The 120000-nt window shown below is 42.3% G+C and overlaps 5 protein-coding genes across 9 annotated transcripts in view; 2 read left to right on the top strand and 3 right to left on the bottom strand.

Moving 5' to 3' along the window:
- The window catches only part of cftr (CF transmembrane conductance regulator), a 28439-nt gene extending 25818 nt beyond the window's left edge, over positions 1 to 2621 (bottom strand). Inside the window, exons 1-3 of the mRNA XM_076269406.1 lie at positions 2392 to 2621; positions 1703 to 1813; positions 692 to 809 (exon numbers count right to left, since the gene is read on the bottom strand). Coding sequence (XP_076125521.1) covers positions 692 to 809; positions 1703 to 1813; positions 2392 to 2444 — 282 coding nt within the window. The 5' untranslated portion in view covers positions 2445 to 2621. The remainder of the gene's footprint in view (positions 1 to 691; positions 810 to 1702; positions 1814 to 2391) is intronic.
- A 4049-nt stretch (positions 2622 to 6670) lies between these two features.
- Positions 6671 to 19750, top strand: asz1 (ankyrin repeat, SAM and basic leucine zipper domain containing 1). Its single transcript, XM_076299017.1, has 13 exons — positions 6671 to 6772; positions 7207 to 7312; positions 7605 to 7727; positions 9187 to 9298; positions 12621 to 12732; positions 13058 to 13192; positions 13330 to 13451; positions 13758 to 13830; positions 14102 to 14158; positions 14395 to 14507; positions 16955 to 17060; positions 17482 to 17595; positions 19598 to 19750. Exons 1-13 carry the CDS (start codon positions 6671 to 6673, stop codon positions 19748 to 19750), a joined length of 1428 nt encoding a protein of 475 aa, XP_076155132.1.
- Positions 19751 to 21315: 1565 nt separating this feature from the next.
- Positions 21316 to 28275, top strand: wnt2 (wingless-type MMTV integration site family member 2). Its single transcript, XM_076269407.1, has 5 exons — positions 21316 to 21741; positions 22077 to 22297; positions 23338 to 23615; positions 24417 to 24681; positions 28070 to 28275. The coding sequence occupies exons 1-5, from the start codon at positions 21659 to 21661 to the stop codon at positions 28273 to 28275; spliced, it is 1053 nt and encodes a 350-aa protein (XP_076125522.1). The 5' UTR covers positions 21316 to 21658.
- A 1159-nt stretch (positions 28276 to 29434) lies between these two features.
- LOC143105323 (suppressor of tumorigenicity 7 protein homolog) lies at positions 29435 to 61564 on the bottom strand. 5 transcript variants are annotated; one of them, XM_076269409.1, is made up of 16 exons: positions 61414 to 61564; positions 54905 to 54940; positions 44277 to 44359; positions 43265 to 43424; positions 42784 to 42838; positions 42453 to 42568; positions 42032 to 42107; positions 41520 to 41674; positions 39800 to 39897; positions 38842 to 38956; positions 38312 to 38384; positions 36654 to 36756; positions 35124 to 35274; positions 33448 to 33540; positions 32612 to 32751; positions 29435 to 29927 (listed from the first exon to the last, which is right to left on the bottom strand). In XM_076269409.1, exons 1-16 carry the CDS (start codon positions 61562 to 61564, stop codon positions 29832 to 29834), a joined length of 1701 nt encoding a protein of 566 aa, XP_076125524.1. In that variant the 3' UTR covers positions 29435 to 29831. The 5 variants fall into 5 exon arrangements, with proteins under 5 accessions (XP_076125524.1, XP_076125523.1, XP_076125527.1 ...); XM_076269408.1 differs by having other exon boundaries at positions 32612 to 32754; XM_076269412.1 differs by lacking the exon at positions 61414 to 61564 and adding an exon at positions 61061 to 61367 and having other exon boundaries at positions 32612 to 32754.
- A 696-nt stretch (positions 61565 to 62260) lies between these two features.
- Positions 62261 to 79813, bottom strand: LOC143105380 (F-actin-capping protein subunit alpha-2). Its single transcript, XM_076269413.1, has 10 exons — positions 79723 to 79813; positions 73569 to 73632; positions 68154 to 68205; positions 67937 to 68000; positions 67596 to 67802; positions 65674 to 65753; positions 64400 to 64478; positions 64235 to 64306; positions 63497 to 63559; positions 62261 to 63212 (listed from the first exon to the last, which is right to left on the bottom strand). The coding sequence occupies exons 1-10, from the start codon at positions 79759 to 79761 to the stop codon at positions 63072 to 63074; spliced, it is 861 nt and encodes a 286-aa protein (XP_076125528.1). The 5' UTR covers positions 79762 to 79813; the 3' UTR covers positions 62261 to 63071.
- Positions 79814 to 120000: the final 40187 nt, after the last annotated feature.

Genomic DNA, 120000 nt, shown 5'->3' on the forward strand with positions numbered 1-120000 from the left:
GAATTATTTTTGGAATCTGATCCCTTATCATACCTGTTTGTTCGTACTCGTCGCTCAACTTATCGTGACTAAATTCAAGATGGCGTCGAACGGTAAAATTCCTTAAGGTACTGTCTGTATAAATCGTCTTGTAAATAAACTACCAGTGCTTTTTCAAAGTTCTCTATGTCTCGTTTTAAATGTCAAGGCCCTCGGAAGTCTACCAATGAAGTATGGAGCTACTTTGAGCCTCGTAAATGGTGTAAAACAGTGATTTATTTGCATGGCTAGGCCGATGCCCGAGGCACCACAACGAAACACTGTGTTGGTAGCATTGGCTAACTAGCGCCAGATTTCTGAGTGCAGGGGACAAGCCGAGGTGAGCTATGAAACATAGGTTCACACTCGGTATCATGTTTCAACACACTTTAGGTCAAAATCACACCGGAATTATCCTTTAACAAGCTGCTTGTTAACACTTACAACTGTTAACAACTATGCTTGTAAGTAACTTAAAAGGCTGCTTATTAACACTTACAAGTTGCATGTTAACAGTTAGTTAATGTTATTAAAGGATAACAACAGTTAACTAACTGTTAGTAATGAATTGTTAACTGCTTATTATGCACTGTTAATACCTAATAAGCACATGTTATTCTAAAGCGTTACCTGTGTGGGTGTGTGAGAGAGAAATACAAAGCGGGTAACATACCCCTAAATACAAGAGGATTCCACAGATCACGAAAGGCCAAAAGAAACTTCGAACTCGAGCCAGTGCAAAAAGCAGCCTGGGATTCTTCTTTCCAGAGGCAACCTCTCTGTCCCATTCTCTACAAGGCGTGTGAAAATACAACACAATTAGAAAACAGGATTAGAGAATATCTTACATCACAAATGGTTGGGCCTCATTGTTTTGCAATGTGTGGTATAACCAGGGAGATCAGTCAACATATTAAACAGCTCAGTGACCTCTGTGAGGTGAAGAGGGAGTCTCTCCGCTAATTGAGAAAGAAGTTCAACTACCCGGCAGACCAGTGAGTTGGCAGATTAAAACAAACAGGCCACCATCTATCACCCTCCGGGAGACCAGTGGTTTAAAAGGTTGTGCTTTGTGCCTAATAAAAGGGCATCCCAACGTAAATACACACACACACACACACACACTGGTGGCATTGAAGTGTGTGTAGGACATGGCATGAGTGTGGGAAGAAAGACAGGGATGGCATTTAGGGGGATGGTCTGAAACTCTTTACAAAGAAAAACCTTGCAAATTCACTGACTGAAAGGTGTGACATTTACTCTCCGTCTGAATAACAGGAACTAGGGTCCAACTAGGGTCCATCATTGCTGAAGGGGTCATAGTGTAATTCTGCTCACCTCTAAATTTAGAATTGTGGGTAATTATTCTACATTTTCCAGGAATCTAACCAGTAGGCTATAGGGAAATTCGTTTTTAATCTTTGGAAAAAGTGACAGTGTGGTCTTTTTATATTATGCACCTATAACATGATTAACTTTTGAGCTTCTTGTTGAACTGTTCAATTTAGTTTCAATGGGGAAATTGGTTAATCAGATTTTGTAAAACTTTGAAACTCTGGAGAGGATCATCTGTGACGCACAAAAGCACAAAAATCAGCAGGTCAAACAGATGCAGTTTGTAAGTGTGACCATCTACCTACATCACAGCTCCACTTCCTTTGGGTCATTGAATGGAAATACAAACCTCTCTAAGTGATCGACGAGAACGTCAGCTCTGTCAAAAGATGGAACTTGATACACATCTGAAGGACCTAACCTCTCCGTGAAACCCTTTCTCATAATCGGGTATGTCCACCTGAAAGAACAGTGCATGGAAATGTCACGAGAAGAGCTGAAATTCTCATTTTTGTCACAGACTAAAATCACTGTTCGGTCTTTGACAGTGGCAGAGTTGTAAGATAGGCTACGCAAGAGCCAACATAGCAGTGTTACATTACATCACAGTCAAGCCAGGCACAAACAAAATGTATTTTCACAGATGCATTGGAACATTGTAAATGACAATGCCACTGAAGTGAAGTGTTACCAAATGTCCCATTATATTCGTAACTTGTCACACTTCCTGTACGGGCAGACACTGCTGTTGTTTATTATGGAATATCAGATGACTAATTCCTAATAATATGGACAGAGATAGCCTACGAACCGTGTCATGCGGCATAGCCTATCTGCTACAGAACAACCACACAATCAAATGAATGGCAGATAGACATTTTACGCACGCAGCCTGAACATCGATTTTAGTAAAGAAAAACTTGTTCCCACGTTCATAAAATCTCGACATCCGCACTAGCACGCATATGTTTTTCCTAGATGAAATTCCAACCAGCAAAAAATAAATAAAAATAAATAACAAATGAACATTGCTCTTACCAGAAGAAATATTTGGACAGCCAGTTGGCATCTTCCACAGGTGATTTCTGCATCCTGGAAATAATTCCTTTCAACCCCCTCCGCACATAAAACAAAATACAGCCGCTTACATTTGGCGTCCCTTTAATTCTTCCCCCTTTTGAAGAGGATCCCTTGTTTTGTTCTCCACCTTGTGCTAAGTGCGCAGTGATGTCACTTGTGGAATTGCCTCAGCCCTCAGTTGTAGCCACATGAAGGGGCTGAGATATTGCCCTATCCCACAAGCGGCACTGGCGTACGCTGTGCGTGTCTTGTCTTTTGATTTTAGACTGAACGTCAAATTCAAGGCTGTTAACGCAACAAAAGAGTGCTTCATACAGATAGCCCTCTAAAAATAATGTTATGTCCTAAAACATATTCAGAGCCTTTGCACAGGTGTTTCATGAAAGCCTATGTTAAGGGGGATTCATCTGTCTTTGAGTAATAGCAAACCTACTTACTTAATGAAAATGCTAAGGCATTCAACCATAAAGCGATGTAGGAGGAATGTTACAGACCATTGTATAATTTTACATTGCCACATTTCCCAGAATATTTGGAAGCGGTGTGCTGAGGCGCATAAGACATTTCACATCTACTTCACAGCAATTCAGGTCTGAATAAAAAAAAAAATGGAATCGGTATGGCTTTGTCTGACTTTCTAAAAAGTTACTCACAGCCTGATTGAGATTAGGAGGTGAAGACATTATAGATAGACAAATAGATAGATACTTTATTGATCCCCAGGAGAAATTCAAGGTCTCAGTAGCATACAGACAACACACACACATTCACTAACAGCAGAAAAAGTAATTAAAAGTATATAATATAAAAAACACAACTAAGCAATAAGGACAGTAGAAGATAAAGAATATACTAAATATACTAAAATACAAATTATACTAACTAACAGGAGAGTGAAGGATCACCGCACATTGGTGGGATTTCTTTGCTGATTTTATTTAGTAGTGAACAACGCGTTTCGCCTATGCTTCATCAGGTTCACTCTTAATCTCCACATGCCACCGACAGGTGATATAGGTGATTCACCAGGTCACTTGACCACACCAATTAGCTCAAGGTACCACCCAATTCACAATCTGGTCTCCCATACAATCCAAGCCAAAGTCCTCATAACCAAGCCCACATACATCACAGTACATCCATAGTCCATACATTACCCACAACAATGCCCAAAACTTGAATATATATACATTTGGAATTTACATTGCATTCAACAATATTCAATTTCAATTTCATTGCTATCAAAGTCTGAAAGTGCAATGTGCAAATACTAATGTGCAAAAATGCAATGTGCAAAATTGCAAAGTGCAAATATTACTTAAATTACATCCAAAGTCTATACATTACAAACAACAATGTCCATATGCAGTCCAATTCCAGTCCCATGCTCACATTTCATACCAATATTCACTTATAACATATCCAAGGTTCACATCATCAGTAACTCCAATATCAATATTAATCCAATAACAGTACACATACATATCAGGTTCATATATCATAAATACTAGTGTGCAAATATGCATTGTGCAAATACCAAAAGATTTTCACAAAAATACACTTAAATCTTGTAATTCATTGAGACCATGGGGTTCTACTGTATTTAATTCATGTATCCAATATGCCTCTCTCTGTAACAGTTATTTAATCAAGTTACCCCCTCTTGGGCTGGGTTTCACCGGTTCTATCGTATCTCGTATGTATGTGGGCTTGGTTATGAGGACTTTGGACTGGATTGTATGGGAGACCAGATTGTGAATTGGGTGGTACCTTGAGCTAATTGGTGTGGTCATGTGACCTGGTGAATCACCTATATCACCTGTCGGTGGCATGTGGAGATTAAGAGTGAACCTGATGAAGCATAGGCGAAACGCGTTGTTCACTACTAAATAAAATCAGCAAAGAAATCCCACCAATGTGCGGTGATCCTTCACTCTCCTGGCTATCAATTGATGATAGCACCTCACCAGCTCCTGGAAGGCTGTGCACGGGAATTTCATCCTCTTCTAACTAACACTTAATCTAAATCAATTCTAAAAACAGTATCCACATAGTAGGTGATTAATCAATCAAGAGGCGCTTGCAAGTTTGTTCAGGGTCCTTTTGTCAGATATTGAAGTGATGCACTCCAGTTCAGCTCCCACTACAGAGCCAGCTTTCCTTACCAGCCTACCAGTAATAGAACACAGATAAAGAATGTGAACGGGCAACTCAGAATTTGGTTAATCAACAGAGTGGACAGAATAACTCTGATCCTACTGCAGCTTCATAGGTCTGTATTGTCTAATAGGGAATAGTCCATACAGCAGAGGAACATTAAGTGCATTTGATTATATTATGAATGTTTACACAAAGTGCATAAGACTCTCTTCTAAACAGTAGAATCACCAGGTCTCCTTAGACTGTTAAACACCCATCACTGCCAAAGGCCTCTAATGCAATTTGGGTTGATATTATGAGGTGCACGATCACATGAAGTCAATTGAGTGTCCTCGCTTAACAAGTCACCAAGAGTATTTCAGTTGCAAATGAAACACAAGTCGTCCAGCATTTGCATTACACTGAGTGAGGGGCCACTCGGTCACAATATGTCAACAACATATCATGACAATGCTGACCATGTCAGACAATACTGACAACAGCTGCAGCTTATGGTGCAGGCGTGGCCTTTTTATAAATGCTGGGTTACATGTATTCTTTATTATTTCTGTCAGTCTGATACATGCCGAGTTGATGGACAGATGAGAGAGTTTCAAATTGAGGACATCTCAAAACGGTGGTAAATTTCCAAAATGTGTAAACCATTGTCAGAACTGATGGTATTCACTGAAGTAAGCCACACTTTGTAACAGAATAAGATTTTCTTAAAGCGTGATAAGACATAACAACCTTTACAGGTGATACTGTGAATAAAAAAAATCTTAACACATTTAAATCACTAAAGGAGGAAGAAATGCACTGTGGGCCTAGATATAGTAATATTTGCTTTGCCATTGATTCTTTTGTGTAACAGGCATACAGTGAAGTCCTCTAATGCTGACTTTGGAACAGCTTTGATGTTGTGTACCCCATCAAGTACTGAACAGGAAGCTGTACAACATACTTGCCATTTAATGAATTCTCAAATGAAAACGCAAGGAGGACGACAATATTGTTAAAATAAAATATCTAAGCATGCCAGGGGAAGACCTTGAAATTCTACAAGGTTATGAGGAGACCAGGCTCTGGTATGCATTGTATATTACATTCTGCTTCCCCTCAGGTAACGTCAACATTCCACTGCAGAGAAGATACTGTTCTTGGGATAAGATTATTTCACCAAAACATAAAAAAGTACTTGCCACACCACTTCTCTATTGGGTGGACAGGACAGACACACACGTGTTTTGCATCCACACACCTCTGACCGCTGACACTATTTGAAGCTTACCAGTTTATCTCTAAAAAACAAGAACTGATCACATGCCATCTTACAGTGAGTTTGCGTGAGTCATAGAAGGAACATGATTTCTGGGCATAGACAAATGGTCTCTTGTCACAGAAAAAATACAAGGTGATAGGGCATGCTGTACAAATATACTTCCTCTATTTATCACAGAGCACCACTTGTGAATAGTGAATAGCACGAAACTAACCTGGTCAAACATACCAAGGATTCATTATATTCTGTTTTGGCCAAAAGTGACTTGTAAAGATTAACATTTCCTCCTCAATTTGGATCTGATATCACAAAACCACAGGCCTATATTATTTTGACATATAGGCCTACTAGCTACACGTTTTATAATGATGCATAATAACCTGTATTATTATTATTTTGATTATCATATTGTATTCCTTACTATTAATTTAATCATGAACTTGTACGAATTTTTCCACATCTAGTCTATTATTTTGTTTTGTTATAAATCACTTGTTAAATTGCAAACCACTTTGGCTCAAGCTCAGTTTATAATGTGCCTGGATAGCCTATTATGGAGGCCTATGCCTAGGCCTATATATCATACTAATTATCTGCTTTAAAATGCTAAATTACGTTTGGTAAATAACATATTCATTATCAGCACTCCAAAATTGCCTGTCAACCAACTTTTCCTTGAATTTGCAGCCAGAAGTTCAGTTTTGTCTATGTCACCAGTCTGCTGTCTATGTTTGATGACGTTAACGAATTAAGAAAAAGCACCTGTTGCATTAACACTGACCACTGCTACAGTCAAGTTAGTTGTCATATTTTATAATGTCAAATGGTATCGAGTACGCTTTCCCAGCTGGGGATGAAAGCGATGGGAGTGATGATGAATGGGATATTGGACATTCTCATAAACAAAGCTCAAATGAGGTGGTGAGATGATGATCATGTTTGCGTTTTAGTTTTTAGACTCATTGGCAAGTTAGCTAGCCAGACCTTTACTGAACACGTGAGCGGGCTTGCCCTTAGCCTTGTGTAGAACTCAATGTTAAACTTAACTTTAGGTCAGTAGACTCTGTTGTGAATTGTGCTGTTTCTGGTGTTGGCATAGACCGGACTGTGAAATGCATTGTTTAACACGTTTTGTTGTCATAAGATGTTTCTTTCAACCTAGCAACTGGCTAGCAAGCTAAGTCAGCAGATTTTTTAAAGGTCATGTTAACGCTAACGTTAGTTTCTGCCCAGGAACTTAGCCCTTTCTGAACACATGAATTGCCTCCGACCATATGTAATAACTGTAAAATAGTCTTGTGCAAGTTTTAAAGCTGATATTTTTCTTTTACTTGCATGTGTTTTCTTACCAGGGTGCTGAGACGGATGGCTTAAAACCCAGTGGGGACAAAGTCTCAACTTTGAAACGTGCCATTAACACTGGAGACACCAAAGTCGTGGAACAGTTGTTGGACAATGGTAAGTTAATGGAACCCGAGATGGCCATGGTTCAGACTTGACGTGAACCATGAGCAGCCAGTCTATTGTTGACTATTTCACTGAAGTTTTGTGTCAGTGATAACAACCTCACTTTATAAGTAGAATCTTTACAAAAACTCAAATTTAGCGTCTAACGGTACACTAACGTTAACTACGAGGGAGCCCTGAGAAACCCTGGGCATTCCCTGGCACAGCAAATCTGTCAAAGTTGAACTAACCTGACTGTATATGTCACTGTTTATGAAATATGAAATTAACACTACTTTGCCAGGTGTGGAGGTGGACACACGGTTAGGTTTTGAGTGGACCCCACTAATGTGTGCTGTCCATGCCGGCAACTATGACATGGCTAAACTGCTCCTGGACAGAGGGGCCAGTGCCAACTTCAGTAGAGGTAAGATCCATTAGGTGACGTAATGGTGGTGTAAACTTGCTCCTGATTTGCCCTAGACCAGCAATATTAAACTAGGATTTCTGCCATTCTGAAAGTCAATTACCATAAACTAGGTAATGGGAGGCAGAGGTTACCACCCTTGGAGAGTCAACACATGATGTACAGTGAGCAAGTACCTTTTAATAGAAAGGAGAAAAAAAGGCATCTAGTTCCTCTCATGCAGTAGAGTGTATCCCAGTTCCAAATTGAATTCTTCGCTGAGCTGGCTCACTCAGCCTAGCTGAATGTTGGGATTGGGAACTGTGTTAAATGAACAGGATACAGAGTGACTGTGTGCCTGGCTCACCATCAAATGACCTTGCAATGACTTGAGCCGTCTAGAGTTATGGCATATAATGGGATTTTACCGCAGCCACAGGGAAAGGATCCTGTGTGATATCAAACAGAATCGCACGGCTAGACTTAATCCTTCAGGGGGTTCATTTGCTTTTCATTAGCAAGTGCAACAGTTGACGGCAGGTTCCCCCGCATGTACTTCCCTCAACTGCACGCGTGCGTGGCCTCAGATAGCAACCAATTAGACCTCAGCCCCCTCCTCCTCATCTGCCATTACTTAATGGCACTGACGCAAAAGGGGGAAATATCAAAAAACATGCAATTAATCCACCGGAGTGTTTTAAGTTTACACGTTCAATTTCTGTTGTGATTTGAAAAATTGAAGGCATCTGTTGGGTCCCATTGAACCTGGGATATTGGCAGAGAGTGAGGTGAAATAATTTGGAGAATTCCACCATGTCCAGCATAAATTGGGGGTGGAGGAGGGCTGTTGGGGAGGTGTGTGTGTGTGTGTGTGTGTGTGTGTGTGTGTGTGTGTCAGGGTGGGGGGTGTAGTTGGAGCTTCAGGCTCTGAAAGGAAATAATTAAAGGGGGGGGGTATTCAGCTGCCACTTCCTAAGTTCTGTTCCGCTGAAGCAGAAGAATGCAGAAGTGATTGATAAAGCTGGTATACAGTACGCGGTGCTGCCGTCATTCCGTCGTCTGCGCTCTGAACTTTTATTTATTTTCCTGCTCCACCGCAGACTTAAACAGGCTGTGTCTGCATCCTTACCCCCCTGACCAGAGCCCATCCCGTAATCTAAACCCCACTTCAGTCACAATCAGAGACCAACAAAAAACAGAGTCCAAGTCACAATAAGTTAGACCAGAAATTCTATTTGCAATTAACTTAGCGTTTGTGTCTTTGATTTGGTTTTGTTTTCACTCTTCCGGTAACAAATGCTGGCGAAATTCATTGTTTTGGTCCCTGTAATCCTATTTTAATTTAATTTTGGTCTCCTCAAAGAATGCCTCTTTTCACTGCTAAGGAGGCATGAGTGATTCACTGGATATGTCATTGTGCGTTCTGCTCTGTTGGCTTCCCTCCGTCCTGCAATTTGCTCTCCTCTGCCTTGTGCTGCAGATCTCTACACGGTCCTTATGGCTGCCTGCACAGCATCTGTATCCGAAGGCAAGATTGTCAAGTGCGTGGAACTGCTGCTGTCCCGCAACGCTGACCCCAATGCATCGAACAAGTGAGGCCAAGTGTGTGTGTGTGTGTGTGTGTGTGTGTGTGTGTGTGTGTGTGTGTGTGTGTGTGTGTGTGTGTGTGTGTTTTCCGATCTGTTAAAGATTTGAAAGCTTAATCCCATGAAGCATATTGCACCACCGATTGTATTGATTTAGTGGATGTGAAGGTTGATGATTTGCAAGAGGAGAGTCTCTCTCTATCTATCTATCTCTCTCTCTCTTTTCTGGGCCTTTTTCTTGCGTCAAGATCTCGACTCTCTCAGGCAGTAGAGCATGCTACACCTTTAGCCAGGTTTAGCACCGCTGCTGTCATTCAGCATTTGATATCCGCACGACATCACATCCTGTTATGGCAAGTGCCTTCGCACAGACCCTCCAGACACACTGCCACCCGTACTAAACATGTGTGCTGTGCAACGAAGCAGAGCAGAGAATGAGAACGCGACAGGCGGACAGGCGGACAGACCTCATGATCTCATCCCCATTGAGCCATAACAAACAATGCCCTCTGTACACACACACACACACACACACGCACGCGCATACACACACTCACATACAGACCCAACAAACAGGGTGTCAAGATAGCCTTGGAGCACGAGTAGGAAATTGATTGTTTCCTCACTAGACAAAATATTTGAGCATTGGTAAGGGGAGTGGGACATGGGCAAAACATGGAGGGCGGGGATAACCGACCCCCATTACGTGCTTGTATATTTAACTGGCAATTTGTACCAGCTGTTTTGTCCTGAAGCGTGAGGTAAACGATTAGAATGCAGACTCAGTCATTAGAAAGCGGTAGCATGAAAGAGTGTTTGTTTTTGTGCCCCCTGTAACCCTTTCAGATACTAATGCGTCGCCATTGGTATTTTTACGTGATTCAATTATGTTGTAAAACAAATGTTTTGGGTTTTTTTGCTCAAATGTTCTGTTGCCCAATGCATACTGTTGTATTATGCATACTGTTAAATGGGGGTGGATTTTCATTTTAATGCACCTCGACCATTGAACTGCAGTATGAGTGAAAAAAGTAATACACCTTGATTTTCCACAGTGTAAATTGGGGAACCATTCTGGTGGATGGTGTAGAGAACTGGGCCTGATGATAACAGATGGCGCGTCAAGATCTGCGTGGCTTTTTATTTTAACAAAAATGGTCTACTTCCGCAAAGGTGTTCTCCTTGCGAACAACGTTGGACTTTGTTCAGTCCAGTATTGCGTCGTTCTCAGGAAAGCGGCACCTTTTCATCAGAATGTTGGTTGCGACACCTTGGGAAGATAGTAGAGTCTGGCTGGCATTTAAAACATCACCTCCTTTGTCACCGAAGAGGAAACGCGTATTTGGTAGTTAGCCTGCGTCAACATGAGGGATGGTTGTGTCCTTGCCCACCTGAGCTGCTGTTGCGAAGCCGAACTTGTCAGAGTGGCTCCCAGCCTTTCGGGGAAGTGTCACCCTCCTGATTAATGGTCACACTAACATTCCCACAGACCCCGATGCACTGGATTGTGCGAGCACTTCCCCTTGACGTACCACATTTGATGACTTGATAAGAATGTCATTTTGATTGCTGGCCCCAACATGGCATGTTAAATACACGTGACGGTAAATGAGGTCGTCACTTAGGGTTGTGCAAGCCAAATGTGAGAGATGTGTGATTACTTTGTGTTAAAACAGTGATTGATAGGAATGCACCGATAATGGCAACTCACACACCCCTATAGCATAGTATCATAGCCACTAAACTGCCACTGTGCTTTCATGGGCTGCCCCTATGCTTATTTCAGTCTTGCACCGCAAGATTTATGAATAAATCTATAGCTCACCTAACATACGCAAGTGGCATATACTTTATTGACCTTGGCTGGTGTGTTGGGCTAAGTAAGTATATACTCTTTTGATTGTACCGTGAGGGAAATTTGGTCTCTGCATTTATCCCAATCTGAGAATTAGTGAAACACACTTGGCACACAGTGAACACACAGTGAGGTGAAGCACACACTAATCCCGACGCAGTGAGCTGCCTGCTACAACAGCAGGGCTCTGGGAGCAGTGAGGGTTTAGTTGCCTTGCCCGTGCCAAGGGCACTTCAGCCGTTCCTACTGGTCGAGGTTCGAACCGGCAACCCTCCGGTTACAGGTCCGAAGCCCTAACCAGTAGGCCACGGCTGCCCCTCAGGGCACAGTTCATTTCAAATGCACAACAGAGTGACACAAGACTGCTTCAATTTTAGAGATGGCAGCTTTATTCATTGACCAATAGCCACTAACTGTGGCTAACTGTTTTACATAGAAAGTTTTCATTATTTGTGGTTTGATATTCTTTCTATTTGATACTCATTATTTAAACTTATTATTTCAACCAAAACAAAGAAGAAAATAAGTTATTTGTTACAAATGTTGTAGAAATATCACTATTGGTACATTTGTATACTGGTATCGACTGGTAAGTATAAAAATGTAAATACTTGTACTCCTACTAAAAAACGAAACAAAAAGCATTGGCCTCTTCTTGTAAGTGTTGTCTTTTCCCAAAAGCAAAATGGGCAGATGGGCAGAATTCTAAATTTGTGGTCTGAGGCCATTGCCGACGGATATCTTGTTTCTTTTTTTAGCTGAACACTTGAATTCTTTACATTGGGACCATGGTGAAGCGTGAGTCATCAGACTATCCCAGCACCCCCTATTGTTCTGCTGGGCAGTTGGTTCACATAGTGACCCTCACTTTCCCCAAGAATACAAATGCTTTTGTTGAATTAGTCAGACATCATTGCGTAATTGCTCTCCTAACTTCCTGGAAATGCTGGTGAGTCAGAGAATAAAATGTGCGTTAAGTGGAGGGAATTCTGTATTCTGTAGATGCGAGTGCTTTGTGCACCTGCTGCGCTCAGAAGCCTGAGCCAACAATGGTCACTGACAAACCCTAACCTCTGATATTTTGGTGATGTATGGCTGAAGTGGGCGACCTGCCCAGCATGATGGACGATATCGGAGAGTCTGTCCTACTGATTTTTAAAGTCACTGCACATACCAGGATAATGAAGAAGACAGGCAGTAAATGGACCATGAACTCAAGAAGTCAAATGTCAAACTAGTGCTTTAAAAACGATGCAATCTAATACCCTTGTCAGTACAAGAAGTAAGGGCCCCCCACCATACATCATCATTAGCACTGAAATCAAATGATTAATCAGTCACTCAGGCTGGACTGTTCTAGATATTTCCAGAAGTTTCTCTCTGGGCAAAAGTGGCAGATGTTCCGGTCTTTACTGCTCTCTGGTGGACATGTCGCTATTAGTAATTTGTGTGTGTATGTGTGTGTGAAATCAGATCTCGTATGACCTCGCTGATGATGGCAACCCGGGAGGGCCACAGCCAGGTGATCAACTTGTTGGTGTCCCATGGAGCGGAGATCAACTCCCAGGACGAGAGTGGAAACACGGTGCGCAGAGATTTGTTCACACATTTTTGTTTTAGGTGCATTTGAGCATGTAAAAATGACTAATACTACTACTATTACCACATGCAGTAGCCTGTAAAGTTGTGGGTTCAAATCCCGGCATCCACCGTTGTGCCCTTGAGCAAGGAACTTATCCCCAGGTTGCTCTGTGGAGAATGGCCCTTGTATTATAATTGACATATGGAAGTTGCTTTGGATAAAAGCGTCTGCTAAATGAATAAATGCTCTAGGTGCATTAACAGAGATGTCCTAATGCTGTGTGAGCTGAAGATGATGGTGTCGTCGTCCTTGTTCTCATGTGATCCAGGCCCTCACGATCGCTGTGCAGTATGGGCGTGAGGAGGCCGTGTTGAAGCTTCTCCAACTCGGAGCCGACAAGACGTTAAAAACCAAGGCAGGCAAAACGGCCGCCGACCTGGCCAAGCACTTCAAGCGAGCACAGGTGCACTGATTCCCAAGTCCTGATTTATGAAATGTTTTCGTGTGTCAATTGTATGGTCTTTATCTATCCGTCATTTCAAAGGTCGTCAGTTACCCCTTTTTTGTTTGCTTGTTTGTGTTCCTGTCTTCCCAATTCAGATTTCCAGATTCCTAGCCTCTCTTAATGGTTCTGGCGTGAATGGTAGTGAGACATCTAAGCAGGATAACCTCTTTAAATTCTTCAAGAGGAGCCCTGACCCCTCGCCTGCTTCCATGGAGAGGTGAGGTTCTTCTGATCGCCCACTCAGCATCACGCAGGGCCTGCTGCCCCCTTGTGGTCATGAGGGGAAGTGCTGTCAGAGTGCAACAGTGTTGAAAAGAATTCTTGAGCTAGTAGAACATATGATTGGTACAGAAAGAGAGGTACACATGTTATTGAATTTTATTTACCAACCAAAGAGATACTGATATTAGTTGATATTACAGATATTGGAAATGGTGCATTTGAATACCTCAGAAAACTGGCACTTCTGCTTATGTTTGTGCTGTGATTTTGAATAATTAGTTATGTTTATGCTGACTCACAGCTCTGCAAAACTGTGTGACATTGAATTGCTTCTACATGGCCTGAATTTGGAATACCTCTCTGACATCATAATAGTGAGTACTTATTCAGACTTTCAAATATTATTAATTCAATATTGTTCAATATTTCAAATATTATATTATTCACATACTTTACAGAGGGACATAGTACATGTACAAAACAATGTTTTTTCAAATTTCTGGTGTGCACATGTCTGTAACATTGTGGTCTTTTTTTTTCTGTAAAAAAAAAAGAAAGAAAGAAATAGTCACCAAGTGGTCAGCGCACATATATGTATGACGTGTATGTATGAGCTCAGAAAGGGTCTGGACATTGTGTCAACAGGAGCATGACATTACCTGGGGCGAATTGCTATCCATGGAGCAGGACGACCTGGAAAAGGTGACCTTTCTCATGTTCTCCCAGGGCTTCACTTCAGCAGTGTAACTGACTGATGTCAACGTGTTGTTCTGATCAGGCATTTAAGTGTTATTCTTATTGGGGATTTGCCAGAGCTTGTAGTATTATTGAAGTATTTGTTATAATAATAGTGAGGTTTGTGGTAGATGTATGTGCCAGGTAGTCTAGTGTGTGGTTTGTGGTAGATGTATGTATTGTGTGAGACTATCTCTCCCTAGATTGGTATTACGAATCCTGAGGACCAGAGGAAGGTGCTGTCTGCTGTTCAGGAGATGCACCTGGACCAGGTGGACCTGGACACCTTAACGCAGCTGAAGAACATAGACAACGGGTGCGTTCTGTTGCACTCTACTGCACGGGGTGCTTTCTGAAGTTGGAAGTAGGATGATAAATGCTTCATGAGTGTTTAACTGACTCAAGCCCTCTAGTTGATAGATGGATACTTTATTCACCCCAAAGTTCCCTTAAAATGAATAAAGTATCTATTCGTCTCTATCAATCTATCTATCCATATATCTATCTGTTGATCTGGTTGGGCAGAAAGTATTGTAAAACCTTGGGAAATGTGAAGTATTGTTGTTGCCATAAGGACACACATTGCCCTTCACAGTACTGCAGAAACGGATATCAAAACAACGGGCCTGTCCTTCCAGCTCCAATGACCACATCTCGGAGGCAGCAGGCGCTTGGGCGAGCTTGTCCTAATGGTTTAAGCGTCCGTAATGATTTGTAAGGTGAGAGATGAGCGAGCGAGATCTCTCGGAGAGCTGTATCCCTGACTGATGGCTGTGAGCGGTGGGTCAGAGCGCCGTGTTTAACTTCAAGTCCACACTTAATGAATCTTAACGAGCACCTAATTCCCACGACCCCCGGCCTATGAGAGGGTAGGGGCACCGCGCCGCCGACGGTAAATTCAGCCCTTTAAATCCCCGCCTGATGGCTTCATTGTAAACAGCCCCAGGGGAGATCGCACTGCCCTCTCAGCTTAAATACCCCTGGCCAGGGGGTAGATTTCCTGGTAATGGTGGGGGGTGAGTGTAAACAACCCACTGTACTATTTCAGCACATAGCTTAAACGGTATGGGAGGCACCTGACACATGCCCACTTCCTCTGGGCAGTTTCAGCAGCGGACGAGTGCAATTCATTTCACCTAAGTACAGCGTGAGCCCACTCATGAGGGACAAGGAAGAGTTGCCACTCTTCAAGGGTTTGTACATAACATGGAGACTTGGAGGACATGAAATGTGTTGAGAGGAGCCTTTAGGGGGGGCAGGGGAGTTTGGGCTAGTTTTTGGGGGGTTCTGTCAGCGGCCACCCAGAGACGCTTCGCTGATAAAGACAGATGGGTCAGTTCAGCAGGTCTGCCCGTCAGGCCGGCACTTAGGCTCGGACACGCTTGCTTATCACTGTCTCACCCCCTAGATAAACTAACAGAGCGACGCTCTGAGCCCATCTCAGCGGCCCGCAGGAGATACTAACTCCGCGCCGCCTGACAGTGTTTACCAGAGCCTCTGACAGAGTGTTAGAATAAGAAAACGGCTGCTGGGGGGGGATTTGGGGTGGGGGGGTGCACTGTTAGAATAACACGCATATACGAATAACATCACTAGTGTGGTGTCGGCCTCAACACACGGTTCGCACACGATACAGTGCGAATGCACCAGACGAGGGACAAATATCACCTCGTGTATAAAAAAACCAAAAAACTAGATGGATTGCCATCCATCATTGTGTAGAGTAATCGCTCAAAGCTCTCGCTAATTGGCCAGTTGTGACAGTGTCTGAGCAGAAGAGCCCTCTCTTTGATGGAGCTGATCCGCACCGGCCAGCGCTATTTCTCTCAGCTCGTTACGGATGGGCAGCGCTGAGCCTAGGCAGACATGTGTGTGTCTCTCTCACTCTCACTCTCGCTCTCTCTTTCTCACATTCTCTCTTCTTTTCTTTCTCTCTCTCATTCTCTCTCTCTCTCTCTCTCTCTCTCTCTCTCTCTCCACATCAACAGATTGCACCTGTTTTTGTTTCTCAGGCTAATAAGCCTGACAGCAGAGGGTTGTGGTACATTGCCAGACAGGGATAAAGGATTTGCTGGACCCATGTGGCATTTGGAATGGAAATGATCTGTTAAGGGCAAAATGTAATGCTAAATATGATCCAAGCCCTGTGTGTTTATCTTGCTGCATATCAAGGGTGATTAGACCACTGACTAAGAATATCACGTATCTCATTACCCAAGACTGTAAATGCTTCCGTCCAGGGGTGTCCATTAATGTCGTCTTTGATGCGTTGCTTTGTACTTTGTGTACTTTGTGCTCCAAACAAAAGGCCCATATTAACAAAGAATGTATGCCACATGGTTTGCTGTTGCCCCAAATTAATCCAAAGTGAAGCATATGGGCATTCCCAGCAAGCTCATTTAAGTGATTGTAATGAGCGCATCCCTATGTCTGCAAGCATTATGCCTCTCAATGAGCCTCACTGCACAAACAAGCAGCCAATGGCCAAGGCCCTACTGCTGGCTGTGTGTGTGTTATCCACCAAGCACCAAAGGCCCGTGTGTGTTATTCCCCCAGGTGTGTGTTGTGCTGGCCTTGTGTTATTCACCCAGATGTGTGTGTGTGTGTGTTGTGCTGGCCTTGTGTGTTATTCACCCAGATGTGTGTGTTGTGCTGGCCGTGTGTGTTATTCACCCAGGTGTGTGTGTGTGTGTGTGTGTGTTGTGCTGGCCTTGTGTGTTATTCACCCAGATGTGTGTGTGTGTGTGTGTGGTGCTTTTATAGGAGCGAAGAGCTTTACACTTTCCTCATCAGCTTGCGGCAACAGTGCTGCTACCTGACGGACACGGTGAGGGACGTCATCGGGCGCTTTCCCCGCAGTGCCTCAGAGGTACTCACACTCTCACACACACACACTCACACTCACACTCACACTCACACTCACACTCACACTCACACTCACACTCACACTCACACTCACACTCACACAACCGCCCGACAGCCGTACACACGGACATGCCCACAACAGTCCAGCATTGCCCAATTATAGACTGGAATAGACTCCTGAAATATTTCCTACATGGCAGAACAAACAGGAGCATATTTGGTCATATTTGGTGCTTTTTGGTGCTCTTAAGCTATATGATATCATAAAAAAGCCAGCTGCAGTACTATTATATATCTTTGATCGAGCAACCAAATATTTTCCTCTGGTCTTAGTTCTCTTCCCAACCTCTTGGCACAAAGGTATGAGAGCTGTAAGTGTGTGTGTGTGGTTCTCGTTCTCAAACCCTGTTCCCTGTGTCCAACAGCTGGTACTGACCTGGGACCCTAAGAAGGAGGCTCAGGCCATTTGCACAGAGCTGGTGGCTCAGACTGGAGACCTCCAGAAAGAGGTGTCCTGCCTCCGAGACCTGTTGCGCAAGGTTAGTCTTTTCCCTCTCCTATTCTCATCTCTCTCTGTGTGTCCATCAGTACACACACAGACACAGGAATACACAGACACACACACACACACACACACACACACAGTAGAATGAATCATCGTCCTCAGACATAACCCTCTACTTGAAAGGCTCTTTGTCATGTCAGTGTGCTGCCGCGCCGGGTGCCCTGCTCCGATCCACTCTGCTCTGTGCTGGGGAAGAGGAGCTCTGTGGGTTTACACTGGTGGTGGGTGAGGGTGGATGTAGTGGGAAGGTGTAGGTGGATGCAGAGGGTTTTGACAGGCTTCAGACCTCACAGCCCATAACTCAGGCGGAGGCTCTAAGGCACAGCAGCCTCCCTGCAGCAGAAGAGTGGAGAGAGGGAGAGGGGAGAGAAGAGTGGAGGGAGGGAGAGAAGAATGGAGGGAGTGCTGGAGAGGGGGTGGGGGGGGGGGTGTCCGGTGTGTCAGCCTGGAATCCGACGGCCTACAGGGTCCATGTGGCCAGGCTGGCGGCCGGCCCAGGAAGAGACGCCTCGGCCAGAGGAGGTTTTTTTTCTTTCTTTTTTCAATCCGAGCCTCCTGACAAAAGAGAATGCGTCCTATCACATCCATCAATGACTTTGAGAAACTTCACGCACTTTGTGCATTCCAGCTTCCCTCCTCAAGGAGACGTCAAGAAACCAGTTATTTATGCTCCAGCACGATTGCCCCTCAATAGCTTTCTCCCCTCCACATTCATCATTTTATTGAGCACGTTATCGTGGCAAATTGGACAAATAGACAAAGGTTTTGTGGCAAAGTATTCCATTGTATTGCACCACAGTTAATATGCATGCGTTTTGGCCTTGTCCGTTCCGTGCAATATTGTACTTTCATGAATCTTTTTTGATGTCAGGTCTGGAAGGATTAGATTCTCATGAAACTGTGCCTGTGTGTGAGGGAGATGGATATACGGGGGAAGAGGGTGGTGCATCCCGTCTCTTTCTTGAGCATGTGCAGTTGTAACTGACACGGTAGATTTATGATAGATGTCGGGTTTGAATAAGTTTCAGTTGAGTGTTCAAGTGAAAGAAGGGAAGGAAGAAGAGAGAAGCTTGAAAAGAGTACATTTTGGAAATAGTTACTAGCAGATTAAAAATTGAAAACTAGTGACCACATTTGATGCATTTCACACCAGGCACCTTTTAACACTGAGACAAACATCTTGTCAAATCATTTTTCATTTTATGGAAGTGTGTGAATAATTGCTCCGTACATTTCCTTTTGTTTATTATTCCTGTCAGGCACTTTAGAAGATTACATAGTTTTACATCACTTTTTATATACATAGTACATTTTTGCAAATGTCATTTATAGTAGAAAAAAACAATTGTTGCTTTAAAAAGCAAGTTAACAAAAAGCAAAATTTCTTCTCTAAACTACATGTGGAAACGGGGCTTTTTGCATGTACTAAAGCAATTTGAATAAGTTTACAGACTCCTTGTTCTCTTTAAACGTTCTTAATGTGCCTTTGAACTTGGCTTAGATGTGCCCAGCGCTCCGCACAGCTGGAAATGCTGTGTGACAGCACCGGTAGTGCTAAGCCGCTTTTCTGCGGCGAGTCTTGAGCTGGCCCGACCGGAGCTCAGGTGACGCAGGCATGCCAGGAAGCGTCCCTCTGCCCCCACCCACCCCCCAAACCCACTCGGGGGGCCCCCCCACTCTGCGTGCCCCTGATGGGACGGAACACCTCCGCTCTGTAGGTAGCAAGCGCATGTTAATTCGAGCCGGTCCCCGGCGTAGAGTGAGACCTTGTTTTCTCTGGCCCCGTGGTGGGCAGTGGCGCTGGTTCAGGTGAAGTGGAAGCTAATTGGTGTAATACAGTTAGGATTAGGGCCTCCGGAGGTCTCTGCGCGCTTGCCTCATTAGCAGGCTGGGGCAGCTAGTGAGCGGGCGACTGGGCGGCCCAGTGCTTCCCGCTCACCTCTGATCTTGTGACGCCTCTTTCTGCTGCTGCCTAGATGGACCCGGCCGAGTCCCCCGGTCAGCCAGCTCGGCCCAGTTCCCACGGCCGCCTCCGGAGATGGCTCCCCAAGACGCTGGCACTGGGCATGCTCGGAGCGGGCCTGCTGCTTGGCTCGCTGGCCTGGAGAAGCGTGAAGACGTGGGCCTGAGAAAAGCGGGTTTTACGGCGCCGCTGCTGTCACACGCTCCGAGACTGCCCGAGCCAGATGTACAGTAGTGCCAGGGCTTCACCTAGAGACTGTGAGAAACAGTTCACACCACAAAGCACCGTTATTATGGGACCCTTCACAAAATGGAGAAAATCAATTTTCAGACTTCCTCCCTTCCCCCACAGCCTCACTACAGTGAAGGCGTAACTAAAAGCTGCCATGCTAACTTGTGTAGGAGGAAAGCTTATAGTGGGTTGAATGTTTTGTCTTAAAGCTTTGTCAAGAGTTTTAGTTATTTATTATTTTTAGCTGACTTTGTTTTTTTTCTTTTTTTTGAATAATGGCCATTTTGATGGGCATTCTTTCATGCTGTCAATTACAGAACGACATTCCTCCTGTGTTTGATTTTATTGTTTTGTGGTAATTGTTCACAGTTCAGATTTGTTCGGTTTACACAGTAGTTTAGATCTTTGTAAATATTGCATGCATATATATTTTTTTCTATTCTGTAACCTAATATCAATTGTATGTCTGGTAATAGGTTTATTATTTGTTAATATAGCAATCACATCACATTAGGAGTGTTGTAAACTGTATGTATATTTTCCCAGTTGCTTGATGGAGGACCAGTTTCTGAGAACATGGATGCAAAATAAAAAAAAATATATGAAATCATTGGAACATAGAGTTATGATGGAATCAGAATGGACTATGAGAATATGTTACTTTTTGTGGTATTGGTTCTCTTGGGGTGGTCCAAAAAGATCCGTTGTAAAAATTGCAGCGAGTAGGGGCACCCAAACCATGGAGATATTTTATTTGTCAGATTTGTTTGTCTCCTTTACCTGAATACAAGATGAACCTGAACAACTACCAATATTAACCTAAATGTAATTATAGCATACCAACATTCCGTAAAGACGGAAATACAACTTCGAAAGGTAGCTTGAAATTAAAATGATTCGAATGTATGTGGCATGTCGCACAGGCTATTCAGTGTCTTTCTTTTAGACAGTTTTCTTCCGCACAGGCCATGAGAAGAATCCAATTTGACCATTAATCTTTGTCCCCTGTATGGACAAGACCTCAAAATAAAAAGAAGGCCACATTAAATCTCTTGCATAAATGGAAGATCAAAGATAAAGGAAATAGAAAATGACAATCGTACAGATCGTGGAAAAAGTTCAAAAGAATGTGATAATCCAATTTCAATGCACACATGAGCGTTTACGGAGTAGAGGGAGGGTTGGAGGAGGAGGAAACGTGGATTATTTTAAAATTACCAATTGGTTAAATAGTTCTCAAAAGGATGCGTGTTGTGTATGAAAAGTTATTTTTAAAGGTTGCAGCAGTCGTGATCACAACGGGCATAAAGTATCAGGCCTGTGTATGACATGTACTTTATGATTGTTTTTGTTGAGAAAATATTGTCTGTGGTATCACGTACCACATTCTACACCTTGCCGTTTGGAAATCAGCCAAGCCTGTGTCTGGTGTCAAGCTAGCCTGAACAGATACTTTCAGACATCTAATTTCTGCACTTCATTCCAGAGACAGGACTGCGCCCACCCCTTGTGTAAGCAATTTAAACCTGATAGGAGATCATCAGCTATCTCAGCACTGCGAATCTTTGTTAACTCAAGATCGACCAATATCATTAGAACTACCTCAACCATCCAACGACCAGACCAGGATGTTTTATGTAGGAATGATCATTTCGTTAGTCGTCTGAGCGATGCTTTTTGATTCGAGGTTTAATTTCTGTGTGAATCGGATAGGTAGTTACGATTGTGCTTATGCATTTTTATCGCTGTCATTTTTTAGGCAGTTATTTTTTTCTTACGCATGGAAGTCCCTGAAACAGTGCCTGAACCAATGAGTAAGCCTTAACGATCAAACATTTGTAATATGAACTTATTGCCAAGTGGGATATGCTTTTCTATGTGTGTGGCAATCTTCTGGTTTACATCAGAGGTAGACGCTTCTTGGTGGTGAGTGATTGATTTTCTTTCTAATACTTAATTAATGAGATATTGTAGTGTAATTAAATATTGGATATTTGGAATGCGCTTGGCCAATTAATTTACAGCTTAGGTGTAGATGTAGGTCGCATTGCAACCTTTTTAGAAAACCATGCTCATTTAGTTATGTCGAACTAATTGTTAAGTTGTCTTATGATTTTAGTCAATTAACATGTTTTATGTAAATAGCCGTGCCCGTGCGTAAAGAGTCATCTTCTGGTGCCATTGCGTGCATTTCTTTGAACTTACTGGAAGGCACAAAATGTGAAGATTCAAATCGATCAGTGCTTTCATCTTGTATGCAGGCACATGGGTACCCTCGGGTCGCAAGTGATGTGTGACAACATCCCGGGACTAGTTAGTAAGCAACGCCAGTTGTGTCGCCAGCATCCAAAAATAATGCAAGCAATTGGGACCGGAGTGAAAGAGTGGATAGGAGAATGCCAGCATCAGTTCCAGAACCACCGTTGGAATTGCAACACCATGGCACGGGATCATAATGTTTTCGGGAGACTTCTGCACCGTAGTAAGTATGAGGAATCGCATCTTTGTAGGGATTGCGTGTTGTGGACAGGTGTCTTCCAAGGTCTCTTAAGTCAACATTTTAGACTGCCACACACAGGGTTGAGTGTATTAAAACAGACACTGACACGATTTCACGGTCATGATCAAGTTAACTGGTCTATAAACCCCGCGTCTTAGCACATTTTGCCATTAAAGGAAAGAGATGAGGGGGCCTACAATGAGTCGTCGCCGCTCATGAACCGCATAGCATGGCACGATTTTGTACACACATATATCCTTGCACTTATTCAAGACTAAATAGTCAAATTACGAAACTACATCTCTCTAGTTTCCCAGTTTAAAATCACATTAACAGGAACATCCCCACAGGAACTGGACTGTTAGTCTCCCAGGGTTCTTAATGAAGCGGGACCGTACTTTAAAGTTTTAATCTCCACCGATAATCTGCTTTCCCGAAGCATGTAGACCTCCCAGGTGTCCCAGTGCAAAGCGATGGGAAGCGGCTGTGATGGGTACCCTATCTCTTTGGCTCTGTGAAAATCTACTTATTGTCAATGTCAAGGCACTAATTGTAAACAATTGAACGGAATTTCTGTTTTTTTCCCCCCTCCCTTGGGGGAAATCTGTTCAAAGCAGCACTCACTCACTGTTTTTTGCAGCCCCATGTTATTTTTTTTTAAGTAGTCTACAACATGCATACACTTAATCAAACATTGCATAAATCACATCATTTTGTTACTGTGTTGTACACACACACACACACTCTCACTCTCTCTCTCTCACTCTCTACCCCCATGGCAGTATTCCTGTCAGATATATCTTGTCAAGGGGGAAGTACAAACAGAAGATACCTTTATCATAAAGTGTGTTATCAGGCCCGTGTGTGTGTGACTGTCTTCAAAGAAAGAGAAGTTTATCTCCCCAACAACCAAGCAGTAACTTTAAAATGTGTAATTCTATGTGAAAGTCTGGCCCATTGTCTGCTGCTATTTAGTCAGTATTTGAATGGAAACGAGCATGTCCTCTTTGTCTCCTTCCCAGGCAGTCGTGAGGCGGCCTTTGTGTACGCCATCTCGTCAGCCGGCGTGGTCTACACGCTGACCCGCGCCTGTAGCCAGGGGGAGCTGGACTCGTGCTCCTGCGACCCAGGGAGAAAGGGGTCCTCCTGGGACGCCAAGGGGACCTTTGACTGGGGCGGCTGCAGCGATCACGTGGACTACGCCATCAACTTCACCCAGGCCTTCGTAGATGCCAAGGACAAGAAGGAGCGAGATGCTCGGGCCCTCATGAATCTTCATAACAACCGAGCAGGACGGAAGGTGACTGCTTGCATACAGTACACACACTTACAGGGATACATGCAGAGACATATACACACACACATACACGACACACACTGAGGAACACATACACTCAAACACTTACAGGGGGTTTGACACTGCACTGATGTAAGATGAGATTTGTTGTACAGAATCCTCTGTCTCCATGAGTCTGTTTTCCTGTTTAAGTGAAAGGACTAACCTTTAAAGTGAAACGATTCAAACCAATAAGCCTGTATTTCTGTATCCCAGGATTTAGGTTTTTGGTATGGCTTCAGTGTAAGTTAAAGGTTGTATCAGCGATAGCGGGGATACGTCACTTCTGTTGATGTTCAAACAAAACAGAGAGCTAGCTCACTACTCCCTCCCCCTTCCTCCCGTGCAATTAAAACTCTCCTAAACGCGCATCTCGTCGGTTATCGGTTGAAACACTTTATTTTGCCTTTGAGTGGGTTGCCAACCCTTGTTGGTAGCAATTGTTTTTGTGTACAGATCTCGGAGCCTAGGCTGCCTACAGAGACGCGTTTTTTTGATGGCCTGCTTATGGGGCAGACAGCTAGCGGATTGTTAGAAAAGATTAGATGAATGTGATCATTTATGTTTGAGCCTTTTTTGGGCCTGCAATCGCTGATACAACCTTTAAAGCTAGTCATAATTCATCATTCAGTGCTGAAGTAGGAAATTTGGTTAAATGAAATGAATGAGTGCTTGGTTGTGTCCTGGCTCAGTAATTTCACGTGACGCTCATCTGCTCTCTCCGGCTGGCGTTGGCCACATGCCGCCGCCCCCCCCCCTCTGCAGGCGGTCAAGCGCTTCATGAAGCTGGAGTGCAAGTGCCACGGCGTGAGCGGCTCCTGCAGCGTGCGCACCTGCTGGCTGGCCATGGCCGACTTTAGGCGGACCGGCGACTACCTGCGCAAGAAGTACAACAGCGCCGTCCAGGTGGTCATGAACCAGTACGGCACGGGCTTCACCCAGGCGCTACGCAAGTTCAAGCGGCCCACCAAGAACGACCTGGTGTACTTCGAGGATTCTCCGGACTACTGCATACGCGACTACGACTCTGGTGAGTGGAACGAGTGACAGATTGGGTAGTGTTTAGATGACCAATAAGCATAGGCTCTTGAAGCAGTGTTTAGAAGACCAATAGGGATAGGCTGTCTCCTGTGGTGTGACAAACCCACTAACAGTTGGACAAATCAGGTAGATAAGCGGGGTGTGTGTTTTAGTTGGATTAGAACAGTTGGAGAGTGAATATGATGGCTACTGTATATCCACAGGTAAAATTATTAACTACAAGAAAAAACAATGAACTTCCAACCATATAGGTAGATGTATTACTTATGAAGATTAGCTTAAATAATGATAGAGCTGCATAAGCTTGGCCTCAGTCTTCATAGCGAATGTGTGCTAGTGTGCTCAGACTTCACCTCAGTCTTCTCAGACTTCACCTCAGTCTTCATAGTGAATGTGTGCTAGTGTGTTCACACTTCACAGTGAATGTGTGCTAGTGTGCTCAGACTTCACCTCAGTCTTCTCAGACTTCACCTCAGTCTTCATAGTGAATGTGTGCTAGTGTGTTCACACTTCACAGTGAATGTGTGCTAGTGTGCTCAGACTTCACCTCAGTCTTCACAGTGAATGTGTGCTAGTGTGCTCAGACTTCACCTCCGTCTTCATAGTGAATGTGTGTTAATGCACTGTACTCCCTGCTCCTTGAATTTCCCCTTAGGGATCAATAAAGTATCTATCTATCTATCTGCTCTCCTGATCCCGCTGGAGGGCTGCAGCCTTTGTGCGGCGTCTCCCTGAGAAATGGTCTTGTGAAACCCCATCACTCGGCTGGCTCGGGGTCCCCACACACCTCTCCCGCCCCGGGTCTGTAGAACATTAGTCTTGCACTCGCACACACAAAAGGCCATGTAAGCAGAGAGTGGTCCTGTCGTGGCGTACACGGCAGCCCTTACAACAGGGCCTGTTAAACCTGATGCAGTCGGAGATGTGTCCCCAGGCAGTGGCCTGTCCTGCCCCCCCCCCACCCCCCCTGAATAAGACCAGGTGTATCAGGAGGAGAGTCACCCTACTCTTCTATCTGGATAACTGGGAAGGGGGTGTGTGTGTGTGTTGGGGGGGGGGGGGGGGGTCTTGCCTGTCAGGCAGCAGATGATCCCAGCTATCAGGTGACGGTGTGTTTAAGGCACATTACCACACTTCTGGAGGCCGAGCAGGAGCTGAAACTCAATCTGGCCGTGAAGCGCAATAAATTACCCCCCTTCTGCAGACTGCACCGCCTCCTCTCACTGTCCTAAAAGACGAGAGGCATTTTTCGCTGAGGGAAGTCATGTCTTTGACCCAGTCATCCCCACCCCCACAAACACCCTTTCTCTGGTGGCCCCCCAAGCTCAGAGGTAGGTTCAGGCTCAACTGAAAAAAAAAAGAAATGTCCAGTTTTACTTAAAAACTTTTACTCGCATCCTTAAGGGTTAATAACCTACTGGATGATCTGCGCTGCACTACACGCTTGTGTTCATTCTGAACTTTGACCCCTGCCGGGTATTTAGAGTCTTGTTGGATGTTTTGTTTTGATCTGTGCTCTTTTGACCCCTGCTGTGTATTTAGAATCTTGTTGGATGTTTTTTTTTGATCCGTGCTCTTTTTGTGCACCACGTTGACAGCCTCGATGTCACGTTGCCATGACTAGCCCTGCTGCACCGGTAGCGCCAAAGGCCCCCGGGCCGGCGACGAACGCGTGAGAAAATTGGGGGCCCGGCCCCTGTGTGTGTTAGGTCCTCGTCACGGCCGGAGGAGGAAGCAGACCTGCAGGCAGACAGAAGCTCAGCATCCTCCCCTTCCCTTCCAGAAGCGTGAAATCAATTCCCAGTCCCCGGCGCGGTTCCACATGCTAAACTCATCTCTTGGCACCCCCTCATCTTAATTCAATAAACAGACGTGCTTCAGGTAGAGCCCGCTGCCCGTGATGGAAGCGATAGCAGGAGGAGACATACCAGCCAGCTGGAGCGGCGGGGTGCGGGGAGTGGCCGCGTCATGCCCAGACACATACCTGGCTGCTCCCAAACGCACAGAGAGAGAGAGAGAGAGAGAGAGAGAGAGAGAGAGAGGGAGGAGGAGAGAGAGAGAGAGAGGGAGGGAGGAGGAGAGAGGCGAGCAGGAGAGCCACTATTGCTGCTGGAACTCAGCAGATCCTGGGCTTGGGGTTCTGATGCTGTTGTTGTGGGTTGGACATGACAAGTTGTACTGGGGGAGGGGGGTAATTGAGTGGTATTTTAGGTTTTATTCTGTGATTTAGGTGAGTGACTGAGAGTGTATTTGTGTGTGTGTAGGGGGGGGGGGATGCTTATCGGCACATTGCCAGATTGGTGTTGAGCTGAGGCGTTTATGGTGGGGTGGGGGGTGGATTACGCGTCTCTTTAAAATGAACATGTGATGAGGTCTGAGCTGCAGGTGAGAGGGGCTGTCAGCAGTCTCTCATCTCACTGGCTCGGGGACTGGCCAGCCGGACGCAGCCTCCCTCTTGGCCACCGCAGCGGAGTGTCCCTAAGCTTCGATATGAAATTGCCCACCGCAATGTCCCTCAGCTGTGGCAGGAGGGCAATGTGAAATTATGCCGTGGGCATTAACTTGGTTCTTGACCCTAGCGCTCGCATACACAACTGGGAGTTGTGAATGAAACTTTGCTTCAGTACTACGCAAGCTCTACGCATGTTACACACGGAAGTCTCCACTTGAGGGCAGACCACTGAATTCAGACCCCCTAAGTCCTAGCATGCTGGTGTAGCATATACAGTACAGTCCCTTATGTGAATAACATGGCGCGTACATGAGATACAATAATGGCGTTTGGTGCGGTGGTCGTGCACATCCAAAAGCGACACACGTCAGCATGGCAGCCATGACGCATACACATAGCCGCTGTTAAACGCAACTAAATCCCAGGCCTTAGTGGCACAACAGCGGACTCAGTTCACCAGGTAGCACTGGTTAGGGAACCGTTTCAACAGACTGCAGAGATGAGAAAAAGACAACATCCTACATCTAATGGAGTGTGTCATTTAGATGTGAATATAAAGGGTATGGATATTATAAACTCTTTTCATTATTCATGCCCCAATACTGCATGCGATCCTTACCGGGATCAGGGACTTTGACATGAAGTCTCACTTGTTCTTGAGAGGTGGGACCATGTAGTGTTTGATGGGCTCTGGAACCTTATAGGATAATTTCACACACGTACCTCCATGTTTGATGGGCTCTGGAACCTTATAGGATAATTTCACACACGTACCTCCATGTTTGATGGGCTCTGGAACCGTATAGGATAATTTCACACACGTACCTCCATGTTTGATGGGCTCTGGAACCGTATAGGATAATTTCACACACGTACCTCCATGTTTTGTGATCTCTCTCCGTCTCTCTGTGGTCCATCTCCGCAGGCTCGGCGGGCACCGGCGGCCGCGTCTGCAACCGGACGTCTCGCGGTGCGGACAGCTGCGAGGTCATGTGCTGTGGCCGCGGCTACGACACGTCGCGCGTCAGCCGCACCACCAAGTGTGAATGCAAGTTCCACTGGTGCTGCGCTGTGCACTGCCGCGACTGTCACGAGGAGGTGGACGTTCACACGTGTAAAGGCCTGTCGTGACTGCCCCACACTTCTGCCTTCTTCCCGCAACGCCCCCTCAACCCTACCCACCACTGATCCAAGGCCAGTGGGTTGCCACGGTCACCAACCAACAGATGTGATCCCTGCTGTCAGCCTGTGGAGGGAGGGAGGCTCACACAGATGACTTCTGAATACTGCTCTACTCATGCAAACCTACTGCACATCACAATAGATGGATACAGATGGATTGATATAGCTTTAGGCAGACAAAAATTGGGTTTCTTAAGCTTTGCATAAAAATGTATCAGCCTTTGTGCATAAATATACCTATGTTCCTTAACTGTTATTTTTTTTTCCCAGCAAGTTGAACATATTTATTAAATCCTCAAGTACCAAAATTTCTTAAAACAAATCTTAAAACATATTGTCACATGTAAATAGATTCTATATATAATTTAAAAATAAAGTTTACTTGTATTATGACCAGGTGTTGAACTTCTAGGTATGCTTTAGAGGTTTTGTAGCCTGGGTGAACCCAGACAAACCTGTTAACAAATTTGAATTTGCTCTGCAGGTCTGTCTGGAAAGGCTCCCATTCACGCCCGTTTCCAAATCACCATTGTCACCACAATGTGCATTTTCTTTGAAATTGAGTAAACAACTGCATTTAAAACCTTCATTTACAAGACAGATGTTTGCTGCACTTCTGAAACAAAATTTGGTAAGAGTTTAATGCACCAATTTCCATTTAATTTCACTGCTGTTTGTGATCCTGGAGTTGTAAAACAGGAGGTTCAGAAACAGGCATCAATTGAATCCTTTCCAGACAGACCTGCAGAGCAAATTCAAATTTACTAACAGGTTTGTCTGGGTTCACCCAGGCTAGAGGTTTTGAACACACTGATGGAAACAGAAACAAGGTCTAGGGGCACCATACCCCTAGCTGGGACATAGTTGGGGCACACAATCGTTTATATGTATGTAGATACACATGAAATGATTATAAAGCAAAGACTAAAGATGCTATTAAGCTTAGCTAAAGGTCAGAATACCACAGGAAGTCTGTCTGCTTTTTAGTCTGGGAGGTCTGAGCAATGGTTATGATTTCAGGCTCTCCAACGCTTGTCAAATTCATGAAGTGATTTGGAATAGTAAGACCCTTTCTCTATGGACTTAAAGGGGATCCTTTCTTCTGTTCCCAAACCAAACAGACGGTTTTCATTTTGCAGCAATACACAAAAGTCTTTATTTTTTTTGTCCTTTTTTGCATTTTTTGATGGCATTTTAATCACCTCTTTTTTGTACAACAAAAAACAGGTTCCAACATGAGTTTGAAAAAAAAAATAAAATCATAAAACAAAAAACAAAAAAAAAACAAAAAAAACAAATGGGAACAGAACGTCTTTTAAAAAATAAGTCAAAACCATAATTGACCTTCTCTTGTTTTGAATGTTTTTTTCCCCCCCTTAACCTTAATCCTCTCCTGCCCGTGGGCATCTGGGCACAGAGCTTGGCACGAGGGTGAGGGGGGGCATCCGTAACGCGCCAGACCGGTCGGAGGCAGTGCCGGGAGTGGGGTCGGGGGGGGGGGGGGGTCAGATCCGTGTGAGCTGGTGCCAGAGGCTGGAAGGTAGGATGCTCTCCACTTTCTCCATGATGAAGTTGAGAGGCGCGAAAAGCGTGCTGAGAAACTGCTCCCACGATGATGAAGACAGCGATGACGAAGGGTAGACACAGACCCAGAGAGAGCGAGAGGGAGGGAAAGAAGGGGGGAGAGAGAAAGAAAAAGGGGGAGAGAGAGGGGGAAAGAAAAAAAGGGGGGGGGGGAGAAGAGTGGTGAGATGTCAGACCACATACATGGCAACATACTGCCCACCAACCAACCCCCCTTCAAAAAAAAAAAAAAAAAAAAAATCACACACCTGTTGCCTCTAAATCTCTTTTGAACAAAGATTCAAAGGCTGCTGGCTGCAGCCCCGACTTGCCCACAGAGCGATTATGGCTCTTTGAAGTGGGAGATGGAAACATCACTTCCAGATAGCAGAACGGTGGATTAGGACAGACGCCCATCTTGCATCGTACAGGAATCAAAACTATGCCTTTTTCCTCTTAGCGGGCACCTCATCCCATCTCAAGCCACACTCAGCAATATGGGCCGTGTACTTTGTATATTATTAGAGGCTAGGGGTGTAACGGTACACAAAAATCACAGTTCGTTGTGTTCCTTGGTTTTTGGTACGGTAGGCCTGTAGGTACTGCTAACCTAAAATTCATTGAATTGTGCAATGGGAATAGTATTTTCAAAAGGTGTCAAATGTTTTTTTTGATGTTAATTGACTAAACCGACAAATGGTCTGGTACTTAATATGTTTGTGTGGGAACTCGAATGGGAAAGATGGTCCGCAAGCAAAAAAGCCTACTGTTAAAGACGGCATTTATCTGTATTGAACCTAACGTCCTGTTTTCACCCCAATAGAGGCTGCTTCTTCAAGAGAGAACAGAGCTGTTCTAGAATCTTTGTTGTAAACCACAAAAGCAGCAGTGTGCCAGTGTGTGTGCAGAGAACAAGAGCAGTTTGGGTCCGTAGCCTTTTGATAAGAAAAACAATGGTTTGGCTCTCAGTTATTAGAAAGACCCTTCCGGCCCAGTCTGCATTTGAGACTCTTAGACACTTCATATTCTCCCATCTCACGCCTTAGTGTGTGTGTGTGTGTGTGCGTGTGTATCTGTGGTTGCGTGCGCATGCATATATGTGTGTGTGTGTGTGTGTGTATGTGTGTGTGTGTGTGTGTGTGTGTGTGTGTGTGTGTGTGTTGGCTGTGCTGTGCTGTGGTGCAGTGTGCTGGTGATGTTTTGGCAGCGGGCTGCGTGTAGAATAGGGGCACAGGCTGAAGCGGGGCGCTGGTTTGCAGGTCATGGAGGCTTGGCTTTGTCAGATGGCAGATAAAAGGCCGTGCCGCCTGGGGAGGGTCGAGGGAGACTCCGGGAGATTACTGGAGCCCATCTCCCGCTCTGTCCCTCACGCACGCACACACACACACACACACACACACTCACACAGCCCTCAGCCATTCCCCTGTGTGCAAACACATTTGGTCTAAGGAACTGGATACATGCTCCAACCCAAACTGTGTATATACATACACACAGCATGTTAGCTCTCTCGCTCCCTCTCACACATTCACACTCACAAACATAGGTTGGCTTGGGAGATGTTTCTCCAGATAGTGTCACCCACTGTTGAGGGAGTGGATGAGCTCAGTGGAATTCCAGGGAGGTGGCATCATGCTACAACACAACCCCACAAGGGTGTGAAGGAATGGAAAGAGGGAACAGAAATCGTATAATAACCATCAACTGAACAAATAAGACAAGGAGCATGTCAAGTTAATGAACACCAAACAGAAGGTGCAGAGTGGACTACAATCCTTCATTCCACCTTACTATTCCACCTATGCAGCCTGAACTTTCCACTTCTTTCTCCACTCCTAACTGTAAGCTTCATCCCCTTTCCCAAATGTATCATATCAGTTAAGGTGTATTAAAAGGAGAATTCCGGGGAGTTACCACATAGATTTCTTGAGGTCACAGAGTATTGTCGGCACGAAACCCCCCCCCCCCCCCAAAAACAATCGGTTCTACCTAGCTCGAGTTGCTGCAGCCAACAGCTAGCGTTGCCAGGCAGCTACAGTGCTACCAAAGATTCTATAGTAAAGCTTTATCAACAGTCTCTGGTGCTACACTCTGGGATCATGTTCACAAGCCCCCATTCCTCTTTTAATATTCTCTGAGCCATTACTGGCTTGATATTACGCTAAATTATTTATGAGCTTTGAAAAACCTCTTCAGTCATTAATGACTGCTGCAATTCATAAATGTTACGGCTCTTCCTCCCTCCTCTGTGCAAGCACAGGCACGGCTGGATTGAACTCAAGTCATTTCTGATGACGGCGAACCATCCATGATCCGCGCTTGCCATCATCTGCTTCCACATCTGAGTCTCCTTCCTCACTGCTGTGAAGGAATCTCCAGAATCCGCCCTCCATGTTCCAGACAGACATACCACAGTAATATTTCAATCCAGAAATATCCAGACTCCCTCACCTTGCCTCGCACAAACCTCCAAAAGTGCAACTAACGTTTTGCAGTGGAGCATGGCATGGCATGGCCGAGCGAGTCGCAGCACAACACTATGGGCCGTGAGGGTGAATGTAACTCAATATTTATTATGATGGATGATAACGCTCAGAATGGAATGTAAATAGAGCATCTGGGGAAATTGGGTGACGTGGCGAGCTGCTGCAGGTCTTACGACATACCGAGGAGCTGGTGAAAATGTGTGCGTACGTGCGTGTGTGTGGTGCGAGATACTCACAGCTTTAGCGAAGACTCCCATAAGCTCAGGGAACTGGTGGGTGAGGAGTGCCAGCATGGCTGTGAAGGAGCAGAGGCCGGCTGTGAACAGGATGAAGAAGGGCAGCTCTTTCTTCGGGTAGACCGACACCTCGTGGAACACTGCTTGCACACACAAACGGGCCGCATAGTGGTTAACCGCACAGTCCAAACAGCATCTCAACAACACAACGTGTGCACAAATGATTGGTACTCTCAGCAATGTCATGTGGTTTCTACGCTAATATTTTTTTTGTCTCACATACAGCAAACATCACCTCACCATCCGCTAGGTGCCTGTGCCGTGAACACACTGTAAAAAAAACGCGGTCTCTGTGGACAGCCCAGGCTCCAAAAAACGGCAACAAAAACAACATGGTCCAACCTGAACCACGAAACATAACAAACTGTTTCAGCCAATTACTGACGAGATGCCCCTTTAGGATAGTTTAATTGCACGGGAGGGAGGGTGAGGGAGTAGCGAGCTAGCTCTCTGTTTTGTTTTGTTTGAACGTCAACAGAAGTGACATTACCCGACATCGCTTAAGAGTACGTTTAACCGCACAGTCCAAACAGCATCTCAACAACACAACGCACAGTCAGGGACACTGGTACTGTAGAAGCTCATACAATGCATTAATAAAAACAGAGCGGCCAGCACATGGCACGGGACTAAAAACAGAGAAGTCCTGGTCCAGTTTGGACAACTTCTGGTCTGCTTTAGCTCCATGCGGACATCAGCGCCTTTTGAAACATGTTCTAGGTGCTCGACACTACACAGGGCAAGACATAGACAGAAGAGCGAGGACAATCTCTTACTTGGTAGGAGTTCTCTGTCGGCGGTCTCTGTGCAGATAGGGTATGGGTAGAACAGGTGCCCCTTCTCCAGCGGGTAAGGGATCATTCTGAACGCTGCAGGGGAGGGAATCGAGAAAGCATGCCGGTTAACCTCAAACAATAAACAACATATACCTGCAACGCTAGCCTCTCAGAAACTAGAACCTCCGGCCGAGCTGTACATTCAGCAACACGCCCCAGCCTGCATGCACGGCACACACAGTAGCCTAAGTGTTGAGCATTGTGTGTCGCGTGCATGTTGTGATGGATATGCATGCTGATCAGGTCTTGGTGTAAAGGCACCACTGAAAGCAGACACTGGCCTCCAGGGGGGTTAAAACATCGCCACCGTCCTGCCATTCTCTCTCGGTCTACACCACGTATAGCCTCCAGGGGCGTTAAAACATCGCTATTGTCCTGCCATTCTCTCTCGCTCTACTTTGAGTGTCTTATTACTGGTAACCATGCTACATTTTCACACACAACCACAGCACACCATCAAGTTACCATCAGCTCTTTAGGTCCACAATTACATTCATCAAGAGGGGTCACACACTAATGTTCAGTTTGCATGTGCCACACACTACAGTACAGTCAGTTTGCATGTGCCAAACACTACACAAAGTTTCCATGTGCCACACACTAGTCAGTTTACATGTGCCACACACTAGTCAGTTTACATGTGCCACACACTAGTCAGTTTGCATGTGCCACGCACTACACTAAGTTAACATGTGCCACGCACACACTACACTACAGTCAGTTTGCATGTGACACACACTACACTAAGTTAACATGTGCCACACACACTACACTACAGTCAGAAGTGGATGTTAGGTTCTTGTCAGTCTGCTGTATGTCCAGGGAGAGTTGTAGCCATCTGCTAAACGCATTCAGCGCTCGACAGGCCACTTCTCCCCCTGTGGTTCACTGGAACGGGGGCCACAGCACAGGCCAGCTGGGAACAAGATGTGTTCATCTGCCCCCCATTTGGGCCACGGACACGCACACACACACACACACACACACACGTTTTGTGTTCTGTCTCCACGCCCCAGATTCATCAGGAGAGGGCAAAGGTCAGACCCTCTGCAGGGAGACAAGGATACTTTGGACTTAAAACAACTTGTAAACCTGGTAGCTAACAAACCACAACAATTAATTAAAAAACCTTTAAAGGAACACACCAACTGTTTGGGAAATTTAAAAACCTTTAAAGGAACACACCAACTGTTTGGGAAATTAAAAAACCTTTAAAAGGAACACACCAACTGTTTGGGAAATTAAAAAACCTTGAAAGGAACACACCAACTGTTTGGGAAATTAGCTTATTTGCCATCTACCTATAGCTAACCTTTTTAACTGTGACTATGTATTGTAGATTAAAGCAATGCTAATATGGTTTCACAACATTCATCTGTGATACAAACACAATAAGACATTTGTCAGGCCTCACACACCCACTTTTAAAATGAGTATGCTCAGTGTGTGTGTGTCTCTGTGTCTCTCTGTGTGTGTGTGTGTGTGTATATATGTGTGTGTGTGATTGCGTGTGAGTGTGTGCTTGTAAGTGTGCGCATGCTTGTGTGTGTGTGTGTGTGTGTGTGTGTGCGCACGCGCGCGAGTCCGTGTATGTGTGTGTGGTGTGTGTTACTTACTGCCCTCCCAGGTGCAGTGCAGCAGGTTGAGTGCTCCCTCCACCCGTTTCCAGTGCTGCAGGTGGAAGAAGGCGTAGGCAATGGCCTCGCTGTCCCCGCGCTTCAGGATGTGCTCCGGCGGGAGGATCAAACTTTTCATCTCTAAAAGGTACTGCAGAGAGAGAGAGAGAGAGAGAGAGAGAGAGAGAGAGAGAGAGAGAGAGAGAGAGAGAGAGAGAGAGAGAGAGAGAGAGAGAGAAAGAGGGAGAGAGAGAGAGAGAATAATTGGGGAATCAGATTGGTGACCGGTACAATTGGTAGGAAAATCGGTCGAAAAAATGCGGGGGGGAGTGATTGACCAGCACTTTCCCATGTCCACATCCTAAGGTGCCCCCAACTGACCCCCAAATGCTCCCTGTGTGCCACAGCCCACTGCTACCAACTGACCCTCCAAATGCTCGTAGTGTGTGTGTGTGTGCTCAATATACTCACTGTGTTCACTGCTCCTAGTGTGTGTGTGTGTTCAATAATGGGCCAAATGCAGAGGAAAAAATTCCCTTGGGGATGAATAACAGTATCTACCTTCTTATCTATCTAAGAAGAAGCAAGGAGTGTGAGTACTTGTCAGAGGGAAGTCCTAACCTTCAGTCAACAGCACAACACAGCAGACAGTACACACACAGTGGTCAGAGTTGGATTGGTTCCGCTGACCCCAGAGAGCAGCAGACCCACAGAGAACCAGACACTGGAGGCAGCAGAGCCCATGCTCACTTTGGGAATGTGTGTGTTGCACTCCACCGCTCTGTGTATGTGTGTGTGTGTGTGTGTGTGTGTGTGTAGGTGTTAGAGTGCGGTTTGGGCTGCATATTTCTATCCGAACCCGGCCTGCGTCCGACAAGAGTTGAGTCCGAACCCGACAGGCATTTTAATTTTTATGTCCGAACCCGACAAACCCGACAAAACATCCAATGCATATCGCCCCCATGTGTCTGAACCCGAACCGAACCTGAATTTAATTTGTAAATATTTGTCCGAACCTGACCCGACCCGTCGGGCTTGGGTCGGGTAGCCACACTCTAGTAGGTGTGTGTATGTAAACTCACTTTGGGTATGTGTGTGTTGAACTCCACCGCTGTGTATGGTGTGTTTGTTAGGGATGGTAATATTCACCGATTTGTTTCGGTACACCGGTATGAGCATTGAAGATGCAGTTGCATCGATGGTAAGTGTGCATCAGTTAAAAATTTGGATGAAATCAAGATGTATCGTGTTTAAAGTCTCCGAATCGATAAAAACCGATGAATCTTGACCAGTTTACACATTAAAATAAGGTACATGATGTGGCATACTTGAGGCACGAAAAAGGAAAGAAAAGCAATCTGCATCGCACTGTGATAGTCAAAACATACCGTGGTTGTTTCATATGAATCTTTAATGTATTGTATCGTTGGCAGTGTATCAAGATCTTATCGCCTCAGTGATGAAAATGCACATCCTGTGTGTGTGTGTGTGTGTGTGTGTGTGTGTGTGTGTGTGTGTGTGTGTTCTCACTTTGGGTACGTGTGGGTTGAACTCCACTGCTCTGTGTATGGCTTCTACCGCGTTCATCTCTGCTGTGCTCAAGCCCCTCCGAGACGCTGCCTCTGGGGAAAACCTGCATAAGAGACAACAAAATGAGACACGTGTGTGTGTGTGTGTGTGTGTGTGGGGTTGTGTGTTAATGAGGTCTCAACTGTTGGTTACAGCACTATATTAGAAAACTGAGGGCACACACATTACGTTCATCTCTCATAGTGTGTGTGTGTGTGTGTGTGTGTGTGTGTGTGTGTGTGTGTGTGTGTGTTTATGAGATCTCTACAATCAGATAAAGGGTTGCATTAGAAAACTGCGAAAACCTGCACTCATCTTTTTATGTACGTGTGTGTGTGTGTGTGTGTGTGTGAGACCCTTGAGACACATTCATTCACTCACTCACCCACACACATAAAAAGTGATACCCACCACAGGTGCTCAAAGCCACAGCTCACACTGCAAAAGCGAACACTCAAATGCCACGACGTGCGTGCGTTAGGGGTGTAAAGATTAACCGATACGTATCGATATCCGTTTTTAACGTGTAAGATACGGCTACATCGATATGTGAAGCCCCGTATCGGAATAAAACTGAAATGAACAGGTCGTTATATCGATTTACTTGTTACAAATCGGTTCATAACCTTTTCGGCTCGCTTAGACTCTGATTTACGTTGCAAGCAGCGCGTTCATCCCACTTCCTGTTTTGAAACTACACGTGGCACGGATTTGTGGGTAATGAAGTTCGTTTTGGGCTACACTCATTGCCCAAAGTAGTCAAAGAACTTCATTACCCATACATCTACTGCAACTTAAGCACGTGACAACTCGCACTCTGTCGGTGTTTGACAGTTTTTACTCTTTTGTTTGTCAAAATCTAGCGCGAAATTAAACACTTACTATAGCATTCCCAAACGGCAACGATAGTCTGTAGAGTAGCCTTATGTTTGATGAAGGGATTTCCTTAAAGTTAAAGAATAATTTGACCCTTGCTGCTAAAACGATGTAGGCTACAAATTATTATTATTTTGCTCATATTCACTCAGACTTGATTTTATTTTGGTATTGTCTTACCTCAACAATAGGCTACAGCTCATTGAAAACAATCAGATATAACTCTAGAAAATCTATAAAGTCTATAAAAATGTATTTTTATGTTGTATTTGGCTGCTTTGTTTGGCTGAAATGACTATTCTTTTTTTCATTTCAATATAGTATATGATACAAACCTCAGTTTAGATAATCATATTCACACATTTGTATTTGCCTAATTGACATGACCATGATAATTGATAATATAAAATTAATGTGCACCTTAAGCAAATGATAAAAAATCTTTCAGAATGCTTTCCATTCTTCAACTGCATCGAACTGCATCGAATCGCATCGCATCGAATCGTACTGAATCATTTTTTATGAACATGTATCTTTTCTTGTATTGAATCGTGCCCATGTATCTAGATGTGAATCGTATCGTCTTTTACATGAGAGATTCACACCCCTAGCGTGCGTGCGTACACACACACACACACACACAGCAGCCGATGGCCGCAGGCAAACAGGTATGGTGTGAGCACCTGTGTTATAGGAACACTTGTGTCATTGTGAGAGAGAGAGAAGGGACTAGGCGGACTCACTTGTCAGATACAGCTCTGGCTTTGAGGAGGGCTGCTGTGTAGCATATTGTTGCAGATTTAGGTAAACTAATATCTGTGAATAGAGGAAAAAGACAACACATAGACAACTGTTATGGGAGCAGAATGGTGTGGACACAAAAGGCATAACTCCATCTCTATCCCCACATGAAATCTAATCTACAGCCTGGGGAGGGAGAGAGGGCAGACATCAGCTCAGATGGAGCTTGGGGCACTGCACGTGCACAATTCAACCACCAGAGGGAGTGAGTGAGCAGCACAACAGTGGAGGAAATACATCCTTCTGTGTAGCTGTGTTTGAGAGAGAGAGAGAGAGTGTGTGTGTGTGAGTGAGAAAGTGTTTGTGTGTGTGTGTGTGTGAGAGAGTGAGAGTGAGAGTGTTTGTGTGTGTGTGTGTAAGTGTGAGTGAGAGTGAGAGTGAGAGTGAGAGTGAGAGTGTTTGTGTGTGTGTGTGTGAGTGTGTGTGTGAGTGTGAGTGTGTGTGTGAGAGTGAGAGAGCAAGAGATCCTCACCGTCGTACTTGGCGAGCACTGCCTGTACGTCGGCGTAGTTCTGCAGCTCCAGCAGCGACTCCAGCAGGTTTTCGTGGATATTGAACATACTGAGGAGAGGGAACTCCTTCATTAACTGGAAAACATACAACTGTTGTTACATGTAATACTGCGGGCACGGGCCAGTGCAAAGGAGAACAAAGAGCAAATAGGTGATGAGGTAAACACAAATGTAAACAACAACAAAAACAAGAAAGAAAGACAACAGCCATGACAGATCTCAGTCAACTTCTTTCCCATAAACCTTCCTTCCCATATCACCCCCCCCCCCCCAAGTATCGCCCCCTATGTAAATAACAACAATCAAGAAAGAAAGAGAAAAAAAACATGACTTGAATCAACATTTGCTCTGCATGGATCCCCATCCTCTCCATGTAGCTATGCTCCCCCACACACTCCATCTCTACCCTGTCACCAGGGTCTCTTCACTACAGGAATATGTGTCTGTCGAAGCTGAAAAAAGCTGATGCTGTTTTTAATGCAACTCGAACGGATTGATTCTTCACCTTGGTTTTCTACTGCAGTCACACGGCTGAGAGCTAATACCACAGCCTGAGTGCAAGTGACATTCCCACCACCCACAAGGTAATGTGGCACATTCCTCATTTTAATTTGCCTATCAGACTGAGTAACACATGAGCAGCAGATATCAAGGGCTTTTCATATGAAACCATAACAAGGAGAGATGGAGGCAAGCTAGGTAGGTAAGGCTGTGTTGTGTGTGGTGTGTGTACAGTATATACACGTGTGTGTGTGTGTGTGTAAGGGTTCACAAACTTTAAAGCAGCACTGTGTGTGTGTGTATATGTGTGTGTGTGTGTGTGTGTGTGTTTGTGTGTACAGTATATACATGTGTGTGTGTGTTGTGTGTGCGTGTGTGTGTGTGCGTGACAGGCCTGCCAGCCTGATACATACTTACATCTCTCATCATTTTGACTGCTTCCCTCGTCCTCCCAAGCTTTCGGGAGCACATGGCAAGTCTCCTCTTAATGTAAACTAATACATTTGTGTCCCTTCCTAAACACAGACACAGAGGAGACCAATTGAGGCAGGCATCTACAGTAGAGGAGCATCACAATCACAAAGCCATAACATTCCTTATTAACGTGGGTTGTCATCATAACAAGGGCAGTGGTGCACAGATCTGCATCTGCATCTACTTGGCTCTGAACATTGTGGGGGGGGACTTTTCCACCGACAGAGAACGGGTTCTTGAAGCGGTTCTAGTCCGAATTCTTGGTGCGATCTAGTGAAGTGGCCTGCATTTCCACCGGTTTTGAAATTTGTGTCATCCACAGAGGGTGTTGAATGCACAACCAGTATTTGTATATAAGTATAAGTATGTATACTCTTTTGGTCCCGTGAGGGAAATTTGGTCTCTGCATTTATCCCAATCCGTGAATTAGTGAAACACACTCAATGAACACAATGAACACACAGTGAGATGAAGCACACACTAATCCCGGCGCAGTGAGCTGCCTGCAATAACAGCGGCGCTCGGGGAGCAGTGAGGGGTTAGGTGCCTTGCTCAAGGGCACTTCAGCCGTGCCTACTGGTCGGGGGTTCGAACCGGCAACCCTCCGGTTACAAGTCCGAAGCGCTAACCAGTAGGCCACTGGCTGCCCCTTAAAGTTACAAGATGGAGAGATAATGACGAGAGATGTGATCCTGTCAAAACAGTAGAAACAAGACTAGAAACAAGTAGGGGTGAAGGTCAACGCCCACTGGCCACGGCATTCGCGTCTAGGGATTTGACGCTCAAGAGATTGAGCCGGTGGGCTTTTTTTCCCGTTAAAAATAATAAGAGTTCTAAACTTTGCCGTCACTTGGTGCGCGTCAGACGCTGCCAGTGGGCGTTGGACTTATTAGGCAATAACTGAAATAATCTAAGCTGTGTAATGATGGTGAATGTCAGTTTGTTTACCTGATTTTGGACCAACTTTTCAGGCGGATCAAAATGCTCAAACATTTGAGAGAGATAGTCAAAATTTGCTCAAAATTTGAGAGAGAGAGTCAAAATTTGCTAAAAATAGTTAAAAATGTGTGCAAATCAGTATGGAGCCCCTTCCTCTGTTTGGTGGAAAGGCCTATGCGAGTATTCAAACCTTAGGCAAATAGCTTAGGTCTACCCGTAACACATCTCTCGCATCACCACTTTCAGTGAGAGTATCTGTGAAGAATGTAGAGTCTAAAATGCAGTTTAAAATATCAGGTGAAAGTATGTAGCCACAGCTACACATTCAGACAGCATATATATTTCGGGAACAATGGCACTCTCATTCCTTGGGATCCTGGCATTCCGGCCAGTCCCTTCTGTCTATTTGGGAACAGCTGGAACTCTCTACAACAGTCTAGATCAGACAGCTACCCAGTTCGCATGTTTAACAGTGCATATCGGTCAGTGGTGCCTGGGTGTGTACGAGTAGGAGTGTGTGTGTGTGTGTGTGTGTGTGTGTAAGGATGTGCGAATGCAAATGTGAGTGTGTGAAATTACAAGTTCACCAATGCTGTAATTGTAATGGTTTTATCTTACCTTATTTGTGTGTGTGTGTGTGTGTGTGTGTGTGTGAGAGAGAGAGAGAGAGTCCGTGTGTGTGTGTGTGTGTGTGTGTATAGTATACATGTGTGCGTGCACTCACTGTGTTGCGCTTCATACTGTGATCCGTGATGCTGGAGCTGTTGACTGCGTCGGTAGCAGCCCTCTCCTGCCTTCAGCGCTTGTTTGAAGAGCTTCTCTGCCTCCACTATGGTAGTAGCCTCTTCTTCAGCTAATAGGATGTATGCAGTGGCACAGCTGTACAACACACACACACACACACACACACACACACTCATCAAACACTGGCAACAACATCCAGGTGATAGGCAGACAGCCACTGGCGAGGCAAATCTGCTGGAATGGGAATGTGAAATAGTACTTTAGAAAATGGGTTTTATTTTATCCACATCCGAAGTGGCCAGACATGGTAACCACCAATGTGAGTGAAGACAAAGTGAACACATGTTTTCCACTGCAATATTGTTTACTTGTTGAGTTACGTTGCCAGAGCAACCAGCAGTCAATTCAAGCCAGCAACCAACCAACAATAACTTTACTTGAACAGTGGCTATGTTTTTAGCAATTTGATGAAAGTAGTGTGTGTGTGCTCACTCTTCCAGCTCCAGAGCTTCATGAGCAGCAGAAATCCGTGCCTGTGGGTTCCTTTCTCGCCAAGCCTTTTGCATTACTAGAGAGAGAGAGAGAGAGAGAGAGAGAGAGAGAGAGAGAGAGAGAGAGAAAGGGGGATGCAAGAAACAGAGGGAGGGGATGGGAACACGGTTGTACTGCACTTTGACCTAAGCATTTCCAACATACTGAATATGCTGCAGCAACGGCTCACAAGAACTACATGAAGATGTGGGCCTGAAAAGAGAGTTTGTAATGTGAATGTTTAAGAACTTATAAAACAAATAAAGCGGCAGATGGGGGGGGTTTGGGGTATCATGCTCCTGCCATGGATATCACCTAACTCACACACACACACACACTCTCTCTCTCTCTCTCACACACACAGACAGACAGTATCTCTTACTAGCATCAGCTGGCCGCAGGTGATCCGAGTCACACGTGAAAAAGGTCTGGTGGTCTTGTGCCGAAAGATTCATGTCATAATATGTGAGCGGCTCTCGACCCGTCACCCATGTGTACCTGGAACACACACACACACACACACACACACACACACACACACACACACACACACACACACACACACACACACACACACACACACACACACACACACACACACACACACACACACACACACACACACACACACACACACACACACACACGTTAGGATCCTTCCACACTATTGAAAATAAAAAGATTAATGGTGGACCAACACATTAACAGCTCACCTGTTGTATTCGGCTCCTCTGAATAAGTTAAGTGGATTTCTCCATACTTTACATTCTGGGGGAGAGATCAGGCAGATAAACGAGCATTTACTTTCAGTCATACTGTACGCCATATGTCATGTGTGGCCATTTTTGATGGTTAGGGCTGACATTCACAACACTTCTTCAAAGAAGAGAGTGGATATACACACACCAGTCCGGATACACACACACACACACACACACACACACACACACACACACACACACACACACACACACACACACACACACACACACACACACACACACACACACACACACACACACACACACACACACACACACACACACACACACACACACACACACACACACACACACACACATCAGTCCCCACCCCGCACCCACACACACACAACACACACACACACACACACACTAAGACAGAAATTGTTGGAGGTGTTTGGTGAATGCAGGCCCTCTGGGCGGTCTCTCCCACCTGATACACTCTGTCGGTTGGAGTCTGCATCTCCGTTACTGGTGTTGGAGTTGCTGGGGGAGCTGTTGTCCACACCGCCCAGCAGGGGGCGCAGGTGGCTCACAGACACCTGCTCGATGAAGGAAGTGCCGTACTTCCTGAAGTACCACCACTCAAATATCTGCACACCAAAGATGGAGGACATTTTAGCCATTTAGGGGTAATGTAACTGGCAGCTTCACGTTGCAGGCTTTTGGGATATTTTTAGCACAGTTTCAGCACACGAGAGAGAGAGAGAAAGAGAGAGAGACACAACCTATTCTCTCTTTGACAGACAGAACGACAGCAAGTGCTTAAACAAAAAATTGCATTATAAGATTCTAGATAGCATAGCCTCTTCAATACATGTAGGGTTACAGCCAGCAATAAAGAGTTGTCATCTATTTCTGTCAATCAGGAAGATGACTTGTAGAGCTGCTCTTAAGCACAAGCTGCTACGTGTCACATGCTCCCTGACCTCTTTATCTCACCACACAACCAATCACACATGACATGACACGACAAACGAACCCTTTTAATATCACTGATGACCTTTCCATTTTGTTTACAGTAAAAATAAGACCTGATCTTTTAAGGATGGCATTTGTAGCCTGGTCATTTACTGATAGCACATCTTTATCTCCACAGATGCACCCTGGGAAGTGAATGCCTGGCTCCAATATTTGGCTTATTGGAACACATTACCATTTAGGGACATGCATGAGCGCTTTTTACTTATTTACTTATTCATTTGGCTAACGCTTTTAACCAAAACAACATACATATGTCAACTGTGGCAGCCAGGAACTGAACCCTCACCTTTTCACCTGCCTGCTAGCCCAGTTCCTTAACCACTACCTGGCTCAAATATTTGCCTTATTATACAACACATTTGCCATTTGGGGACATGCATGAGCACTTCACTAGGCAATCTGTGCACGGATGACTCAAAGACACAATTAAAAAATAATAACCAACTGTCAAGAAACCTTACCAATATGAGGCCCGAAATCAAGGAAGACGTCCCCGTCAAAGCCACGTAAAACTTGGGCGTCAGCGTGTTCAGGAACATGCTTACTGTGGATGGAGCAAAGACAGAGACAAGGAGAAGTGAAGACGATGCAAGAACTCTGCTATTATAAAGCATAATGCATACAAACAAACATCCACACAAAGGCACACAGACACAAACAAAAGACACCTCCACACAAAAAATAGACAATGTGAAAAAATGAAAATGTGGTGGTGGTGTGTGTGTAGGGAGGGGGTGGGGGGAGGGGGCTGGTGTGTGGTGGAGCATTCAGATGACAACCTAGCCTAGCCAAGCACACTGCCTCATAGCTTAAAGCCAAACAAAATGGCAAAGAGAGAGAGACAGTTGCCCCAATATAGCATTGTTTTTGCAACAGAATTAATTCGCATAGCAGACAAATGTGTTTGTACAATGTGAAGGGAGTTTGGTATTGCTATACTAATATTTGCCCAGAGATGACAGAGGAGATCTGGTAGATGAAATGACCTGTTATGTTATCTCATAGCAGTAGGAGAACAGAAACACACTCACACGCCAATGTCAGCTGAGTGTGTGTGTGTGTGTGTGTGTGTGTGTGTGTGTGTGTGTGTGTGTGTGTGTGTGTGGAGAAGTGGCAGGTGAGCACACCACAGCAACACAAAGGCATCAGTGAGAGGTTTGAATGGAAAAGAGAGCAAGAGAGAGTGTGTGAGAGAGAGAGTGAGAGCAAGAGAGAGAGATGAGGGGAAAGTGAGTGAGGGTAAGGGGGGGGGGGGGTGGGGGGGTTGGCCTTGCAGACTTAGCGGCCGGTGCTCCAGTGGCAGCTGGGGCCCATTCAGCCAGCTGGAGTGCTGCTCTCGCCCTGAGAGTCCCATTCACACAAACACACACACACCACACCAGCACAGAAGAGAGAAGGGGAAAAAAAAGAAAAAAAAGAGGGAACATAATGATGATAATTAAGGAAGAAAACCATTGACTAGTTAATTACACATCCCGGGAGAAAAGACAAATGTAAAAAAGTAATCAAGGGGACTACCCAACCTACACACAGTTCTTTGATGTCCCACTTTGCCCTTAATAAGCCAGTTCAGGGTGCTGGGAGAAGATGGTGTGTACAGTAGGCATGCTGCCTTTAACTCAAGGTCTAACGTCAGCCACAGGTCAGAGATCAGCTTGCTCAGTGAAGTTCTTAATAGCATCGACCTGGTAACTGTAAACACCACTCTACAAACCTTTTTTTTGCACACAAGGCTGGATGCTCCCATCCAGGCTCTTCCTCCAAGACAACTAAACTATGGAGGGTGGCAGGCTCTTCGGGCTCTTCCTCCAAGACAACTAAACTATGGAGGGTGGCAGGCTCTTCGGGCTCTTCCTCCAAGACAACTAAACTATGGAGGGTGGCAGGCTCTTCGGGCTCTTCCTGAAAGACAACTAAACTATGGAGGGTGGCAGGCTCTTTGGGCTCTTCCTGAAAGACAACTAAACTATGGAGGGTGGCAGGCTCTTCCTAAAGATAGATACAGTAGATAGATAGATACTTTATTGATCCCCAAGGGAAATTCAAGAATTGACCTGACTGTTAAAAGACAACTAAATATGGAGGGTGGCTGATGAGCACTCTGGGGATCTACACTGCTGCTCCCAGAGGAGATTCATATGGTTACGAGAACAGTCAATTAATCTATTAATTATTTTCTGGATTAAATTATTAGTTTAATTGACAAAATGTCAGAAAATTGTGAAAAGAACCTAGGCCTATAACCCAAAGCCCAAAATGTTGTCTACAAATGCCTTGTTTTGTCCACAGGCCAAATATTTAGTTTAGTCATAAAGCAGTAAGTAAAGCAGAAATACTAGGGTATTTAAGGTGGCCAAAATGGCCAAAACCGGTTAACTAATTACAAAAATAGCTGCCGATTAATTAAATAGTTGACAACTAATGGTTGTACTAATATTAACTAATTGGTTAATCAATTATCTGTTGCAGCCCCAGAGATCATCCCCACAGACGATGTAGAAGGTGCAAGAAAAAAGTGGCTTTGTCTAAAATTAAGATGATAAAACACACCAGACCAAGTTGAGTAGCTCTTAGAAAGAGAGGGGTGGTGGTGGTGGTGGTGGTGGGTTGAGAGGGCAATCAGTCCATCCCACATCAGAACACCATCCTAAAGGGCCCATTATCACTATTAGCGGTGGTTTCTCTGACTGCTGCCGTGATGCCATTGCTATACTGGCTCCAGGGATCCACAGCATATTAGCCCTCTCACGGCAACACAACAACTGACTGAGCTGAAAAAAATCCATCGATTCACTGAACAAGGCCCGTTTCGCTGCTCCTGAGCTAATGCTCCTGAGCAAAGAGCAACGTTTCATGCAGTAGTAATTCCTAGCTAAGGTCTCCTCTGCACTGTAACTTGATTGTTATTGCTCATTTCTATAAGTCACTTTGGATAAAAGCATCTGCTAAGTAATTGTATATGTACGACCTAAAACATACAGAGCTGAACAACCATAGCACCAGAACGACTGGCAGCAACCAAGCATAACAGTGTGGGACTGGTGCAACTGATTGAAGTGTTCCCGACTGGCACATCACTGTTACAGCCAGGGCAATACAGTTTCAACCCTTTTAGAATGTGATGCCTGTCTACAACAAAACCTATAAGAGGGTGGTAATGACATTCTCACAAACGTATCAAGTATTACATACCTATTACTTACAGTATAGCAACAATACTTATAATCACTGTAGTCAGTATCACTGATGTCAATAAAAGCCAACAATAGGACGGTCATCTAGGGATTCTAGGCTATTCTAATCTCTGCTTACGACAGAGACCCTTTTCCAAGTTTTTGTGAAAATGCATCAACCTGGTGGAGACCTCTTTCACAAGCAGCCAACTAACTAGCCCTTTCACAAGCAGCCAACTAACTAGCCCTTATGCAAGCAGGCAACTAACGTAGCACCCCAACCCCTACCCACCCACCAGCCCCCAGATTTGTGCTGGCCCCTTGTATTTACTGACCCAGAAAAGTCACTTTTAAACAAAACTGTTTATTTATTATTGTAATGAGCTCCCTCTTTTTAGCAGCCTCCCATACTTAGCTTCAACCAGTTAGCATCACAGGTGAGCTGAGCTGGCGTCGACTGGTGCTGGTGACTGGCGGGAAAAACGGCAGGCCAGTGACTGGCCCGACATGTTCTTTTCCTTGCCCTCAGCCAGCGTGCCATTGCTTATGTTAAACCCTGATGCAAGACTTAACAGGAGTCCCACAGCCCTGGCTGACAGTGTTGGAATTAGCCCTGTAACTAAGACCCAGTGAAGTCTGCACTGATTCATGTCAAGCAGGTTAAGTAGATCCTCTCCCCGCCGTGTGAGTGAGCTAACGGGGCTGATTGGTAGATCAGCGTGTGTGTGGCTCTGGGGAAGGCAGAGGCCTGACATGAGGTCTGTGTTTTAGGAGGAGACGTGGGTGATGGGTGTGGGTGTGTGTGTGTGTGTGTGTTTCAGGGGGACAGTCACAGGCTGATGACTCAACGCAAGGTCACAGTCACTTAATCTAAAGGTTGCTGTTGGTGCGGGGCAACAGCTCATGCTCATGTTACACACACACACACACACACACACAGTCATGGGAATGTAGCCATGTCCACAAACAGTAAAGGGTACTCAAGGTAATTCTCAAGAGGATAGTCCACCAAGTGTGAATTTTGAGCCTGAGGGCATACAGACATACGATCAGATCAATGGATGATGTAACATCTCAGTACAAACGTTGGAAACTGAATGAATATCGACATTACATTGGACCTGCATCACCACAAAAAGCCTTCTAAAGATACTGGCTCTATTTACACGCCATTTTCCATCAGTACGAGCCTCCCACAGAATTACCAAAGTAGCAGCTCTCTTCCTAGATACGAAGACACCGCACAAACCCGGGCCCTACCAATCCATTGTTTTAATAGTGTGGGGGTTGGTAATCTTCTGGCTTCCGAAGGTAAAGGTTACCATGACTACCACAAGGCGACTGCCTGCTGGTTATATCAGTGAGAGTATTAGGATGCGGACGCGGAGAGGGAATTCAGCAGAGATGACAGCGAGCACATTCACACAGTTCACTTCAGGGGGATTCTTTCCTGTGTGTTTAAGCATAGAGTGCTCCTGCATAGAGTCTGCCGTCTTCCAACACCAACAGATGAAAAGCTAAATCTGCTGTAAATGAGAAGGCAAGCAGCCTCGTCATTTAGATATCTGTAAGGTACACCACCAGTTGAGCTGTCGCTGCTGTCTGTATCTGTTTTCCAAGTGTCCAGCACACTCATGATGAGTCTGAATCCGCAGGTAAACATACATGGCTCAGTGTGTAGAGAAGAAAATCAATATGTGATGCAAATGGTGCACACACACACACACACACACACACACACACACACACGAAAAGGCTGGACCTTTCCACAACTAAAACACCAGCAAAAAAGGGTTGTGTTTCAAATAATTCAATATTATATATGCTAACAATTAAAATGGTCTCAAAGCAGCTTACAACAATGAGCAAAAAATAAGAATTAAGCCTTCAGACAAAAAGAGGATGAACTGCTAATGAATGATGAACTGCTTGGCTAAAATCGGACACGCGTCTAGTCCTAAAAATCCTGGAAAACAATTCCAATAGATGGTGCTGTAAAGGAAGTTTTTCTTCATTCCGGGGACAAAGAACAAACCCCCTGGCATACAGTACACACAACGCAGGCCATGTGAGGCTTTGTACACGGACCTAAAACAAACATCATGATGTATCAGATTGACCTTGGTGATGATGAGGCACACTGATCCGTGGTGTGTGCTAAAGCCGACCACTTAACTAAATGCCTTTGGGACGATAACCACCTGTGACCAATATCACAATCTATTATCAATAAGCTTACTGATAATGACTAAATCATGCAAATTGGAAAATCGTTCATTAAAAAAAGAGGCAAACATAAAAACATGACCAATCATCTCCTAACAAACTTAATTTAGATCACATAAACACAATCAAATTGATCAACACAAAGAGGCCATTTGCAGTTACCAGTTGCAGTGCTCAGTCCTAACCAATAACAATGTCGCTTTCCATATGAAATGCCATCAGAAGCAATGTAAATCCAGACAGGTGTTAGATGTGGTCGTACTGGATCTAGTTAGCACTCTGGCTGGATCATACTGTACAAACTGCCACTTATCCAGAGACACATCAGGGAAGTCAGCAAGCAAGCAGTGTGTATTAGGATAATGTAGAATGAATGGACTAGGCCTATACTCTCATCATCAGGGAGAGAAGGCACGATCCACTAATGAAAGAAGGCTGGCTTTGTAATCTCTCTTGAAAGAAAAGTTAACGAGAGAGAGAGAGAGAGAGAGAGAGAGAGAGAGAGAGAGAGAGAGAGAGAGAGAGAGAGAGAGAGAGAGAGAGAGAGAGAGAGAGAGAGAGAGAGAGAGAGAGAGAGAGAGAGAGAGCAAACAGTCAGAGAAAGTGTTTTACTGAACCGGTATTTTACACTTTACATTATTGTTACATCCAACGACAACCAACCAAGAACGAACGAACGAACAAAAGAGAGAGTGAGAGAGAAAGTGGGGGGTGTCAGAGACTGTGACAACAGAGACGGAGTGCATGAAATCCGCTTCCCCTTTCAGAGGATGAAGCAGCCCTTGCAGGACAACACCAATTTACAACATGACAGTAATGAGAGTCCAGAGTCAGACCAACAGATGACAACACACACACCCTCCACCCAGCCAGAGCCACCAGTGCAGAACCTTTACATCTGCTCACTGCCATTAATGTATCGGTCATCCACCATACTGTGCTAAGCCCATGCTAGTCATCATTATACCCCTTTATATACCATGGGCTGTGTAACGCCTGCCTTCACACTGCAGTCTAGGCCTAAGACACTGAACCAGCCCTATGCAAGGCAACACAGACGCAGTCGACAACACAAGGGTCACATATGTTGTGAAGAGCCTTCTCATAGTCTACTCAAACTATGTGAGCGATGCGACCTCATCGGAAACATAAGACATAGCACTTACACCATGTTACAAAAAATTTGAATTTATTAATTTATTGTTTACTTGAATGTTATGTTTGTCTGTGGACTTAATTGGTAAAATATGTCTTGTCTTCACCGTGGGATAGTGAGAAACGTAATTTCGATCTCTTTGTATGTCTGGGCATGTGAAGAAATTGACAATAAAGCAGACTTTGACTTTGACTTTGAATTAGACACTCACATTTTGCAATGTTTCTTGGTGTTTTATGCCCCCAATGTTGTCTTCAAGGCAGCGCTTCCTGGAAGTCACTAGGGTTAGACATGGGTTAGGGTTAGGTTTAGGATTAGGTGCCTTTAAGTCAGCGGTGGCAGCGCTGCTTGGAAGACGACGTTGGGGGCATAAAACACCACTGAGCTTTTGCAATACAGGTACATACACCAAACCTGGGTGCATTGCCGTTCATGTTCTCTTAGCTTGCATAGACTACGAATCAGACCTAATAGTCCGACAGCAAACAAACCCCTAAACTCAACACTTATGACAATAATGACACCGATCCATCAGAAATCCATCAATCCATCCATCACTTGCCACATCAGATTAGCGCTGGACTGATCATTGCCACATCGGCCGTCACATTGCATCATCTTGTGGGGCTGCTGCAGTCAGATGAGCATGTGGTTTAATGTTGAGAAAGAGACCAGGCGGAGGAGGAGGAGGTGAATGGAGACAAAAGCCACACTGCTTGGGCAATAAGTGCAGAGAGCCCAGGCCGTCCACTTGCTCAGAGGCACAGAGGTTTCACTTATGAAGGCCTGGCCCAGGACCAAACCAGGGGATGGAAACTGAATCGTTCTCCTTGGCAGGGTGGCCAACTGTCTGCAGAGAGAGGGAGCTCCACAGAGGGAGAGAGAGAGAGAGAGAGAGAGAGAGAGAGAAAGAAAAAATGAATGAAAGAGAGAAAGAGAGAGAGAAAGAAAAAGAGAGAGAAAGAAAAAGAAGAAAAGAGAGAAAAAAGAAAGAGAGAAAGAAAAAGAAAGAGAGAGAGAGAGAGAGAGAGCACTCATCTACACCAGAAAAGCCCAGATCTAGGCAATTAATCCCCAGCTCATGATCAGACACAATCTCATCTGATGAGCACAGAATTGCCTGTCTGTAGTTCTTGTGATGAACCCATGTTGAGTAACCCTTGTTGCACTGGAAAGTTATCATCACTGACAATGTGCTGTAAATGCACGATAACAGACTATCACAATAGCAACACAATAAAGACATAATAGGGGGTCCAATAATATAGCCAGCTGCAACGAACTCCACAATACTACTCGTTTGAATATAAATATGTCCCTTTCCTTCAACTTAGAACCAAGACAACCAAGAAGCACAACAGCACAAACAACAGTGTTTTTCTGTTGAATATTCTGACGACACAACCACCACCTGAATCTCAAATCAACAACGTAATTAAAGGGCAAACTTGGCACCTTGATTCAGCCGAGTTTGAGACATACAAAAAAGCATCCCTCTTACCTTTGGCAGTTTCTGTGCTTCGATCAAACTAAAATAGATAGTCAGCGATTTGCCTGTTGATAAACCCTCTTTAGTACACTTCTGCCACCAGTGTGGTGTGTGTAACCACAGTAACGGGGACAGCTGGTCGCCGTCAGAGCAAAGCTTGCCTTTATCGGGCTGCCATTTTCAGTAAACACCTCCTTCAGCCACGACGTGGATGAAAAACAAACAAATGTACCATTCAGACTCAGTCACACAGCAACGTCGGGCTCATGGGATGCTTAAAGGATCACTTCCCCTGGCATGAGAGAGGATTCATGAACAGGCATTAAGTGGCACCTGTAAGAAGAGGTATTGCTTTTGCGTTGTTCACATAATGATATTTCACTCTCAACTGTGGGTGTAAAAGAGCCAACACACCTGTCCGCCTGCTGTACAAGACCGTCACAAATTCGCATGTCGTGGGGCTTCCGCTGTCTCCACTGTTTCTGAATTACACCTTTAAGCCCGACTTACAAAGCATGCAGCAGAAGCGCGCAGAAGCAAGGACTGAGCAAGATACAGCATGCTTCAGCTAACAGGGACCTAAAGAGGGACAATAACCCAACCAATTACACTCCTCCTCATCCACTGTAATAACCCTTCCACTGTGAGCAAAAGACGACACATTTCCTCACACACAACTGGTTGTGCATCTGCTACACGTAAGGCAAATTCGCCAAATTCCCAAAATAGCGACAAACAATAACACTGATTAAAACAGACGATGGATCCAAGTACGGTGTCAGATCTGCTACACATAAGCTTTAAATGATGTACAACTGGGAAAACCTTAGCTAACAAACAGCTCTTGTTGTGCGCACCTTTTATCTTCTACTTTTAATAAACTGCAAAGACTTACGTCACCTTTATCTTATTCTCCCATCTGAGCGAAAGTGTCATTCTGGCTCATGTACTGTATGGTGCCACATGCTTTTGCAGCCTGACTCGTCCTGTGGAACAGAGTGGGAAGCCGCCACGGGGTTCTAGCTACACATCCTGCTGCCTGCATTTGCAAGGTAAGCAATATGCTTTACACAACTAATGCCAAGACATTTAGTACACTCTTCATCTCTGTAGCAGTCCTACATGCATATATCATTTTAGCATATCTAAACCGTAGAATGATTTTTCCACCTTGCAGGTTGACTATGTAATTAAATTGCACATTATATTAATTATATTTAAATATATGCCAATTATATTACAAAGGCCATTGTCCCCAGAGCAACTCAGGGTTAAGTGCCTTGCTCAAGGGCACAGCGGTGGAAGCCGGGAATTGAACCCACAACATTTCAGGCTACTGCATGCCAGCCCAGCTCCTTAACCACGACGCTACCAACACCCCCCTTCTTCAGCAAAACGTTGTTATAACTGATCAGTTCAGATTCCACTACTGCAAATGGAGTAGGATTAGCAACCTCCACACGAGCTGTAAAAATAAGACCAGGAGACGAGTTTAACATAAAATGAGAATAAATGACATGGTTGCAGCTTTCCAGATGCAATATGAAAATGACTACATCAACATGTAAAAACAGTCAAATAGCCTTAGGCAGAGCAAACATCCATATACAAACTAAAATAATAGAGAGCCATCCATCATCTGTCAAAATCTCTAACAAATGGCATCAAGCACACCCTCCAACAGCTGCACTATGATAGGGTGACCTTAGACTGAAACGGCTATTAGATTGGTCAAAGAAGCTATCAAAAATGACAAATTGGCACTACAAATATTTTCTGGATTGATTGCTCAAACTAAATAGTTTAACATGACGAACATACAAGTATTTTTAAAGGAGGGAAATGAGCGTAACTAAAAGTAGTTGTTGAACTTCCTAGTGTACAAAGCTCACGCTAAGCCACGTTAAATATGAAGCCTCGGACTAATGAGCAAACAACTGAGTCAGTTACAACCAACACCTTTTCACAACAAGTCATCTGTGAATCAATCACCGAAATAAAAACAAATTTCAACATTTTCCAGCTGCATCAATACCTAGTTACACCCTACAATATGAGAGCCGCAGCCAAATGAACAAGCTTTGTACTGATAAACAAACAAACAATCCAAACCTACTGGCCTCAGGCAGAACAAGAGACACAAGACAGACAGAACAAAGAGAAAAAGGGAACAAAAACCATCAACAAAGAACGTCACCTGACAGAAAACCTACAGGTGAATTTTGCCACTGTTCCAGAAATCGCATAATACTCTCCACACACACACTAACACACACACACACACACACACAGCTTGAGACAGACAGACAAACAGACAGGCAGACAAGCGAGCAGGCGGGCAGGCTGCACCTCAATGTCACCTAGCCGAGCTGCAATGGCAGCAGGGGGAGAGCGAGGCAGCCTGAGCGTTGCCAGTGGAAAGCTCTGAGCTCGTGTACAGAACACGCGGCTCGATTCGACTCACTCGACTCGACCGCACAAAGGGATGCTGTCAGTAGCAGCCGTATCCACCATGCCACAGAGGCACGGCAAAATAGCATGCAGAACAGAGAGGCGGGGGGGGGGGGGGGATCAGCAAGAGGAGAGGCTGTTAGGCAGGCAGGAATAGCGGAATAGCGGAGGATAGCAGGAGGAGAGACAGAGAGGGAGGAGGGGTGATGGAGGATGGGAGAGAGATGGATTTCTGCATCACGACCAGTAATAGCCAACTGCTTGGCCTTTGTACAAAAAAAAAAAAACAGAACAAAAAAAAACAAAAAACAGATGGATCCCAGTGGCAAGTGGAGACGATGTGTTACGAGGGAATATTGGAGCACGTAAAAAAAAAAAAAAAAAAAAACACAGGCCGAGAGAGAGAGAGAGAGAAATAAAGACATAGTCTGAGGAAAGAAGAGAAATGGAGCTAGCTGCACAACAGACACCATTACTGGAGGGGGAAAGAGGAGGAGGTGGAGGAGGGGTGAAAATGCTTACATATGCACACATACGCACATAGAACCAAACACTCCGACAGAACACAGGCAGAGAACGATACGAGGTACTTACGTGAGGACTCGGTGCCAAACATGGCTGGGCCGGGTGCTGTGATGGAGAAAGAGAGCGAAAGAAAAGGGGAGGGAGGGGGAGAGAGAGAGAGAGAGAGAGATTGAGAGAGAGAGAGAGTGAGATTGAGAGAGAGGGGGGAGAGAGAGAGAGAGGGGGGGGGGGAAAGAGATGATGAGCACACAGCTACACAGCAGGGGTCATCAAAGCACACAATGCAGGCAGCCAGTCAGCCAGCCAGTCGACCGACCAGCCCCGGCTCTCGTAGTGAGGAGGGAGGGAGGGATGAAGGGGGGGGATTTGCCCAGACGCTGGACTCCTGCAGCCGTTAACAGCCCTCCTGCTCCACCTTCTCCTGCTGCACCTCCTCCGCCGCTTCCTCGTCCCGCTCCGGCCGGTGCTAAGGCCCAGGCTACTCCGGCGCATTCACCACCAGCACAGCAGCAGCAGCTGCTCGAGCGCCCGGCTGCGGCAGCCTCTGTCTGGGCCCCAGCGCAACACCAGCAGCCGCCGCCGAAGCCAACAATGCCACAAGAGCATCTGACAGGAAACAGGGGCCGAACGAACCAACGCGGCAATAACAATGCCCTGCAAACACGCGCGCACGCTTCAGGTCCTGCTCCTGCCTGCCAGATCGGTACAGCACTCTTTCTCCGTGCTTTTATTTGGGGGGACGGGGGGGGGGGGACAGGGGGCAAAAAAAACTCTCCTGTTCCTGGTCTTAGTCCACTCCACTCTTCTTTCTTCTGTCCTTCCCCTCTCGGTCGTCTTTTTTCCCCCTCTCCTCTTTTCTCTGTCACAGCCGCGCGCGCTGGCTGGATGTGGGAGGGGAGGGGGGTGCTGGAGGAGTGGGGTGGGGGGGTGGGGTGGCGGAGGTGGTTGGGGGTGAGAGTCCGTCCTGGGCCAAAAGAGGAAAGAGTGGATAGCGCAATCCTCCAGCAAAGGCAGCTGTCCGCTAAGACAATGGCTACGCAAACAGTGGGTGACGTCAGGAGCCTGTGAAAGACTGACTGCTGCTGCTGCCGCTGAAGAGAGAGGGAGGGAGAGAGGGAGAGGGAGGAGGAGAGGACAGGAGGGGAGGAATGAGAGGGAATGGAAGAGGAGGGGAGGGGCTCCACCACGAGTGGGAATGGACCAATCGGAACAGCTTTTCTGTTATGCCATCTACACAGTCATACTTGCTGGCTCTCTCTTTCTCACACACACACACACACACACACACACACACACCACACACAAAAATCCATCCCCGCAGGAGCAAGGGAAGGAGGGGGATATGGCTTTTTCATGTGGCAGCTGAGAACATTTAAATAAAAAGAACTGTGATGGATCTCTCCCTACCTAAAGAAGAGATCGTAACAATGAAACACTAATCAAGAAAACATTACAATTGAAATGAATATGCAAGTTAATTCATTCTAAAATAACACAAGCAATGGTGGAAACTCTCCTAAATAAAAACACAACCCTCCCAAAAAAAACATAATCACAAAAAATAAATTTGGTGTGGATTTTAAGAGCAATAATAGCCGACTGACGATAGTTTTACGATATTTATGAAACAATTTGTTTCTTCATCCTTATCATGTTGTGAGTGTTTTCCTTGTTATGTATGTGTCATACAAGCGTCTGGATGCCTACATTTCCCTCAGGATGAATAAAACATCCATCTCTCCACCTCTATCTAACTACACAATAATACACTGATCTGTGTCAAGCTCAGGCTACATGTGACAAAGTGATCTGACAAGGATCCCTCAGACAGCGATGGTCCAGCAGGACCTAACTAAAGTGCTGGCCTTGCTACTAAAGGCATCAGGTCAACCCTGATCCATTCCAGTGGGAGAGAGACAGAAAATCAACTCCATGAGCTAATGGATTCATTGGTGAGTAGGGGGGGGGGGGGTGGGTGGGCGGGTCGGTCGGTCGGTAGGTAGGTAGATAGATAGATAGATAGATAGATACTTTATTGATCCCCAGGGGAAATTCAAGGTCTCCGCAGCATACAGACAACACAAACACATTCTTTAACAGCAGAAAGAGTAATTAAAGGTCAAACAGAACTACCTCAGCCATTTATTGGCCTGACTTTTGCACTATTATATTGACTGTCTACTGTATGCACAATTTCAACCAAAATTTGCTGCTCTTATTTCTACATTGTATTGTATTCTTATTTTTACTTTTTATATTGTTTACTTGAATGTTATGTTTGTCTGTGGACCTAATTGGTAAAATATGTCTTGTCTCCACCGTGGGATAGTAGGAAACGCAATTTCGATCTCTTTGTATGTCTTGACATGTGAAGAAATTGACAATAAAGCAGACTTTGACTTTGACTTTAAAGTATATAATATAAAAACACAGCTAAGCAATAAGGACAGTAGAAGATAAAGAATATGCTAAATTAGTTAGCAAGCCCCCTGGCCAGGTCATCATCTGGCTTGGGCTTTATCCAGGAGTGATTTTATCGAGGCTGTGTGAGGAGAGGTGCTTCATTCTTTCCAGCTGTGCATTTGTCCTATTTGTCCCTCACAAACACACAGATGCACATTAAAACACACACACACACACACACACACACACACACAAACACACACACAACACACACGTGTGTACTCTTGCTCAGTCACTCTCCCTCATCCTCGCTGCCTTTGTCCTTCAGTTCATCCCTTCCCTCCTCCCCCGCCGAGGACGTCTCCTGAGGTCACGTCAGAAGCACGTTAATTACATGGGGGGCTCTCTGAAACACTGCACCACAGGGAGAAGAGAAAGCAGAGAGGGAGAGAGAGGGAGGGGGGGAGGGGACTGACAGAGAGAGAGGGAGAGAGAGAGAGAGAGAGAGAGAGAGAGAGAGAGAGAGAGAGAGAGAGGAGGGGGGCCAGTCTACCTCTATTTTTCACCCATCCATTTGGAACCATGATGGCCCTTCCTCTGCCTTCTCAGCCAGCCAGGTCTCTCCTGGAAGCTGTATACTACAGGCCATGTTTTGGGCACAGCTGAGCTGCTGTATCCACAAACCCCCAGGGATCTCCTACACAGGGTCATGTCCTCCACCCTCAATGGGCCTTGCTCGGGCTACCTCATCACTGACGGTGAGGTTGAAGAGAGGACACCCTATGCTGTTCTTTTTGCAGTGCAGTCTCTGTCCATGACACAGGCAGACTGCAAGGGGATTCTTATCAGCATCTCCCATAACACAATCCAGCTGCAATGTATGCATGTATCTATGCATGCGTGTATGTATGTACTGTATGTGCATGCATGCTGTTGCTGTACTGGCCGATTGCAGACCTGGGCCCTGGCCTTGCTGGTCTCATGCCACAGCTGAAGAATAGTCCATTTGCTGTGGGATAAATTGATATTGGGCAAATGAAAAACTCTACACTTGTTACGACATGGCGCCCCAATCCCCTCTGCCCAAAACACACCTCACAGAGTAGTTATTCCAGAACAATGCCCTACTGATGAGAACGGAGAGCATGGAAGCAAGCCGCTTGCTCCTGGTTGCTAGGCAACTGCGCGAACAGAGGGTGGCCATCCTTCAGAGTGGGGTGTGTAATGTATTGATGGGGAGAAATCAGAAAAATGAGATGCCCGTTCAAAAACTGACACCCATAATGAGAACGCTAAAGAAAACTACAATGTACACATATAAATGGGTTCATGTAATTGGTATTTTCACTCCTTAGAGATGCAGACAATTCTAGTCATTCAGAGTAATTACATAACAGTTAAATTAAAATGCAAATGAGCAATAAAGTACTTAGTAAGCACTTTACAGGTGAGTACATTATATTCAAGTAATAGTGTTTTGATTTCCAGTATCCTTATAGGTATATGGCTAAAGGACCGCTTTCATTCTTCTATCATAAGAAAGCAATTAGTAGAGATGTTCAGACTATTTAGCAAGAGGATTTTAAGAATTTTACTGTGAATAAATCATCCGAAAGTCAGTCAGAATGTCAAAATAACCATCAAAGCGCATGGCAAGAAGCTCTGATTACCTATACTAAGATCACAAAGGCATGTAGCCAAGCATGCCAAACAAGGAGACAGTCTCCCCCTGCTGGTCTTAAGAAGAAAAGCATCTAGGCTACTGAGAGAGAGAGAGCTAGATCCATTTCCCGGTTCTAATCTTTGTAGTAAAACTTGGTGGGAGTACTATAGTTACATCTAAAAAAATGCTTTGATCTTTTGCAACAGCTAAAACCCTATGGCTCACTGTCTTTCAATAAAGAAGGCAAACATTGGAACAAACATCAGCCCCGCATCACTAGAGCCAGAGGTGTCCCACTTGGACAAAGCACTTTTCAAAGCAATTACAACTCTTGATAATTCACACTGAGCACATTATTTACTGGTCCTCTTGGGCTCTGTGGGCACAAGGGTAGAAGCAGACAGAGTGGGAACTGAAGGGTTCATTCCTGGGAGCCAAATGGAAGAGAGGACAGCCCTACAGGCTCTCACATTACAACGACCACAGGGATTCTAAATTAAGCACCCACCGCACAACAGTACAGCAAGAAGTCCTTTTAAAGAGAATAAAGGTTGTACCCACTTTGTGTAAAATCGACCCACAACCTGTGCTCCTACTTGCCCCACAACAACAGTACATAGTGCAATACCAGGGGCACATCGGCGGCCATCATTGAATAGAGGTTCTCATCCATCCTTCCATCCATCCATCCATTTGAATACCACATCACCAACCTGTTTTATTTCCAAACAATGGACACCTACAGTTATCTGTTGCTTCCTTAAGGCACAATTTTGCAAAATTTTCCTGCTATGCCTATTTTGCCTGCACTACACAGCAACCCACTGTGCAACTATGAGGTCACAACCATTTGGTACAGCAGCAATACAATCATGTGTATATTAACTGAAACAGCTTTTTGGAGGGGGGGGGGGGGGGGAAATAACTTCATTTTCAATTATCGCTGTAATCAGCCAAATCTAACTAAGTTCCTGCAGGTTTTATTGTCACCGGAGGAAATGGGAAAGAATGAGAGGAATGCAGCAAACACCTTGAGAGCAGTAGTCAACAGTCCAGCAGACAACCGCAGGAAAGGACAGTGCAAGACCACCATCACCTGTGGTCATCTGCACCAGCGGCACTGGAGAGCATACTGCAAATGATGCAGTAGCCTCAGCGAGAGGGTGGTTTGCCAGGGAACAGGACCCACTGAAAGAACCCCATTTCTCCGATCTGCTTCTTGACCTAACATTCAGCAAAGACGTTTGGGGCTAACTGCTCTAATGTGTGGACACAGGAAACCTGAAAATGCCACCGCAAGCATGTAATAGGCATAAAATCATGTGAGATCTTCAAACAGAAAAAAACACTCGTCGTGTTGGTTTTCTTCCTCTTTTCAAATGCCACACATTTTCTGCAAACTTATTTTTGAAATCATAAAGACTTGTCAGGAAGTCTATTACTTCCTGGTCATCTTTGCAGCGACCCTATATTTCTGACGTGCGCGTGTTAACTTCAGACACGTTGACAGCACGCTGACAACCCATAACACTACCAGGATTATGAAATAATGTAAATATTGGCCTACTTTTTAAAAGTTATTAAAATAATGTTGGAAAAAAAAACTAACAGCACAGTTATGAAGACACTGTGAGACAAATTGCAAATAACTACGTTCTGTAACAGGAAACCTAACACAGATAGACAGATAAGCAAACGATAAACTGGCAGCAATACATTTCGATTAAAAGTTTATCGGCGCCAAGTCTTAAATTAACATTACCAGACCCATCCAAGTTACTGGCTAGCCAGCATGCTATTGACTGGGAGCATCACCATTAGCACGTTTGCTGCAATGGCTAAAGATCCAAAAAGTCAGCAACTGCATTGTGAGACCTGAATATTAATGTTACAATTAAATATGATCCTATAAAAGTCATTTTACGGGGAAATTTTACGTTCACGTTGCACTCTCCTTGCTGCCTGGGTGTCTTCGAATGCAACAGCCCGGCTAGCCTGACAAATGATCATAATTCACTAGAAGATGTTCAAGAGATGACCTCCCTCATGTTTCTAACTGTATTTCCCCAGGTATATGTAAACGAGGACAAACATTAACTAACTAACGTTGGTTAACGTTACTATGATATCTGACTAGCAAACAAATAACTTTACAGTACCGTTTTTGGCAAGTCCAACGTTTAGTTCCAGCCAGCCCCATGGTGAACGACCATACTGACTTGTGGTTTAACTTTAACAACTTGCCTATTTTCACTCGTAATCCAATGGGATCCTGTTTTATTGTTTTCAAAGGGTAACAACTGACTCGTACAAGCGATCTGCTCATGTGAAACACATTTTAACATTAGCTTACAATTTAGCTATTAAACACAAAGCTCAAAGCTAGCAAGCTGAGCTAGTCCAACAACGTAGACGTGTCTAACGTTAGCTGTCTTGACTGGTTTGCCAACAAGCAGTTTCTGAAGTTTACAATCTTGCGAAAATAAAAAGGAAATATTCACTGAAACCTCACCTGCGGTACTGTCGTTGTATTTAAATGGCAGTCGTAGGATGTTAACCAAAAATAGCATAACAAAGAACCAGACGGTCCAAAAGTATGCCCAACACCAGACGATGCACGACTTCAGCTGTTCTAATAAGCCAGTCCCATTATTATCAGCCATGTTAGAGCTCACTACTGCCCCAAGCTCTGGGACCTTGGGCATTTTTTTTATAGAGTACGTTTTTCAATACGCAAACGCTATCATTTATTTCAGCGCTGCTCTGACCTAAATATGACGTGGCTATCTCATCACAAAACATATTGATGTTTTCAAAATAACATTAATAAAATCCTATAGACTTTATTCGCCTAAATAAAATCAAGCAGGTTATTCTTGGTTCCTGTAACCACATCCCATATTCAGTTCTCTGATATGCAACGTTCTTGTGATAGTTTTGGGACAAGACATACTCATCCGTTTACCTTGCACTTAATAAATTAATTATTTTAGGGGAATTGTTCGTGTGTTTATTGTTTTTGTTATGAAAACTCATTATCTTTATTTGTTGATATGTTGTTTTTTATTAGGCTATTATGTATTACTTCAATTTAGGCTTTAAAAAATACTGTTATGTAGTGTTAAGTTGTTTTGGGCAAAAGCATGTGCCATTACCATAAACATTAAAGATAAACCATGAACATGACCTTCGTTCACCATGTACTCCTTTTCATCCATTCAGATTTGGAGCAAATTCACAGATTTTGCAAATCCACACTAACTAATGAAACCATTTGGGGAAGGTATCCCCAGTTAAACTGGCCTGTGGAAGCTATGGTTGCAGTATACTTCGGTCACAAACATTAATGACACAGAAAATAGAAAATTTGTCATTTAATGGAACATATTTATGACTGAATTACAGTTCTCAATCCGAAAGAAATAAATCGCCAAACCGACAGACAAGGTGTTTAATACATGTATATATTACAATGTGCCATATACAGTTATGTCTGCATCAATAAAAATAGGGGTGTGGAGGGTGCAACGGTAATTCCATGGTAATCTGGATGCACATTAAGTAGCTATAGATGACCTGTTAATTAAGCATTTCAACATTTCAAGTGAAGTTTTCATAGACATCAGTTGTGGGAGAGCTGACCTGTGAGTAATGGTAAGGAGGATGCAACTATCATTACACTACCGGCAACACACTTAAGTCGGGAGACAGAAACATCCAAGTCATCAAGCAAGACAGTGTGTGCAAAAGATGAATATAACCAAACACACTAGCTGGTTAATATGGTTTATCGGGTTTGCTCCTTATTTTCTGTCAATCAAGTTATACAAAGTTCATCACCGGTTGGAACCTTGCAAAAGTTTCCATTCTCTTCTAATATCAATATTGAATAGCTTTCAATTATTATTACCTTAAGTAAAAATACTTCTACGTGTGACATGATTTTCCTTTGGCACAGTCTTACTTTTGCTCCCCTCTCCTTCAACCTTATAACATATATTACTGTATTTAATTCATGGCATCTCGGCAAAGATCCTAGTAAAGGTAAGTTTCTTAATATGAATATGGTTCACTTTTTGGTGGGACTAAACCATTCGCTGTTGTTTTTTTTCTCCATGAACCTAATTTGTACATTGACGATACATGAATCCAGTCAGGCCACGCTGGCAATTAAGCATTCTGCATCTCTTTTCCAATCTTGTAGCTCAGGATTTTGTTCCAGTCAATCTTGGTGCGGGTCACAGGGAGTTGTCGGCGTAAGGCTTTGAAGGTAGTGTCCGACATTGTCTGATAATTCTCATTGATGGCGGTCTAAAGGGGAGATGAGAGAAAGACCATGTGTTTACACAAAATAACTATGCAAGGTAAGTATTTATCATAAAGTCAACCTTAATTTTTCAGTATACTAATTATTAATTATTTTAATGAGTGTGAGTGGACCTTTCCAGGTGAACACAACCACAAAGAGTAACTTATTTCAAGGATGACCAAGAAAAAAACTGCTCTCTCAGTAAATCTATAGTCCAACAGTATGATTAGTGCAAAGGTAAAATCACAATAATGTGACCGAACCATATGAAGAATCTAGAACAAACCTGGTAATCATTCTCAGCAGCCTCCATGATCTTGACAAACTCCTTTGCTGTTTGTGCTTCATCCTGAGAGTGCAAAAAGATAAGAGCTCATGATGAGTTTACACAAAGATGATACATTTTCTGATCAACATAAAAAAAGAGTTGTCAAATCTAAAGCAAGGTAAAAAAAAAAAAATCTATGCCTAAAGTTATCAGACATTTTCAAAGCCATTATATAGTTATGGGATTTGGCAGACGCTTTTGTCCAAAGTGATGTATATGTATACAAGACGATTCTTAAAGTGTGCATGCCACAGGACAGCATGCTGTCAACAGCAACAGTGTTTGGCATTGGCATGGCTCCTTTAAGTGCCCGGCCCATGCCTGTGTCTGAGAACTTAAAGCCCAGAGGTTTGTTTTAGGCAATAAATGGCATTACACAGGGAGCAGAGTTTTTGCTTCAAACAAGTTTGATATAAGTTCAACAGCATAATAGATCCCCCCCCCCCCCCCCAAACACACACATCCACACTGCCCCCCCTCAGCAAACCTGTCTACCCGTCTACAAACCAATCAAAAGCTACGAGATGCTCAAAAGCAACCACCAGGCTTCCAGGACATCAGGCAAAACAAGAGGGCCAGAACAGAGAGAGGCACACAGACATGTGTTTACTGATCTCACGGTACAGTTACCTGAATCAACAGGTTTCTCCATCACTGATGGTCCCTTATGTACAACACCATCCAAAAAATACTTACAGAAATGGACATTGATTCCTGAACTTCTTTATGGCTGACCAGCTGGACATTTCCATCTTCATAGTAATGAACCTTTGACGAAAAAAGTAAAAGCAGATTTAGCTGTTATGTTCATTCAGAGGACCATACCAACAATTAATGTACATAACGCCCACACAGACACACCTGGATTTTCATAATGCCTGCCACCTGAGTGGTAGAGGGGGAAATAGTGAATTTCCATTCAGACCTCCAGCGCCCATTCCTTGAAGATGAAATAGAAAAAACATGAATCCAGATACAAAGAGCTGCAATTATTGTCTTTGCTCTGAACGAAGGGAAGCATACGATACATTAGATGAATTGCTGGTTCAGAGTGATTGTAATGCGATTACACTATACACGGAGCTCACTAGAACTGATCCTTCAAAGAGGATTGGAGGAGAGCTTATCCAATTAGTGACCAGATCTCTAAAACCACAGTGTATTTAATGTGGAAGTTGGTAGTTGGCACTTCAAGGGGATTGTTCACCTCAAAATAAATAGCCAGCCAGTTACCCATATGCCAGGTCTCCTAGTCAGTGAGGTGTTATCTAGTGACCATACAGAAATGTGATCCATTCATTATGAATCTTGAAAAAGACAATTTTCACCCTTTAGGCTAACACCCACTGGCAGCGACTGACGCGCGTCAAGTGATGCCAAAGTTTAGAACTCTATTACTTTTAACAGAGCAAAGCCCACTGGCGGCGTCTGATGAGCGTCGATGCCAAAGTTTAGAATATTCTTCAATCTCTTGAGTGTCAAATTTATAGATGCGAAAGTCATCGCCAGTGGTTGTTGGTCTTGTGTTCCACAGAGAAAAATAAACTTAGTGTAACTCCGGCGAAAATTGACCCCAGGTCTTTTTCTGCATTAAAACACATCAAATAAGCTGTGGAGACAGTATTTTTCGTTGATCAACCACTACAGAGCTTGCCCCGGTATACACTATAGCCCCAAATTGCAAACAGTGGATTAGCTAAGGGCGGTGAGCAAACGCTTCCTAAATTGCATTTTTTTAACCAGTAATATTGTTCAAAACAGTACCAAACCTCGTCGGTAGCTTCCTCAGGGTCCCTACACATAAAATGAAGCACCAACGACGTAGTTAGCGAACCTGGAGTTTATTACAGAAGACCGTTAAGAACACTTACCAACTGTCCCCCTACCAGCTCCTCCAACCCAGTATCGCAAGGATTCGTTGTACTGTCATGTTTGGTTAATCTATTATTCGTGCTGGGGCAAGCTCTGTAGTGGTTGATCAACAAAAAATACTGTCTCTACGGCTCTTTTAATGCAGAAAAAGACCCTGGTGGCCATTTTCGCCGAAGTTAATATAGAATTAACTTGACAGTGAGTAGACAATTACAATGACAATACATGGTAACTAGGAAGACAAGGAAAATTGTGAAAATTACCAGAAGTTTTTTGGCTGAAACTGATGACACTCGATGCAGACAATGATCGTTTGTTGTCCATCAATAGTTTTCGCATAGATCTAACAAAAACATGAACAGAGCAAAGTTTGTTGATTCATAAGAAAAAAAAAAGTTGCATAAGCATATCAATATGCTAACACACTGGTTACCATCCTTTGATGGTTTGTTTGTTTGTTTAATTTAAGGCCATTTCAGCAACTAAGGCTATTTAAAGGGACACCAGGCAACGTTTTTGTGTTAATTACTTATCTTCGTAAGTCGGTATATGGTTAAATGACTCATTACAGGGCGAATGAAGACTCTCTCGCCCGCCCCTACTGCCTGTAGGAAGAATATCCCGCTTGCAAGTTCAGTGTATCGTACCCGCCGACCGAAGCAGGATCAGTTTACATCCTGCATCCACAGCACTGAGGCAGGCTAACGAAACGCTAGCGATTGTTGCAATCATGTGTATAATGGCAGGGCCGGCGAAGAAGCAGCGAAAACCCTTGATGTAAGATGCAAAGAAAAGGAAAAGAGCTTCAGACCGAGCGAGGGGGAGTTTCGTAGAGAAAAAGCATCTGGCTTGCCCAGAGCACTGTGGGTTATAGAAGCTTAAATATGTTTTTTAAAATCTATGCTAGTAAGAAATTCTAAAACCTTCAAAAGGTGGGACCTTACTAAAAACATCATCTATAGAATTTTGGTGATAAAATTGTTGTATCCTTTGATGGTAAAAGACGCCCCGGCCTGTATGGTGAAACAGTCACAGATGATCCAGAACATGCCAGTGTATCTTGTCTTAAAATCAACCCAAATAGGCAAACTGCTTATCGAGCTCCACTGGTTACTTGTAGCCGCCCGAATCAAATTAAAATTACTAATGCTGGCCTACAAAGTGATCTCCGGTTCCACTCCCACATACTCAAAGACTCTCATAAACGTATATGTTACCACCCGACTGCAACACCCATCCAAAGAACGGTGCCTGGCACTGTGCCGCTCACACACACACACGGCAATCCAAACTATTCTCATCTGTGGATCCCTGATGGTGGAATGTCCTACCAGTTGCTACCAGAGCAGGGGCCTCTCTCTCCATCATCAAAAACCTCTCTAAGACCAGCTCTTCCTAGATCATCTGCTAACACCACTAACAACCTAACATACTCAACTTACACTTACCATGACCTTTTCTATCCTGTCTATACCTCTTGTCTACATCCCTTGACTTACAGTATTTTTACTCTGAACAGTCATTCTCTTACGCAAGGTTGTACTCATCATTGCACTTACCATGCACTTCCCTTTCTTCCCTACACTACCTCCTTCTTCTTCTACCACTTTCTCTTTCCACTACACTTTGACGAGCACTTTAAACTTCTGCACTCTCATCCTCTTTTGTATTGATTGATGTAGTATTAATTATTACCTAAGGTCTCATCTGCATTGTAGCTTAAATGTTAAAAATCGCTTCAGATAGAAGTGTCTGATAAATGGATAAATGTAGATGTATTACACTATTTTCTCCTATTCATGCTGAACCTTGTGAATTAAAATAAATATAAAATGTAAACAACAATCTTATTTATTATAGGTCAGTTATAGCACTCCTTCAAAAAAATAGTAGTGGGGAAAAGAATAGTAGCTCCATTTTGAGTTCCAGAAGTTTCAAATATTAAGTTCCAGAATGTAACAAATAAATAATAATAATAATAATAATAATAATACATTTTATTTGTTACATAGCGCCTTTCAAGTCACCCAAGGTCGCTTTACACACTAGACATTGAGACAAACATGACATTACATAAAATTACGAACATTACATAAAAACAAACAAAAACATGGTGCCAGACGGACATCCCCATTCAACCAGCGACTTCGATTTCACTTGAATTCACAGAAGGTCAGTCACTTACGGTGCAGATGCCGCTGGGATAGTGCTCCTTCACGTAGGCTCTCACGGCAGTGTCCACAGCAGTCCTCCAGCCTTCCATCCCCCCATCCGGGTCATGGGGTCGGGGGTCGCTGGCCTCTTTGCGCAGGTGGTCGAACTTGAAGGAGATCTTATTCTTGGGGTCCAAGACCCTTCCATTGCCCAGATCGCCATGCTCTGTGATTAAGACCTATTGCAGAGAAGATATAGGGTGGTTTTGGCTGACAGAATCACTTACAAGGTTAGGAATGAAAACTAACGGATGTTAACCTGCTACCATACAAAACAAAAGGCTTTGCTTTGTTGTGAAAGTGAATGTCTCACCTGTTCCTCATATCCGTTGATTTTCACTGGGGTAAACTGATCCAAATTATACTGTGCAAATGCACTGGAGAAACAAAAATCAAAACAATGACTGATGTTTTTGACAAATACGTAATTGTTCAAAGGCAGCATTAATTTCTTGATTTACAGATCCCAAACCACTGTGTGTGTAGGTGTTCATTATGAAAAGCAAATGAGAACATTGAGGCTGACTTACTGTGCCGCACCTTCCCTGAGGAGATTGTCATTGTTGAGTAGCAATCTTACATCTGTGGGTTATGACAACGACAACAAGACATCAATGAGGACACTCAAACCTTAGACATCAAACTGAAATGGAGCCAGACTAGAAGTGATGGAGGGATGACTGTTGGACGGCTGTGACAAATCTCCTAGACATGAAAAGGAGGACGATAGAGCAGCGCAACACACAAGGAGGACACAAAAATGTGTTTCCTCGCGATAAGAGGGATGAGACTGCCCTGAGGGAGCCCTGAGAGATGAAGTTAAATCACCACAGAAGGATTAACAAGATCAGTTCCCTTGCAGGCCTCCGAAATCCCCACAAGCTCCCGTTACTGCTGGGCGTCTGGTGCTTAACACAACCTCCCCTCCCCCCATAGCCATTAAAACCTGCATCTTCTCAAATCTAACCGATGGCTCAAAAAGAAACTTGGAGGTGGGGGGTGACGTCATGGCCACAGAGTTCGTAGAGTTCATGAGCACAAAAGCACATCTAATAATGGCACAAACCTTTATAATGTGACTATGAATAGACGGGACATCCCTTCTTCACTATGACTATATCGGATAATACTTTGTAAAAGTTAGACTATAACCCACATCTCCATGACTTGAAATGTGATAGATAGTAAAAAGGGTCCAACTTACTAAAGGCATTGTTTTGCACCTTCTGTAAAATAATTAATTTATTCATATTCAAGGCAACATAGGGCATAAAAAAAAGGTTTGGTTTTTTGAGACTGTTTCGACCTAAAATGCCTGGATACTTCCATCCAGGCATTTTAGGTCGAAACAGTCTCAAAAAACGGTGTTTTTAGCTGTTTCTTGTGGAGAAATTGCAGGAGGAAGTGAAAATTGCAAAAATAGTTGCGATTATTTTTTTTTTTTTAATTTAGGGCAATTAAGGTTAGTAAGACCAAAATCACACTAATAATCTTGATGCTTATTTAAAAAGGTTAATCAAAGGTAAACAGTAAGGATTACAGAAAATCAAAGTAGGCCTACTTTATTTGTGAAAATGCTTTGACTGAGGTAATTCACAAAGCAGTATAACCTTTCGTAGAACTGTCCAAAAAAGACAGTCACCTAAAAAGATGGCATCATGTCATATGTTTCAATACATTCATATATTTTGTAATTCATATTAAGTTCATATCTTTTTAATAATTCATAGTCTGTGGCTTGCATAATTACTAATAGCCAAGTAAGTATCTAGTAATTTCATATTGATGTAAACTATTTCACTACACTTCTGTTTAATGTCATTACATTGGTGGTGTACGTCTAATTGACTGCCTGCCCCTTTAAGGACGTGAGAGTAGCCTAATTACATTTCTGAGTGGATTGGAAGGCTTGCATCTCACTGTGTTCGGCTATGAGTGTAAATCACTTTTTGCATAGTGCATTACGATATGTGGATGCAATTGGGAATGTCTTCTATGTCATTAGTTAAAATAAATGAAATTATTCTTGGATCATAGAAGAAGTAAATGTCTTGCAATTTTATTAATTTCTATGATTTTGGTAGCACTACTCAAACTAAGCCCACAAGCTAGCAAACATGACATAAGCTAAAAGGACATATCCAGGTAAACGTTTGCCAATGGGTTGCATAGCCTACTCAAATGTCAGTAAACCAAGTAGGCCTTAATTAACTTACTTTCATAGCCTAGGTAGGTTACCAACACCAGGTTGAGAGATGCAAGTAAGCAGATCATTAACGTTAACCTTCTATTTATTGTCATCAAAACTGCAGAGGAACGAACACGTTAGGGCAGTAGTTCACAAAATGTACCTCCGCGGTACTGCGGGTCACATCTAGCGCATCGACGGGAGAGGACCGAATCCAGTAAGAGAGAGAGTTCACCTGAGCGACAAAGATGTGGAATTTAAGTATTTTTTTTATTATTTAAGGTGTCAACATAAGGACTAACGTTTCGACATCTTGTCGCTCCGGTGAACTCTCTCTCTCTCTCTTACATTAGGGCAGTCTTTGGTGTCATATGCAGAAGGTGCAGAAGTAAGTGTGCCATCTGGCTCAATATTCTGCGCGAGGGACTGTTGTGGTAGGTGAAATTTCACGGTGAAACTACGATGATTGGTCAAATTTGCGAAAAAGTTGCGGTGTTTGGACAAAATTGCGAGTGCCTTGGTAAGTGACGAAAACAGTCGTCTTCGTGAACAGCTGTGCATAGGCTACTTTGTAAAAGAGAGAATACGCTCATCCCTATACATAACGCAAGGGGTAATTAATGTAATTATAGTTCACCTTTTATTTGTGGATTTATTTAATGTAGCCTAGACTATTTAGTGTTATTTCTTCCCCAAGCTCATAAAAATAAATTTGGGTCGCACATAAATTGACAGGGTCGGTCGGAAAACGGAACCCAAGATTTTTTTTTTTTTTTATGCCTAGGGGAGTTCTGTTTAAATATTTTCCATCTCTAGATAAGCAAACAGGGCTTAAAGTGAAAAAAATATCCTGAACGGCTGGGGAAGTGTTTGGGGGCAGAGCTGTTAATCATATTAATAATACACATTGAAAAAATATTACACTATTGTGCATGCCATTGTAAAGCAGTCGGTGGTTTCAATGAAAGCCCTTTCCACAGTATGTTTCAAGTGTAAACATCATCTGATGACTGCTTCACAAATATATAAACATACAAATGCAATTTCAATGTTTCATTACGCTACTCTGTATGGTTAGGTTATATTGCTTGCATGACAAAAAAAAAACATGCAGCTTTAAGCCATTACTTTGAGAACTTTTCTTAATGCAAGCACACTGCACTGGTAGGCAAGTGGAGAAAACATTTCGGCCTACACACATTTTTATCAAATGTTTAAAACAAAGAAACAACAGGCTACTTTAGCGTGGGCCTATAGGCTAAAATATGCATAAATTATTGATGATGGCAAGAAGAATAATAACGCTATAGTCAATTCTGACTAAACACAATCTTCACGGGAATTACCAAGTATCTAGTTGTTGTTGTTTTTTTTTAAGTATATTTTTGGGTCTTTTTTGCCTTTATTTGGACAGGACAGTGGAGAGTGATAGGAAGCAAGTGGGAGAGAGAGATGGGGTGATATCAGGCAAATGACCGCAGGTCGGATTCGAACCTGGGTCCCCGTGGGCACTCGGACCCGTATATGGTACAGGCGCTGTAGCCTGCTGCACCACGGCGCCCCTGTATATGGTACAGATGCTGCACCACGGCGCCCCCGTATATGGTACAGATGCTGTAGCCTGCTGCACCACGGCGCCCCCGATCTAGTTGTTTTTTAAAGGCAGTCGTTAGAATTCACTTCGTTTATGGCTAAATACTGTAGACTATGATTATTTGCAGCTCTGCAGGTTGCGGATTCACACGCAGACGCGCAGACACATTGAGCTCTACCAACTGTAGCCTATGTTGCGCCTTAGATAACACCACATTAACTAGAAGCCAACCATGTATATTTTGATCGAGATTTCTTTTTTTTCTTTTTTAACGACACCATCAATGATTATCAGGCGAGTGACAGAAGCACTGTATGCTGGATGTCTTCTCTTCCTACAAGAACGTGCAGCCAAGTCCGGCCCTACTCTGCTTTTGATTGGCTAAACTCGTTTGTTAGGTTGAAAACCAGACATGGCATTGGTAGGTAAACTCAGAGAGGTATCTCGTACAACGAAAATGATGACCCTCGTCTGTAATGATTTCACGACCTTTCTCCTGAGGAAATTTTCATCACAGCCGCGACATGCCGGAGATCCGGCACGGTGGATGGCGGAAGCCCTGTGCAAAGCATTCCTGGAGGATCAATGATAATCTCTCTTTTCCTCTTCCCTCCCACTGAGCATTAAAAGTTGCAAGTTACACAGAAGGCCTGTACTGTGTTATCCCCCAATCTACTCCTTGTCATACTATGTTAAAGTTGTTAGCAAGGCTTGTTTAAATTATATTGCTAATATGCTTCACAATCAAATCTGTCCAACCAAAACTGTCCAGTAATTCTGATTATATGAATTTGGAGTTAGACCCAGGCCCTGATTTAAATTATACATATTTGCAAACCTTTTACTTTTGTTATTAAATTAGTTTTAGTTAGACATTAGACTTTGCCTGCCATTTAATTTTGGGTCCCTGCTATAATCTATAAAACCTTGCTATAATCATGCATGCTTCTCTGTTTTGAGGGAGTTGCCCCTTGAATAGAGTGGTGACAGTTGTGACACTTGCTGGGCTGTAAACGGACAATTAACGTCAGTGTCCTAAATAAAAGTGACTGTCAAAGCAAAGTGTGACATTAAAGAAAGCCGTTTCAGCAGCCTGTCAGTGTGCACTGGCTCTCTGGCTTCTGCTCAAGCTACTGTGACTTCTAATCCTTCACCTCTACACCACTGCCTCAAAGGCATGGTTCACCACCATCCCAAAGGCTTGGGCAGGGACCTAATATGGTGGTGGTAGCGTAGTGGCTAAGCAACTGGGCTAGCATGCAGTAGCCTGAAAAAAGTTGTGGGTTCAATTCCTGGCTTCCACTGCTGTGCCCTTGAGCAAGGCACTTAACCCCAAGTTGCTCTGGGGACAATGGCCTTTGTAATATAATTGACACATGTACATGTAAATGTAAAATGATACCTGCCGGGGTATTCCTGAAAACTCCAGCAACTTTATTCATTCATGGTGAATTCAATAAAGTTTCTGTAGTGCACCAAACTGAAAATGCCCTGGCCTACAATTCTGAAATGTTTAGTCTCCTGTATAAAATGTCTTACATTGTCTTCATATACTGAATGATACTGCTAGGGGGAAGACTCATTTCAATTGATATGAACTGGCAGGTTTATCAGCTATCCATCTTCTTTCATATTTAATTAAGGTTTAAGGTTATTTCAGCCCTGGGCCCTACAATCTAGTGATGATTCAATTTCACTGTTAAAAAAACCCAGATTTGGTGTTACGTTTGTACAGTCAGGGGAATTTCTGCATTGGTTTGATTCTTTAGACAATAGACCCTACAGACAGAAATCAGGAAGGTGGTGTTGGTTTAGAAAGGGCACAGAACAGAAACAGATCAGGCAATCACTGTTGTTCACATATATGCAGGCACAAAGACTGCTTTTCACAATGTTCTGTGGCAACCACCACGGTTGGCTTAGACTAGAGTAGTGGCCAGTAGTCAGTAGTCAGTGCCACCTCTTATTTACTATGGCACATCACAACAATGGAGAAAAGGCCACATTTTGCAGTTTTTCTGTTATTGCACAGATGCTTTTTTATGTAATGCCGTCAAAAAATCAAATCTATGCAATAAAAAAGTGGTTGTATGCAAAGTGTGGCCTTTTCTCCTTTCTGATTGCTTCTAAGTTTGGCCCAGTACTCAAAAAATAAAAACTTACCATTGAAAACCTCATTGAACTCTCCAGGAGGAGCGTGGATGATGAAGTTTGCTGCTATGCGTACCTGAAAAATATTAAAAATAGAAATGGAATACATTATGAAACTTTAGACTTTCCAGAATAAGCTCATTGACTATTGAAAAATGAGGATAATTAAAAATGATTGCTTCAGAGACCATCAACTTTCCACGACCTCATAGTGGTGGGAGAAATTAAGGATGCAGAACGTCTTGGGGAAGATGTCTAAATTCTGTCATATAATTAGCTTGTCTGCAGACAGATAAGTAAAATTATTTCAACCAAACTTCAACCCATAACAACCTCGTACTGGTTGGAGGAAATTCGAAACGTCTTAGTGAAGACGTCAAACTTCAATCTTGTAATTAAAGGAATTATCCGGAGTAAAATGCACTTTAGATCGATTTCCGGATGATTGGGGGTACATACGTTGAGTTGACATCAAAATTATGTCATTCGGATGTGTTTTGAGAAAGTTTGATTGTACCGTTTTCAGTCACAACTCGTAGCCTGGAAGTGAGCGGGGCATTTCAATTGCGCCGCTACAAAACGCTATTTCTATACCTCTTCTACAGTTCCAAACAACATAACACTTACGTGGTAGTGAGTAGAGGGTCCCTAAAGCCAAACTGAAGTATCCCGAGGTCTTTATGTGGTCGAATAGAGAGTCCAGAATGAATTTCATCAAGCCAGTACCTTTACAGAAATGTTGCCATCTTTGCCGCCACTTTGAGGGGAAAGTCCATAGGAGTCTTATTGCTGAGTGTGTTACACGCTCTGGAAATTCACAATTTCGTCGCCGTTTTTAAAAAAAAAAAAAAAACATAGTCCAGTATTTCTTTCGAAATTGAAATTAAGTTGTATGGACTGGACTATGTTTTTTTTTTTTTTTAAACGGCGACGAAATTGTGAATTTCCAGAGCGTGTTACACAGCAATAAGACTCCTACGGACTTTCCCCTCAAGGTGGCGGCAAAGATGGCAACATTCCCGGAAAGGTACTACCACGTAAGTGTTGTTTGGAACTGTAGAAGAGGTATAGAAATAGCGTTTTGTAGCGGCGCAATTGAAATGCCCCGCTCACTTCCAGGCTACGAGTTGTGACTGAAAACGGTACAATCAAACTTTCTCAAAACACATCCGAATGACATAATTTTGATGTCAACTCAACGTATGTACCCCCAATCATCCGGAAATCGATCTAAAGTGCATTTTACTCCGGATAATTCCTTTAACTAAATGAAATAATGTCACCCAAACTTATGTTAGGAACTCACTTCAAGGCAGTCTGCTGCTGCTGACAATCCTATAAATTAGCTCTCTGAATGAGGCTATGTACAGTACACAAAGCTGTTCAAACACACCAAGTACAGACTGCAAAGTCATTGTTTCTGTCCACATCTCTGCTGTCAGCCGCTTCCTGTTTTGTGGTCACATCATCGACCTCCCCCTCCTCTGTGTACCTTGTGTCCATACATGGACATAAAAGTACTGTGACTGACAAAAGCTTGTAGAGGAGAATTGTAGAGAAAGAAGGTGACACCGGCTGAGATCAAAATACAGTCACTACGCGCCACAGCCTTCTCCTGATCAACACACTCCACTCTCTCAGTTCAGGGCTCACAGAGTAGTAGTTAGATCCCTGCTAATGAGCCAGGAGATGCACAGTGTGTGAAAAAAGGATACGAGGGACCAACAGAAGGGCATGTTGTTTGGGGGTTGGGGGGCAGGGATTTCCGCTCTGTGGGGGTACTGTGGGACTTGCTTGTGCGTCAAGCCCAATTCCACCTGGAGAGGTTATTAGGCCTGGTTCACCTCCAAGTGGAACATAAACAGCTCACACAAAGGCTGCCCCGAAGATGAACCGTGGACATTAAATGTTAATGACTGGTTGCCATTGGTGGCAACTTAACTAGAAGTTCAAATCTATGTAACAGATTATATTTCTTTAGGAATACGCCTAACTATTCATAAATGTTCAATTGTTATAATTAGGCTAACTTGTTCTGTCTTAAATTGGGTCATACTAGCCTACTGCTAAATGATATTGATCTGTCTTTATGGTGGCTTCAACAACAGCCACTGACAATGAGGCTACTTCAACCACAAAACATGAGAGGAAAATCAATATGGAACTTGAAAAGTATGCTACAGCATACTGTCACAAATACGTCTAAGCAGGCATCATTCTAAATGGTTTGCTAAATGATGTCAACAATGGCTAATTGAAACAGCAATACATATCGGACTAAGAGTACACTGCAATGAATCAAGCACACAGGCCGTCAAGCATCTTTATGATCACCAGCACCTCACTAAGGCCAGAGCATGACAAATCAATATGGAAGTCGTGCTAGTGTAGGCCTTCTAGCCCCCTAGTGGTGTCTTCACTTCATCGACTCCTGTGCACTTTGTTTATGTCAGCCCATTAAGACAAGAGGTGTTGCTTGACACTACTTTACATGTAAAAAGGCCTTGTGTGCAGTGGGAGGTTTCAAGTGGCAAGAGAGAGAGAGGTCAAGTATAGGGATGTAACGATTACCGGTATAATGGTAAACCGCAATAAAAATGTTGACGATAACAATTACTGTTTTCTTTTCAAATATCATAATTATCACGGTTGATTACCGCGGTGTGGAAACCGTGTGTTTAATCCTTCCCAGCTTCATCCGAGCCTGCTTTTGACATACAGTAGGCCTGGTACAATGAAACAAAACTGGTACCCTACTGATTCTGTTGTCTAATTGATGGTTTTAACTACGATTCGGATTAGGCTACACCTGATTTTAAAAGGCGGAACATTTTCACCGCAAAATGTATACTGTATCATGTAGCCACTCTGCGTCTTTTTATGTTCTCGTCCACATTAAATCCATTCCACTCACGTTATCAAGAGAATACAGTAGCCTAAAGTCTTATTTTGAACGCTTCGAACGTCTCACTCATTGGGTCCAAATAACAGAAATAGCAAACTCCAAGTTATGGTAGGGTAAGTTAAGCTATAACCACATAGCCAATTAAACATGAAGAAAAAAGTGAACGGGACACTTTTTGAAACTATTTCATCTTGTGTAGGCCTATCAGTGCTTTCTGAACATATTGAACACACTTTTAGAAATACCGTGATAATACCGAAAACCGTGATAATTTTGGTCACTATAACCGTGAAGTTAAATTTTCATACCGTTACATCCCTAGTCAAGTACATGCATTAGCCATGAGCACTGGGGCTATCGCTAACTGCTAACATTGGTCTCTTTGATCTGAACTTCCAATATAGCAGAGCACTGGATACAGAAAAGTTTTAGCAAATGCTGCTTGCTGAACTACGCTTACTTTCTTCTTCCTTTCAAAATCCAGTTGAAATAGAAAATAAAAGTGTTTTTGACATGTATGCACAAGCAGAACAAGCATACATGGTAGGCCTGCAAATGAGCCAAGTACTGGGGTTGTTATAATAATAATTTATCCTCTGTCAGAATGAGCCTTTTCAGTTGAATTTTGAGTGGGCAAAACATTCAATCCCACCCAACCAGGGTCAGATACCGGAATAAGAAGTCTGTCTGTGCTTCAGCAAGTACTTGTGATAAATACAGCATTGTGAAGACACACACTAGCCTCACTTCATCATGCCCTGCCATGGACACACTGCAAAGTATGAGATGGCTGACAAACACTTGGTCACACGCAAGTGGAAAACTTCATTAAGCCCTCAATGACCTAATAGTAACCCCATACCACTACTTTCTACACTGCCATTGCATTCATCTTTGCAACAAGCCATGCAATAGACAACAGATCATCAAATCGTTAAAAGGTCAGTCATTTATCTCAGGTCAGGTTTGTTCTTCATTTACAGATCACTTTAAATATACAAGAGTACACTGCACACAGACCCCACACGATACAGTCAAAGTGGACCCCCCCTCTGGTCTCGCTAAGCTCTTGAGCAGACAGCATCTGCTGGTCTCAGAGCCTTTATGGAAGAGTAGGGTGTCTCTCTGTGATAGTACAGTCACTCTTGTTACAGTGGGCACACTAAATGTGGGAAGAGGGAGTTGCCATCACCTGAAAAACCAGTGCAAAAAAATCAGAGACCTCTACTGATTGATACTGGTGTTCACATCTGAGGGAGCCATAAAGGATTTGAATTTAATAGAGCTTAACTGTTTAAAGGGGTTTTAAACTGAGTAAAGACTCAATGCTTACTTTGGCACTTATTCTCAATAAGAACGATCATGCACTAGAGTCAAGTGATACACAAAGAGGCTGCAGGGAAAGTATAAAAGCACTTTGCATTCTTCCGCTTACAGAGAAGAATACAGACACCACTTTCTTTGCTGGTCAACTCTGGACATTTACATTTGTACAATGCTGGACACACTTGACATATTGTAAGCCACAGCATTTTTGTGTCAATGGGGCCTCTTGGTTTTGGTGGATTATTCGGTCTTCATTTTCACGATTTTCAGACATTTTGTGACGCTTCAGTCCTCTCCATTCAGTCCTACCCATCTGATGCACAAACTGGTATCAGCATAAAAGAGCTCCCAGCAAGTTTGTGTAATAGTTTATCTATGTGCAAGCTGCCTGCGTGTTTTGTCAGGCAAGTGTGCCGCAGGCATCACATTCTTTGGGCTGCAACAGGAGAATACTAAAAAGCTGTGAGAAAAATGACTAAGTGCTAAGACTTTAACTCTATTGGAATGGAGAGATTGGACCTACCATATATGTGGGGTCAACTTGAAATGGCTCCTTGTCTTTAACACTGTTTATTTCTGTTGTTTAATCAACCAGGACCAGAGTACTTATTTTCACTCCTACATGTAAGTGCTGGAATGACAATAAAGATCCTTGAATCTGTGTCAAAATTACTTAGTCATTAGGAATAATTTCTGGATGTGCATTCAATGCTCTTTGTTTCCATATTTAAGGCATTTAATTATGTTTACTTTTATTTTACATTATCTTGGCACAAACATTTCTAACTCAAAAACACTAATTTACTTGACTCACCCTCTGGATTAATATACCATGCCTACATTTAGAATGACAGCATTTGATTCTGCAGGGGCTTTCAAGGCATTCAGTGACTTAACACGTACAGACCATCACCAACAACGCTCTCTTCCAAGGGCCTAACTATTGTCCAATAAGTCAAGACATGTTGGTACATGCAGCTGTCAAGTTAAATACAGCTTTTACGGAGGAAACCCACGTTACGAAAATAGTCAAGAATTGTATCGTGTTGGTACTGAATATGTTGTAGGCTAGTGATTCATACATTGTAAAGAAATGTAATGCCATAGTAATGTTATGAGGTTATATAAATCACCAGAGCCGCATAGTGTTTGGGAGCGACACTAATGTGCAATTTGGGGATGATGAGGCGTCACCTGCAGTGCATCATACTCTCACCTCCCTGTCATTCTGTCACACATCGCTATTTCATCATGTCAAATGAAATTCCATTATCAAGCTATTCTCTTCCGCAGACATGGAGGCATTTGGGTATGTTACGTTCATTAAATTCCAACTAATTGAGAAGTCAGCTGAAAGACGGCAGCATTTAACCATAACTGTTTGTCGTGATAAGTGGTTCATAATGTTGAACCATAAGAGAACTGTCAACATCTGCCGTTGGGTGGTTTATTACCAAGAGGAAAACTCACGACTACATCACCAGAAAGGGCGTGTTGCCTGCTAATACTGGCCAACTAGCTAGCTAACCTTATGCTACTCGGAGGGTTTGAATACAGTAGCTAGCATTAGCATGTGAACACGTCTAATATTGATAGTCAAAGGCCTAAATGAACAAACATGCATTTTGCGTATCTGAGGTTGGGCGATTTAGCTAACGAAAGCGTCTGGCACCTCGATTTCTATTTTAGAGTTAGGACCGTACAAGGAGTCTGCGATTGAGATTCTCAAATGAGCGGAAGTTGGGCAGTGGCTGCTGAGCTAAAAATACAAACGTTAGACGAGCAAAGCAAGCAAGCAACGGCCTGATAATATGAACTATGCAAGATACACACAGCATACCAGCGAATTCGTGCTACCATCATGTTCACGGTACACAGTTGTTACGTGTGCATTTACTCAAAGGATACTATGCTCTAATACACTAGTATTCCTACCTTCTCCTCATCGGATAACTGCTCCTCATGATCCGCCATCTTCCCTTCCGGCACAACAGCTCAGCTGCCGAATCTGACATCATGTATGTGGGCGGAGTCCACAAGCATGTAAAGCTTGACTTGAACATATTAGCCTGTGTTGATATCTTTTGGTGCCTATGTGACTTTTTACGTAGATATCCTATGCCTAAGTAGTAGGCCTACTTCACATTTTATTTCCTGTTTGATTAATAAATTATGTTTGGTTTATTACATATCGTTTGTTGAAGTCTTAGGCTCCACTGTCAAATTAGGCTTGTTTCATCATCATTAATAATTTTAACTCACTTTATTTTTTATACTTTTCATATTTAGGACGTTTCTGAAAAACATTGTTTTGACACTTTAAAGAATTACAGGATATAGGCTAAATAGGCCTACTGACAGCAGTCACTGTAAGCACTTCAGGAAATTACAGCTCACTGACTTTTATTGACCCTCAAGACCAGAGGAATAGGGTAAAATAAGAGGGTAAAATATGAATTCTGTGATCGATCACGGTAAGGTGGACAGCGCCATTCGGTATCGGATTTTTTTTTTTTTTTTAAAAAGGCATTCAGAACATGTTTGATGATGGTGGATGAGGTTATTGTCCAATGTTTATAAAGGTTTCCTATAAGTGTACATATTTTGAATGTGGATACAGTGTGATTTTTTAATGTTAAAAGTTGCAATTGGTGAATAAACTCTTTTGCGAGGTGGATAAACTCTAATAACAGGGGGATAACTATTTCTGAAATTTTAGAGGTAGATAAACTGTGTTTACTTGTGTTTAGCCTACATCCCTGGATAAGACAGACAGACAATAATACTTTTATTGTGATAATTTCAGACCATACTGACACACACACACATACACTCATGCACAAACTATTTCTCATGCCTTCATTATTTCTGCTTTAATTCTTCAAATCAGTTATTTCCCTCATCTCCAAGTGTAGATAGATAGATAGATAGATAGATAGATAGATAGATACTTTATTGATCCCCAGGGGAAATTCAAGATCCCAAGTGTAGTCAATTCTGACAGTTTTTGATCTTCAGCATCGGTCTCTCTTGCCCCACATCTTACTCTTTGTCTCACAAATGCTTTTTATTTGTTTCGGTCTGCTCTCATTATTGATGTTTCTCCAGCTCTACTTTCCTCTCTGCTTTGTTTACGTTTCCTCCTAATCTCACTCCATAGTTCCTCACCCTCCTTCCACTCCTTGAACTGGCCGAAGTTTCCTTTAGTGCTGAAATGTGCTCTGTGTGACGATCCCAAGCAGGCCTCAATGTTGCAATTTAAATCTCTTCAGTCTTCACTTCTATAGAATGGAACTTTTGGCTTACTTGGACGGGTCTCCGAGCAGAGTGTTAGTCTAAAGAGGTCAAAAGGCGTAGGTAGGATTTGAAAAGAGTATACTGACCTGAGGACCAAAGTAAGGGTTCAAGCCTACAGGACATGTTTCAGCAAACTGTCCGGATCTCCTTCTAAGTCTCTTGTAGTGGCTCTTGTCGTGGCAGATATTCAGACTCGGGCCAGAAATTAAGTCCAAACATCTTGCCCACAACGTAACAAAAATACACCATTATAAGTGCTGAAGTCAAAAACTTGTCCCAAAAAGAAGGCTCAAAAGTCCGGCAGAGTTCCGTGCAAAAATTCCTTTAATGACTACATAGCGCAAAGCCTGAGTGGATCGCACGATCGCACTCCCGAACAAAGGTAGAACTCTCTTACTTATACCCCTCCAAAATGCTGACACAACACTACCCCAAACGAACTTTTCACCTTAAGTTTATGGAAAGTTCAGGGGTGTACAGTATAGAGTGATCACAGGTCATACATTGTGCATGGGTTAAATATCGTTCGCCCCCTGCACTCTCCTACTGGTTGTTATGAGTAGAGCTCGCCCTGTGTAAGCGTTATCTTGCAGCCTCAAGGCCGACTCAAAAGGCCTAGGCTAAGGCAGCATGAGACACAGTGCAACAAAATGAGACACAGGGCAGCAAAAAGAGACATAGGGATACAGAGCGCACGTAGGGGGAATTCTGGTAGAATAGCTTCAGTATGTTAATAGTATTAGTTAAACTTGTTATTTAAAATGTTATAAGAGTATTATGGTTAGGAATAACTTCAGTGTATTACTTGATTATGATTAAGGTTATATGAATACATGCTTTACAGTTTCAAACTCGTTCTCTCATCATGATGTCTACAACCCATAGGATAATTTTATACAACATTCCCTCCTTTGAGACTTGCATAGTCTCACAAACTAAAAAATTATCCTTCCTTTCTGATTCTTAATTCTTATACTGGCTACTGTCTCTGACTTTGTACACTTGAAGAGTATCAAAAATGGGTAGAGGTAAGAAGGAATATCACCATTAACATGTCAATGAACATGCATTTCCGTGTCGTATTTTCGCTTTTGACTAAGCCATCATGGTATACACACAACATATGGTTTTGATGTTATACACCCACAAGATAATGCAGTACTAGTACACACACTTTTCATACACACTGATTGTATCTTTTCGTTTAACACAAAAGAGTTATGGATAGTTTTGAACATATGTACAATAGGTGATTAAAAACAACATACTGACTACTTAATATAGTATCACACTCATGATTTGCTTGTTGAAGGTAAAAAGCCATTTGTTGATGGTCTTCACCAGCACGGTTAAATCTATAAGCTGCAAAGTCACATTGCATAGTTGGTCGTTGAGTTGTTGGTTCTCCTACTGATCTTGTTGCTGGTACCTTGTGTTCATTTCATGGTTCTTTTGGTGTGGGCCCTGCTTATGCTACAGGCATTAATGTGGTCATGAATGGGATCTTTGTTACTTCTATAATGGCATTTTCTCTTTCTTTGGTATTATGCTCTTTGTTTCTTCCTTGATGGTTTTATCTTAGAGTAGAAGATCAGAAACTGGTGTTACCGTCCCTAGATGTGTACAATGCGGTGTATGAATCTTCCTCATCTGAGCCGTTTGTTGGATTTAGGTGATTGTGGTCTCATGTCAATCGCGTTGCTTTGGCTTTAATTCAGAATTCCCTATTGGCCTTTCATGCTATCGCATATCCCAGTCCAGTGCAATCTTGTTTTAGGACTGGGGCTGGACCTGGAATAGGTATTAAACTTGGAGCAGGTTATGGACTTGGGGATAGTAATGGGCTTGAAGCAGGGAATGGCCTTGGGGGTGGTAATGGGTTTGGAGTAGGGAATGGGCTAGGAGTAGGGAATGGGCTAGGAGTAGGGAGTGGGCTAGGAGTAGGGAATGGGCCAGGAATAGGGAATGGGCTTGGGGTGTGGACTGGAGATGGAAGTGAAGTTGAAATCCTCTGGCCTGGAACTGGTGTCATTTGGGTGTAAAGGTTTTTTTGTTGAGATCATCTGGTTGCAGGGTTCTGGTCGTAGTTTGAAGTCATCTGGCTGTGGACATTGTGTGACATCGCCACTGGAGTAGATGACTGTAGCCGCATTGAGCTGAAAGCAACAGTTACAGGTGGACTCCCCCAGACTCTCAAATTCTCACACCTCGCTCAAGCAATGTAGCGCTCCTGGTCAGATTTATAGAGAGAGCAGAATAGAACAAAAAGAAACAGCACACAACCCATACAGCCACACAAATCCTAAACCATTTGGGAACTTGGAAGATTTTCAGATGAAGAAATTCATACAATCAGTTAGATTTAGCCCATAAGTCCTTCTTTAAGTCAGTCGTTATCAAGTCTGTAAAACAATTTAACCAAAGTTAGTTAGATTATATGTTAGATTATATGACACACAGATTAATATTTAGATTAATATTTAGATTAATAGTTAGTAATAGTAGTTAGTTAATAGTTAGTAATGGTTAATAACAGTAATATTTCGTAGCAATCAATGTCTACATACTGTTATTCAAATTTCCTATCCCTCCCTCCTTTTGACATTTTTCAATGTCAACAAAAAGTGGGATAGGTCTCGTATTCTCCTGGTTGTCAGTCTGATTAAGACCCCAGGTACGTCGCTCCATTCACACATTGCATGCACACTCACTCTTACATCTTTCACTCACCTGTCACTCACTCAAGCCTCATTCTGAATCAGTAACAGCTAATCTGCCCCACCCTGTTGCGTCCAACAGTTCCAGTAGGATGGCAAGGTTTTATGCTATTAGTTATTCTGAAATATTGTTGCTTTGGGTCTTCACTCCCTACTACCCACATCCTTATTTCTCATGTTGACCGTCAATCAATACTAAGCGATCACAATCATCCTACCAACTTTTCACGCATTTCCACCTTCCTTGTAACTAATTAATTATTTCACAGAGTTATCATTTTGTAAATAGTTTATGTTTTTTGATTATTATAAAGCGATTATTTATGATTTTAGATTTATTTCGATTTTTTGGTTTATTCTGTTACTTTTAATTTAAATTTCAATTTAATTTCACTTATAGAGCGCCACAACATTACACATGTCTCATAGCACTACAGTGTTTTAATGCTTATCAAATTTATTCTGTTAAAATTTTCTTTGTCTGTTCATTCAGCATATGACATTTATCATATCATAGTTAAAAATAATGAAAGTTTTGTTTTTATAAGGCAACTGTTACACTATTATTGTTTGTAGTTTTTCCTACTGTATATAGATTGTCATAAGCCATACTCTCACTCTTTATGAGATTTGGGAAGCACAGCAAAGTATTATTACCTACTGCTCTTAATACCATCACTCCTTAATCAGTTATGAGATCAATATTGAAGAATACTTAATTGTTCTGGCCTTTACTTGCCCTTTCAGTTTCCCTAATCATCAATGTGTGTTGACCATGTGTATTATTCTAAGCCCTAGTAGAGCATCTTCTTCAATGACACATCAGATTGAACCCTTTCTTGGGGATTACTGGCTATGGATTCATATCCATGGCATCCTAAAGCCATGAATGCAAATTTAGACTGATTCTGGACTGGCCTGGCAACCAGAAACATGGATTAAAAATGATTTGAATTTTGAGCCAGAGCATCCTTAAAGACTCCTGGCTTACATTTCAATCCTCAGTATCCTTGAAGAACATGCCGTCAATCGTTCTGTCCCTTCTTAAGGTGTGGTGGGGGTTAGTACATGTGTGTCGTCTTTTAGTTGTGACTTGAATATTGGTGGATGTCCAACTGAAGTGTACCTCTGGTCCGATCCAGCCCTGACAACCACTCTGGAGATTGATGAGATCCCACACCATGCTCATTCCTTTTCATCAACGATCATACTGTCTCTTTAATTGTTGCCACATCGAGACTTGTTGCATTGGTATTTGCTGCACCTTGGTTGACAGTTGACATTTGTTGATCAAGTGGGGACCTCATAGTCCCTCTCCCACTCATGTTCTGATGAGTATGATTTTTTTTTTTTTTTTTTTTTGAATGCCATAAAGACAGTTCCAGCCATAGTTGGTGTATTTTTGGTAGTCTCTTACTTCACTTGCTGAGGCTGTTTGCCTTTTTGTGTTCTTTCACTCCTTTTTCCAAAATGAGGCTCGGTTGAAAAGAAGTCAGGCCCAGTGAGCAGTATCAGGCGAAGGCAAATGCTCCTCCCTCTTGCTGTGGTCCACTCCTATTGTCGAGGTGGGACTTGTGGCTCCTCCCCCTGGAGTCTGGCAGCAGTGGCTAACCGTCTCTGAAACAGTCTTAGCATTGGTATCACATGGATAGACGTTGGTGTGGGTGACATGTCGGTCGGCTGTAATCAGGGCCTGGGTCTCGGATTCAGAGGGCACACAGCCTGTAGACAGACTCAAAACTGTGTTTAGTCAGTGGTTAGTTTCTAATCTTTCCCTGCTTCTGTACCCTGCCTTATCTAAAACATTAACCCCATTTGTTTCAAAGAATACCCTGGTTTTCATATAATTCCCCAAATTATGATGGTATCTCAGAACAGACACTACACTGTGCAGTTAGTCAATTAGTCAATTTGTCAATTTCAATTTAGATTTTTATCCTAATAACAACTTAATCAAAGTATTTTTCGAAATTTCCTTTCTCTACTCTTTTTTTTCTTAGATTTATCAATTCAGTACATTTCTTTCACTGTGGTAACTATTTTAAGGATAACCTTTTAAAACATTTTTATTTTATTGTATATAATCTTAGTTCTTCAATTAAATTGTATTCAACATTTCAATTAAACTCACTTTAAGTTCAGAAGATGGATGGCATAATTGTGGCAAACGATTGTGATCCCAATATTGACCGGAACAATTGAGACTATGATTTTTTCTAGAATGCAATATTCATTTTTATGTTCTTTTCTGTTATACTATCCTTTCCTTTCTATCAAGTTAACTGAAACTGGTGACTAAACACAATAATTGGTCAAAAGTTCCAATTCCATTTTCTCAATTCAGTGTCCATCCGCACATGAGTCATGCTTCCACCTCAACCCGGGTACACCCGCTTATACACTTGGACACAGCACAAATTCTGTCCAAGGCACTGGGCTTAACTTTTGCTGTACAGTCTTTTCCCGGTTTCCTTGAGGGGGAGTCAGGGCTCAGTGGCGGAGACCTCTACAGCAATCAGAAGTTAGATAAACTCACTTTCTCAGACACACAGAAACATTTACTTGCCCTCGGTTTGCATGCACTTACATTGGTTAGTATGAGATATTACATCAACCTTTTCCAAAAATGTTTTATATCACTCACGTTTCTAAGTTATCTCTCCAGCCAAAATGTTCTCTTTTCCATCAATTGCTTTTTCTTTTGATTTTACGCTGCACTAACCAATGACAGTACCACAACACACCAGGCAGGCTATTACTTTGTTTCAAAAAACATAACCAACAAACAATAACCAACGAAAATACAAACTAAACTCAACAATAACTCATAACAACATATGCTCAGCAACACTAGTAATTGTAGCATACATTTTTCTAATTTCAAATGACTGAAATTAGTAAAAGCAATTACAGTAAGGTGCAGTAATACCACATCTGATTCACCTTTATTTCACCAATTATTCCCCGCACCAATGCCCTTCAATACCAACACAAATACCTTCTTATCCTTTAGCTTACTATGAGGTGTGCCATTTCCAGCCTCTCCACCCGTGCGCGCCTCGAGTGGATAGCAATTACTATTGCAAACCTGTCCTCATGTGAAACATAAAATTTACTGAGCGACTAGGGCAATTTTTACCTGCCGGCAGCTATCCCACGACAACATCAATGTCTATGAGCAGCCCACCGCAGTACTCAGCGTGACTTCTCTCATGCGACCCTTATGTCACTGAAACGTTAGTCCGCGATTAAGATTCTATCAAGCGACAATCCCGAAATCCGACATCTTTGTCGTGCGGAATTCATCGCGATTATATCTTTTTAGGTTCTGAACTATAGCTCTCACCCGACCCATTATTCGTCAAGAGCTAATAGCAGAGGCGTCCCGTCTCACAAAAGCCCTTTAATCTTACACTTCATTTGCAATGATCAGGGATATAATTAGATTTGTGTCAATTAGTGAACTAACTTACAGCTACAAAAGCGAATTAACAGCTGGTATTCAAGCACAGCAGTAGCTAACATTTATGCAAGACACAATTAAACACACAAATAAGCTTTTTCTAATAGGCTATTCATCCATATTTACTCTCAGATGTTAGGCTCAGCTTTGTTTCATTTTCTTAAACTTTTGCTTTTTTTTTTTTTTTTTTTTTTTTTTACATTCTTTTCAAATATCTATCCAGTTGGTATGGTATAAAAATGGTGCGGCTCCTTTAAGGCTCAGTATATAGGGAGGGGGCAATAAGCACAAAGAGATTTAAAAAAAAAAAAAAAAAAAAACTTGGAACAAATTGTATGACTATGGTTCACCTATTTCATGGGGAAAGATGAGACAAACATCTTTTAAGCGATTCAAACGTAATTCAGGACATAAAAAAGGATTGCAGAAGACTGAAAGCCGTATTTTATATCTTTTGTCATGCATTTTCAGTTGACAGGAAAGTTTATGAGAATGCGCACATAATCTGCGCACATGCTGCCCACACACTCTCAAAACTGATCCCTGCAAATTATTTACGCCTTAATTTCTAATGGTATATACTTCAATAAACCTTTTGATAACATATGCCGCCACTTCCAAACAGTTTCAGTCATTTCTAACCATCATTTTTTTTTCTTTCACTGAGCTCAGGCTCTTTTCTGTCCGGGATATTCAAGGTCATCCTCTGATAAGCACAAAAACTGTGATCTGATGCCAAACAGCACTCCTAGTAATTTCTCATTCATAGCCTACTACTGCACAATACGGTTGTTAGTTTACAAAACATAAGCACACACATGCGGGGTTATTACACATATATTTTGCACCAAACTCTGCCAGCGACTCTTTTCAATACTCTTAATTTTATGTTTAACAATTTAACTAGGTTCTTTTGGAGGAGAGACAATTTCTTACCGTCAACCTGGGTGGAGTCCTGCACTCCAACACACTCAACAAAATCACAGAAAACAAAAAGCTCTACTTCGTATTCAATTTTGGTGTCTTGTAGTGCAGGCTGGTCCCCCCAAGCTTCGGGTGTCTCGTTATCTCTCCTGGCTAGGCTCGCCAAATGTCGTGGCAGATATTCAGACTCGGGCCAGAAATTAAGTCCAAACATCTTGCCCACAACGTAACAAAAATACACCATTATAAGTGCTGAAGTCAAAAACTTGTCCCAAAAAGAAGGCTCAAAAGTCCGGCAGAGTTCCGTGCAAAAATTCCTTTAATGACTACATAGCGCAAAGCCTGAGTGGATCGCACGATCGCACTCCCGAACAAAGGTAGAACTCTCTTACTTATACCCCTCCAAAATGCTGACACAACACTACCCCAAACGAACTTTTCACCTTAAGTTTATGGAAAGTTCAGGGGTGTACAGTATAGAGTGATCACAGGTCATACATTGTGCATGGGTTAAATATCGTTCGCCCCCTGCACTCTCCTACTGGTTGTTATGAGTAGAGCTCGCCCTGTGTAAGCGTTATCTTGCAGCCTCAAGGCCGACTCAAAAGGCCTAGGCTAAGGCAGCATGAGACACAGTGCAACAAAATGAGACACAGGGCAGCAAAAAGAGACATAGGGATACAGAGCGCACGTAGGGGGAATTCTGGTAGAATAGCTTCAGTATGTTAATAGTATTAGTTAAACTTGTTATTTAAAATGTTATAAGAGTATTATGGTTAGGAATAACTTCAGTGTATTACTTGATTATGATTAAGGTTATATGAATACATGCTTTACAGTTTCAAACTCGTTCTCTCATCATGATGTCTACAACCCATAGGATAATTTTATACAACACTCTAAATGTACACTCCTTATTGATGCCCTCTCATGTCTCACCAAGATGTCCTCTCCATCAGAACTGATGCAACTTTCAAGGTTAAACTGCTTCCCAAGCATTCTTGATATACCGGTATGTCTTTAAGCTCTTCTAAGCTCACCTCCACTGAAGCTCTTTGCCTTTTTGATTCAAACATGACCCACGAGAGGAGAAAAATGGCCTTGGCGCCATCAAAAACTGTTCAGCAAGACATAACATGGCAAATTCATTTGACACCAGGCCTTTCAAAGTCAAAGTCTGCTTTATTGTCATTCTTCACATGCCAAGACATACAAAGAGATCGAAATTACGTTTCTCACTATCCCACGGTGAAGACAAGACATATTTTACCAATTAAGTCCACAGACAAACATAACATTCAAGTAAACAATAAAAAGTAAATAAGAAGGCACATACAATGAAGAAATAAGAGCAGCAAAATTGGGTTGAAATTGTGCAATTGTGCATAGACAGTCAATATAATAGTGCAAAGTCAGGCCAATAAATGGCTGAGGTAGTTCTGTTTGACCTAAGTAAGCAAGTGGCATAGTGGTGCAAGTTATGTAAGAGCAGCAGAAGTGTTGTGTTCTTGTATTTGTGAGTTAGGGCTTGGCCTGACTGTATGAGCAAAGCAAATGTGGACAGTTGTAAAGACTGTTGAGACTCTCTAACACCTACCAGCTGGAAAGCTCTGTCAAGGCAGTTGCCGATGTTCTCTTTGTTGAAAGCTAACACATGCCCTCAGGACCCAACTGCGTATCTTGTGCATTTTAAGATACAAAGAAAGACCTTCATCAGAACAAGATTGTTGGAATGTTGAGTTCATTAATAAGAATCTCAGCAACTGGCAGTCATGCATGATTAAGCACTGTCTTGTTTTGGCCAGGAATTGCAGCCACAGTGCCCTCATAGCATCCAAGTAGGATGGCACCCTTTTTTGGAAATAGATGTGCTTACAATATTTTCACACCTTGCACAACCAACATTGTAGGTGACCACACACATCCTCATGCCTAATAATTTAAATTGCAGTTATCTAATTTTTTGCCTCTCTCTTCTGACCAAAAATAGATCAAAATATTAATTTGTTCTAGAAGCTAAAGGCCTTAAATCAGTTAAAATAAGCTACTGTAATTGCGATGCATGGTGTGGGTATGTGTGAGGGAGAATATCCTCTGGTATGCATTAGTATGACCGTCATGTGATTACATGTTTGATGTCTTTGTCTTTGCGACAAAGTGCCTTGTGATTGCTGCAAAACCAAGTTCCCCATGGGGATAAAGCTATCTGTCTATCTCGGTGTAAGAGGCAAAAGGGTCAAAGGACAGCAAAAGGGTCAACTTGAAAGTGTTGGATATATTCAGGTCAGATAGAGATATTGGATTGACACTCTCTGAGGTTGTCAGGACGTTTCTCAGACTGTATGACAAGTTCCCTGCTGTAAGTTGTGTCTCGGGAGCTTTTGCCAACCTTTTGTAATGGGCTTTTGACACCCCTCCGAGTGTAATGCCAATTTTTCCCTAGCCTGTTCAAGCTGCCTCTTTGGAATTTAGTTTCCCCCTTCTTATGTGAAACACATCCTGTATTGACCACATGAACAGTGGTGAACAATTTGGATAATTATATCCTAATGATGTGACAGCAAAATAAAACCACACCAAAATATGATGTCAAAATATAATTTATTCTTGTACACTTATTAATATAAGTATTATTTAAGTATAATTTATTCTTGTATACTTTAATAAGTGTAATAATGATGACGATGATCATCCTGGTGTAGAGATCGTAAAAATGCTGAAGTTTATAGACCTTCCATATGGTCTGAAGTGCAGTTTTTTCAGAACATTTCTGAACTTCTCACTAAACGAAAAAAACACTTTAGTTTGTAAAACATTATAGAGACTTGATCTAATAGTGAGTTACCAACCTAAAGACAACATAAAAAACAACATAACAAAAGACACCAACAGCCCAATTGCCACTGATAAAAGCTTGCTTAGCCTACATGTTACTGTAACTGCCATCAAGTAGTTGTTGCTCAGAAAACATTCCTCAAAAAGTGGCAAATTGTTGCATATTGTAGCTTTGTTTGTGTGTGGGCAGCCTCCACCATATCCTATCAGGGTGCAAGGTAAGTCTCACCCAGGGGCGGTATACGTGGCGTCACAACCAGGTATTGAAATGAGTGGCAGCGGCAATTCAGGATGAAAGGAGAGAAGTCAGTTCATTAGCAGCTAGTAAAGGGGTTAGGCAAATTAACTTTGTACATCAGGGGGATAAACCTCGTTCCGCGAAGGCCAGGTGTAAAACCGGCCAGTTGGAAAATGGAGCGGGCTGGGAAATGAAGGTCGATCTTGGACAGCACATGGCGGTGCCTTCACATATAGTGAGTACTAAACTAAGACCCGACTTAGTTCTGTGGTCGGATTCAAGATAGTTTAGGCCATAGATATATATAACTAGATGTACAAAATATGACCGCCGCTCAGTCCTGTACATCCGTTCCGCGAAAAGAAATCACACTTCAATTTGTCTCCATATTTTACTCCATCCCCCACTCTTGAAACTTTTGTGTAGGCCTATGCTTGTTTGGCATGCCTGAGTGTGTGTGTGCGGCTGCACAGAAAGTAGCCTACTGGTGCTGAAAAGGTGAATAGATTGTAGAATAGCCAAAGAAGATGTAGCATTGTTATACAACCTTTAAAATCTCTAAACAATCACAAGTAGGGCAGTTCATCACAGTTCATTCATTGCAACTGGATTGATGAAAGGTCACTTACACCTGTAGGCTACATTGTATTTGGGAAAAGCAAAAGGTATAAGCGTAATGTTATTTATTTATTTATAAACAAAAACATCTCTGTCAGTTCCATGCCGTTTTCCACAGCTATCAAAAACAAAGGTCATTTTTGGATGGATGGATTTTTTGTGAATGTTTCTTAGATTTTAGTCATCTTTAGTTCATGTAATAGCTAGGCTACTTTATTGTCAATGCACAAATTAAGTAACAGTAGTCTGAAACGTTATTGTTCATGCACAAATTAAGTAACAGTAGTCTGAAACGAAATGCTGTTTTACATCTAACCAGTGGTGCAAATAACTGACAAGTCCAAAAGGGCCTTGATGAAATGCGTCGCTGTTCATACACATTTTAACGGGCCAAAGTTGAAGAGCTGTTGTCCGTTATTGTTCGTGCAAATATAGGCTGATTCATGTTCTCTTGCATTGTGTAACTAAGGTCCATGGCTAGTCTGGCTTTCACCAGACCAAGCTCAATCTTTTAAGAAATCAAAAAATAAATATCGGGCAGATCAGGCTGGGTTCACCCAGCCTAGTCCATAGGCACCCGATATTGTTTAATTTTCCGATTGAGATATCCACGCTCTATTCTAAATGCAAAAATGCATCAGGGAGTTATGACAAAACTGTAACTAACAAACTAGATCCTAATAGAAAGCTGTTAGCTTCCCTAAGCTACAGGTAGGCTTATAAGGTAGGCCTATTTACAACATAAATTGTCATGTGTGTGTATGTGTCATGATTATTGTGAATGGATGTGTGTATGTGAATATCTGTTCATGCACATGTGTCCATATGGAATGGGTTAACATGACCCCTGGAGTCAAACATATGCAAAAAATTGGTCGTCCTAAGCCCTACGGTTCTCAAGATATTCACAGAAAACACTGTTGGTGTACGGTCATGTAAATGTACACATAAATTAATTTATTATATGCTCCCCCCATGAACAAAAGTCCACATAACTTGGCATGCATACAGAGGGTGTCATAATTAATGATCCTATACTTCCAATTTCGTGCAGTTTTGACCATGTTAGGTCACAGATACCTGTGATTACAACACCTAATTTTTACTTTTTCGTTTTTAACTAGGTGGCGCTCTACATGAAATGAGTGGTTATGGAATGGGTTGACATGGCCCCTTAAGATCAACATACAAAAAAAGGTGGTCCTCCTAAACCCTACGGTTCTCGAGATATTCACAGAAAACTGTGTCCGCCCTACCGTTCTTTCGGGGGGTCCAGTCCAGCGGGGGGGCTACAGATCAAAACGAAAAACAATGGTTCCATGCTATCCTTGTGGGGCTACATACCCACCAAGTTTCGTGCATCCCGGTCTTTCAGTGTCCCGGGAATCCTTGACGGAAAATTGGCCATGCAATTTTCGCTTCGCCGCGGTCATAATAATCAGAACCGACAGACATTAAAGAATGTGTCAATTACAAAGTTTGATTTAATTTAACTGCATTCATGATTAATGATGGTGTTAAATCACTGATTTTAGTTTATTAACATCTTAAAAAATAATTTTATGAAAGGAAAAAACACTGATTAATCGATAGGTCAACTGATCACCAAAGTGATTTGAACAGTAATATTTTTTATTCCTTTTTCACTTGCCCTCAGTGAGCATGCCCGGCTGTGAACGTGACCACTCAGTTATTGAAACAAACGTGAAACAAAGACCAACGTTTTCCGTGTTAAGGCTTTTTGGGATGACATTAGCACCGGCCTCTTTATATTGCTTCTGAGCTGCTGGGTTGACAATCACTGTGACGGCCTTGATGGAGTTGCCGTTGCTTTCCTCTTTGCTGCTCCACAGGTACACTGGGTTTCCTGTTGTCTCATGGTTGAGATTCTGGTGCACAACTTGATAGCCTTGACTTTGATAGCTGCGATACTCATCATCGTTGGTGGAGATTTGCAGATCTCTCAGGGCATTCTGAATCTTGGTGGTCTGACGGTACCAGATAAAGATCCAGTCTCCCCCTGCAAATCTGTTGGTGTCTTCATCCACTCGGATGTAACCATTCTTAAACAAGTCGGCGTCTTCCACAAAGGTACCTTTGGCAGTGATATCACAGATGTAGGCTTGTGTCTCTCTTTACAAACAGGTAGATCCAATTTCCTCCACAGTTCTGGTTCAGGTTACAAGCCAGCCTTTCCCAGCCATCTTTAAATATATTGGCTTCATCATCTGCCTCTGTGGTCACCTGAAGTTCGGTAATGGGAATATCGTACTCTGAGGATTCCTTGTAGTACCGAAAGTTGAATCCTGATGAAGGGCCGCTGCCTTTTTTGTACCAAAGGTAGATATCATTACCTTTGGCTCCTTGATTCAGATTGACATTGATTTGGATGAAGTCTTGTGCACGGAGCTGGCTCTCCTTTGCTTCATTCAAAGACACTTGGAGCTGAGTGATGAATTGGGACATCTTGTGTTCCTGTATCAAATGAAGTGAAGACATACATACTGTAGGCCACAAATTATTTTTTCAGTGTGAAATCATGACAGTGGACATTAAATTATATTTTAGACATGTTGCACTTAAGATTTATGAACAAATAACACAAAAAATCCTAAAAAAAAGCATATAAAATACCACAATTCTCAACATGCAAAACATGTAAAAGAATGAGAAGAGATGAAGATCATTCAACATTCATGTGAGTTATTTAAGGAATGCAGAAGGTACATGGAATCCCAACGGAAATGGCAACAACAGCATATTGAGACATGTTTTGCTGGCATTTAAAGAGGATTTCACTTTTTTCACATTTTGGATCTGTATTTATACTGTAGATCCTGCAAAAGCATCACATGACAATGCTGAGTAGTGAAGAAACCTTTAGGTGAAGAAATCATGATTACAGAGAATTGCCGAGAAACAAAAAGGCTTGCCATGCACAATATCTTTTGAGTCATGGCTTAATGATCTTTCTCTGACCTTCATCTCCTCATTTGATCAGTGCTCTTTTCAAGTTGAATTGGTAGTGCTTGACTAAAGACCAGCTATTACAATCTATTGTTAACTGGAATACATTTTAGCGCAATAAAATGTCAATATGTCTTAAAATGACATTCTATTTAATGTAGGCTACATGTATTCTGAACACATGGGGTGATATGTTTATGTTTCCTTTTTAACAATAATGTCTAACAATAATACTGTTTTTCTCATTTCCAGACTTTATTCAAAACTGTATTGAAACTTTCATGTGAATTATCTAAAGAATGCAGAAGTTACACAGAATGCACAGAAGGAATCACAAAGGAAATGACATGGCATAACAACATATATAAAAAAAAAAATGTAAAACTGCCACAATTGTTGTTAATTCAATTGGTTAAAAACATTGTGTCCGTTTAACATATTCATATTGTGTGGGATTGGTGTACACCTTTCAATCATGTAGGTACTGGGATGGATTAGTGCACGGGCCTACCGGGCCCAGGCCCAGGGGCCCAAAGGGTCAGGAAATACAGGAAATCACATCAACCCCCCCCCCCCCTCCCACACACACACACATTATGCGAAAATTAGTGGGGGGCCCTTAAGATTCATAATCCGTCCATGTGTAGGTAGGCTACAAAGACGGTGTATTTCAGTGTTTGGTTTCTGCAGTAGCCCCTTTGCGTTCTATTGTGGCTAAATAAAGTCCAATAAAGTGGAGTTATAGAACAGGGCAGTTTGATGACTTTTCCCTACCAGACATTTGCTCTTCAATCAATGTAAAGGCACTTTTATGCAACTGCAAGATATTGAAACATTTCACCTATCCAGATAAAGGGCTTTATATTTTTTCTTTTACCTGACACCAGGAACAGCTGCTGCAGAAGAAAATATGCACTTTTGAGGGCATTACAGCCACCTTTACAGGCACCTGTGCTGAAAGGAAACTATTACTGTAACATGAAATTATTTTTGAAATTAATTTATGTAATGCATTTACTTTAGCTAACCTAAACATGAAAGTACATTAGTACAGTACATGTTGTCACATGAATTTAGTGGTGTTTCAAAATGAATGAACAAAATCAGGTATTGATTTCAGACTAAGTTCACTTTAGCTGGTAATGAAAAACAATTTGTATTGAGAGAAAAAACAATACATCACAAGCTAATTAATTTAACAAAATCTCTTGTGCCACAATTATCGGCACCCCAACAAACACAATAGTGGCCTGGTAGCTTCAGCGCTACACTCTAGGGGTACGAACATGGGGGCTCATGAACATGCCCCCAGAGTGTAGCACTGTAACTGCCTGGCAACTCTAGCTGTTGGCTGCAGCAACTCGAGCTAGGTGAAATAGATTGTTTTTATTTGTTTTCGTACTGACAGTACTTGGTGACCTCGAGAAACAGATCTGTGTGAAAAATTCCAAATATTTCTAAATAGCAAATTTTCAAAAGACCTTTATGTGGCTATATTGTGACTGTGATCATAACTAATGCATTGGGAGTAAGCATGATGGTGCCATTTCTGCAGGGATAGAAGGTGACATGGGTGTGAGTAAAGGAGCAAATACTGACTCATCTAAAAAGTGTCATAACTTAGTCTAGGGTGTAGTTGTTTTGGTTTGAATATTTTAAGATATATATTATAAGACAATATACAATACTTTGTATATAGCTGTTGGTAATAAATCACATAGGCTACCCTAGTTCAACTTAAAAAGAGCACTGACCCAATGCTACAGGAGACAAAGGGGGGAGAGAGAAGGCGCCTAATTTCTCAGAAATAATGACCAGTTAACGATGACTCATGAGAGGATTGCTGTGCAAATGTTGCGGAAATGTTGTTTAGTGTTCCTGGCAAAACTGTCTGTTATCAGGCTTCTTCATCTCACTTCTACACTCTCTTCCTCTGTCAGTTATATATCCATTTTATGTATCATTTTCCAGTTTGTGACAAGTGATTATTTTGGACAACAATGGGTGATACTGTAGCATAAGTTTACATAGCTTAGGCTTAACTGTACATTTCTTTTGTCCCCCATGCCTGTTTTATTCTTCCTGACCTGAAACATTGTGCAGGTTCCACTTTTGCTGAAATAATTCCTGAACGTTTTTTTTTTTCAGGCCTGAAAATGCAACAAAGACAGATGTAGGTTGCTAGTGACAAAATTTTAGCTTTCAGTGCAGTATGATCTCTTTGTAAATTGGAGGAAGCAAATACGACAAGTGAGACTTGAGAGCTCTAAAATGGCTTTTAAAGACAATCAAACTAGACTACTTGGGTTGACATCAGAACATACTGACATTTGAAAGTAATAGTAGCTTCTGTTTCATAAACATAGCACGACCAATACGTGCTGAATGTTAACCCATTCGCGCTGGATGCTGCATGATGCAACATTGACCCTCCCGCTGGATGCTGCGTAGCGCAACATTGACCCTCCCGCTGGATGCTGCGTAGCGCAGCATGCTTTTTATTTAATGTTTCTAGGTGCTACAGAGGCTTAGATATTACATTTTGGTAGACGTTGACAATTTTTAGTATGTTTTCAGAAAACCCTCAGGAAATAAGGTTATTTAGTCTAGAATGCCATAGGATTCTATAGGCGTTTTTAGCAGGCATTTTAGGAGTAAATGGGTTAATAGGGGATAACAGCCACCGAGGTGTCCCTAGACTAAAATGAATGGACGAGGAGGAGGCGAAGACCTCCGCAACATGAAGCAGATCAGACGTAGCCTAATGTAGCTAATTTGTTGGAATTAATAGCAACAGGAACACAGTCATATTTGCACCAATTAACCACATTACCATATGAAATAGTTTACTGAGCTTCAGCTCTTTGTTGTTAGTCCTACTGCAAGAGAATCAATTGAGTCGGTGTAACATGCTGAATGTTTTGCCTTTTGTGTCAGCGCATATCATCGTAAGAAATTAATCATTTTATTATCCGTTTAGCACAGGGGCCACAGCAGGGGCCAGGGTGAGGCCACTGGCGCCGTCACCAACCCCAGACAGTTTTGCTCAACAGTGCCAGACACTTGCACAACAATCCTCTCATGAGTCATTGCTTATTGAAAGTTGTAGCCTGGGTTTCTCCATGCTGCATACACGCGCGATTTTATTCACGCTGCTAGGCAGCCTGGATTCCATGGACCAAATTTTCACCTCAATGGAACCAATCACAGAACGGAAGAGCTTTAAATGTATCCATATTCCAGAGAACATAGAACGAATATCAAAATTACATTTTGATATTAAACTCCAAAGAATCTCCAACACTTTACAACCCTGGCAAGGCGTGTCTCAGTTCACCTATCTAATGTTATCATGCCAATCCCTGGAGAAGCCTTTTACAAAGATTATGAACAAAAAATATTTTGTTCATAAGTTTATATGGAATGATAATGGAAAGACAAAATTAAACGTACATATCTATCTATAAAGCAAGAAGCGTCTGTGTGTCTGTGTGTGTGTGTGTGTGTGTGTGTGTGTCTGTGGCACGCATATCTCGCTCACCGTTTGTCAGACTGATTACAAACTTGGCAGGTGTCTGGCTACGGGCAGGAGTAAGTGCACTGCCGAATTTGACGTTGTTTGAATAAGAAATACAAAAGATATCGTTAAATAGCCTATATCGGTAAAAGAAGCACGCATTGGCTTTCGCCGCTAGCCACTCCCCCTCCCACACAGCACTGTAGGACTGTAAGCTACCAGTGAGGATAGAAGCAGGGCTTTGGCAGAATTGGATCAGTGTAGGTTACACGGGTAAAAACTTAAAGGAACCATATGTAAGATTGTGGCCAAAACTGGTACTGCAATCACTTTTAATTACAAATTACTGTAGAGCGGTGTATCCCCTCCCCCTCCCCCCTGACTCGAGGTTGCCAACCCAGATGCCGAAACACTACTGACTTTGTGATTACTAGATAGGTGGAGGGTCAGGCCAAAACACAACATGCCATGACAAAACACAACAACAACATCAGTTGAGGGCTGCAACTTCACTTTTTAAATGACAATATCCTGGCCGGACTCCTGTTGTCAGTGATATAAGTATTTGTAATGAACATGATTTCTTAATGTCTAGTGACATATCAGGGCCATTTTATGATTAATTGAAATACATTTCTTACATACGGTTCCTTTAAGCGAGTGCAAGATAACTCCACGGATTTTGCAACAACAAGCCAACATGCCAACACACACAGGTAGGCTATATGCAGTGGCTCTTCAAAATGACGTAAAAAAAATGATGTGCAATAAGCGAATAGCCCAGGCTACTTTGGACTGTCTTTAGACTTTGAATAAGCACACGACAATTCAAACTGCAAGGTCCTAAATCGAAACGAGCGATAATGGTCCCGAATCAAAGAACGTCCCACAATGCCACACATGCTAAGCATAACCAGCGACAAGCAACGAGTGGCAGACAGTGTGATGTCACTTATGAATAGCCCAGGTAACTTTGGACTGTCTTTAGACTTTGAATAAACAAACGACAATTCCAACTGCAAGGTCCTAAATTGAAACGAGTGATAATGGTCCCGAATTAAAGAACGTCCCAGAATGCCACACATGCTAAGCATAACCAGCGACAAGCAACGAGTGGCAGACAGTGTGATGTCACTTATGAATAGCCCAGGTAACTTTGGACTGTCTTTAGACTTTGAATAAACAAACGACAATTCCAACTGCAAGGTCCTAAATTGAAACGAGTGATAATGGTCCCGAATTAAAGAACGTCTCAGAATGCCACACATGCAAAGCATAACCAGCAACAAGCAACGAGTGGCAGACAGAGTGTGATGTCACTTATAGGCCACCAGAGACACACCGTTGCAAAGTCCATATGATGCATCATTCCACAAAATGGTTTGTTTTCTCGATCATCAAGTTATTCAATAGGCTAAGTATATAGCCTTGACTCAAAACAGCTGTTAGGATTATGTCATTTTGATTTGTAAAAAATGTCACATGCAGCCATGCTTAAATTCTGCTCACTTCACATGTATTATATTATTATATTATCTGTAGGCCTATTCATTATTGAATGCTTACCTGGAATTATGTTTTTCCCTATCATCCTATTTTTAAAGCAGGCCTACCTGCAGGCATGTAATTGGGCTAAAGGAATAGCATGTTTGAACGGGCACTGCACTAGTCTTTATAATGATTATGAATCTGGGGGCATCTTTAAAAGCCTTTCTTATACCAACATTTTATTTTAACAAAGATTGGTTTTCAAGCAGACTTTTGCAAAAGGTTCATCCTGTTTGAGAAAAATCTCTTTCCTTTTTTGCAAATACAGCAAATTCATTATCCACTGATAAAATATATATGTTTAATAAAATATCTATTTTTTTGACAGATGCCCCAATGAGCTGGTTGCAATTTCAGTAAAACCAGATAACATAGCAAGTCTTAAATACTTTGGCTTAATAAAATGACTTATTTGTGTTAATAATATAGATGAACGGAAAATTATACCACACAAATAAAACAAATATATGACAAAGTGTGTACAATGCAACATTATAATCAATTAATAGGAGCTTTACAAAAATGGAAAAAGTATTTAAAAGATATTCCTTTCACAATGCAGAGTTTCTCCCATCTCAGATGCTGAAGCTTTTAACTCCTTCAGAGTTGTCATATAGGTGCCTTGGTGGCCTCCCCCATCAGTTTTCCTCTTGAACGGTCACTCAGTTTGATGACCTGCTCAAGACAGATTTGCACATTTGCCATATTCCTGATATTCCTTAATGATGGATTTCACTGAACTCCAGGGGATGTTTGGTAACTTGATTTGTTTTCTATCCATCCCCCCACTTATGCTTCTCAACAACCTTTTTATCTGAGTTGTTTGGAGTGCTCTTTTGTCCTCATGGTAGAATTATAGCCAGGAATATCGATTGACCAGTGACTGGACCTTCCAGAAACAGGTGTATTTATATGACTATACTATACACAGTCACTGCACTCAGACAATCTCCATTTCACTAATTGTAAGACTACTAGTACTAATTGAATGGACAGCTGTTGATTTAAGTCAGTCACTTAAGAGCGACTTGCAGGTTGGAAACCCCTATAAATCATAGTGTAGATAAATGATGAAGGATAGATGCTCAGAAAGAAAGAAATTGTAACTACGCCAGAAACATCATATTGTGATATTGTGATTTTTGGTGAGAGACTTAGTGATAGTGGTGGTGCTAAGGTTAGCGTTACTATGGAAACATTCACGGAAGGAACATTTAGAACTTTGATAAAGTCGTTAATAATCAAAATATGACATTTACCTTTCCAAAGAATATAATCAGAATATGCCATTTATCTTTCCAAAGAAATCAGAGGGATTGGCCAAGTGGTTTGTTATTCACCAAGCCTGTGCATTGTGTGATGGTTGGCACTGAACTGAACTGACACACACACACACACACATACATGAAAACTCCCACTAGTAAAGGACACTGATTTGTGGTGTCAAGCATATCAAATTTATAATAATTTCCCTTTGTCACCTAGAATAATCATTAACCATTTAGCTTTCCAGAGAAATCAGATTGACATAGAGCAGTGTTTCTCCGACTTTTTCAGACCAAGGACCGCTTAACTAATAAATAAAAAAAACACAGATCACCTATACACGGGTTTCCCGTTTAGCAACAAAACTAGATGCGCGCGCAGCCGTGGGGCAGAAGACGCTTGGTGGCCGTCCACAACGTTATAAACTTAATCTAAATAGTCGGCTGCTGTAGCTACAATCTCATTGAGATGGGGTCTGGGAACTAGACATTAGGCGTGTTCGTCTTCATGCAGATCTATGCAGATCTGACTTGATGTGATGCAAGCTCTCCATTGTGTTCAACCCAGCATGCATCACATCAAGTCAGATCTGCATAGATCTGCATGAAGACGAACACGCCTAATGACACTCATATTCTGTGGCTATTTCATGGATCCCCGTTTCAACAACTGAGGGCAGATTTCGCTCAACGAACGTTGTTATCTCATTGGGAAACACACTTTGATACATTCAGTTTGTTTTTTATTGCTTTTTTTTAAATGTCTATGTAGGCCTAATGTTAGCCTGTCAGGCGTTGCATTCCATCCCTGTTTCAACAATTGAGTGCAGATTTCGCTCAACGGAAGTTGACATTTCCGTGAAACACACACGGATTTCGTTCCAATGAAAGTTAATGACAATATATTCTGTGGCCCACACACGGATCCCCCGTTTCAACAACTGAGTACAGATTTCGGTAAACTGACTTTTATAACTTTGGGCTACATGAAAATTGAATAATTCGTCGTTTCAGGACTGCATATTTGTTGTAGGCTTAAATTATGCCCTCATTTAAGTGGGATATTTAATAATTGATAGTTCTTTCATCTCAATACTGATTATGAAGTTGTTATACATTTAATACCCTACTGCAGAAATGTTTATATTGCTTAAGGTGGAAATAAAGTTCTTTGGAAAAGAGATGCATTCTGGGAAGTGATGTGTTTAAATGGCTACATATACCCAAGTTTCCTTCACACAGAGATTTATGCTCATTATTTTAACATTTTGAGCAAGGATATAAAATATTAAGACTGTACTTTTTCCTTGCTACGATCCCAGAAACCATTGCCTGGGCGTGATTCCGAGGTAAGTACAACAACGGTCTAATAAGCAAGAGAAATGCATAAGCATTTAACATGTCTAGAATTGAGTTTTGGCCAAAAAAATCATGTCCTCCTATTTGTTGATTTCGAACTCCACTGTAAGAGCTGTATTTGAAAGAGACTGACATAATACAACTGTTTGTTGCATCAAAATAAAATGCAACGTAGTTAGCCAGAGGCTCTGCTAGCTACATAGATTAGCTAATTCAGAACTCTGCTGTTGGTTTATTGCATTGATTTGGACGTGTACTTTTGGCATCGCCAGCTATGGGGCACAATTTGCATATATGTGTAACACGCTTCCACCTCATTTCTGCGCCATCAAAAATTTTGTTCAGGGCTCAACATTAACTTTCTGAAGTACTTGGGCTTTTGGATGCCACATTAGCAGCTAGCTAATCCTATAGTTAATGCTACTACTTGAAGTTAATCATATCTATCATTTTTGCTAATGAATGTAGAAATATTCTTTCAAAATATCATTCTAATTATGTTTTTTTTGTCTTTGTTACAGATAATTTTGATACCAAAACCATTCGAAAGGGCACTTTTAAAACAAACAAAAACAAAGGCACTTTTAAGAGCCATTCTCTCTCTATATCTCTCTCTCTCCCTTACTGCTTCTCTCTTTCTCCCTTACTACTTCTGTCTCTTTCTCTCTCTCTTATTGCTTCTCTCTCCCTCTCTCTCTCTCTCTCTCACACGCGCACACACACACACACACGCACACTCCTCTATTTTGTGTATCTGTATAGTGTGTTTGTATTGTCCAACTGTCTGAAATGTCTGAAATGCCAAAAACCCCGAGGGTTTTTTCTGATCCTGCTGACATCAGGGACCACATGGCTGGTGAAATAAGTGACGGCTACTCCTTGAGGCCTGGGTGAGACCAATTTTCATCAGCTTACTTACATTTGTATGAAATTTGATATTACTGTTGTTTGAGTAATCCAATGTAAAAGTATAACTTTACAATCTGATATTGTATCTGAAAATGTTGCCGTTATTGTCATGTACTGTAGGCTGCAATGGGAAACTCCTCCGTTCCTCCTAAAAAAAAGAAGAGAAAGAGAGCAGCCAAGAAGCAAGTGGACACAAGCCGATGTCAGAAATCACCCAGACCTGCATCAGGTTGTTGTTCACAGCACTGTTGTCATGGTTACATAAGATAATTTTCAACTTGTGTCTTCGTAAATCATCTATTAGTGAAAACTGTGACCCCTAAGATGTCCATCTTCCAATGATGTTAGAAATATTTTCTAAAAGAGGATCATAATTTACTGACACAATATTCTCAAGGGTTGGTACAACCTTTATGCCCAGATATGTAAAGCAATCAGTTGTATTAAAAGTGGATGCACCATGGTTGGACTGTTGTCCATCTCCCTCATTCAGTAAGCATGCTTTTAGAATGATTCATCTTGTATCCAGAAATCTTTCCAAATGTACTAATGAGTTCTAATAAAGCAGGGATGGAGTTATTGAGGTGTTTTAAAAACAGCAGAACATCATCTGCAAACAAGGCAATTTCATGTTCTACTTGACCAACAGTAATACCTGTTATGCCCATATGATTTCTAACTGCGATTGCAAAAGGCTCAATGGAGATTGCAAAGAGGAAAGGAGAGAGGTGACCCCCGTCGACAACCTCTGGAAATAGTGAATAGTTTGGACACCATGTTATTCGTTAGCACCTCAGCTACAGGGTTGTTATAAAGTAGCCTAACCCACTTACAAAATCGTTCCCCAGAACCAAACCTTGTCAGTAGTTCAAATAAATAGGGCCATTCTACCCTATCAAAGGCCTTTTCGGCATCTAGTGCTAGGATGGCAATATCTTGTTCTCCCCTCTGGTAATGAAGAATGTTGAGAAGCCTTCTAACATTATAAAATCCCTGTCTACATTGTATGAAACCATTTTGGTCTTCCCCTATCAATCTAGGTAGTATAACTTCCAAGCGCTTAGCCAAAACTTTACATAATATTTTTGTGTCTGAGTTGAGGAGACTTATTGGACGCATGTTTTCACATCTTGTATTACTTTTCCCTGGTTTTGGAAGTAATGTAATTAACGCTCCCCTCATTGACGCAGGGAGAAGGCCTTCCTGAAAAGCTTCCAACATCATTTCCAGAAGAGGAGTTAACAGTTTTTCTTTAAATAGTTTATAGATGTCTATTGGAAGGCCATCTGGAGCCGCTGTTTTCCCTGCTGTCATTGCATCAATAGCTTCTGAAATTTCTTTCAATGTTAACTCCTCATCTAAATTCATTTTATCTTCTTCAGAAATCTGTGGTAGGTTAAGCTTATCTAAGAACTGTGTCTGGAGTTCCAAATTAGGAGAGCACTCTGAACTATACAGCTTTTCATAATAATCTTTAAATGCTTCATTAATCTCCACTGGATCTATTATGTTTCCTGATGGGTCTTCAATTGTGATTATAGCCCGCTCAGTTTGTCTTTGCCTGATCTGCCATGCAAGTAGTCTTCCTGCTTTATCTCCTTGCTCATAAAAAGTTTGTTTCAACTTCAAAACTTTTGCAGCCGCCCTACTTGCTGACATTTCATTGTATCGGCAGGGTTCCTACACAGTATAGAAAACCTGGAAAAGTATGGAATTTGATTTTACTAATTTCCAGGTCTGGATAAGTATGGAAAAAAGAAACAAGGGTATGGAGAAATATTTGTGTTTCTAGACTTTTACATCTACAGTACAAATCACTTCTTTCAGGTCATTATGAAACATTCCTACTGTTGTGTAGCTTAAGACCCAGTTTACACGAACATGTGTATTTTTATAAACAAAGACATTTCCCTACGTTTGAGCCTTTCATTTAGACGCAAACGGAGAATTTGCCCCGTAAAACGGTTATCCAAAAAAACTCCGGCCAAAGTGTTTTTTTTTTTTAAACTCCGTTTATGCGTTTGGTTCTAAACTGTGGTAAACGGAGTTTTGGGCAGCCAACGTCACAGTATGTGACAGAAGTACACCAAATGTGCGACCAATGTTTACATTTACATGTTCTCACGTGCAACTTTTCAGGGTTCTGATTGGTTAATGTGAGCTTGAGCTTATCGTTAGACTGCCACTGTGGTTTGGCGTGCTCATGACAGCATGTATGTACACGGGTTCGTGTAAACACATTTTAAAAATAAACGGTCTCGTGTACATGCAGTTTTATTTGCAGACGTAGATGGCCAGATATTCGTTTAGGAAAATACCCTGCTTCGTGTAAACATAGTCTAAGTTGTCAGTCCACATCATCAAGATACAATTGAATGGGGGTCCTCAGAAAAAAATCTCTCCCACAAGGGGACCCTGGTACCGAAACCAAATCGAGAACCCCTGTTCTATGTCAAGTCAAGTCAAGTCAAGTTTATTTATATAGCCTAAAGCATTTCATACACAGAGGTCATTCAATGTGCTTTACATAAACAAAACCAAACAATAATAACAAATAAAAGCATAGAAGGGCAATATAGTCAAAGAATAGTTTAAGGTAAAGATCATAATAAAAAGAAAACATAAAACACAAGGTAAAATCATTTAAAAATAAAGAATAATTAGTAAGCAAAAACAAAGGCAAAAGTAGTAAAAAAAAACAATGGTATAGGGCACTATTCACGTGCCCTATACCATTGTGCACTGGTTTGTTTGCGTAGCTCTGCTATTTTCGCTAAAACACTGGTACTTTTTTGATTTTGTAAAAGTTACCAAGACATGGATACTGCATTATCTGATAAACTGTTATTGCAAACAAATAATACTGTTTACGGTGATTTCTGAGGCCTCTGCCAGCAGTGCACTAGTCTCCCAACATATGTAGGCTATGCTGTATCAAATGTGAGTGCACCTTCCAACACAACACTTCCCCAACGAAAAGTATCCAACAAATGGGCAAGTGTTTTAATAAACATTATTAAGTTACAAGTTAATTAATAAACATTATTATACAGCTTTTCACAATGCTAGTAGAACACTCCATTGACAATGTCTAGAATATGGTCAGAAAAATCTAACGAGAAGTTTGAACATTTGAGTATGGAAAAAGTATGGAATTTTGAAATGGAAAATGTGTAGGAACCCTGTATCGGGCTCTTAGTAGTAGTAATTTATTATGATCATCTGCATTACCATTTGTGTTATGATATATATTTTTCCAATTGGGTAATCTGTCCATCTAACTGTTTCATCTCTTGTCTAGATTGTTTGGCTGCTTTAAATAATTCCCATCTTATACATGCTGACGTTTCAGATGTATTAGTTTCAAAATATAGGTATATATATAAATATATATTTGTTTACCTAGAAATTCTATGAATAATGGGTCCTGAAGCCATCCTGTTTGAAGATGTCATTTAGGGGGGTCGCTCACCATTTTATTATTGATATACATTAATGCTACTGCTGCATGGTCAGAGATAACCATGCTATGGTACTGACAATCAGAAATCTCTCTCTGATTGTGAAAGAAAAAATATATATATAAAAATATGTGCAGATATTAAAAAATAATCAATACGTGAGTATGTTTGGTGAGTACTAGAGTAGCATGAAGCTATTGAGTTAGGGTTAAGATGTCTCCAAATATACAGCAGATTTAAATCTTTCAGAAAATGTTGAACCAGTTTTCTTGATTTGGTATGTGTATTGTCAATGCCTGTTGAACGCTCTTTCACTGGGTCCATAGTGCAATTAATATCACCTGCTATGAAGAATACGTCATACACTTAACCTGAATTTGAATCCCATAAAGTCCCTCCCTATCCGTAGTGGATTGCTCCCTCCCCCCTAGCTGTTCACTCTTTATATGAAGGCTATTGGTCCACACACCTGTGCGGAACAAGCAGGTACTGGAAACCTCCCTCCTATCAACTTAATGTAACAGAGGTCGTCTCTCCCCTCCCTCAATCACTTTGCGTTGTGTTGTAGTGGAATAATGATGGACGCCACAACCGACCTTTGCTTGGATATTTATTGCTCTGAAATATATGACAAGAAAAACACAAATTAGGCAGGGAGCGAGCCAGTCGCGTCACAGCTCCTCTGCCTCAGGACAGTAGCAAAAGAGCGCGCGGCAAGACTACAGACACGCAGTTAACAGCGTGAATCGCCACCAAAGTACATGTGAATAGACAATAACAAAAATACATAAAACAAACATGGCATACCTGAAATATATGACAAAACAAACACAAATCAGGCAGGGAGCGAGCCAGTCGCGTCACAGCTCCTGCCAATCAAACAGGTAACCCACGTTTATATACATTCAGTCAATTCACCAGTATGAAGGTCTGTAAGCTAACTAGGTAACGCTGCTACACCTGCAGCCACGTTAGCAGACTGTAGCATGTAGAACTGATGTAATGTGCATTGTGCAACGAACTAACATAAAAACAGTGATTAAACAAACATAACTCGTATATAAGGTGTACAACACCAGAAAACAGTTCTATGTGAAAAATGCACAATACAAGTAACCATAAAAGCATAAATAAAAGATATGATGTATTGTATGCAAGACTCCACATACCTCTGCCCTCAGTAGCAAAAGAGACAGAGGAGGGGGCTACATGAACACTTAAGGGGTCTTCAGCGTGGGAACCAACCCCTGCCACACCCAAGCCACACCCCCCTACCACCTACTGTACCTCAGAGGCGTGGGAAACTACAAAATATGCCCATAGAACTTGATGAAACAATGGGGAAATTCAGGGAAGCATAATTACCCCTGCTACACTAACACAACCCATAACATTGCTAGTCTACTTCTACTCTTGTTTTGAACTGTTGAACCTGTGTATCATATGTTAAAGGAGAATTCCGGTGTGATATTGACCTAAAGTGTGTTGAAACATGATACCGAGTGTGAACGTACGTCTCATAGCCCATCTCAGCTTGTCCCCTGCACTCCAAAATATGGCGCTAGTTAGCCGATGCTACCAACAGCTTTTTAAATGGTGGTGCTTCGGCATCGGGCTAGCCATGCAAATAAATCACTGTTTTACACCATTTACGAGGCTCAATGTATCTCCACACTTCATTGGTAGACTTCCGAGGGCCCTGACATTTAAAACGAGACATTGAGAACTTTGGAAAAGCACTGGTGGTTTACTTGCAAGACGATTTATACAGACAGTATCTTCACGAAGTTTAGCGTTTGCAGCCATCTTGAATTTAGTCACGATAAGTCGAGCGATGAGTAAGAATGAACAGGTATGATAAGGGATCAGATTCCAAAAATAATTCCGTGGAAATGCATGGATTCCAGTTGCTGCTACTGGAAGAAACTGGAATCCATGCATTTCCACTGAATTATTTTTGGAATCTGAATCTTTCCTCCATCTCTTCTGTATCATCAGCGTGGTCAGATTCCAGCAGAATATCTTGTTCTTCGGTGTTAGTTCTCTCTTGAGTTGCTTTTTTCAATTCAATTCAATTTATTGTGCTTATATAGAGCCAAAACATTACACATGTATTATGGCGCTTTACAGAATGTAGACAATCAGAGAAAAAGAAAAGAGGGAGAAAAGAAAAAGAAAGAAAGAAAGAAAGAAAGAAAGAAGGCCCATGGGTAACCGGGGCGATGAAAAACTCCCTAGAATTGGAGATACATATAGGAAGAAACCTCGAGCAGATCCACGACTCAAGGACCTGACCCATCTGCCTAGGGTCAATACGGACAGTAAGGTCTGTAAACAATGACACATGCATATGACAGTCAGGTGTGGAGAATAGGACATGGTGTTTAAAGCACCTGAGGTGAAAGTTACAAAAGGTGGGATGATTACGTATCCAGTATGATAAAGCATAATCATGATTTAGTGAGAGAAAGTGCAATAGTCCGGCGTCGGAATTGTCCAGGAAAGAAAGTTATGAGGGGGCAGGTGGTGGGTCAGCAGACAGGCCAGAATCCGGGCAGAGTTGTCATAGGCAGGTGATGGGGCTGTACGGGCCAGGAATCCAGGTAAGGGGACAGTAATACAGCAGTCAAGGATGGGACTTCAGGTGGGATGGGTAAGAGGAGGGCCAGGCACACGGATGGTTGATGACTGGTGATGAGGATTTACCTCACAAGTGAGGTACAGTAAGGGAGAAGAAAGAAATGTAGAATGGGTTAGTATTACTTGAAATCAATGTGGTTAATGTCAAGAAGTGATCAGTGGTGCTATATATTGTTACAGTAAATCATAGTGGGAATGGGCAAGAGAGGGAGAGTTGAGAGAAAGAGGGTAGGGGAGAGAGGAGAGGGGGGGGGGGGGTTGTACGGCGTGGCACATGAGAAGTCCATGACAGCACTATGCTATAGCAGCATAACTAAGGCATGGTGAGGGGTAGTCGACACCAGCGCAGGTATGGTCAGTGACCACCATCTCACGCGCAACTGGGGTGCCAGTCACACGAGGACTCAGCAGGGTGGTCCATTCCAAAATCCCCGAGATGGGTGAAGTTCCACACCGCACCATACCTAACTATGGGAGGTAAAGAGGTATGTTTTAAGTCTAGACTTAAAAATAGGGAGGGTGTCTGCTAATCGAATTGAGGAGGGTAGGTTATTCCAGAGGAGGTGTGCGCGATAGCTAAAAGCTCTGCCACCTACTGTCGTTTTTGAGATTCTTGGAATTACAAGAAGGCCAGTATTCTGTGATCTTAGCGGTCTGGGCGGGTTATATGAGACTAGGAGATCTTTAATATATTCTGGTGCCTGGCCATTAATGGCTTTGTACGTTAGAAGTAATACTTTGAAGTCAATGCGACTTTTAACAGGCAGCCAATGTAGAGATGCCAGGATAGGGGAAATATGTTCATATTTTTTAGTTCTAGTGAGTGTGCGAGCAGTTGCATTTTGTATAAGCTGTAAGCTCTTTAGACAGGTGTTATTGCAGCCAGCATACAGAGCGTTGCAATAATCAATCCTTGAGGTTACAAAAGCATGGATTAATTTTTCAGCGTCTGGTAAGGATAAGGACTTCCTTAGCATATAGCATATAGAGAGAAAATAACAGGGGCCCTAGTACTGAGCCTTGAGGCACCCCATATTTTACCATAGTCTGGATAGATGGTTTATTGTGGACTTGTACAAATTGTCTGCGGTTAGAAAGGTATGATCTAAACCAAGCGAGTGCTGAGTCTTTAATGCCTATCAAATGTTCAAGCCTGTGAAGTAGTATGTCATGGTCTATGGTGTCGAAGGCAGCACTGAGGTCCAGTAGAACTAAAATTGATATATGTCCATTATCGGCAGCAATGAGGAGGTCATTAAAAACTTTAACTAAGGCTGATTCAGTACTGTGGTGAGCTCTGAAACCAGACTGATAGAATTCTTCGATTGTATTCATATGTAAGAAGGCACTAATTTGTTTGGACACTATTTTTTCTAGTATTTTCGACAGAAAAGGGAGATTAGATATAGGCCTATAGCTGGCCAGGCTGTTAGGGTCAAGGGTTTTTTGAGGGATGGCTTAATGGCAGATAACTTAAACGACTGTGGTACATGACCTGACAGCAGTGAGTTATTTATGATCTGGAGCAGAGCATTATCCAAGAAAGGGAGAGCAGATTTCAGAAGATGAGTAGGGATAGGATCTAGTAGACTAGTTGTAGATTTTGATGAGGAAATTGTGGAAGTGAGGTCTAATATGTCGATCGGTGTAAATGAATTCAAAGTTGTGATTCAATTATGTTTTCGCTACCGTTCAGCAATGGAGTACGAATATCTGGTGAGACTGGTTGGTTATTAATCTTATCTCTAATTGTTTCAATTTTGTCATTGAAAAAAGTCATGAAGTCATTACTGTTTAGGCATATAGGGATAGATTCTGTTACTTCAGTGTGGCTCTTCGTCAGGCGGGAAATTGTGGTAAAGAGAAATTTTGTATTATTTTTGTTTTCTTCGATCAGCAAGGAATAGTAGGTTGACTTAGCCTTGTTGAGTGCTTTTTTGTAGGTGATAAGACTATCTTTCCATGCTTGGCGGAAGACTTCCAATTTAGTAGTACGCCATTTTTGTTCAAGTTTGCGCGCTGCTTGTTTGAGGGTTTTTGTCTGTGTGGTGTACCATGGAGCACGCCTTACTTGTTTTCTTATTCTCTTTTTCAGTGGTGCTACTGAATCAAGGGTTGAGCGTAATGAGTTCATTACATTATCAGTTAACAAATCGACCTCGGTTGGATTAAGGAAAGGGCCTTCTTATACCACATGGGTCCGGAAGGGGGCAAACGTGAGCGAGATTTTTTCTAAAAAGTCTGCATTCGTTTTTTCAGATAGGCCGCGGCTGTAGTATTCAGCTAAATTGGGTACTGCATATTGTAATGTCATTGTAAAAGTAATTAGATGGTGGTCAGTTAAGGTCGGGTGTTGTGGTAGAATTGTTAACTGGTCTATGCTTATGCCGTATGACAAGACTAGATCAATAGTATGATTATCTCGGTGTGTTGGTGAATTTACATTTTGACAGAACCCAACATGTTCAATTAGGGATTGAAATGCAATTGTGAGACAATCATTCACATTATCTATATGAATATTGAAATCACCCAATATAAGTATTTTTTCAGTTTGGATGGTTAAAGTGGAAAGGAAATCAGAAAATTCTTCTAAGAATTCAGTGTAGGGGCCAGGGGGTCTGTACAATGTGACCACAGTTACAGGCTGATTAGTTTTCCAATCTGGGGGTAAAACATTTAGGACTAGAACTTCAAAAGATTTAAACTTGTGTGTAAGCTTGGGAGATGTGAGAAGACTAGATTGATAAATTGTAGCTACTCCCCCTCCCCTGCCAGTGTGGCGGGGTACATGATAATTAAGATGAGAGGGAGGTGTAGACTCATTTAATGGAAGTTATTCGTCAGGCAGTAGTTTCAGTAAGGCACATAACATCTATATGATTGTCTGCAATAATTTCATTAACCAAGGCAGTTTTATTCGACAGTGATCGAATATTGAGTAAAGCAAATGTAAGTTGCGTTTGCGGAGGAATTTGCTTAGCCGAAGAAGTTTTTATCGTTATAAGATTCCTACGAATAATTCCCCTCGTGGGTCGAATAAGAGTTGACAGTTTTTTCTTCTTTGGAGGCATCCTCAAACTCTAACTTGATACACCTTATACAGCAAATAATGTTTGTGAATAGACTTGTAAGGATTTAACTTGACAATTGCCGGAGGGTTGCTATTACACTGCCTCTCAGCACCTCTCCATAACCGGAAGGATGTGTAGAGTTTTGAGAAAATAAGACCTCAGAAAATGTGTGTAAGTGTTTGTAGAAAAGAAAATCCACTACACCAGGGGTGTCAAACATAAGGCCTGAGGGACAGATCAGGCCCGCCAGATGTTTTCATATCCAGTTGTCTTCAACAATGTTTATTAAATCGATATCTCTATGATATGATAAATTGATTAAACCTATCCACCACTACAAACCTCAGGAAGGAAGAGGCCGAAAGAATGGGAAAGTAGGGTATTTCAAGAGAGAAAGAACTGTATATGACAGCAGTACATGATTTGTTTTTGTTTGCTCATAAGTGGGTATAGTAAAGGAGTATATTATCAAACAATACTTATACCCATGGAGAAAAATGATAATGACCACAATGAATGTCCCCACAAGGTCACATTCCAACAACTCCAATCCACTGCCTAATATGAGTTTGACACCCCTGCGCTACACCAACACACTTGTCAAATTAGGTTTCTACACTAGATGGCGCCACAACTCTGTTTCCTGTTTTAGTTCATATGAGGTATAGGGTTGTTTGTGTGTGGGTGGATGTGATTTGTGATTTTATGTATGTCATAATTTTATCTGGCACTGGCGCAGGCACAAGGCGTGTGTGTGTGTGTGTGTGTGTGTATGAGGGGCCGTTTAGGAAATAATTCATACTTGATCATATACACACACATCATAATCTCACATACACACTATGATAATCACATACAATCATAATCTCACATATACATCACTATGCTCACACTAATACTACTATACTCAGGTTTACATGTGCTTGTGAGAGAGTACAGTTGGGTATGTAAAAGACTATACTAGTGAGTCTGAGAGCATATAGTTGGGTAAGTGAAACAAAGAATATAGAAGTAAGAGGCGAAACTCCGTTGCAGTTTTGCCAACAATCGCTAGTTGGCGCTGCTGTCACACTTTCGCTATAGCTATATACAGAGAGAGTTTGGTCAACTCAAATCAACTCTAATAAAAAAAAGGCATGTTGGAGCCCAACATCAGATGACTCTACAGCGTAACCCTATGGGACGAATATGTTTTGATGAAATTAATCACTTATTTTCACCATTAACAGATATATACATTTAAAAAAATAAAGTTTGTCAATATGTAAAAGGCCCTTACAGAAATTTTAGTGTATGTAGGTATGTTTACCTTCTATATCTTATATGGGCCTGTAAAATGCCCATTAGTGAGTGACCACGTCGCCTAATCAGTCTCGGATCAGTGTTCACCTTTCTTTTCCTCTTCAGTCTCCCGAGTTCTGACTTGACCTTTTGTAGTTCATCCATCGCCGAGGACAGGTTAGACTTATTCAATTTTGGAAATTGTAACTGTAACTATTATTGCATTGTTAGTAGGCTATTATGGTGAGTACAGCCCTGGTTTATTGAGAGAAAAAAGCAATACATCACAAAATAATTAATTTAACCAAATCTCTTGTGCCATAATTATCGGCACCCCAACAGACAAAATTGTATGAACATGCCCCCAGAGTGTAGCGCTGTAGTTGCCTGGAGGCTCTAACTGTTGACTGCAGCAACTCAAGCTAGGTAAAATTGATTGTTTTCATGTTTTTTGGTACCGACAGTACGTGGTAACCTCAAGAAAAAGAGATCTCTGTGGAAAAAATGCCGAAATTCCCCTTGAAATTGAACACTCACCCACTCTTTATTTGCTCACTCCACTATCTCACTCCAATGTGACATACTGAAATGGCTGCTCTGTAACTTTGAATGAATGGGATTTTGCATGGAGGGTGAAATCAGTTCCTGCATTTCTATTGTATACATGTGTTCATTAATATAATCTCCAATAGAAGAATGGTAGGACGCATTATTTCCACGATATTCAGATTATCATGTTTTAATCACAACGATGATCACAAAACCGGTAGGCCTATATCTCGATATCCCTAATAAGACATCACATCTGACTTGCATTTTGCCTAATGGGATTCTCTGATGTTCTTATAGGTTTAATTTTCACATTAGTTACACCACAGTCAAAACCAGCTATCCGGCTGTTCAGATGGATTCTTTTTTTAGGTAGGCTATTAATTATTAAAGAAAATAAAGAGAATGCCGCACACTCTGCTCCATGTTTTAATGTTGAAGTGATGTTTCGGCCGTCACTTCAACATTAAAACATGGAGCAGAGTGTGCGCCATTCTCTTTATTTTCTTTAACAATTATATGCACAAGAAGCCAGCACCTCAGGAAAGACTTTATTGGTGTGCGATACCTCTTTTTTTCTAGGCTATTAATTATGACCGCCGCGCAGCGAAGCCCACCCACACACATAACATAAACATGTACATGCACACATGCACACAATTCAAGAATTTCTCAGAATTATGAACAGGCAAGATGGAGGTGGGATTGTATAAAATGAATTTTACATGTGAAATCTATGAACTAATCATGTTTTGGTACTTGTTGTCTAGCAGATATCAGTGAGAATTGAGTGTGGATAATGCAATTTAGTGAGACAGTTAGAATAATATAGGCCTTTCAGCGTGATTTATTTTTGTGGAAAAAATGTGCTGGACTGGGCGGCGGTCATATTTTGTACCGCTCTGCGGTACATCTAGTTATTATATTTTTTGTTTTTTTACTATTTCACAATCCAGAAGAATACCATGTAGTCCTGTATACACAATGTTATGAATGAATAAAATTTGCTGTTTTGGAGGCAATTCGTAGTATGACTGACTTTAGCCTACTGCGGCTGCCCATATTGCCCATATGAAAAACCGCCCCTGGATGTCTACCATAGGAATTGAAATTATGGTATGTTCGTTGACAAAGGTTTTGACTGCAAATAATTATGTAATCTTGTCCATCAGATAATGCATGCACTTGTCTTATGGTTGGTTCTTTGAAAGAAAATTGTCTGCTTACTTGATGTCTGCTTACTTACTGAGGCCCTTAGTCATGATGTTGGGAAATGCAGAACTATTCATGTGTTTGGTCAGAAGTATCAGACTGGTTGTGTATTGCCCCTTAACTGTGATTGTCATGTACTGTCATGTACATGCATTTGCAGTGCAAAGGATAGATGACTTTAGACCAATGTACTTGATTTTTTTTACAATGATATTTTTGTAAACCCTCACTGAACTTGTGTAATGTGTGTACACTATTTGTATTCGTTTTTATTGCACACACACTTACACTGCCTGGCCAAAGAAAGAAAAAACACACACTCTATTTTGTTGGACCATCTTTAGCTTTGATTACGGCACACATTTTTTACTTATTTTTTCAAGCTTGTTTATAATGGAACGCATTTCTACTATGTAAAACAAGGTTTATGTCTTTAGGGTTTATTAACTCGACAATAATTACTCTGACTGAGGTGCAAGCACTCTAAAATGCCATGTCCCCAGGCATGGATTGTCAACTTCAGTTGCAAATACAGTATAAGTAATTAAACTCAACAATTTTCATGTGTTAAACTATTATTGCAAACAACTATATAGAAAATATCTTAACGGGGTATTTGGACCACTGCGCAGTCTTCAGCACTTCCCAAAGATTCTCAATGGGGTTTTAACTTTAAAAGGTCTGGACTCATGTTCCCTGAACCACTCCTCCTCTTATCTTGGGTCATGCCCGTGCCATCCGGTAACAAAAAATGGATTGATGGAATAACCATTCAGTATATTCCGATAGTCGGCTAACCTCATTCTTTGGGCACATATGTCGCAGCAACCCCAGATCAATTTCATTACTTATAATTCCTCATTACTTATGAGTACGTGACGATAAACTACTTGAACTTGAACTATTCAGCATCTCCCCCAGAGTTAGGTAAGATGAAACAGCAACCCCAGATCAATTTCATTACTTATAATTCCTCATTACTTATGAGTACATGACGATAAACTACTTGAACTTGAACTATTCAGCATCTCCCCCAGAGTTAGGTAAGATGAAACATCCTTTCCCGTCAATGTGTGTGCAGTAACTCAGTCTGACACACCCACCGTTAGCCTACAGTATTAGCAAAGCTCACTGAGGTGGGCAGAACCAAAAGCCTCCCAAAAGTGACTCATTTTTTTTTACGGGATCTACAGTATAAATACAGATCCAAAGTGGCTGGAAGTAGAGCTCAGGGGTCTGTAACTTAGGGAAGTCATCAATCTGTCCTGTTCTAAAGTCCACTTTATTTGATTTTATTTAGCCACAATGGATGCTGTTTTGTCAAAACGCAAAGGGGCTACACCAGAAACCCAAAAAATGTGTGATGAGGTAAGTGAAATCCTCTTTAAATGCCAGCAAAACATGTCTCAATATGCTGTTGTTGCCATTTCCGTTGGGATTCCATGTACCTTCTGCATTCTTTAAATAACTCACATGAATGCTAAATGATCTTCATCTCTTCTTATTCTTTTACATGTTTTGCATTACATGTCCTGTAGTACTTTAGGATGAATCAAGACACAATGCAGTGTACAAAATAATCTCACTCTACTGCACTTTCTGTTATTCATTCAGGCAGACCCTCAGGCAAATGCAATGTAACAAAATGCAATGTTCATGCTCTGCTTTTCTCCATCCCACAGATAAAACCTGATGCTGAGAAAAGGACAGGTTCCACCTATCCCATTTTCTACCCCATTTTGTACTGTGATGAGATGGAATTAAAGACTTACTTCATTAAGGTGTGTGTGTATGTGTGTGTGTGTGTGTGTGTGTGTGTGTGTGTGTGTGTGTGTGTGTGTGTGTGTGTAAAGAATGTGTGAAGAGTGCTCATACCCTTACTGTAGTCATTTTCTGATTCTGTGTCTAATGCTGCCCTGTTTTCTTTGCTCTGTCAGGTCCATGTTAGTGATGTGGATGACGACTATGTGCACATTCGTGTGTCCACGCCCTCTAGCATATTGCAAATTGATGGTATCCAAGAGGGCAAAAAACTTGATGACCCAATCACACCCTTTTAGAATTAGTTTTCTTGCACCCACACACACACACACACACACACACTCTTGGCCTGTCTCTCTCTCTTCAGATAGGTGTACGATAGGTGTGTTACTGAGTGTGACATGGTTGTATGAGGCATTAAAACCCTTTTTGATATGTCTTTTTAGCCTCAAGTTTAATATATATATTTTCTTTGAAACATGGAGATTTCAGGATTGTATACAAGAAAATTAGACATTTCACCTGTCAGAATAAAGGGCTACATTTGTTGACTTGTTTTTCTTTGATCTGATGACACCAGGAACAGATACTGCAAGAACAGATGCACTAATTTTGAGGGAATTATAGGCACCTTTATGTGTGCTGACAAGAAACTACAACCCCAAAACAGAAAAATCTGCAAATCTCTTAAACTCATCTTTAGTTGCAAAATGGACACAGACAACATCAAATGTTGAAAATGACAAATTTGACTATTTCATAGAAAATAATTTTGAATTTGATACCAGAAACATATTTGGGATGGGGGTAACAAAACAATTTGGGATGGGGGTAACAAAATGCTAGAAAAGTTGTGTAATGATAAAGAAAACAAAAGGAGGCATGTTTCACAACTAATTAGGATAACTGGCAACACGATTGGAGCATCCCAGAGAGGAAGGGTGTCTTAGAAGTAAAGATTTAGGGGTATTCATTACTCTGTAAACATGTGTGCACAAATGATGAAACAATGTAATTTTAATGGTTTTTAACATGAAATTTTGTAGTATTCGAGGAGTTCATCATCTACAGGACATACTGTAATATTATTGAAACATTCAGATAATCCAGAGAAATTTTTGCAAACACATTCATCAATGTCTCTGTCACTTCTCGTGATTTTTTCTTTTTCAATAAATTTTCATTTGCATCTGATATGTCTTTGCCTCTTTTTTTTTAATTTGTTTGTAATGGAACATAGAGTACAAATGAAAAAAAGTAGGATGAAATGATAGAGCAGCGCATCTTATTATGTGCAGTGCATTCATATATGGGATGAGTTAAAGTAGGCAGTGCTCAGGCTTAAAGCAGAATTCTGGTGATTTTCCCCGATCTTCGTTTCTCAAGGTCACTGAGTACTGTCGGTACACAAAAATAATGAAAACCATCGGTTCTGTTCAGCCACAGTGCTACACTCTGGGGGCATGTTCATGCCCCCAGAGTGTAGCACTGTAGCTGCCTGGCAGCTCTAGCTCAAGCTAGGTAAAACCGATTGCAACACTCTAGGGCCATGTTCATGAGCCCCCATGCTGCCGCCTAGGCTACATTTTCTTTTGTAGAAACAGTACACAGTGACCTCGAGAAACAGAGATCTAAGTGAAAAATCGCCGGAATTCTCCTTTAATTTTCACAAGGTAGTTCACATGCATACTAGCCTGGCATTTACTCTGCAGGTCCGTCTGGCCAAGAGCCATTGAAGCCCATTTCCAATGTCCCTAAAACACGGGCACGCAAATACAATTGCTAATCCGGTACGGACAAGTATTTCTTTGGAATTTGCAGGGTGCGATTTGTAGGGGGGGATGGTTAGGATTTCCCCCCCTCTGGTTTTCCTATCCCTACCTCTGCTAAATTATTTTTATCGTCGGGGGGGACAACATTTATCCCCCTCTGCCCCTCATATTGATTAATGCTACTTCATATAAGTAAAGGGCTGCAATGTGAGAACAGTCTAGTAGGCTAGCCTACATAATAATCTGACATCAGAAACGCACCGTCACCGTCAGCACTGATGCTGCTGACACAGTGGCTGCGTGATAACTTAATTTGGCCTTGATCGTGCAGGACATTTCAGAATGTCGAGTGTGTAATCCATCATAAATGGCTAGGTTCAATGGAAAAGTTAGCTGGACAAATTAAAGAAAACGAAGGATTCAGTGAAGCATAATAATGTTTTAGAACCTTCCAAATTAGAAAACTGATGCAACTGAGATGGAGGACAACTGCACGTAGAGTAGAACGTAGGCCTATTGTCCGAAGGAACTTACATTAAATGAGGAGATATTTGCTGAATGTCACCAAAAGTGTTACAGAAATTGCTTGGCATCGCTTATTCAATGGCTCTCTACCGAAACACCTGTAGTTTGCGGAGGACGAACGAGAAAGCACTCGTTTGATAAATCAGCCAGTAGTAGACAAATAACTTTTAGAAATAATCTGTACTGCAAAAACGAATGTTGGTGGGTATTTAAACTAGCGGGTGTTTTAACAGCTGCAAGAAATAGAAGCTTCATGGTCTTTATGTTCTGGTTCGTAAATT

This window comes from Alosa pseudoharengus, unplaced genomic scaffold (assembly GCF_046254945.1).
Source record: "Alosa pseudoharengus isolate Yale_2024_CS ecotype anadromous, Long Island Sound unplaced genomic scaffold, YU_APseudo_1.1 YU_APseudo_1.1_scf_10, whole genome shotgun sequence".
Classification (NCBI taxonomy): domain Eukaryota; kingdom Metazoa; phylum Chordata; class Actinopteri; order Clupeiformes; family Clupeidae; genus Alosa; species Alosa pseudoharengus.

Excerpts from the sequence above, each read along its gene's own strand:
- wnt2 (XM_076269407.1), top strand. The coding sequence starts at position 21,659 with ATGAACTTATTGCCAAGTGGGATATGCTTTTCTATGTGTGTGGCAATC. Across the intron at positions 22,298-23,337 it reads CGGGAGACTTCTGCACCGTA|GCAGTCGTGAGGCGGCCTTT; the intron begins GTAAGTATGAGG and ends TCTCCTTCCCAG. Across the intron at positions 23,616-24,416 it reads ACAACCGAGCAGGACGGAAG|GCGGTCAAGCGCTTCATGAA; the intron begins GTGACTGCTTGC and ends CCCCCTCTGCAG.
- LOC143105380 (XM_076269413.1), bottom strand. The coding sequence starts at position 79,761 with ATGGCGGATCATGAGGAGCAGTTATCCGATGAGGAGAAG. Across the intron at positions 73,633-79,722 it reads AGTTATCCGATGAGGAGAAG|GTACGCATAGCAGCAAACTT; the intron begins GTAGGAATACTA and ends AATATTTTTCAG. Across the intron at positions 63,560-64,234 it reads AGGAATCAATGTCCATTTCT|GATGAAGCACAAACAGCAAA; the intron begins GTAAGTATTTTT and ends TTGCACTCTCAG.
- asz1 (XM_076299017.1), top strand. The coding sequence starts at position 6,671 with ATGTCAAATGGTATCGAGTACGCTTTCCCAGCTGGGGATGAAAGCGAT. Across the intron at positions 7,728-9,186 it reads CAGTGCCAACTTCAGTAGAG|ATCTCTACACGGTCCTTATG; the intron begins GTAAGATCCATT and ends CTTGTGCTGCAG. Across the intron at positions 17,596-19,597 it reads TCCGAGACCTGTTGCGCAAG|ATGGACCCGGCCGAGTCCCC; the intron begins GTTAGTCTTTTC and ends GCTGCTGCCTAG.
- LOC143105323 (XM_076269408.1), bottom strand. The coding sequence starts at position 61,564 with ATGGCTGATAATAATGGGACTGGCTTATTAGAACAGCTGAAGTCGTGC. Across the intron at positions 39,898-41,519 it reads ACAGTATGAAGCGCAACACA|GAAGGGACACAAATGTATTA; the intron begins GTGAGTGCACGC and ends GTCTGTGTTTAG. Across the intron at positions 33,541-35,123 it reads GCACTGCACCTGGGAGGGCA|CGTTCAGAATGATCCCTTAC; the intron begins GTAAGTAACACA and ends CCTCCCCTGCAG.